The 138993-nt window shown below is 50.3% G+C and overlaps 3 protein-coding genes and 1 long non-coding RNA gene across 11 annotated transcripts; 3 read left to right on the forward strand and 1 right to left on the reverse strand.

Moving 5' to 3' along the window:
- Nucleotides 1-32008: 32008 nt before the first annotated feature.
- Nucleotides 32009-109180, forward strand: LRP8 (LDL receptor related protein 8; the record flags this gene model as incomplete). Of its 8 annotated transcripts, none has more annotated exons than XM_081225343.1 (21): nt 32009-32120; nt 32902-33021; nt 69193-69315; nt 76976-77104; nt 80272-80655; nt 81593-81715; nt 82537-82659; nt 84624-84704; nt 85827-85946; nt 86018-86143; nt 89203-89377; nt 91421-91648; nt 94645-94763; nt 95017-95156; nt 96575-96716; nt 98022-98174; nt 99051-99275; nt 101863-101931; nt 105536-105708; nt 106660-106836; nt 109126-109164. In XM_081225343.1, 21 exons carry the CDS (start codon nt 32009-32011, stop codon nt 109162-109164), a joined length of 3081 nt encoding a protein of 1026 aa, XP_081081469.1. The 8 variants fall into 8 exon arrangements, with proteins under 8 accessions (XP_081081469.1, XP_081081470.1, XP_081081471.1 ...); XM_081225344.1 differs by having other exon boundaries at nt 84624-84662; XM_081225345.1 differs by lacking the exon at nt 84624-84704.
- A 3587-nt stretch (nt 109181-112767) lies between these two features.
- On the reverse strand, nt 112768-116704 carry LOC308611785. Its single transcript, XR_014015027.1, has 3 exons — nt 116096-116704; nt 113794-113930; nt 112768-113152 (listed from the first exon to the last, which is right to left on the reverse strand). It is a non-coding gene; the product is annotated as an uncharacterized lncRNA (long non-coding RNA).
- A 185-nt stretch (nt 116705-116889) lies between these two features.
- Nucleotides 116890-127015, forward strand: MAGOH (mago homolog, exon junction complex subunit). The gene is made up of 5 exons (XM_081223085.1): nt 116890-117071; nt 119856-119914; nt 121082-121192; nt 125563-125645; nt 126789-127015. Exons 1-5 carry the CDS (start codon nt 116984-116986, stop codon nt 126886-126888), a joined length of 441 nt encoding a protein of 146 aa, XP_081079211.1. The 5' UTR covers nt 116890-116983; the 3' UTR covers nt 126889-127015.
- Nucleotides 127016-128742: 1727 nt separating this feature from the next.
- CZIB (CXXC motif containing zinc binding protein) lies at nt 128743-134490 on the forward strand. The gene is made up of 8 exons (XM_081223075.1): nt 128743-128831; nt 129073-129156; nt 130447-130503; nt 130890-130971; nt 131174-131205; nt 132486-132563; nt 133292-133357; nt 134232-134490. Exons 1-8 carry the CDS (start codon nt 128826-128828, stop codon nt 134307-134309), a joined length of 483 nt encoding a protein of 160 aa, XP_081079201.1. The 5' UTR covers nt 128743-128825; the 3' UTR covers nt 134310-134490.
- Nucleotides 134491-138993: the final 4503 nt, after the last annotated feature.

Here is a 138993-nt window from a genome sequence, read left to right on the forward strand (position 1 = left end):
TGTTTCTGGATGAGACTAACGTTGGAATTGGTGGACTGAATAAAGCAGACTGTCCTTAATGTGGGTAGGTCTCATCCAATCTGTTGAGAACCTGAGTAGAACAAAAGGCTGAGGAAGGGGGAATTCTTTTTCTCTGCCTGACTGTCTTCCATGTAGGACACTGACCTTCTCCTGCCTTCAGATTTGGGCTAGAACTGGAACTTAAACTATCAGCTCTCCTATTCTCAGACCTTCGGACTCAGACTAGACCTATACCATCTGCTCTCCTGGTTCTGGACTTCTCTGTTTCCATAACTGCATGGGCCAATTCCTTATAATAAATCTCTCCTTCTCTCCATATATATATATATGTATATATAGATATATACACATACACACACACACACACACACACACACACACACAGAGAGACAGGCACACATATCCCATTTGTTCTGTTTCTCTGGAGAACCCTGCTTAATCAGAAATATCATTCAGTATCCAGAAGCACATTAAGAAGATAGCACACATCTCGAACTAATCTTTGCATGGTTCAATTTTAGAACGCCTAGTAATGTATATTAATATCAATAATGTAATATTATAAAATGTCATCATTAATAGATCAAAAGAGGGAGAAAATTGTTATCTTCTGTATAGATGCTGAAAGGGCATTTGATAAAATTCAAGATTAATTCCTGATTTTTAAAAAGTTCTTGATAAAATTGAAATAGATGGATACTTCCTTAATGGGATCATGTATATCAAGGCAAAATCCATCGGCATGTGTAATGGTGAACAACTTGAAGCATTCCCAATAAATTAATGAGCGAGACAAAGATGTCCCCTCTCACCAGTCTTGTTTAACATTACTCTAGAGATATTAACCACTATAATTTCACAAGAAATGAGGAGGATACATATTGGAAAGACAGAGACAAAAGTATTGTTATTGGTATATGATATGATTACACACTTGAAAAGCCCGATAAAATAGAACAATTATTACAAATAATATAACTTGGTAAGATAACTGGGTACAAAATTAAAACATAAAAATTAATAACTTTCCTATACATGTACAGTGAGTTATAGAAGATACTTAAAGGAAAAATCCCATCTATGAAAATAGCAAAGAAGACAAAGTACAAAAGATAAAATGTCTAGCAACACATTTAATAAGAAAAATGCAAGATATACATGAAAAAAATTTAAATGCTACTAGATACCTAAAACAAAACAGGAATAAATGGAAGGCATAATTTGTTCTGTGTAGGAAGATAGTAAAAAGAAATCAGTTTTCCCTATATTATTATATACATTTAGAATGTTTCCAATAAAAATAAAAATAGGGTTCTTAGGAGTGTATATTAATTAGAGTAGGCTAATTGCTTTAACAAACAAACCCTGAGTATATAATGGCTAGAACATGATGGATGTTTATTTCTAACTTACATAAATCCCCAAATGGATGTTCCTGATTGGTGGGCATCTATGTGTGTGTCTTTCTCAATCAGAATTCTTTAATCTTTGGCTCTGCTATTTTCAACACATGGTTTCCAAGGTGACTATGCTCATCTGCCTGAAGCTGGCAGAGGAATATGAATGATTAAGCATGGCAAGTTTTCATGAGCCAGTCTGAGAAGTAATACACATCACTTCTACTTGCATTCCATTGGCTAGAACTCTATCACATAATTACATTTAATTACAAGAGGCTATGCTATGTTGTCCGAGTGCTCAGGAAATAGAGGAACTGAGTTTAAAGCACTCTTTGTCATGGGAAAATTGACAGATTCTTAAGTTCACATGAAAAATGTACATGGGGAACATTATAAACAATGTTATGCAAAATTTGACAATTTAGATGCAGTGGACAACATCCCTAAAAATGCAACTCTAGCAAAACTGACAAAAGAAGTTATAGAGAACCTAAATAGCCCCATATCTATTTTAAAAATGGAATTTGTAATAAAAATCCCTCTCACAAAGAAAACTCCAGGCCCAGATGGGCTTCACTGGTAAGTTTTCTCAAACATTTAAGGAAGAAATAATAGTGATTCTACACAAGTTCTTTCAGGAAATAGTGCTTTTAAAATTCAGCAATGAGGGACTTCCCTGGTGGCACAATGGTTAAGACTCCACGCTCCCAATGCAGGGGGCCCAGGTTGGATCCCTGGTCAGGAAGCTAGATCCCACATGCATGCCACAGCTGGGACTTCACATGCCACAACTAAGGAGCATGCAAGCCGCAACTAAGGAGGCTGCCTCCCACAACTAAGACCTGGCACAACCAAATAAATAAATAAATAAATATTTTTAAAAATCAGCAATGAATGTTGAATTTTATTATCTATGGAGAAAAATAATATGAGCACTTCCCAACTTGCTTTAATTTCAGTTTTCTTAAATTTACCAAGGCCTGGGTGGTCCAGTGGTTAAGACTCCGCGCTCCCAATGCAGGGTTCCGCGTTCAATCCCTGGTCAAGGAACTAGATCCTGCATGCATGCCACAGCTAAGAGTGTGCATGTTGCAACTAAAAATCCTGCACATAACAATGAAGATCCCACATGCCGCAACTAAGACCCGGTGCAGCCAAATAAAAAATTTTAAAAAATACCAGATAACGTCAATTAAATTTTTAAAAAATTTACCAAGGTTTGCTTTGTGACCCAGCATGTGATCTATCCTGAAGAATGTTCCATGTGCACTTGAAAAAAACGTGTATTCTGCTGCCTCTGGGATGGTAGGGGTGGAAGTTGACTGGGAAGGTGCATGAAGGAATCTCTGGAATGATGGAAATGTTCTGTCTTCTCTTGAGTGGTAGTTATACATTGTATGCAACTGCCAAAATTTAGTGAACTGAACACATAAGATCTGTGTATTATATGTAAGTGGTATCACAAAAAACCCAAAAAGAATAGCTGGGAAGATGATAAAGAAAAGAATCCAAAATTAGACACAAACACATATTAGACTTTAATTTGATACAGGTGTCGTTTCAAGTGAGTGGGTAAAAATGGATTATTTAACAAATGATACTGAGATAACTGGAAAAAAGTAGTTTGGAACCACATATTACTGTTCACACCAACATTAATTTTGGATGGATCAAAGATTTAAAGGTAAATAAATGAAACGATGAAAGTACTGAAGCAAACATTGATGATTCTTTTGTGGTTCTGAGTTTGAGAAAGGGAAAGACTTTCTCAAAATAATTCAAACCTGAAGCCACAGAAGAAAATATGAATATGACCGCTAAAATTGAACATGTCTGATTTGAAAAAAACCCACAAATAAAATTTAAAGAAAACGAATAAACTATCATATAAACATGAGAGACCACACGTCAATTTTTTTTAAAGATCAAACATCTAAAAGAAAAATGGTCACAGGACATGGACAGATGGTTCACAGAATGTGTATACGAATGGCTTCTAAACATATGAAAAGATGTCCATGCTCAGTTACAGTAAGAGAAGTGCCAACAAAAATTGCATCAAGTTACCACTTCCCCCTAATAGACGGCATAGACCCAAATTTTTGATAATGTGCTGTGCTGGTGACAGTGTAGGGCAGCAAGCTCTCTCATGCATTGTTGATGGGAGTAAAAATTGTTACAATTCTTGAGAAGACAATCTAGAGATATCTATCAAATATAGAACTGCATATACCCTGTGACCCAGACATTCAACTTCTAGGAATGAATTCAACAGATACACTTCCAAATGTCCAGAAAGATGAATGATGGAGATAACCAGTGCAGCCTTGTTCACAGTGGCAAATAATGGCCATCAAGAGGAGTCTGGTTAAATAAATGACCATGTCTGGATGTAATGGGATTCCATGACACTGCTTGAAGTAGATTAATGTGGTCCCTCAGAACATGGGCTCTAGAGCCACAATGCCTGAGTCCTAACCCCAGCTTTCCCACTTACCGGCTGTGGGACTGACCTTGGGCCACTTACCTAACCTAACCTCTCCGTGCCTCAGTTTTCTAATCTCTAAAATGGGATAAGTAGCAGTAATAATAATGTCACCTACCTCAAAATGTGCTGAAGAGTAAATGAGTAAAACTGGTCTTACGGCATTTAGACCAGGGTGTGGCACGTGGTAAGTACCAGGTACGGATAGACTAGAATTATAACTGATCTGAAACCATCTCCAGAACATATTAAGTACAAAAAAACAAAATGCGGTTCCAGTGGTATGAAACCAGGGTGTGCAGGATAGTTCTACATATTTATGCTTGCATATGTATAAAATATCTCAGAAGGAGGCACTAGAAACTAGAGATAGCATCTGGGGAGTGATTGGGGTGGGAGAGAGTTCTCAACGAATAACTTGTATACTTTTAAATGTATTTTTTACAAAGTATGTGTATTATCTATTCCCAAATTTTAAAATAAAAAAGGTATATTTTGAAAAGAAAGTCCCTTGAGGTGATGTAACTGTCTGTGTCCTGATTACGGTGGTGGTTACACAAATCTATGCATGTGTTAAAATTCATAGAACTGTACATAAAAAGATAAAAGTAAATTTTTCTGTGTGGCAATTAAAAAATAAAAATTGAAAAAAAAAATGTCCCTTTGGCTCTAATGCATAATACAGAGCAAGCCTGGTCCTCCAGGAGACCAGTGAGGAGATGATTGCATTTTAGGGGAAGAGAAATTCTTAGAACCTGGGGAAGGAGCATCAGCGGTGGGGACAGAGAGGAAAGAATTCAGAAGTGTAGACGAAAAAGGCTTGTGCTCCATTCTTTTACGGAATACACCCCGACTTAGCACACACTGTTTGCTGGGCACTGTGCGCTTTCTCCTCATAACAATCCCAGAGGATGATGGTTATTTTTTGTCATCCCAATTTTCCAGATGAGGTAAAAGTGATTTGCCCAAGGTATAAGTGGCAGAGCCTTTGAACCAGGTCTGACTCCAAAACCGGTTCTTTTTGAAACCGCACTCCTTCTCAGGTGGGACTCGAACCCAGCTGCACCTCAGATTGGGACTTGAACCCACAATCCCTGACTTAGAAGGGGACATGAACCCACTGTCTTTTAATTGAAACCATTCACCTGGTGTCAGGACTTACTGAAGCTCAGGTTCTTTTGTCTCATGGCAGAAAGAATTCAGTGTGAGGCAAAGCGATGGGCAGAGTGGGTTTATTAGCAAAGGATGCTAGTGAGAGATACAAGTGAGCTGGCAAAGGAGTGCAGCCCTGAGAACAAGGAGGGGTACATTTTTATAATCAAAGAAAAAATGGAGAGAGGAGAAGACCACCTTCTTTCTCGTTCTTGGGCAGATGTCAAGACTCACATCATTAACTCCTCCTTGGACCCTGCATGGTCTAAACGGGACTGTCATGGCACTATTTCAATAATATGTATTTTAGCAAAAAGTGTTGCAACATGTACTAAAATATGGTCATTTATCTCAGGTTTTGGTATAATGTTCCCTTTCCCTTACTTTTTTTTTTTTTTTTTTTTTTTTTACCTTTCACCTATATTCCTGTTTTGGTTACATGCAGAAATGCTACTCTTCAAGGACTATTACCTCTCTGACTTCATGTAACAAGATTCAGACCCCGTATCTATTGTCTTGTGTTTTAACTATCAGGGTTTGTGGCTTGAGTGTGCCTGGTGCTTGGATGCACCTGGTCTTCCTACAAGGTAGTGTAGATTGTTGCTAGGTTACTGGATTCTTTTCTTGAGTGGTCATTAGCTTACAACAGTCTCTCAAACTACCTTAAAATTTCCTTTCTGTCTTTAATCCCCTAGTGGGATTTCTAAACTAATTATTTAATTAGCCTACTCTATCCCTATCATTTTCAGCTCAAAAGACTACGTTTCCCTAGTAAACTAGATCTGGGGAAGTCTGGGAAGGCTTCACGGAGGAGGTGACATTTGAACTGGGGCCTTGAGGTTTCTCCAGGGTTCTATCCCGTACAATTTCAAGTGCTGCCATTCACAAGGTAGTCTCTGGCTCCCCCTGCAGTTGTGCAGGGCAACTCTGAGTTCTTCACACAGAAATGGAGAAGGTGCACCAGTTAGACTTGGCTGTCTAACAAATCACCTCCCAAATTCAGCAGTTGGTTTAAAACCATAAGCATTTACAGGTCAGCTGGCTAGTTCTGATCTCAAGCAGGCTTATTCCTGCACCTGAGTCAGCTACTGAGTCAGCTGTAGGGTGATCGACCATCCTGGTTTGCCTGGGACTGTCCCAGTTATAGCACTAAAGGACCCGCCTCCCCGGTGACCCCTCAATCCTGGACAAACTGAAACAGTTGGTCACCCTAGTTGACTGGGGCTGTCGGGTCTAGGTGGGCCTGGGTGAGGATGGCTGGCGCCTCTCTCTGTGGTGTCTTTCATCCTCCAGTGGGCTAGCCCAGGTTGTTCTCATGGCAGCAATGACAGGGGTCCAAGAGAGCAAGTGGACACATGCAAGTCCTGTTAAGGCCAAAGCTCAGAACTGGCGCATGTCACTTCTGCCACATTCTGTTGATCAAAACAAGTCTTAAGACCAGGGGTAGGAGAATAGCCTCCCCCTCTTTATGAGAGAGGCACATTGCTAGGGGCATGGATATGGGAACAAGTGTGGGAAACAGGCCAATTTCATAATCAGTCTGTCACATAAGGGAAATCCTGACTCAGGTGTAGCAATAAGCCCGGCTGACCTGTAAATGGTTATTGTTTGAAACCAGCTACTGAATTTAGGAGGTGGTTTGTTACACAGCAAAATCTAACTGATATACCCCCAACTCATGGAGTACATCTGGGGAAGGGCAGGAAGTTCAGTGTGGCTAGAGCCTAGTGGGCTGTCAGAAGATGGGAGAGAGATAAGAATGGCTGGGTCTGTGTGTTTTCTCATCTCCTGGACTGTCAAATGGGGACAACAGGAGAGGGACCATGATTCCTTTTTACAGATGAGAAAGACAGGCACACACCCAAGGCCACACAGCATGGGTAGGGACTGGAACCAGGGCTTTCCCTGCTGGGCCAAGGGAGGCCATGGGAGGAAGGGGGGCTTGATGGTGCTTTTGCAATCTCTTACTTAAGACCAAGAGGCCATCAGGTATTCGTAAAAGAATGGGGAGGGGTGGCTTGATGGAGATGGGTGGGTGTTGAAATCACCAAAACCCACTGGCACCTATACTTCTGCAGGACTGTGCTTATTTATTCCCTCAATTTGAATGACCGGATTTTTCCCCTCCAGATATTCTCTGGGGCTCCCTCTCTATCAGTAGTAGCAAATGGAGTTACAGGTGTTTAATTAGGCTGGAAAATTATAGACAGCCGGAAGCCTTGACCATGTTTCTCCCACCTCCTGGGGAGGCGCCCCTAGGCCAGGAAATCAGCCCAGTTCCAGTGAAAGGGCCTTCCTGCTGATGAACCGGCCAACCAGGCCCCTGTAAATCCACTGACCTGCCACTAACTTATTGTGTGTCTTTGAACGAGCTGCTCTTCTCTCTGGGCCTCGGGCTCCTGGTCTCTACCGTGAAGGAGGGGACAAGGGGAGACACAGTGTGGGGGGATTTGAGAAAGCAAGGAGACCTGGAGGTGGCAGGGACAACCATGAGCTGTGCAGAGGACATTACGGGCCCCAGAGTGGCTGTGAGGAGCGGGGTGGCCCGTGAAGCGGGGAGGAGATGGGAGAGGCTCTGTCCTCTGTTGGAAAGGGTAGATGACATTCTTCTTTGACCAGCAAGCCCACTGTGTGCCCAATTGCACGTAGTCTGCAAAGACTCACTTCAGCTTCTCCACACTCCTGGAGTGGGTGTTTGCTACCGTGATGGACCGACGGGGGAAGCAACTGCCCTATATCACACAGTAGGTGTGAAGCACGCACCGTCTGACTCAGATTCCTGGCTTTCTCCGCAAATCTGCTGAATGTCTGCAGCCACCCTCCCACCTCCACCTGCCCGGGATTAAACCGGATGTGCTCCACTGGCCCTGCAGACACACCCTCTGCCTTGCCCTCTGTTCCACCAACTGCATCACATGAGCTCCCTTGCCTCCGACTTCCGGTTCCTTCAGCCCCCGGGGAAGCAGCAGCAGGAGCTCGGAGGGTGGAGGGTGGAGGTGAGAGAGACTGGGGATTTGTTCCCCGGGCCCCTCCCTGCCGTGCCAGGCTGCCTCCTCCGTCAGGTGGCACTCCCCAGAGCCTCAGCCCTCAGGGCCCTGGGCAGGGCTGCCTTCACAGCCTTACAGGCGCTGACTGCTCCCCACTCTTGCTAGGCTCAGGGTGTTTCACCACCTCTAAACCTGTCATTGGACTCATTTCCATCCTGACTCTGAGAAGGACCCTGGCAGACACCCCCGCAAGGCTGTTCCTGCCCCCAAAGTGTCCTGGGCTCTGTCACCCATAATTCCTCCTTTCCCCTCTCCCTGCCCCACAAGGCCTTCCCCTGTGGACACAGGGTTGGGAGGAAAACAGACTGATCAAGCTGGTTCCCAGCAAAGAAGTGTTTCCCACCCATCGGTCCCTGCAAATCTCCAAAGCCAGTCTTTAATATTTCACTTTAATCAACTCTCTTTTCTGTAAAAACTTAAAAAAAAAATTGAATCTGAGTTTTTAGAATAAATTTTAAATTTCAGAACAGTTTTAGATTTACAGGAATATTGTGAAGATAGTTCAGAGACCGACCAACTCTCTTAAACTGTATTTTAAAAGGAAACTTTTCATTATTCCTGCAAATGAAACCAGCATGATGTGCCTCAAATAGACTTTAATCTTAAAAATGAACAATGAAAACAAAACAATGTTATTAAATTTTAAAAGTTAAAATAAAAAATTAACAGCCCAATAGAAGTATTAATAAATCTGATTGATTTATATAATGCATTTTGCATGCAGAATTGGCTGGGATCTGGGCGTCTGTGTCATGAAGCGCTCCCCAGTGCAGGACCATCACCAGGCACCAGGCTGTTTTCCACCATGACCCACGTCAGTGCCCTGCCAAGAGTCCTCTGAGGAATGGACCAGCTATAGCACAGCCAGTGTTTATGGGGTCCCACCTCTGGTGGGACACTGTTCCGATGCCTTACATCTATTAACTTGTCAGAGCCTCAGAATAACCTGATGAGGTACTAGCTACTATTATGACCTCAATTTTTAGATGGAGACACTGAGGCAGGTTAAGGAACTTGTTCAAGGCCACAGGCCAGAGCCACACGGGGGTAGTCAGGCTCCCAAGTCTGCATATGGCTGTGCTCTTACTGAGAGCAGAGAAAACAGGCATTTTCCCCATCCCACTGCAGCCTCCCCGGACCACGGCAGCAGCACCGAACTCACCTCTGTTCTCTCCCGCCTGTCCATTCTCCGCTCTGCAGCCGTGCGCTCTCAGACACGTGGAGCTCTGTCCTACCCTTGCTCAGCACTGCACAGTGACATCAACCACTCCTCAGTTTTATTCTCCCCCAACCAACTTTGTACTCTGAAATTCCTCTATTACGTAGAAGAGGTGAAAGACTAGAAAATGAACACCCTATATCCTTATCCAAACTTCAACAATCACTAACATTCTCTCTCTACCTGTGTGTATTCTTCTATTTTGAATTGAAACAAAGCCTTTCTTCATGTGTCCTTGGCAATAATACCAGCTTTGATGTGCTTGTTATTTTTTTCTAAATACACTTGAAAATAAATACATTACTGTGAAAAGAAGATATCTGGCCATGTACCTCCTAAAATCACCCTGTGCATCCCTCTTGATATGACCTCCACACACTGGGGAAATCAGTGCCTGAAGTGGGATGGATCTCCATGGACCTCCATGGCTGTTTTCAGCAAGGATGCCACCTAAACTCACCAGTTCCCTCTGGCGGCAGGGCTGGGAGCTGTGTAGGGAGATTCTGTGGGGTCTAGGTGGGGAAGGTAGAGGCATCCTGGGGGTCTTCCACCTAGGCTGGGAAGGGAGGTAGGACAGTGCAGTCATGGCTTTGCACTGGCTGTTCCCTGTATTCTCCCTGTGTATTTGGAAGCAACCTCCCTCCCTTTAAGTGGGTGTCCGCTCAGATGTCCCTCTCAGAGAGGCCTCGCTAACCACCTGGCTACAGTTCCCCCACCCCACTCAACCTGCTTAATTTTTCTTCAGACAAGCACTTCAGACCACGACACTGTTTTCTACACTAGTCTGTCAGCTCCATAAGGGCAGGGACACAGCTCTCTTTACTCAGCACTACATTCCCATGCCTGGCACAGAGACTGACACTAGCACATGCTAAATAAATGAGGGTTGAATGAGCAGATGAATGAATGAATCAGTGGCCTGGGGTTCAGATTCAGACTCTAGGCCTGGTGCTGTCACTAGGGGAAATCCAGCCTCTGCTCGCATGCCCTCAGTGATGGGGATCTCAGTCCCTACATTCCTGAAAGATGACCACATTCGAAGAGTTACTTTCTAAGTTTTTCCCACAGATATGATTTCGTATGTTGCCCCCCAAACTGAGACTTATGTTTATTTCAAACAGTAATGTAACTCCCCGAGGAAATGAGAGGGAGTTCGTGCCTGCCAGGGACTCAGGGACGGCAAGGACCCTCTGCTTCCTCCTGACCCCCATTTACGCATATTTCTGAGTAAGAGCCCAGTTTCCCATCAGGCTCTGGGTCCATGGGGTCCTCACTGCCCCCACACTTCCCTACTGGTGGAAAGATGGGAACATCATCCTCTCACCTGAGAAGACTTGTTGACAAAATCCTGAACTGGATGAGGCAATGGAAAGTGCTCCAGCTGGGACGCAGCAGGCCTGGGTTCTCTGCCACAGACGCACTGTGTAAACATGAGCCTTACCTTCCATACCTGTAAAATGGGGACAGTGAGTCTTCTATGAGCCCAGGGATAAGAAACTATACTAGGTCAGATTTCTAAGCCCCAGGGGCCTTCTGCAAATAGCAATGGAACCACCCCATCCCCAGAGGCTCCGGACACAAATCAGCAGCAGAGAAGCACCATGGGGCCCACTTTACCTAAGCACAGGCAGAATTGTAGAACAAGGCAAGTGGCTCCCGCGGCGGCCTGATTCTGAGCTGTTGGCATGCTGTATGGGACAAATTAAGTTCATAAATAAAGTCAGAGTGGGCTGTGGCAACTTGGCCACAAACTGTGCTCCTTGGCCACCTTGGCTGGGGACCTGGCACGGTTGCCCCTCGGAAGGCCCAGCCCATTGTCCACCATGTCCACCTGCCCTCCCCACAGGCCACACTGAGTCTGGGCACCAGGCATTTGCTCAGGCCGTGTTCCTGCCTGATGTGCTCTCCCTGACTGGCTCAGCCCCACAGTTCCTGATCCAGAGAACAGGGTCTGGTGGGAGTTGAGGTGCTCCTGGGGGTGAAGTACCTGGGCCAGTAGTCGAGGTTCAAGGCCCAGTTTTAGGGTGAGGGCTGCCCCCTCCCTGGCATCCAACGGGTTAGGAGTGAATCAACTCCCAGTTTCCATCAGGAATCCCTCCTATTGGGATTCTCACACCCTGTGTACTAACCTCCCATGCTTCAAGTTCAACATCAGGATGCCTCCTCCAGGAAGCCCTGCTGGAATGGCTCAGATTCAGCCCCCTAACTCCCAGGCACATAGGCTTCTCCCAAGGTGGGAAGGTCCTGGGCTGGGCCCAGCAAGATCATCCCTGGCCACCCTGTGTAAGATGCCAGCATCCTCCTTGCCTTAACATTTCCAGTCCCCTTTCTCTGCTTTAACCTTTGAGCATGGTCCTTATCTGATGCACTTTAAATTTGCTGATTTGTGAATTCTCTGGCTCTCCCACTAGCATGTAAGCTCTCTGAGGGGAGGGCCTTTGTTGTTTTCGTTTGCTTTTATATTTCTGTGCCTAAGCAGTGCCCCTGTGCAGTAGCCTCAAGTATTAGTTAAACAAAGAATGAATAAAAGAAGGATGCACAGCACATGCAGAGACTCAGGGGTGTGAAAGGGCGTGGGAAGTAAGAAGGCGCCACCAAATGCAGGATTCCTAGAGCATGGTCTCGAGGTGAGGTGGGAAAAGGTAGTAAGACCCAAACTGAGAAGGGCCTTGAATGCCAGGCCAAAGGTTAGGGGGGGGTGGGAGCTACGGCAGGACGTTAGATGGAGGAGCAACAGCGTCACATCGGGGTTTAGAAAGACCCTTCTGGCTGGGTGGGAGGAAGGACTGTGGGGCAGAGAAGAGTGGGAGTGGAGAGAACAGTGAGGAGGCCATGGAAGTAGTCAGGCGAGAGAGGGTGGGCACCTGGGGGAGGGTCATGGTGGGACCTGGAGGGTGAGCAGGAGGCCTGGGCTGGGCAGGGACTGACCGGCAGAGGGGAGCATCCTCTGCGACCGGCTCTGTCTGGCTAATCTCACCCCCCAGGGCTGCCCCACGAGGGGCAGGGAGCCAGGGGACCCAGTCTGGCCCTGCCTCTTGGGACTCCAGGGATGCACGGTGCCTTCTGTTTATGGCAGGAAACTGCAGCCAGCATTGCCCACCTGGTGTCTGCCATGCAGAGTGTGGAACAGGGAAATTAAACCAGTGTGGGGAGCTCAGCTGACACCACGTACCTGGCTCCTGAGGCTTCGGGTGTGCAACCCTGTGGGAGAAGGGAGCTGTCACTGACTGAGCACCTACTCTGTGCCAGGCATGAGATGGATGCTCTATATGCATTTGACCCTTACAAACAGCAAGGCGGATACTATTACCCCCATTTTACAGATAGGGAAACTGAGACCCAGAGAAGCTAAGTAATTTTTGGGATCACACAGTGGCAGAGCTCTTTCTACTCCACCATGCTGCCTTCTGAAAGGAAGCCAGGCAGAAGGCACACAGAAAAGGAATTTATGATCAACACAGCAGCCCAGCAATGGAGGGGTTGCTTAGGGAGGGGTAGGTGACCCGTCCTAAGATGTGCAATTAGTGTTCAAGTGAATGCTTGGCGGTGTCTGCGTGGAGGGGAGGGGAGGGGAGGGCGAGCTGTCTTCTGGGTTCCCCTCTAGCTGGGCACCTCATGGGGTTGGAAGGCCTGAGCTGAGGGACAGCTTTGCCTCTGCCCCAGGCCCCCACAGATCCCCTTCCCAGGAGAAAATGCCCCCTTCCTCAGGCTAGACCTGATACTCTGCAGAGCCACGGACCTGCCACTTTTGCTTGCTCTCTATCACATAGCCCTGGAACCATCAACCCTGCAACAGAGGCCCAGAGAGGAAATGGGGCTGGCCCAAGTCACATTTATGCCCCTGGAGGATTGGACCGAGCATGTTGCTCAGTGGTGTCCAAGGGCTCTGGCCACCGTCTAGTCGGCTGGGCTCAGCCCTGTCCTGGCCACCATGATCGTCCCAGCTGCTGGACACACGCCTGCTGGTCAGAGCTTCTCAGAAGAACCAGGAAGCTGGAATTGCTGTGATTCCCAGCCCTGTCCCCAGTACGACCTTTGGGGACTCTGCATGCGCCTGCACAGGTGTGCAAGCTGAAAGTGTGGGTGGGGCCAGAGCATTTTATTTCTTAACATGCCTTGAGGGCTGGGCTGCCTAGGGTTCTGTCCATTAAAGCAGCTTCTCTTTTAGTCCCAGGGGCATCTCTCAGGTGGCCAGTCCCCACTGGAGGGCTAATGACCTGAGTCCACTCCACCAATTCTACATGTTCCAGACCTGATAAAGGGGATGCAGTCTCAAGAGTCCTGGGGCTGAATCCCAGCTCTCCCCGCAGCTGTGTGACCTTGGGCAGGTTCCCTCACATCCCTGGGCCTCAATTTCCCAGAGGGTTCAAACATTCCAAGGGCAGGACACAGCCTGTACTGTAGTTTGTTTGTTGGTTTGTTTTAATCAAATTGGTTGCCAACATTTAAAACATAAAGGATCAGGAAATTTCACACACAAAAATCTAGATTTTCAGGTTTCATTGAAAAATCAGAAGATCTGGGCTCACTGGGTTCCCACTCCTGTCAGGTAATAACCCACTAGAGTAAGTCACTTTCTCCAGTCCTCACAGGCCAGGCAGCCCCTGGAAGCTGGTGGGTTTTCTACCCCTGAGTCAAGCTGGGAGCCCCCAGCCTCTTGCTTCAGCGACCCCAGAGCTCCTGGCCCAGGCCTGGTCATTGGATATGTGCTGGGTTGATGAATGAATGAATAAATAAATGAACACAGCAAAAATGATAATAATAATGCCTGCTCCCTGCCCCCCACTTTCCCAGAGGAGCACAAGGAGGTCCTGGCATTTTATAAACCTTGAAGTCCCAGGAATAACAATAACAAATATGTAGGTAGCACTTACCAGGTGCCTAGCTCTGTCCAAAGCAATTTTCTTCCATTATCTCATTTGTCCCTCACCATGCCCCTGTGAGGTGGGACCTTCTCCATCCTGGGGAGGAGAGGGTAACAGGGAATAGTATGCCACTTACAGGGTTGGTGGGAGGATTAACTGAATTAATAAAGGTAAAGTGCCTGGAAAAGAGCCTGGCGCACGGCAGGTGCTCAGTAAGCGCGGGCCATTGACACACAAGCCAGGCACTTTCACAGCAGTGATCTCGTGTGGTGGACAGATGAGCCCCCCCAAGCTGGGAGGGGTTGAGACTTGCCCAAGGTCACAGGGCAAGTGGCTTGGAGAGGATTCTCAGATGGGGAGACGCGTGACTTCCTGCAGTGGGGGCCGCTGCTATGGAGCGGGTCCTGAGGGGGCTGGCTTCAGGAGAGGGTCTCTGGGTAGGGAAGGTAGGAGGCAGGAGAGCAGAGGTCTGGAGCCTCAGCAATATAATTCCAGCCCTGGCTTGGCTTTGGCACTCTGGGCTTCCTCCCGCCCCCCCCAGGTTTGCAGCTGGTGTCTGGAGGCTGCCGCCCTGCAGCCTGAACCCAGTGCCCTCCCTCCGGCTGACTCACCCACCCACCCTCTCGGCCCAGCTCCTCACCCTCCAAACAGGGGAACCAAGGCCTGGGGACAGGCAGCCTGGCAGGGTGGAGGTGCCTGGGTTTCACTCCTCCCAGCCCTGCCACTTACCGGCTCTGTGACCCTGGCCAGCCCTCTTAACCTCTCTGATTCTCCTTTCCTCATCTTTTATGACTCGTCAAAAGTGTTTGCCTAGGGCTTCCCTGGTGGCACAGTGGTTGGGAGTCTGCCTGCCGATGCAGGGGACACGGGTTCGTGCCCTGGTCCGGGAGGATCCCACATGCCGCGGAGCGGCTGGGCCCGTGAGCCATGGCTGCTGAGCCTGCGCGTCCGGAGCCTGTGCTCCACAATGGGAGAGGCCACAACAGTGAGAGGTCCGCGTACCACAAAAAAGAAAAATAATAATAAATAAATAAAATAAAATAGTAGTTAAAGCTTCCATAGCCTTTAATTACCGTGCCAGTGGCTGTTCTAAATTTTTTACATTCTTTTTTTAATATTCTTTTCCATTATGGTTTATCACAGGATATTAAATATAGTTCCCCATGCTATACATTAAGACCTTGTTGTTTATCCATTCTAAATGTAACAGTTTGCATCGGCCAACCCCAAATTCCCAGTTCGTCCCTCTCCCTGTCCCCCTCCCCCTTGGCAACCACAAGTCTCTTCTGTGTCTATGAGTCTGTTTCTGTTTTGTAGATAGGTTTATTTGTGCCATATTTTAGATTCCACATATAAGTGATATCATATGGTATTTGTCTTTCTCTTTCTGACTTACTTCAGTTAGTATGATAATCTCTAGTTGCATCCATGTTGCTGCAAATGGCATTATTTTGTTCTTTTTATGGCTGAGTAGTATTCCACTGTATATATGTACCACATCTTCTTTATCCATTCATCTGTTGATGGACATTTAGGTTGTTTCCATGTTTTGGCTATTGTGAATGGTGCTGCTATGAACATAAGGGTGCATGTATCTTTCTGAATTATAGCTTTGTCTGGATATATTCCCAGGAGTGGGACTGTTGGATGATATGGTAATTCTATTTTTAATGTTCTGAGGACCCTCCATACTGTTCTCCATAGTGGCTGCACCAAAGTTTCATTTCCACCAACAGTGCAAGAGGGTTCCCTTTTCTCCACACCCTCTCCAGCATTTGTTATTTGTAGACTTTTTAATGATGGCCATTCTGACCGGTGTGAGGTGGTACCTCATTGTAGTTGTGATTTCCATTTCTCTAATAATTAGTGATGTTGAGCATCTTTTCAGGTGCCTACTAGCCATCTGTATGTCTCTGGAGAAATGCCTATTAAGGTCTTCTGCCCATTCTTTGACTGGGTTGTTTGTTTTCTTGTTGTTGAGTTGTATGAGCTGTTTGTATATTTTGGAGATTAAGCCCTTGTCTGTTGCATCATTTGCAAATATTTTCTCCTATTCCATAGGTTGTCTTTTTGTTTTGGGTTGTTTTTTTTTTTATGGTTTCCTTTACTGTGAAAAAGCTTGTAAGTTTGATTAGGTCCCATTTGTTTATTTTTGTTTTTATTTCTATCGCCTTGGGAGACTGACCTAAGAAAACATTGGTACCATTGTTCTAAGTATTTTACACATGTTAAGTGGTTTCACCCACACATTAACGGTATCAGCAGGCATCAGTGCTCCTATTATCATCTCCCTGTTATAGATCCAGAAACTGAGGCACAGAGAAGTTAACATGCCCAAGGTCACAAACTAGTGAGTGGTAGAATCAGAATTTGAATTCAAGCCTTCCAGCTCCAGAGTCCTTGTTTTCACCCACTATGCTGTGAACATAGAGCACCATGCATGAGGCATGTGCTGAACCCCAAACCCACAGGAGCTCTCCGCATCAGCTCCGTCATCAGTATGTCAGCTGCAGAGCCAGTCATGAGGATGCAGGCCTCAGGGATTCCTGCCCCAGACTGCTCCCCACCCCCATCACTCCAGCCCCACCCCAGGATCTGGTCGGGTACACAGGCCACAACGACCAGGACAAAGAATCAACAACCTGAGAACAATGCAGGAGCCGCACCATCCATCTCCCTAGAAACCCAAGACAGGGCTGGCCCAGCTGATGCAGGGAGGGATGAGGTGTTTGCCTCCTGTTCTCTATCCTCACCCGGACCTCCCCCTCTCAGTTCCCTGAGCCTAGACAGGGAACTCTACAGCAGGCACCACAATCTGGGAGCCGTGAGCGTACTCTCGGCTTTCTTCTGTCCTGTGTCCCACCCCTCCAGGTCCTCCTAAGTGAGGACACTTATGACGCTGTCTCGTTATGCCCTTTCCAATTTCTGGGCCTTTGCTTGGACTACTCCTTCTGCCTGAAGGTTCTCTCACACCCCTTCGGAAAGACCTCCTTTTCCCTGTAAGCAGAGTTTGTCCCGCATTCCTCTGATACCGTACGTCCCCCATGGCCCCTTTCATGTCCCATCACACACCATTGTGATTGTGTGTGTGTGCTATGTTTCTACACACATAGCAACAAACTCAGAAACATCTAAGCACATAGATATATACCACTCTCTTCTCATAGGGTACACTCCCACACCCAAAGGCCCATGTATGCACTATGACCTTCTAACCAAGACACCCATGTACGTGCTTACACTCAAGCAAGTATTAAGGTCACATCTGTGACTTTACATATGTACACACACACACACATGCACATACACACTCACAGCACACAATCCAAGCACACAGGGCCAAGCTACCCACAGAGAATCACATACTGCAGAAATAGTCAGGCTTCTACACTCTTGAACACAGATGTTCAGTCATGGAGAAACATGCAACAACACCCACGAGTGCGGTCACATGTGGGGATGCCGAACTGCGTACATTCCGGAGTCATTCCCTGGGTAGGCTGGCCCGAGGCTGGGAGGATGTCTCCTCGGAGACAGTCTGAAGCCTGGGTAGCAGGGCCTGGGAAACCAGGCTACCACCTCCCACTGGAGCTCGCGCCTGGAGGGGAAGATAAACGATGTGTCTATTGGGCTCCTGGGTGGAGGGTCCTGTGCGGGAGGGGGGCTCTTGGGCTGATTCCTGGCTCCTGTTTCCTACTTGCCCCTTGTGCTTTCAGACCAGCAAGCCCCTGCCCTCAGGCCAGGCCTAAGCTGTTCCTCTAGGCGCCCTTGGCAGCCTTGTCCTTAAATAATAGGCACCAGCTTTTACCAGCATTCACTGAGCACAGGGCCGGACTGGGAGAACACCACCCCAGTGGCCTTACAGGGCGCATGCTGGTGTCTACCCTGACAGCACTGACACCATCTGGAGGGTTCCTCTTGACACCTGACATGTAGGATTATTCTGCCCATTTTAAAGGAGTGGAAATGGAGGCTCAGAGAGGTAAAGGGCCTTCCCCAAAATAACACAGCCAAGGGGTGGTGGGGCAGAAATGGACCAGCCTTCTCAAGGTAGCTCCTGGTCCCTGGGCTCCCAGAACAGCACTGGGTCACCCTCACCTACTCCCGAGGGAAGCAGCAGGAGCAGAGAGACCCCAGGGTGAGGTGGAGTCTTTTCTGGGGTCTGGGGAGGCAATGAGGTAGACTTTGCTGTGGTGCAGCCTGGACTTTCTGCCTCTGGGAGGTCAACTCCTTGACAAATCAGGAGAGGGACTCCAGGCCTGAAAGCCATAGACATTGGTGGAACAACAGTGGCTGCTGTTACCTCTGCTCCCAGCCCCATTTCTGGGTCCTAACAGGCTGTGACCCAGTTACCAGGTAGAGGCAGCGTCCCTCGAAGATTCCTGTGGGACCCCAGGCTCCTGAAGTCCCTGACCGAAAGAGATTGAGTGTCTCAGTTTATTGTGGGCACTGCAAGGGAATGGCTGGATCTGGCACCAAGGGTTTCAGAAATTACCACAGGAAAAGCTTATAGCTAAGAAACCTCCATGCCAGGCTGATTGCCTTTAAAAATTAGGCAAGACAGCCATGAGCAGACAGAGCTCAGATCTAGAGGAAGCATGAAACTGCTCTAGGCCTGGGCCTCCCCAACCGCTGGACTCCAGCAGAGATTTTCAAACTATGTACCCCACTTGGGGAGGGGGCCTGGGTGGAGGACTGCCAGATTTGGGGCTCTAGGATTCCTCTCCACCCTTCAGCAGGAGCACTCAGTGTGACTACAGTCTCGCCAGTCTTATTTCTTCTTCCTGGGCCCACAGGAAGACTGTATTCCTCACCTAACTTGCCAAGGTGACAAAGGCCAGTCACTGGGTTCTTTGGAAAGAGTGTGAGCAGAAGTGATGTACGTTGTTTCCAGGCCCAGCTTTAAACCCCCTAATGTGACACTCTTTGCTCTTTTGTTTGCTTCTCATAGTGACAATGTATTGAACTTACATCATAGATAGGGACACTAAGATGGAAGCAACTTGTATCCCTGAGTCATCATGTAGAGAAGAGATGCTCAGGAGAGCCACTAACCCATATTGTATTTGTGTGGGTGAGAAACAAACTTTTATTGTGTTACCCCACTGAGATTTCAGGGTTTATTTGTCATCTCAGCAGAGCCCAGACTAGCATGGCTAATATATTCCTCTTGGATGGAGTTTATATCTTGAGGTTGCACAAAGATTTTTATTGAAGAAAGAACTCCATGACTAAAATCCCACATCCAAAGTGTCCTCTCTCAGGGTCGCCCAGCTCTGATGTCCTGACATTCTGTATTTAGACAGCTGTGGGCAGTGGAAGTCAGGTGGCTTGAACTTGGTCATATACCCTGACTATGTGGCCTTGGGCAAGCTTCACACTTTTCTGAGCCTCGGTGTCCTCACCTATAAAGTAGAGGTGAAGATGCTTCACCTACAGGGCTGCTGTTAAGATCAGTGAGAAACTGTAAACTGTAAAGGGGGGAGATTTGCTTCAGGGAATGCACTGACAGTTTGTCATCATGCTCATCCCACCCACCACACCCACCACAGGCAAGGTCAGGGGAAAGAGACTTCAAATAGGCATGAAATTTCATTCATTCAGCTGGGGGACACTTCCAGCCCTGTGTGGGGCCCTGGGCCACAAGGCAAGGTTCTGCAGAGAGACCGTCTCTCTTCTCAGCTGTATCTTCTCTGTCTTGGAGGAGGGGGTGGTATCTGACCTAATCACGTGATGGCTCATTAAGAGGTTGCTATGTTCCTGGCCCTTAATGATTCAATTAAGCCTCACTGAGGCAGGTACTTTCCTCATCCTCCTTTTACAGAGTAGGAAACTGGAGGCACAGAGAGACTGAGCCTCTTGTCCAAGGTTACACAGGTAGGATGTGGGCAATGCTGGGATTTGAACCCAGGAAGTCCTACAGCAGAGCCTGGACACAAGACCTCTGGGCTATTCAGATCTCTTAGCATGTGTAGCATCGGTGTCTGGGTGGCGGATGCAGGACGGAGGAGGGGAGGCTGTCCGGGGAGTGGGCTTCCAAGATTAAGCCGAATAGTAAAATTTCTCTGCTGCTTTGCCCCCTTCTGTCTCTCTGACTCTCTCTCCCCAGTTTCCTTCTTAACCTCATTTGATACCACTCTTCCCGACTTCATAGTTTTCCTTGCCTCACTTTAATTCTTTCAGAGCCTCCTCGCTGCCCTCAGGATAGAGCCCAAGATCTGAGGCTTGGCATTCAAGGCCCCAGGAGGTGCCCTTTCCAGTCTTGCTTCCTGCTGCTGCACTGTCCTGTTGTTCTGTGCCCTGTGCTCTACTTAGATTGAACTGTGTGAACTGCCTTCCCCGAGCCCAGCCTTCTCTTTCCCACCCCACGTCTCGCTCCATGTTGTCTCTGCCTGGAGCTCTCTCCCCACCTTTCCCACCAGCTCACTCAGCTCCAGGCAGCTGTCCCGGGGTCTCCAGGTTTGGCCATGTTTTCTGCAGTGCTGTAGCCCAGGGCTGTGTCTCTCCTCTGATCCTCTGGGTTGCCACAGTCTCCATCTCCGTCTGAACCTTAACAGCTCCTCTAGGGCAGGACCTGGGCTGGGACCCCAACATTGCCCAGCACAGGGCCTGGCACAGAGGGGACATCAGTGACCTTGGGTTGTAGGCGAGGTCTCAGGAACTCTGGAGGATGGTCCCACACAGAGTGACAGGTGGAGAGGAGTCGGGGGTAAGACCCAGGGTGGGGGAGGGTGTGAGGACTAGGGCATAGGGAGATCAGAGTGGCTGGAGGGGGTCATTTGAGGCCTTGAGGACAGATACCCAGACTGATTCAGAAGGATGCCAGGGCCAAACCACAAACATCCCTTTGGACCGTGGCCAGCCCTGGCATTAAAAATTACACGTATTATCTAATAATAGATATATATAAAATAGACGTGTGTTGCATTTTTATAAGAAATAAACAGACTAGTCATATGCTTTATTAACCAAACCAGAACTTTCTGAGAAAGAAAGGGATTGCAGTGAATAATTTTGTGGGACAACAGGTATAAATCAGGAATGTCCTGGAAACCCCGGATGTATGGCCACCCTGGGTATAAAGCATAATAATGAACACCTTTGAACCCAACTTAAACGTGAGAGCATGACTAATGCTATGGGCTTCTTCCTTATCCCATTTCCCTGCCTTCCCTACAGAAGCAACCATTATCTCGAATTTTGTTGAATCATTTCCTCGGTTAAGCTTGTATCACATATGTATGAAAACCTAAACAATATAGTTTATTTTTGCTTGTTTTTGAGCCCTCTAAATGTTGGATTTTGTCCTATGAAGTCTTCTGCAACAAGCTGTTCTCCCTCAGCGTTGTTTCTAAGATTTCCTTGCATAGTTGTCTGCAGCTATATTTGATTCATTTCCACTGCTGTATAGGATTTCATTATATGGAAATGGCATAATTTATTAATTCATTTTCCTTCTAAGGACATTAGCTTAGTTTCCAGGTTTTTGCTATTATAAATGGCACTACTATGAACATTTTTGTGTGGGTCTCCTGATGCTTGTACGCATGAGTTTCTCTAGGGTTTACGCTTAGTAATGAAATCACAAGTTCAAAGTGGTTGCAGCAATTTTCACTGCATTAGGAGTGTAGGAAAATTCTGTGGCTTCGCATCCTCACCAATACTTGTCACTTTCAGATTCTTTTTGGGTGGAAAATCTCATTGTGGTATAAATTTGCTTTTTCCTGATTACTATAAGGTTGAGCATCTTTTCTTCAGGTTTATTTTCCATTCATATTGCCTCTGCTGTGAATGCTTGTTCATAACTTTTGCTATTTTTTTGAGTTGTTTGTCTTCTTAGCATTGGTTTGTAAGAGTTCTTTATGTATTCTGGGTAGAATGCTTTGTTCATTATTTGTGCTGTAATGTATTCTCCCAATCTGTGGCTAGTCTTTTAGACAATGAGAAAAAAATTAACTTGGAGGAAGCAGAGACTATACATGGTGATAAATACTCACAGGAAGCAACAACAAAACATTATTAACATCCTGAAAGAAATAAGAGAAAATATTGCATCATGAAAAAAGAACAAGGTACTATAAAAAAGGAATAGACATTGAAAAAGCAAAGAGCTCTTGAAAATATGATCAGAGGAAAAATAAAAACCTCTGTAGAAGGTTGAAAAAATTTTCTAGATAGAAAACAAAAAGAGGTGAAAATATATATATAAGAAATGTAGAAGACCAGTTCAGGAGGGCCAATATTGGAATAATTAAGGAGATCCAGAAAGTAAAAAACAGAGAAAATGGAGGCGAGGAAATCGTTCTGTTATAGAGGTAGCTCTAGAAAATTTTCTCCAAACTGAAGATGAGTTTCCAGAATAAGAGGACCCACTGGGTACCCAGCACAGTGAATGGAAACAGATTTACTCAAAGACACACTGAGGACACAGGTGCCTAAACACTTCCAGGGAGAAAGAACAGGGTTCTGTAAACAGGAAACAAAATGGCATTGGACTTTTCAACAGGAACTAGAAGACAATGGAGCAAGCCTTCAAGATTCAGAAGGAAAATTATTTCCAGCTTAGAACTCTATATCTCATCAAACCACCAATTAAACGAGAAGCACTTTTAGAAATGCAAGGTCTCAAAAAGTTTCCCTTAGACACCTCCTCTCAGAAAGCTATGAACATAAGTTTGTTTTCTATGTCTGTGAGTCTGTTTGCTTTGTAAATAAGTTCATTTGTATCATATTTTAGATTCCACATATAAGTGATATCATATGATATTTGTCTTCCTCTGTCTGACTTACTTCACTTAATATGATAATCTCTAGGTCCATCCCTGTTGCTGCAAATGGCAATATTTCATTCTTTTTTATGGCTGAGTAATATTCCATTATATATAGTCTTCTTAAACCAAGTGTCTATTGATGGGCACTTGGGTTGTTTCCATGTCCTGAGAGTACCAAAGGGAAAAGGGAAAGGGGGAGGGATAAATTAGGTATATGAGATTGACAAACTATTATACATAAAATAGATAAGCAACAAGGATTGACTGTACAGCATAGGGAACTACGTTCAATATTTTATTGTAACCTGTAATGGAAAATAATCTGAAAAATATGCATATATATATAACTGAGTCACTTTGCTGTACACCTGAAACTAACACGATATTGTAAGTCAACTATACTTCATTTTACCCTTTTTTTTTTTTGACTATATGGTGCGGCTTGTGGGATCTTAGTTCCCTAACCAAGGATCGAACCCACGCCCCCTGCAGTGGGAACATGGAGTCTTAACCAGTGGACTGCATTACAAAAAAAAAAAAAAAAGCTATGAGCAGATGTTGCCCCAAATAAGGTAGTGAGGAATACACGGTATGTCGGAAGCAGGAGATTCAACACAGGAGAAAAGTTCAGAGAAGCCTCCAGATGATGGGGAAGGGAAAGCCCACAAGGAGAGCTGAGCAGCTGGTCTTGCTATCAACCAGTCCAGGATGGAGAGTCAGAAATCTGCAGCGACTTCCCAGTCAAGTGAATTGGTAGAGTACTAATATGGGTGATTGTATTAATAGAAGTTTACACAAATGAGGGAGAGTTTGGGGATAAGGGATGAACACTTAGAAATGAAGCGAAAAATAAAATGATAAATAAATAAATATCCATTACTAACTCCAGGAAAAACACAGTTATGCAGGAAAAGACGCTAAGCATGGCACACTATGAATAGCATTTATTTTGTTATGATCACACAAAAATCCTTTCAATATATGACACTAAAGCTCAGGCAACAAAAGAAACACTAGATAAATTGGACAACATAAATAAAAAATAAAAACTGTGTATCAAAAGGCACAATCGACAGAGTGAATAGGCTACCCACAGAATGGAAGAAAATATTTGCAAGTCATGTATCCAGTAAGGGATTAACATCCAGAATACATAAAGAACTTCTACAACCCAACAACAACAACAAAAAACAGACAACTTAATTTAAAAATGGGCAAAGGACTAGAATAGACATTTCTTCTAAGAAGATATATAAATGGCCAAGAAGCACATGAAATGATGTGCAATATCACGATCAAGGAAACGCAAATCAAAACCACAATGAGGGGACTTCCCTGGCGGTCCAGCGGTTAATACTCAGCGCTTCTACTGCAGGGGCATGGGTTCAATCCCTGGTTGGGGAAGATTCCGCATGCTGGCAGAGCGACCAAAAAAAAACACACCAAAATGAGATACCACCTCATACCTGTCAGGATAGCTACTATAAAAAACAAAACAAAAAAGAAAATAACAAGTGTTGACAAAGATGTGATCCCTTGTGCACCGTTGGTAAAATGTAAAATGGTGCAACTACTATGGAAAATAGTATGGCAATTCCTCAAAAAATAAAAATGGAATTACTATATGATCCAGCAATTCCACTTCTGGGTGTATTACCCCAAAGAACTGAAAGCAGAGACTTGAAGAGATATTTGTACACCCATGTTCATAGCAGCATTATTCACAATAGCCAAGAGGTGGAAGCAACATATGTGTCCATTGACAGATGAATGGATAAACACAATGTGGAATATACATATAATGGAATATTATTCATCCTTAAAAGGAAGGAAATTCTGCAATACGCTACAACGTGGATGAGCATTGAGGACATTGTGCCAGTGAAATAAACCAATCATAAAAGGGCAAATACTGTACAAGTCCACTTACATGAGGTACCTAGAGTAGTCAAATTCATAGAGACAGAAGTTAGAACGTGGTTGCCAGGGGTTGGGGACAAAGGAGAATGGGGAGTTACTTAATGAGTACAGAGTTGCCATTTGCAAGATGAAAAGAGTTCTGGAGATGGGTGGTGGTGATGGTTATGCAACAATATGAATGTACTTAATGCCACTGAATTGTACACTTAAAAATGGTTAGGTAAATTTTATGTTATGCATATCTTACCACAACTAAAAATAATTTTAAAATTTTTAAAACTTTTTAAAATCAAAGAATCACAACCATATTGGAAGGATGGGTGATGGTTGACTCAGAGAGTGAGTGTGTGAGAGTCCGTGTGTGTATGTGTCTGGGGGTGCAGGGGGGGTGGTGAGAGAGCTAAATCATTGTCTTCATGGTGAGAAGTCAAAAGATAGTGCCTGAAACCGAAAGATCAAGAAATAGAAATGTGGGACTTCCCTGGTGGCACAGTGGTTAAGAATCTGCCTGGCAATGCAGGGGACACAGGTTCGAGCTCTGGTCCGGAAGATCCCACATGTCGCGGAGCAACTAAGCCCGTGCACCACAACTACTGAGCCCACGTGCCACAACTACTGAAGCCCACATGCCTAGAGCCCGTGCTCTGCAACGAGAGAAGCTACTGCAATGAGAAGCCCGTGCACCGCAACGGAAGTGTAGCCCCTGCTCACCACAACTAGAGAAAGCCCGCGTGCAGCAACGAAGACCCAATGCAGCCAAAAAGAAAACAAATAAAATAAATAAATTTATAAAATAATAAAAAAAGAAATAGAAATGTGTGTTATTTAACTATAGCGAGGTAAAAACCAAAAGAATCAGCTAAAAGATTTGAAAATGTTTGCCTCTGGGGAGAAGAAGATGGAGGTGGGGGGTGAACGACTAAAGTTTCTCATAACAAAGTGTACAGAACTATTTGATTCTTTAAACTCTGTGAAGTAAAACTCTGATAAGAAAAAATAAAATAAAAACTAAACCAAAACAAAAGCAAACAGAAAATTGCTGAGCCTCCCCTAGAAGGCCCTGTGATTCAGGCGATGGGTATCCAGGGCCTGACGACGTCTGAGTCACCTTGAGGAGCCTGTTGTCACGGGCAGAGTGGCCAGGGCTTCTGCTCTCTATCCTTTTTCCCAGATTAAATGGGGGACGCAGAGCTGGCGGCCCTGAGAGAAGCGAGACACATCTGGATGGACGGAGAAGCGTTGTTTATTTGAATAAGCACACATTTATTTTAATGTGTATTGGAAAATATGACTAGCATATCAAACCTGTGATTTCATGGAGATTATTGCTTAGGATGAAGCGAAGTTTATTAAGTGAAAGGATTTAAAGGGAAATACTAGGATGACAGTAGAGCAGGTAAGGGGAAATGGAGAAAGTCATTCCCCGGCGATAAGAATGACTGATTGGTCATGGGAAATACTGACCTAGTCCAACCCTCATGTTAGGGATGGGGAGCCCAGCCCAGAGAGGAAAAAGGACTTGCCCGGTGTCCTCTAGCAAGGCAGTGAAGGAGACAGATGTGACTCTCCTGAGAGCACACAGCCAGGAGGCAGGAAACCAACACTGGGTCTGTCTTGCTCTGCTCTGGTCAGCTCTGAAACCTTGAAACGCCTTCATCCTCTCAGTTCCTGGGTGTATTCCTCTGTATGAGGTTCTGCAGCTAATAGCAGTAATGTTCACGATAATTGTAGATAGTCCTTAGGAAGTGTTTACTGTGTACCAGAAAAAGCAGCAACAATTATAAGAGCAAACACATATATAAGGTATACTATGTACAGAAAACTCTTCTAAATACTTTACTTATATTCACTTATTTCCTCCTCACTAACCCTATGAGATAGTGTGGCAGCCAGTCTCCGAGATGGCCCACAGTGATTTTTGCCTCCTGGCTGTTTCTCTCCTATATAGTCCTTCCCACATGGAATAGGGCTGACCTGTGAAACCAATAGGATATTGCCAAAATGATGGAGTGTGACCTCCCTAGTTAGGTTATACAAGACACTGTGACTTCCTCCTTGCTTTTTCTCTCTCCCTCTTGGATGGGGAAAGCTGGCTGCCATGTCATAAGGACACTCAAGCAGTCCTGTGGAGAAATCTGTGTGGTGAAAAACGGAGTCATCCTGCCAACAGCCAATATGAACGTGCCAGACATGTGAGTGAGCCAACTCAAACCCTCCAGCTGCAGTTAAACCTTCAGAAGACTACAGCCTGGCCAGCATCGTGACCCAACTAAGTTGCTCCCAAATCCCTAACTCACAGACAATGTAGGGGATAATAAATATTTGTTGCTGTTTTGAGTTGTTGTTTTGAATTTGGGGGTATTTTGTTATGCAGCAATAGGTAATTAATACTCTTAGGTAACATTGTCATCCCCATTTTATAGATGAGGAAACTGAGGCACAGAGAGTTCAAGTAACTTGTCCCAGATCACACAGTTAACAAGTGATTTAAACCATGGCAGTTTGGATCTGTATAAAGTTCATGTGATAAATTAGAATCCCTTTTACAGGAATGAAGACACTGCTGGGAAAGAGAGAGACAGAGAGAGAGAGAGGGAAACACAGGGACAGCGGCAAAGAGAAGTTGGCAATTGGTTCCCAGTACAGCATAACAGACTTAGGCTAGACTTCTGAAAAGTGATGATAGTGGACAGTGGGAGAGCTCTGCTGCCCTTGCAGCTCAGCTGTGATTAGCTTGGGGCCACTGGTCTCTGTCCCTGGCTGCGTGGTTGACACAGCCTTGGATACCTCGGGGTGGGGATGTGATGCCTGTGGGCACCCCCTCTCTGGGGATCTTATCACCCTGCACTGACACTGTCTGCCCCCAGACCAGAGATCCTCAAGGGCAGGGATGGAGTCTTGCTCATCTGTGCCCCTTGCCTGGTGCAAGGCCAGCCAGAGCAGGCTGGGGGAGGTGTATATGCAGAAAGCTCTCTGGCCCTGGCCCTGGAGAGAATTCATATGGTCACACTACCCTTTAACAAATTATCACTGGGGACACAGAAGGGACCAGGATGACCCAGTTTCTGACTTGAGCAGCTCCTTATTGGATGGAGGATACAACAATGATAGCCTAGTGCGATCAGAGAGATTGGGACACGGCTGTTGTGGGAGGCCAGAGGGGTAGGGAGGAGCTCTCTAGAGGAGGCCGGAAGACTTGCCAGAGGAGGAGGAATGTGAGCTGAGGCCCAAAGGATGCACAGAAGTCAGCCAGCGCAAGAGTGTTCTCAGCAGAGGGTACAGCCTGGCAGAGGCCTGAGGTTCTCTTGGAGGACAGGGTGAGGGAGTAGAATGTGCAAGGGGTGGTGGGCCACTGGCCCCTGGTGACTCTGAAGGCAGGACACAGAGACTTGAGATGGGCAGGGTGACATGCTGACTGCAGGTGGAATGTCACCTGTTTCTGTCTCTTGGGGAATTCATTGCACTTGGGGTTGGGCTTGAGGGTTTTCTTTGGAAACCCAGGACTGGGCGAGGCCTGTATGCTTGAGTCAGCCCAGGGTGGAGAAAGAGGACAGGTGAGGACAAGAAGTCACTTGGGAACAAGTTATACAAGGACCTCAGTGTCCATTTGGTGTATGGTGTGTGTCAAATCTTTCTTCATTTGCCCTTCACTAGATTAACCAACTTAGGTGCCCTGAAAAATTCCCATTTCTGCCCTCTGGGTTCAAATGCTAGGCCTGCCATTTACTAGCTGTATGACCTCCCCACCCCTTAGTTTGCTCATCCGTAAAATGGGATCAACATAAAACCTGCCTCATGGAGATGCTGTAAGGACTAAATGAGTTAAAGCGTTTAAAACACCTAGATGGTGCTTGACCCCCTCCCCACCTCCAGCAAGTGTACAATAAGTATTAGCTATTATTATTACTTGATATGGTTTTCCTTTTAACCTTTTCAAAGATTTAAACATCATTTATCTAATGCCTGTTATATGCCAAGCCTTGTATCTATCCTCTGAAAGTAGGGATGAATAAGACATAATCCTCCTAGGCATACAGAAACCATGGTAAAGGCAACAACAAACAAACGTTGATCAAACATGCCCTGTAGGAACCCAGAAATGCAGGAGAGCTGGTTCCTGTCCTCAGGAAGGTCACAGGCTGACTAGGGAGAGAGAGAAGTGGTCCAAATTGGGTGGGCGCTGAGAGGAGCCTGGAGAACCTCCAATGAGGGGGTTTTCAAGAGACAAGGAGTTGCCCACTTTGGCAGCTGGATGTGTGTTGGACAGTATGAGCAAAGACCCCCTTGGAGGGGAGGTGAAGGAAGGCTCAGTCTTTATTCTTTGAGTGTTAGGAGGTTATCAGGGGTTTTTGACAGGGAATTATGTTTGAGTAACAGTAACATAACTAATAGCTATTATGCACCTACAGTACAGTGCATGCTGTGCATCTCCTCTAATGTAATCCTCACAACTTTGTGAGGTACTGTCACCATTCCCATTTTACAGATTTAAAAAACTGAGCCACAGAGGTTAAGTGAGTTGTCCAAGGTCATGTAGCTAGGAAGGGAAGGAACAGACTTAAACTCAGGTGGTCTAACCCAGAGCCCATGCGCTTAATCTCTCTACCCTGCTGCCTCCGAACTTTAAGCTACACAATCTTAAAACTAGAATAGACCTTTGAATTCTCCATCTCTATTTTGCAGATGAGAAACTGAAGCTCAGAGGCGGGAACTGACTCTCCTTGAGACCACAGAGTGAAGGAGGGGATGAGATGAAGCAGTCAGTCTCGGCTGCAGGAGGGGCTCCAGAGTCCCAGGCATCCTGCTGTCACAGCGGTCATCGTTGTGCTTGGAACAAAATCCAAACCTCCTGCTGGGGCCTACAAAGCCCTCATGTGATCAGAACCTTGCTGACTCTGACCTCACCCGGTCACCCAACTTCTCATCACCAAGCTCCAGCCCACCTCAAGGCCTCTGTCCTGCTGGTCCCTTTGCCAGGAATGCCCTTACAGCCAATCTTCCTATGGCTGGGCTCTGTCTTAGTCCATATGGGCTGCCATAACAAAATATCATAGATTGGGTGGCTTAAAAACAACAGAAATTTGTTAGGAGCCTGAGCAGTCCAAGATCAAGGCACTGAAATATCAAGATGCCAGCAGATTTGGTGTCTGGTGAGAGCCCACTTCCTGTTTCATTGATGACTCTCTTCTCGATGTGTCCTCACATGGTAGAAGGGGCCAGAGATCTTTCTGGGGCCTCTTTTATAAGGGCACTAATCCCATTTATGTCCTAATTGACTCCCAAAGACCCCACTTTCAAATACCCTCACATTTGGGATTAGGTTTTAACATATGAATTCTGCGAGGACACAAACATTCAGTCTACAGCAGGCTCCTTCTTGCCGTTCAGCAAAATGTCACCTCCTCAGAGAGGCCTTCCCTGATCACCTCTCTAAAGTTACCTCCCATCACGCTCACATCACCCTACTTTATTTTTTCCATAGCAGTTATGATGATCTGAAATTATTATCATTTCTTGTTTGTTTGTTTTCTTGCTTTTGTGTCTGTCTCTCCCAACTAAGATGTAAGGTGTAGGAGAGCAAAGAGGGACGTCATCTATGTCTACACTGTATCCCTGGGCAATGCCTGGCACATAGGAGGTGCTCCATAAGTTTTTGTTGAAAGCATGCTTGCATTTCATTGTCTGTCCGTTGATGCTCTGTCTCCCCACCAATCAAGCTGGTACCATGTCTGATTCACCTTGGCACTCCTAGGCCCAGGGTTGGCACAGAGCAGAGCTGGGATGTGCTTGTTGGGTGACCGAATTCCTAAGGGGCTGCCCTCTGTGGGAAGAAACAAGGCTCAGTAACAGGACTGCTGATGAGACAGAGTGGCTTCCAGGCCTGAGACTAACAGCTCCTGAAGCCCCTTCTTCTGCCCCTCTGCCATGGAGGTGAGGCAGCAAGAGAGGAGGGGAGGGGGGACCTACACTGGGCCTAGCCACCTTCCAGTCTGTCTCTTTTAGTGGCCAGTGCCCTCAAAACTCATTGTCCAAAAAGGCTGGGCTGGTTGGGCCTTGCTTACCAGCAGGTAGCTAAAATCTAGTCACCTGTACCCTGGCATGGATGAGATGGGGCTGAGACCTTCCAGGGGAGAGGTCTTATTCACGCCAGCAGAAGCAGACAGCAGCCCTGGGTGTGCGTCCCCTATTAGCAGGGATGAGGCGTCCCTTCTGTGGGGTCCCACAGTCTCTGCCCTTCTCCATCACAGCAAGGACTACCCTGTCGCCCCTGCAGTTCCCCCTGCTTGTCTGCCCCTCTGCCTGGCCCAACAGAACACTGAATGAGAATGAATGGATCAAGTTTGTGCACCAGGCCCAAGCCACCTGCCTCACATCCTTGGCCGTGGGAATTCTCACATGAGAATGCAACATAGGCACGTTAACCAGCTACACAGACGTGTAATATCCGGGTTGGAGTCTTGGAGGGGTGCAGAGGTCCATTCCTGCTCCCCCAGCTTCTCTCTGATCACACGAATTCTGGCACCCCAATCCCTGTCCACTACCATCCCTGCTCCGTGTGCACATGCCCAGGCCTGTGCACCCGGGAACATCATCTCCCCTCCCGCCCAGGTTCACTCCTAGGCCTCCCTCAGCCGCCTATCAGCATGTCACCTCCTCCAGGCAGCCTGTGCTACTTCCCTTGGGCCCTCTGCCACCTCTGGGGGTAGGGGCCTCGCCTGGCTCATCCCAGCGTCTGCAGAGCCCAGCACGCGGGGGGGGGGGGGCCTTGAGCAGGGTCACTGAGCGCGGGCCTAGGGAGAAGTGGACCAAGGGCATGAGGGAGGAGGGAAAGGAGGCGGCAGCGGGAGGAGCGTGGAGCGGAGGCGGCAGCGGGGTTGCGGGGGGGGGGCGCGCGCAGGCTGAGGCAGCCCAGGCCTGGGGCCGCGCGCCCAGCCTGAGCCCGCCCCGCCGCCGAGCGTCACGGAACCTGCTTGAAATGCAGCCGAGGAGCCGGGGCGGGCGGCAGCGGCGGCGGCGGCGGCGGCGGGGGCAGCGGCAGCCCCGGCGCCGCGGCAAGGACTCGGAGGGCTGAGGCGCGGCGGCGGCACGGGGTGCGCGGGGAGCGGCGGCCGGAGCCCGGGGCCCGCCATGGGCCGCCCCGAACGGGGCGCGCTCCGGCCGCTGGCTCTACTGCTGCTGCTGCTGCTGCTGCAGCTCCAGCATCTCGAGGCGGCGGCGGATCCACTGCGCGGCGGCCAAGGTGCGTGCGGCCGGTCCCCGGCCCGGCTTTGCGCCGCCGGAGCGGCCAACAAAGCACGGCCCGGCGGCCGGGGGGCGGGTTGCGCCGCGGCCCCCGAGCCCGGGCCTGGCAGGGAGGCGCCCGGGTGGGATATGCTCCTCGGGACCCAGCTCTCCCTTAATTTGCCCTAGACCCCCGCCCCCGCGGCTCCCTGTGTGGTGGGCTCTGCCCTCCGGCACCTGCTCTTGGGGGATGGGCTCCGTGGGGGCCGTGGGGGCCGTGAACTTTAATGGGGGTGATCACTGATGCTTTCGGGAGGGCTGTGTGATTCTCGCCGTTGGCGTTAATTTGACACGCGCGCTCCGCGGCGGCGATAAGCGGAGCCCGGAGACTACCCCGCCTGACAATGCGTTTCCGGCGACCCCTGCGTGTGGCAGAGAAAGAGGGGCAGCGTGCGAGGGGGATGTGCCCGCAGCGCCCAGTGCGCGTGTCGAGGCGTGTTCAGGGGCTCCCTGTGGGCTGTGTCTGCGTGGATCTCTCACTAAGGGCCGTGTGTGCGGGTGCGTGTTCTGAATGGGGGGCATACCTAAGTGGTGGGACACCGACTGTGTGTGCCTGCCACAGAGCAGCCCGTTACCCCAGGAACCCTTACCATCCTGCCCTCCTTCCTGATCGAGGGTGCCAGAGGCCTCCAGGTCGTTGGCTTCAGCATCGGGCCCTCCCCTTCACTCAGTAGACCCCTCCCCGCGGCCGGGATCGCTTGTTCCGGGGATCCGGCTCACGCCCCCTCTCCCCCGCGCAGGGTCGGTCAAGGAGTGCGAAAAGGACCAGTTCCGGTGTCGGAACGAGCGCTGCATCCCCTCTGTGTGGAGATGCGACGAGGACGACGACTGCTCGGACAACAGCGACGAGGATGACTGCCGTGAGTGGCCGGCCGGGGAGGGAGGGAAAGGTGGGGGACGCCGTGCTCAGCGTCCACGTGGCTGCAGCCGCCACCGGGCCACCTGCCTGGACCTTTACTGCCGGAGCCTGCAGCCGGGAGCCCTCCCGGGAGCCCCTTCCCTCCAGGCACTTAGGGACCCAGCGGGTTCTGGGCGGCCGGCAGGTCCTGATGGAGCCGGGGGCAAAGCCCGGCGCAGCACGGCCCGGGAGGAGGGCACGCCACGCCCGGGTTGCTGGGCCGGAACTGTGGGGCGGCGACGCGACGGTCCCTGCAAGCGTCTAGCTTTCGGCGATCAGGCCCTCCGGGACTCTTGCCTAGGCCCCACGGAACGCGCGCGTGTCTCAAAGTTCCAGGCAACTCTGGGCCTAGCCTCACTCCTTTTCCTGCTGGGTTTTGTGAATGAATGGGCTCCCCGGGGCCCCTGATTGGCTGTTCGAGGACCACCCCATAGGTCCCTGTGGCCGGAGCAGGCCAATCGTGGAACGGCCGGGTGTGCAGTTTTCTGGGGCCCTTGGCGTTGGGGCCCTGCCCTGGCCCCGCCTTGGCCACACCCCCGCACCTCCCCTGGGTAGTAGGTGCAGGCGGGGCGCTGGCGCCCGCCGCTTTTCTGCCTAGTCATGGTGAAGACCTTTCTTGTGCCACCCTGGTTGGCCGACTGCGCTCTCCTGCCAGCCAGACTGAGGCAGGAGTCATGGGGCAGAGCAGGAAGGAGGGGGCCAGAAGGATGAGTTTGTTTCCTGGAAGGGCCGTGAGGATCCCAAGGCCGCGCGCGAACCCATGGTCACGTGCGAAGCCATGGTCACGTGCAGGTGGCCGGCCGCCTTTGCTGAGTGTGGTGTTTGTACACCTGGGCACGACTGCTTTGGAAGTTGTTTCGTGAGGTGCACGTGGTTTCTGATGTCGGTGGGACCTGAGGCGAGTTAGCAAGCAGTTGCCACAAGTGGAAGGAGTATAGTTCCAGGAACAGATAAACAGGACTCTATAAAAACACAGACACGGGCATTCATTCATCGTTACTGAGCACCTGCTGTATGCCAGGCACTGGGACACTTTGGAGAACAGGCCCACCCCGCAGGCCAGGGAGTGCCCGTTCTGTGGGAGGAGGGCAACAGGTGGACAGGCCCACAGCACCACGCAGTGGCAGGAGGGGTAGAGGGACCACCTGGACAGGCATTGTCTGTTGAGTTATAGTGGGTTTTTTTAGGGGTTTGCCAGTCAGCCTCCAGGTTCATTCACAGACCAACCCAGATTTGGCTGTGTGACATGGGTGCATCTTTCCCTCCTGTCTCAGTTTCCTCTCCTGACCACTTGGGCTAATGATTCCTGCCCTGGTTTTGAAGACCAGTTCTAGAAATGTAATTGAAAGTGATGCGACTAACATGTGCCGACTGTTAGCTGTGTGCCAGCCACTGTGTAAGTGCTTATCTTATATAAACTCCTGTAACCTTCAGAGCAGTCCTATTTTATACACCAAAACAAACCAAAAAACACAAAACAAAAAAACCCCAGGGCACTGAGAGATCAAGTTTGTTATTCCACAGCTGTTGAGCTGCTAAGTAGGAGCTTAAACTTAAGCATCTGACTCCAGAGTTCTTAGCCTAATTAGGACCCTAACCATTTCCCAATGCTATTGAAATTCGAAAATGCCTGAGCCAGGGTAAAAGGTGATAGTGAGTCTCCTCGCCTGGAGTTGTTCTTCTGTGGTTCCCTTACAGTGGGAGTGCTGAGGATGAGGCGAGGAAGTGGAAACTGTGCATTTCTGGGCCGGTTTTACCTTATCTCCCTGGCTCTGTATAACAACAGTTTTGTGGGGGGTGGCCGTGAAGAGCAGAAGTGTTTCTTGTCATCCCCCTTTGTAGATAAGGACTCTGGCTCAGAGAAGTTGAGTGATTTGCCTAAGGTCACACAGCTGAGAGAGACAGAACTTGGTCAGGGTGTCCACCTGCCTCCTAGCTCAGGGGCACTGTCTGCTCCAATGGGAGTGTGGTGCAGAAGAACCCAGGAGGGTGATCCGGGTTCTTTTCATCTCCATCGAGGCTCTGGGCAAATGGAGGAGTGAAGTTGCGGGTGGCTGGGCGACCCCAGATAGGACCAGGGCCAATCTGATGGCCACTCTGGGCTCCTGCTTTTATTCTGAGATGGATGGGGTGAAGTCACAGGCAGAGGGTTAGTGAACAAAAGCAACCGACGTTGAGGGCTTTGCTGTTGGTGTCAAGTATCCATCCCCCACACTGGACTTTCCTGGGCTTGTCTCCTCATCTGCCAAATGGGGGTTAGCTGTTCCTCTACCATCGGTTATACCCGTAGAAAGTCTTCACATGGGGCTGGTGAAGAGAAGGGAATGGATGAGTGTTCACACCACCAAGGTCTTTAGAAAGGGACCCCTAGGGGCCACAAAGAGAAATCTTGAAGAAAGTGGTGGGAGCTTTGGGTGGCTGTATGAGGCGCGGTGTTGGAAAATGGTCTTTTGTCACCCCTTCCTTCCCCATCTGGGGAGTTTTCTCCATTCCGGGCCACCTGCCTGAGCTGCATTTCTTGGAACCATCCTCCCTGCATTATATTTGACCACTCCAACCATTCCACCCTGTGAGAGGGCCTGAATCACCCCATCTCTATACCTCTTGGCCTGCAAAATGGGGATTGCCATTTGTAAGTGAAGTCTGTGTGGGGAAAAATGATTCAGGCTCCCAAAGGGGCCAGAATGCAGACCATGAATTCCCAGAGCTGATGGAGATTGGAGGGAAGGAGCTTGTATGTGGAGGAAACCAAGGAAGGCTTCCTGGAGGAAGAGACAGCTAAGGCAGGCCTTGAAAGATAGTAACTAATGCCATTCCCTCAGAGCTTACCATTTAAAAATAGGTGATGCAGTCTCCACATTATAGAGGAAGAACTGGGGTTCAGACAAGTGAAGTGACTCCCCCAAATTCACACAGCTCCTCAGGGTTGGAGCTGGAACTCAAATTAAGACCTTCTAAGTGCGGAAACTTACCCGCAGCGGATGGGACTCGGCCTTTTGGAGACACAGATAGAGCTGACTGGGATGGGGAAGGGAAAGGCTCATGGGGTTTCAGTTCCCAGCTCAAAGGGCCTTCAAAGTGGAGGAAGGGGCTGGAAGCCCAGGGGCGGCCCGGCCAGGGGAAGGGGTGGGGTTCCTGGCTGCACCTGGGTCACGTAGGCCAGCTGGCGCCTTGGCCTCAGTTTCCTGTTGCTGCTTAGTGTCTGGGAGCAGAGACAGGGGTTCTGGTCTCCAGCCAACCCTTTGCCCCCAGAGTAGCAACAGTAACAACAATGAACACTTACTGAGTACTTGCTGTGGACCAGGAGTTGTGCTGGGATTCTACACGTATCACCTCGTGCACTCGAGTCTATAAAATGGGGTGACTCTTGGAAGTACCCGCATTTTCCTCATTTTACAAAGGCACAGAGGGGTTAAGTAACAGGCCCAAGGGTGTATGATTTTTAAGTGAAACTGAAACTGCTGGGGTGTGAATGCAGTTGGGTGTGAATGCACCCAACTAATGGAACTTGTGCTGCATCAAGCACTAGCTGACGACCTCAGGCAAGTCCTCCCAGGACTCTGTTTCCCCTTCTTGAGGGGACATCAACCCCCGCCACTCTACTTCCAGCTCTGGGAAGAACTCTGCGCTTCTCCGTGTGGATGGACTGCTTAGACAGGTGGACCGGTCATATGCTCAGTTTCCTCTACCTGTTCAGGCTTCTTTAGGCTGCCCTGTTCTCCCAGCCCCCATCACCACTCCGTTCCAGTTTTAATAAAGAGTGGCCGCAGCAAGGTCTCCCATGGCCGAGAGTTCATTAGCTGGCAAGGCCAGGCTGTAGGAGTGCTGAGGCCTGCTGGGAAGTAGCCTTGTAAATAATTAAAGCTCGGCCACAGCTCCCAGCTGGGGCTGCAAGCCCGCATCTGGTCTTCAGTGTGCCTCCTGGCCTAGGCCATTCTCACACCCCTGACACGAGGCCCAGCTTCATGTCCTTTACTGGATGGAGTCATCTGACAGATAGTGCTACTCTCTGAACCTCGGTTTCCTCATCTGACCCACCAGCTCCCCATTCGGAGTCCTCCGGAAGCTCCCATGTACCCATAGGATAGGGTCAGCTTAGACTCCTCTGCATCTGGCCCTCTGTGACCGGCTTCCACTGCCCCACTGCCCTCCAGCCCCTTCCTGCTCTTCCTATGAACCTGTGACACCAAACTTCTGTCACATTCTGGCCTTTCTACTGCTTCTAACTGCTAGGCCTTTGCACGTGCTATTCCATCTGTGTGGACCACTTTCTGCTCCCTCACCTGCCTACCTTCTTTTTGTCATCTTAGAATCATCAGTGCAGGTTTCACCTCCAGAAAGCCCTCCCTGCTACCCTCTTTCCCCAGGGCTGAGATACAGGAGTCGAAAGAGGGGACTTAGAGATGTGTGTTGGAATAACTCAGTGTGGCCTTGAATCAGATACTCCTGGTTTTCTATCCCAACTGTGACCTCTGGCTGAATGGCCTTGGAGGTGATAATAGTCTCTCCCTCCCAGTGATGAGGATTAAGTGAGATAATGTGCCTGGTAAGCAGTAGGTGTTCAATGAATGGCAGTGGGTCTGTCCGTTCCTGGAGGAGGAGTTTCACTGAGGTCTCTAGATACCTGTCTGCCAGGACCCCCCTGGTTCTCCTGCCCGCATTTGCTTAGCCCGAGATCCAAAGGCTCCCGCAGCTGAGGCATGCCTCAGCCAGAGGGTTCCCCAGCCACAGTGGAGGTGGTCCCAAGGCCATTCAGCCCTGAGATGGACCTGGGAGTGGAGGAAGGTACCCAAGGAGGACCTGAGGGAAGAAATGAATCAAACAGGCCTGGTTGGTCTCAGTGAATGAGTGGCCGGGGCCCTGGGAGGGGCAGAGGAAGACTTCCCTCAGGCCGTATGCCTGTCCCAAGGCTGGTTTCCAGACCTGTCTGTGCCTGGGACGGGGAAGAAGCCCTACAGCCCCCATGGCTCTGCCCCACAGGGCCTAAGCTTCTCCCTTCCCTAGGGCCAGGTCAGTGTCTCCCTGGCTGGCCCCAGCAGGCCTTGGGAGTGTTTGCTGAAGACTCTCCCATGGGCCTTTCCCGAGGGGGCTCTCCTGGGACGGAGTTCCCCTCTGGGAACCCCCTGGGCTTTCTCAGGCCTGCTGGGGGTTCTGAGTGCAATAGGCCTCAGGGCCGGTTGGCTTAGTCCTCTCCGTTGTCTGCAGGCAGCTGACTTGACAGTTTTCCCCCCTTGGGGAAATAGCAACAGCAGGTGAAACCAGAGAGGTGCCCCCAGGGAGAGGGTGAGGAGTGAGAGGACCCAGAGGGCTGATGGAGCAGGAGGGTATAGGCTTATTTGTGCCACCGCTCAGGGCTGTTACCAAGTGGAAGTCTCCTGGCCCAGGGTCTGTGGTCAGACCCCCAGGCCAGTGCCATCCCCATTAACCCAGTCCTGGGCCTAGGAGATGGTGTGGGGCCCTGCTCTGGGGGCTGGGCAGCCAGGCCTCAGGGCCCTGGATCTCAGCAGCACTGGTAACACCTGCTCTGCAAATGCCCGCATGCCCAGATCACCCAGTCTTTGAAGGCCTGGTGGAGATGCCACCTCCCCCAGGTGGCCTTCCCTGACCTCTTGTCCTCTTGCTCCCTAGTCCCTGAGCTCCCACAACATGTCCCTGTTCTCCCCTCGGTCTCAGATCTGTCTTCTCCACATTGTCTGCTCTGCTATCCTTGTGCTGAGCACGAGGGATTCCAAAATAAATAGCTCCCTTGAGGCAATTGCTACTAACAGATACTGGTTACTTACCCCCATGCCCGGCACCATGTTGGACAATCTGCATTCATTAACATTACTACTCACAACGCTGTGAGGGCTGTTTTCTTATTATTCCCATTTTAAAGATGATGAAACTGAGGCTCAAAGAGAAGTGACTTGGCCAATGTCATGATGTTTGAGTGCTAGAGCCAGGATTTGGCCCAGGCCTGTCCACTCTGGAGCCTGGACTCTTCCTTAGCGTCTTCCTCTCTGAGCTTTGTCTACCCAGTTGGGGTCAGAGGGCCTGGGGCTCAGAGGGCATGGAAGAAGAAGGTGAGGGGCTGCAGTGTCCAGTGATGCCTCCCTGCGCTACAGGTTTCTGTCTAGGAGGGACCGTCTTTTCTGGAGACTGCATGGAGCCCCAACATAAGGCCCCCTTGTCCAGCAACCCCCATGAGTGTGACCCTCCACAGTTTCCAAGGGCCTTCCTTGGCCATTGCCTGTGGGGTGGTGAGTACGGTTTCCATTGTACAGATAGGAAACTGAGGACCCAGTGATATGTCTCTGACGCAGATGACTTCAAGGAGTGTCATTTCCAATATTACCATCCTTCCTCAGAAAAGGCCAAGAGCCCAAGTCATCCAAAATGTGGACTTCGGTTCTCTGACCACCATGCAATTCGCTGACTGTAGGTCTCATACATACATACTTTTCTTCTGCTTGGATTGTCCTTCCCTGGTTTCTACCCATCCTTCAAAACCCAGCTCATTACCACGTCCATGAAGCCTTCCCTGTCTTCCTAGTGTGATCTAACCTCTCCTATGTCTGGATGACCATGGCTTTGTGCACGCTTGTAATAGCCCATCGTAGGAGCTCGTGGTGGCTGGGAGTGTCTGTGGTGGGGGACCACAGGGCCTGGCCCAGAGCCGAGATATTTGAGGGATGGTGTGTGCATGAATGAATGGACTGAGGAAATGTCACCCACTTTTGAGGATGAGAAGCTGATATCAGTCAGGTGTAGGGGAGCCAGGGGCCTCTGAGAAGGCCCTGAGGGGTCCTTGAAGCTGGAGAAGGGAGCTGGGCATCCTTTAGGGACCATAGTCAGGCCCCCTCTTGTGAGCTGGGTCACCTGAAGCCCCGAGGGCACCAGTGACATCCACAGTCACACAGGGCCTGGGCACGCAGGTCTCTCAGTGCTCACCCTGCAAACTTGGGAGCTTCCCAGCTCCAGGCTTCAGAAGGTGAAACCGAGGCCCTGGTGGCTGGACATCAGCTCCAGGTGTCAGCAGGGACCCATTCTCAGAACTAGGGTGTCCTCAGTTCCTGGGTGGGACTGAGTCAGAACAGTACGTTCCCAACTCCCACCTGCTGCCACCCGCCCCCTCTCTCCTTTCCCTGCTGGACCAGGGAGCAAGGCGTTCTCAGGCTGCAGGCGGGCACTGGCTCCTGCACACAGAAAGGGCTTGGGACTTCCCCACGGGGACCACAGGTGCATACTGCCCCTGGCTGGGGCCTGCTGCCCACCCCCAGATCGCTGGGAACTCATCTAAAATAATATTGTTTATAGTAAGAGTTCATGAGCATGCTCACTGCTGAGGGCTTTCTTATGCAATACGTCCCTCAGCCGGTGCCTGGAAGCATCATCACTGCACTTCACAGAGAAAGAGCTGAGGCTCTGAGAGGTGAAGTCACTTGCCCCAGGCAGGTCAGCGGGTCAGCGGCAGGACTGGGCCATGCCTGTCCGGCTGCACTGTGACACAGGTGAAAGGAAGAGATACACGTTCACACATCCCAGTCACAGCTGCAGTGGGAGTGGCCTGGGGTGGCCCTTCCTTTCTAGGTACCCCAGGCATCCGTCCTTGCCAGCCCCTGCCAGTGGGCGTACCAGCTCCCTCCTGAGCAGCCCTGGCCCCTGGGTGCACCCAAGCATGAGCGTGGCCCCAGGTGGCGTTTTGATCGTCAGTCGTGCTCGCCATGGCCCCTCTTACAAGCCGGTGTATGTCACAGGCCCTAGGAATAGCCCCTCGGCTGCAGTGGCTCAGGAGCGGGCCCTGCCTGTGAGCTCTCCCATCCCCCTGCACCTGGTTTGACCTCCCTGACCCTGGCAGGGCCCAGGCCAGGTGCCCACAAGCCGGCTGCTTTGTGGGCAAGGAACCCAGCTTTTTATCAGGCCCCTTGGAACACCCTCTAGTGACTAGGAGAGTCACCCAGAGAGGCAGGGCCGTGGGGCTCCTAGGTCCACACAGTTCCCATGACCCCTCACGGCCTCCACGCACCTGCCCCTTGGATATGGCAGCCCAAAGCCTCTCTGAGGTCTGCCAGTCTGGGAGTACATGGGGATGGTCAACGTGACCACCGCCCTCCCTTGGTCACTGGCTTTGAGATGCCACAAGGGACTTTACCCCAGCCGCTCTGGAGACTGTTTCAGTTTCTGGCCCTCTCAGCCTATTCGAATCACAGTATGGCCTTTTCCAGTTTGTGCCTCACAGCTGCTCTGAGAGGAAGGTGGTGCAGGAGTTCATCATCGTCCCTATTTTCCTGATGAGGAAAGTGAGGCTCAGCAAGGGCGTGGGGCTCGCCTGGGGCCACACAGCCTGTTACTGGTAGTGCTGAAGCTGAAACTCACTTCAATTGATTTCCTTTGATTTTCCAACGGAAGTAAGTTTTTCTGATTATATAAAGGTAATTTCATACTTGTAATTTAAAGAAAAGAAAACACACAGACAATTCAGAAAAGGGAAAAGAGGAAGGTAGGAGTCCCCCTTGGTTATACCACCGTGGGAGCTGCCTGTCCACCCAGAGGTGTTCTTGCATTCTCTGCATGTGAGCTGGTGTGCATGAACATGTGTGTTTCTGGGGTTTTTTTTTTTTGGTTTTTGGGTGTTTTTGAAAAACGAGCCTGTGTTATGTCAGTTGTTTTCTCCCCACATCATGCACATCTTTCAGTGTCACTAACAGTAGATACGTATTATCGTTTTAAAGGGCTAGATAGTAGTCTACTGCATGAATCTTCCCTAATTTAATGACACAGTCTCCTATTGATAGACATGTGTTTAGTTGGTTATATATATATATATATATATATATATTTTTTTTTTTTCCTGTTCTACACAGTGCTGGGGTGAATATCAGTACTCACCTTTGTGCATTTGTCTGGTTCTTCCCTTAAGAGAAAGTCCTAGGAAAGGCATGGCTGAGCATGTGCGTTTTCATCCTCACCTTGTCGCTCTCCCTCAAGGAGATGTTTTCCTATCTCACAACACCCCCTGACTCCCCATGGCCCTTCCCAGCCAGGCTGGCGGCCCGCAGGACCTCCCTCTTCCTTGAGCACAGGGCCACCTCACCCTGGCCCTGTGGGGCAGACAAAGTAGCCAGATCCAGACCTCACAAAACAAAGCAAAGAGAAGGGACAACTGTGATCTGGCCCCAAGGACTCCCCACCTCCACCAAAGAAAACAGAAGGGAGTATAACTGGTCTTCATTTTTCTCAAGATACTTGTAGAATCTGTCTCCTCCACAGCTTTATAAACATTGTTCTGCTCTTGCCCCTAACTTGCCGTGTGACCCTGCACGAGGGGCTCTCCCTCTTTGAACTTCATCTCCCCTTTACCCATTGGTCCTTGCTCCACCTGCACTGTAACCAGCACTCTGAGCAGATTTCTTCTCCCTGGAGCTGGGCTTAGGACCAGTCCTGGCCTGGGGGAGGGGGACCTGTGGCCCTCGAGCTCCTTAATGCCTGGTGCGGGTTGGTGGGAGTGTACCTGGCTTTGTGGGTAGATTCCAGGCAGGAGATGGAGGATAGCTGGACTTTTTAGCGTCCACTTCCAGAACTCAGCCCTAAGACCCAGGTTCCTTGGACCACTTTCCCTTTTGTCTTCTTCCTGTGCCTGTGACTGCATTGGATGCAGTGGAGTGATGGAGAAAAATGGAGTCAGGCCACCAGCCCTGTGACCCACTAGCCAGGGTCCCTGGTATGGGTCTTATGTTCTGAGCTTTAGATCCTTGGTCTCTGAAATGGGGATGATGAGCCCACCTCTCAGAGGTGTGCAGGCTGATATAAAGTGTTCTGCCCAGACCTGGCCCTGAAATGAGCATCCCCTTTCCCCTTCCCGAGCCCGTGATCCCTGCCAAGTAGAAGCGACCGTCAACAGCTTCCCTTCTCCTCCTCCAAGGACATAACAAGAGGGCAGTTGCTGAAATAGCAGCAGGAGAGATGTAGGTCAGCTGGCCAGTTGGGAGGACTTGGCTGCCTGGGAGAACAGCAGTTTCTCGGGCTGGGAGGGACTGTAGGAATCATCTCAGCCACTGCCATCTGCACCGGGGGCCCCAGGGTGGCTGCTTCCTGGGTGGCCTCGGGGAGCTGGTTATGCAGAGAGAACCAAGGAGAGCTGGTTAACCATCAGGGCCTGGCATAGTTAGTTATCTAGGAGGGGGCCTTGGTTCACCAGTGGGTCCAGTTTAACATCAGAGAGTTGGCAGCTGATGAGAGGCAGGAAGGGCCCTTTGGCCCAGGTTAAGCTGCTGGTATGAATAGCTGGAGGCCAAGGGTGGGCTTTCCTGGTGGCGTGAATCCAGGGATATTCACGCCAGTGCTCTTCTCGCCCTCCCTCCCTCTCCACTTCCTGGACCCCGAGCTGCCATCTGCTGCCCCCATCACCCTCAGAGCCGCACTCAGCCACGTGCACCAGCACACGTGCATGTGCATGGAGTGTGCGTGCTCAGAGAGCAGGTGTGCACCAGGAGGGAGGTGACCGTTCTGGACGCACAGAGGCTGCAGGGACAAGGTGACGCTCTTGCTCCCATGCTGGCCAAGGCCGCCCAGCCAAGGCAAAGCCAGAGCCCCCCACTGGGCTGTTTGTGACGGGGAATTATTTGTAGCTGGAGAGGTACCAGCAGTCTCTGTTCCCAGCCTGCCCCCTGCCATGGCAGCCTCTCCCCTCCAAGCCTCAGCCTATAGCCCACTGTCTGCACCCACCCACGCCCCACCCAGAGGGCTGAGGTCGATATAAACACCATGGCCTGGAGACCAGGCCCACCTCAGCTCCACCCCTGCTCCCACCTTACCTAATGGCCATCAGCAGGTCTCTGCCCCTCTTGGGTCTCTGCTCATTGGGAGCGGGGCATCTCCAGGCCCCTCTCAGCCCCAATTCCCTGGGATTCTTTTGTTTTCCCCTGAGAACCACGGAGTTCACAGGAGCTCCGCCATGGCCAGGACCCAGATGTGGCAGTCCAAGGAGCTGCCCCCGTTCCCTGAGGCCCAGAAGGCCCAGAGCAAGGAGCAAGGGCTGTGAAATCCAACGCATCGCACAGGGGATGTGGCCTAAACTGTATGTGCAAAGCTGGAACCAACTGTTAATTAGCAGCACCTATATCTGCTCGGGGGTTTCCGCCTGTTTATTTTTTTGCTGAGTCTGACCAGGCCAATTCTGTAATACCTGTAGCCCCAGGCTTTAAACATGCTGCATATGTAATGCTCTCATGCCTCCCCCTCTTTTCGTCCCCCATCTGCACAACTGCCTGCTTCTTGGAGGTGCACAGACAAGGCACACGCATGGTCTCCCAGTGTCAGCTGGACTGGGGTTTCCACTGCAGTCCTTCCACGTCCTAGTTGGAGGCCTGGGACAAGTACCTCGAATCTGAACCCCAGACTCCTGCTCTGTGCACGCGGGTAATGAGCAATTCCTGGTCTGCGTACAGTACCTGAAGCCTCACTGGGTCTCACAGAGCCAGTCGGTTCTTCCTACACCGGGAACTGGGCCATACCAGGACACAGAGGTCTGCCAGCCATGTGGTTGGAGTCCCTCTTCTCTCTGCCACCCGTTCTCCCAGACTCCTCGCCCTCCCTCTCCCTGGCCTTTGGCCTCTCCCACACTTGCACATTCTGCACTGAGTTCTCCCCCTGGAAGCAGAGGCCTGAGCCCTTGTTGCTGTTGATCCGTTACGAGCGAGTCACCCCCCGCCCCGCCCAGGCTCTCACCCTCACCACGCCAGGAGCCAGGTAGCCTCACCTTGTCGCTGACTTGCTGAGGGACTTGGGCAAGTCTCTGCTCCTCCCTGGGCCTCAGTTTTCCCACCTGTGAGGATTGGATCAGGACTTTGAGTCACTTTGGACACCTTTTGAAATTCAGATTCCCTGACCCCTGTCTAGGTCTGACTCCAAACCTCTGCTTGTCGTGCGGCCAGGTGGGAGCCATAGACATGGGGGTGGGAAGGCCCCCAGTTCCCCTACGTCTGACTGCTTCTGCATTGCCTCATCCATGAGCAACTCCACTGTGATTCAGATAACAGCAGGGCCTCTAACTAGGCTGCCTGGGATCGAGTCCATACTTCACTGCTTCCTAGCTGTGGGACCCTAGGCGAGTTACTTCACCTCTTTGAGCACTTGTCTCCTCTCTAAAATGGAGCCATCAACACCTAACCCTCTAGGTGGTTGGACGATTATATGAGTTTGTTTAGGAAAAGCACCAAGAATAGTGTCTGGACGTGATCAGTGCTCAGTTCAAGATTTGCTCCGCTTATTTTGACCTCTTTTTCTGAACCTCCATCTCCCATCTGTCCTTTAGGAATCCCCTCCCATGCCAGGCTGCTGCACTGCTGGGTGGGCTGGGAGGAGCTGGGGAGCACCCCCAGAAGTCACCTTTGTCCCTGCTTCTTCCGCCGCGGCCCCAGGCCATAACTTACTGTCCTAATTTAATTAGGAAGAGTCCTTACAGGGACCTCATTAGGAAATGAGCCCAGAGCCTTGGGGACCTCCAGGAGGGGTGGGGTGCAGGAGGAGGTTGCATTGTGTCTGATCCTGCCCAGCCCTTGGCCCCGTGCCCCAAATGTGCCCAGAAAGATAAGGGAGCCCAGCCCCTTAGACCTGTGACATGGAGTGTGGGCAGCCAGGGCTCCATCCTCTGCCCCCTGCCCAGCTTTGGCCTCACCCCCCTGGATGGGGGTGGGGAAGATTGAGAGATGAAGTTTCTCTTGTTCTGCTCCACCTGCCCCTGGTGCCCAGTGTCTCTGGCCTGGCACAGAGCAAGCCTTGGTGAATGTGTGTTGAGTGAATGAATGAGTGAGCTGTGGCTCTTGGGGCTGGAGCAGCATCTTCATTTGGCCAAAGCAGGCTCCCCACCCCCATCCCAATGCTGGAATCCCCTCGGCAGCCCCAGGGGCTGGAGATGGGGAGGGAGCGATTGTCTGCTTAAATACCTCCAGGGACAGGGAGCTCACTAAGCAACCTGATAGCTTTTTCTGTCCCTGGATAGCCCTTCCTGTTACAGAATCTGTCTTCCTTTCCATCTCAAATCTGTCTCCTGTGACGCTTCTGCCCTACCCAGGTCCCAGCTCTGTTTCTGGGACCTCTGCTCGCAAACACTGCGCCCTACCTTCACTCCAAGCCTGCTCAGTGTCCCTTCCTGGCCTGTGATAGCTGACATGCTGTGTGGCCTTGGGTAAGGCCTATCCCCTCTCTGGCCACTGCTACTTGGAGCCTGGTGGGCTGCACACTCTGGGCTCTATAAACATTGGCTGCTTTCTGTAACCGTGACCTACCTCCCAAGGAAGTGGGGGGCTGAAGACAGATGTGCCATGTCCAGCAGTAAAGGTGACACCTCTGCAGACAGCTTGTCTCTGGCTCAGCAAGGTGGTAGTGCCCAGACCCTGAGATGACCTGTGGCCAGGCACACAGGCACTGGGGGCTGTGCATGGACCTCTTCTGCCCTGAGACCAGTCCACAGCATGGACACTGCCCTCGCCTTGGTTAGGAACCTGGGAGTCATCACAGCCCCCGTCTCCCTTACCTCTAACGGCCACCAAGGCCTGACCCTCCCCTCCTACTTGCCAGCCCAGGCCCTTTCCCCATCCCACGTCAGCCTCCCCGGACCGCGGCAGCAGCACCAACCTCGTCTCTGTTCCCTCCCTCCTGTCCGTTCTCCGCTCTGACACCGAGCGCTCTCAAACACGCGGATCTTTGTCCTGCCCTTGCTCAGCGTCCTACAGGGACGTCCCCCACTCACAGGATAGTCTGCTTGCTAACATTCAGGGCCCTTCAACGCCCAAACACATACCTGGCATCTCTCCTGCTGCAGACCTCACCATCCACTTGTCCCCCCAAACCCCATGGCTCTGTGCTCCAGCCATACCCCACATGTGTTTGATGTCACAGAGGCATCATCACACTCTCACATGTGGGTCCCTCTGCCTGGAAGGCCCTTCCTCTGCTTGTCCAACCCCACTTTGCTTCAAGAGTCTCCGTTTCCAGGGAGCCTTCACACCCCAGCTGAGTCAGGGCCTCCTCTGGGCTCCCCCGTCCCTGTGTTTCCTTCCATCCCCATCCTTGCCACTCTGCATCAGGATGGTCCGCTTAAGAGTCTGTGGTTCACACCAGACCACGGGCCTCAGGAGGATGGGGCAGGGGGACCTGGCTAGGGCCTGCGGAGAAGCAGGGAAGGGAGGAGAGCGGGTGGGGCTCTTTGGCTTTTCACACGCCCAGCGCCCCTCCCACCCCAGGCTGTGTTTCTGCTCCTCGTGCTGCATCCTCCAGCGCCACGTGCCCGCTCGCACGTGGTGTTTCTGTGAGCCCCCGAGAAGTACCTGGTGTGGACTGGAGCCTTCGAGCCTGAGCTCCAGCATCCACTGCAGGCCTCCTCCGTGCCAGTGCCCTGCTGGGACCTGGGGAGGATCTGCAGATGGAAAAGCAGGCCTTGGCCGCCCAATTCAATATGTGACCTTGGGCAGTTGGCTTCTCTGAACCTCAAGCTTCCTTGGCAGTGAAAGGGGTGGAGGACCCATGTCTCCTTCCCCTTTTCCTTGGGCACATCTGTGCTGCAGTTGGGGGCAGATGTGGCTTCACAGGACCCTGAGACGGCAGATAGACCAGAACTTCCTCCCCGCTGGGGCCTGTGGGTCCTTGAGCTAAGCTTCGCCGGAATGAAGGGGGAAAGGGGTTATGCTCTCTGTTCAGTGCAAAGACCTACCCCCATGTTTGCCTGCACTTTGGCATTACCAAGCCCCTGCTCCACACAGGGTGCCCGGCTTGGAACCGCCCCCATTTTAAAATGAAAAGTCTCATGTCCAATGGGACACTTGGCCCGCCGTCCTGCACCCTGCCCACCCCCGTTGCTGCTCCCCTGGCTCTGCAACGGGTCTTCCCCCGTTACCTGTGGGTTCTGCTGCTGGTTGGGCAGGGCTCACTCTAAAAAAAGGAAAAAGCTGGTTTCTTCCCCACGTTTTGGGAGAATTCAAAGAGACATAGACCCCCTTGGAAGGTCTGGAGGAGCCAGGGCTGAGCATCCCTGTTGGGGTGCTGGTGTGGACATGGCCAGGAGACCTGGCCTTTGTTCTGACCTTGTCTCTGACACAGCTAGCTGTGTGATGGCTCCCTCTGGGCCTCAGTTTCCCCAGCTCTGCCCTGCTTACCTCACATCAATACAGTGAGGATCATTACCTCGACAGCCCTGCCTTTGCGTTCCTGCTGTCCTTTATATTCTTCAAGGCATTTTTCTGTCTGTTCATGTCCCGTTCTGGCCTCGCTACTCCCAGGAGGAGGGCGGCACTAGGATCTTTATTCCCACATCAGATAGAAAGAAGCTGGGGACACAGGCCATTTGCCTTGTACAAGGCTCTGTGGTTTACAGAGCCCTTTCTGTGTATTGCCTCTGGGCCCCTAGTATCCCTTGGGAGGCGGGCTCAGCAGGATTTGCTGTACCAGTTGTACAGAGGGGGACACTGAGCCCACAGTCGCACAGGATTTCGACTCCTTAATGGTTTGGGAGAACGTAAAGGATGAAGACTGATGGGTGGGTGGCCGTGCTGTGGCTGTGGTGTGTGGTGATTCCCAGTAAGTGGGGGTCACTGGCTGGCTGGTCCTCTTCCCCTCCCTGCTCCCAACTTTGTCAATGGCTTCATCAGTAGGAGACAGATGCAAGGGAAAGGAAGACACAGAGAGGAGTGGGGAGAGAGAGGACATGGGGTGTGGGGGAGAGCGCTGGGGAGGTAGGGGGGAGGGGTGGGGTCCAAGCAGCATCGCTACTTCCTCTTGTGGTTCTCACAGTCTGTCTGCACCGATTCCTGACAGATGGAGGGAAGGGGAGAGCTGGTGCCAAGAGGCTGTCACCGCAGGCGGGCAGAGCTGGGGGAGGGTGCTTTGTGGCTAGTGTTTGTACGGGGAGGGGGCAGCAGCTGGTGGTCTGGCTGCTGGGCCTCCTTGGAGCCTGCTCCCCGGGAACCGTGGTTGGCAGGGATGTAGATGCTGGGAGGGGGGCAGGAAAGTGGGCAAGGGGTGAGCCTGCCACCTGCCTGGGACTGGCCGTGCCCTTGCCTCTGTCCAGGCAGACAGCCACCCGTCTCTCCTCTCCTCCCTGCTGCCAACAGGGCCCTCCCTCCAAGGACACCTCCTACCCCCCCGACTGGGTTTCGGGGTGGGTGGGGGCTCTGGAGGCTGATGCTGAGCTGTGGTCAAGGTAGACCAGGGCAAGGAGGGCATAGGCACCCGGAGGCCGTCGGGATCACAGGGCCACGAGGGGCTCAGAGCAGGTGGGGCCTGACCTCATGTCTGCAGGGCCAGAGCGCATTCACTGAGCCGCCCTGGCTGTTCCCCAAGCCCTCTTCATGCCAAAGGGCCTCTTGCTTTTTCTCCAGGCTCTGACACGTGTACAGGGGTGGGCAGCCCTGGCCCGGGGTCAGTTCGGCAACTTCAGTAGCTCTTGCTTTTTTAGATCGTGGGTTTCTCCAGGCAGGGTTGTGTCTCATGCTCTCTTTCCCAACTCCTGTTGGCCAACACAGGGCCCAGCACAGCGGAGGGGCCCAGTGAATGCTTGTTGAATGAATGGATGGATCTCTTGCTTGCATACCTCCTGGGACGGAGACCTCACTTCTTTATAAAGCAGTTCTTTTTATTTCCAAAAACAGAGTTCTTTCTGATTTGGTCCTGAGAGGCCCTGTGGGTCCCAGGCCTGTCACAGGGGCTGTACAGAGCCCCCTGGCTAATTCTGCTGCCTTGGAGCTGCCCTGTAGAGACCAGAGAACCCCCGAGCCCACCTGGGTCCTCAGTGGCACCTGACAGGGCTGGTCTCCACTAACCGGGGAGGTGGGGGGTGTGTGTCAGTAATCATAGCCGTTTATTGAGCTGCCACTCAGTGCCAGGTGGTACCTCACTCAACCCTTAGGTCAGCCCGATAAGATAGGTACTGTTTTTAGGTTTTTTTGTTTGTTTGTTTTTTTCTGCGGTACGCGGGCCTCTCACTGTCGTAGCCTCTCCCGTTGCGGACGGAGCACAGGCTCTGGACGCGCAGGCTCAGCGGCCATGGCTCACGGGCCCAGCCGCTCCGCGGCATGTGGGATCTTCCCGGGCGGGGGCACGAACCCGTGTCCCCTGCATCGGCAGGCGGACTCTCAACCACTGCACCACCAGGGAAGCCCGATAGGTACTGTCTTTATCCTTCATCGTGCAGAGGAGAGAAATGAGGCAGAGGTAATGAGAAGTTCCCCCAAGGTCATGGGGCTAGTGTCTGAGTCAGGAAGTTGGGGAGGGAGCTGGGGGGAGGGGAAGGCCTCCTGGGGCAGGACTTGGTCGGGGGGTGGGGGGGCTTGACAGGGCTGAGGAGGTTTATACTCTGGAGGTAGATCTGACCCTGCACCACACACTGTCCACTCCCTCCTCCCTACACTGTTCCCAGACACATCCTTGACACCAAGACTCCAACTGGGTGTCCCTCAGGTGAGCCCTGGGGGACCTGGGGCCCAGAGCCCCTCCTGTTCCCCTGGTTGTGCTCCAGGGGGAGCCCCAGGACCTTAACATGGCCTGTCCTGTTGGGTGATCTAAGGTGTGCAGGGTGATGGCTGGGGGCCCGAGGGGTTGGGATGGGCAGGTGGGAGCTGGGCCTCCTTCCTGCTACTCCTTAAAGTTGATTCTGGTCAGAGGTGTCCTCCACATTAATATTAATAATGGCAATCGGGCTTCCCTGGTGGTGCAGTGGTTGAGAGTCTGCCTGCCGATGCAGGGGACACGGGTTCGTGGCCCGGTCCGGGAGGATCCCACATGCCGCGGAGCGGCTGGGCCCGTGAGCCATGGCCGCTGAGCCTGCGCGTCCAGAGCCTGTGCTCCGCAACGGGAGAGGCCACAACAGTGAGAGGCCCGCGTACCGCAAAATAAATAAATAAATGAATGAATGAATGAATGAATGAATGAATGAATGCAATCATTAATGATAAATTATGGTGTTCCTGCCCCATGCCAGGGCTGGGCTGGGTGCCCTGGGGGAAAGCTGAGGGGAGTAGAAGGAGGGGACAAACCCTGAGAGCAGCGGGTGCACCTTCCACTGCATTTTTCTCTTCCCCAGAGCCTGACACAGGCAGGGCCCTCAGGGGTCAACTTAATAAAGTCTTAGTGGTTGAAAAACAGATACCTCTCTGATGGGACACCTACTGCCCAAGGGCCTGCTTCTCCCCTTCCTCCATCATTCACAGATTGATTCCACTAACATTACTGCCAGGCCCCGTGCCCACCCCAGCATGGCCCCCACTGCCTGACCTCACCCCTTGCCTTGGCTCTGAGATCCTTGCAGGGGCTCTCAGTGAGCGTCATGGGTGACTGTGGTCCCCTCACCCCCCGACTGTGTGACCTTGGGCAAATTAGCTCCCCTCTGAGTGCCTTGGTTTTCTCATCTGTACAATGGGGTTATGGTAGTTTCTTCCTCAGAGGACTATGAGGAGGATTAAATGAGATGGATGATGAGCACAGCGCACGGTAATCACTCAATAATGTTTGTTCTTATGCTCATGATGGGGCGGGGGGAGGAAATGAAGAGCTCGGAGCACCTTTGCTCTCCACGCATGACCTCAGAAATCCTCTGACAACTCTGTGAGGGGAGATTTGTCTTGTTCCTTTGCTGACGGGGATGGTGAGTCACAGAGAGGTAGGGTGACTCACCCAAGGCCTCTCAGCCTGTGAGTGGCAGATCCGAACGCTGATCTCTCAGGCTCTGAGGCTCATGCATTTGTCACTGAGCCAGGTAGGGACGAAGGGCTTAGCCTGAAAACTCCTTTGGAATTGGTGTGGCAAAGGCTCCCGCTTCCTGTGCTGATCTGCAAACCTCCATCCCCCAGATCCCAAATCCATCCTAATCCTGGGAAAGAGGCAGCCCCGGGTCACATCCATCAGCGGCTCTGAGTGCTCTCCCTGGGCCTCTCATCTCCCGCGTGAGCTGGGAGGTGGCAGGCGAGGGCCTGGACTTCGAGGATGGGGGATTTCCTGACTCGGTTGAAATCTGTCACAACATGCATGTTAATTAAGCCTTGTTAATTCAGCCCTCTGCTTACGCAGAGCTCCTGACAGCAAATTACTCATAAGTGAGGCGGTAAATTTATTGCTGCGTTTTCCCAAACACTCAACAGCAAAGAACGTGCCCCTGGGAAAGGCAGAGGAAAGGCCTGGAGGGCAACTGCTGCATGGTTCCTGCCAGCCTGGACCACTAGGGACCGTGACCCAGAGAACAGCCGGGGTTCACCAGGGGACCTGGGTGAGGATAGGCTCTGGTCCATTCAGAGCAAGCTGCCAGGAGACAGAGTGAGCTTCCCCTCACTGGAGGCATGTAAGTGGGAAGGCAGGGAGCATTGCAAGTCCCCCCGGGCTGGCCCATCATCTTCCCGCCTCATCCATCTCACCCGGCAGACTGCGCTGGCTCTGTGCATTGTTTCCTCTGACAGTGCCTTGGAGTCACACAGTAGGGCTCGTAAAGGGTGAGTTGGGATCTGGACGTGAGCCCCAGAGCCCACTCTGGTGTCTGTAAACACCTTCCTCTGCAGTGAAGTCTGAGGAACAGAAGTGTGCAGGCAGGACCAGACAACCCGGCCAGGGGTGCTGCGAGGGGTCTCTCCCTGTCCTGGGTTATAGGGTGCTCTTGGAACCAGGATCAGGACCACATCTGGGCAGATGACCCTTGAGTCCAGACCCCCCTTACTAGGCTAGGTATCAGACCTCCAGGTGAGGATTCAGGCTCTCTCGGGCAGTGGGAGCCCCTCTCCCTCCCCGGCCCCACAGTCCTTCCCCCTAAGGTCTGCTTCCTTCCTTGGTTTCGAACTGGGCCATGCCTGGGACATTTGGAACAAACCCAGGCTCTGGGTACATAGAACTTTAAAAAAATTAATTAGAGCATTAAATGGTAGCCCTCTGGGAGAATCCCACCATCTGGCTGACACAGAAGAGGCAGGAAAATCTATGCATATCTGTCTGTAGCATGTGAGCATCATATGAAGCCACCTGTGTATGTGTGAGTGTGCGGCCTGTGTGCTGCGGTGTGTGCACAGCATGGCGTGTGTGTCTGTGTTTGGCATGTGGTGCACATCTGAGTGTGCAAGTGGGCAGTGTGTTTGTGTGCATGTGTGCCCATCTGCATGTGCTGTGTGCATGTGCCCGAGGGTCTGCATGTCTGCCTGAGCACTTCTGTGCCCAGGCCTGCTTTTGGGGGCAGTGAGTCAAACTGAGCTGTGTGCAGAGAGGGGGCAGCCTCTCCACCCCTCCTGGCTGAGGTGATGCTCACAGAAGGGCAGGTGGGCCGTGCACAGGTGGGACAGGGGTAGGTTTGGCAAGTGCACAGCAGGCCTGCAGGGAGCGGGCAGGGTGGGATTCTCATCCCTTGTTTGATAGATGGGGAAACCCAGGCCTGCCCAAGCACTGAGCCAGTGTGTGGAGAGGCCAGGACTGGGGCCCTGGCTCTGGGGCCCCCTGTGCAGTGCTCTTTTCACACCTTTGGCTTCTTTTATGCTGTTGGATTTTCATGGAGGCTCAGAGAGGTTCTTGAGAGGGTACCACTCACATTTCTCAGGGTTGCTCAGGGGGCAAGGTCAGGACTTGCACTGCAAATCCTGCATCCTTCTTACTGTGTGGAGGAGGGTGGAGTCAGGGCAGAACACTGGGCCGATGGATGGTCACTGACTTGCTGTGTGGCCTGGGCCCATCCTGTCCCTTTCTTTTTTCTTTTTTATCAATTAGTTTATTAATTTTTGGCTGCGTTGGGTCTTCGTTGCTGCGCGTGGGCTTTCTCTAGTTGCGGCGAGCGGGGGCTACTCTTCGTTGTGGTGCACAGGCTTCTCATTGCAGTGGATTCTTGTTGCGGAGCACGGGCTCTAGGCACGTGGGCTTCAGTAGTTGTGGCACGTGGGCTCAGTAGTTGTGGCGCACGGGCTTAGTCGCTCCACGGTATGTGGGATCTTCCCGGATCAGGGCTCGAACCCGTGTGCCCTGAATTGGCAGGCAGATTCTTAACCACTGAGCCACGAGGGAAGCCCCATCCTGTCCCTTTCTGAGCCTCATGGGTGTTGTAAGAACTAAATAAGGAGATGCATGCAAAGGGCTTTGTAAACCTCAAGGTGTGGTAGATAGACAAGGGCCTGGCCCAGGGGCGGCTGTCACACTAGGATCAGGGCCACGTGTCTCCAGGGTTCCCTGAGGAGCAGGTAGGAGGTGGGGCCCTGGATGGAGGCTGGTGCCCTCCCCAGCCTTGCAGACTGTGAACCTTTCCCCAGAACTATCTGCCTGGGTGCTGAGTGCTGGCACTTACTGTCTTCCAGCTCCAGTCTCCCACATGTGGCTTGTGATGATGAACTAGAGCAGGAACAGGGCTCAGAGAGCAGTGGGACCCACCTCTTCTCCAACAGGTGGTGACACTAAGGTCCAAAGAGGGTGAGTGGCTTGCTCAAGGCCACATAGCAGCTCAGGAGTACAGCTGGGACCGGAATGCAGGCCTCCTGGCCCCTGGCTCTGTTCTCCTTGGTACTGTGTCTTTGGAAAGGGAGAAGGAGAACAGAGAGGTGGTTCCTGTACCTGCGGGGAGGGAGGTGGGGGTACCAGCCAGCTGGAGAGAACTTGGGATCCCCTGAAGCTCCAGTTCATTATGCATGAATGAAGGATTTTTAAAGCATTGTTTCAATGATTATTGTTTTTACTGTGTATGCAGAATGCTGGGTGGAAAAGATGGTTTGTATCTTGGGCTGTAAGTTCTGTATAGATAGAAAAGACCCAGGCCTCAAGATTGCACATGTTCTTTCATTTATTCATTCATCGTTCATTCATCCAGCATCCATTTCCTAAGCATCCCCTTGGTGCTCACCATGTAGATCTCATCCTGCCTCCAATGAGCTGCTGGTCTGGTGGGGAAGGGTAGTTGAGTGACAGGAACACGGGGTGATGAGGCTGTGGCCAGGACAGGCCTCAGATTCCATGTGGGGTCATGGAAGACTTTTCAGTAGAATGGGAAAACCCCAAAGAAGGAGGAAGAGGTGCCCACCAGACACCCTGGCCTCACATGGGCTTGACCTTGGACAGGCTAACCATTCACCCAGAAACGGGCCGCTGGGCACCTTCCAGCTCCACTCCACTCCCCTCCCCCATGCAGCTCTCCCTGGGCTCGGGCCCACACCCAAGAATGGAGGAGAGACCCCCTTAGAGGACCCTGGCTGCCTGTGGGTCCATGGGTGGAGATGGCAGGGCGTGCTGGTGGCTGGAGCTCGCCGCCTGTGTGCCTGGGTGGGCCAGTCTTGACTCTGCCCCACTCAGGGTTATGATCACGGGGGGATTAGTGGCAACACCACTTCTGAAATAGCTTGTCCTTTGAGCCCAGCTGGCTGCCCGGCCATGATTCCACCTGAACCTTTTTCTCCAAGGAACAGCCCTTCTTTCTACTTTATATACGGAGAAAGCATGTTAGGAAGAACCAGGAGGCCCAGGGTGACAATGGCCAGGCCTCCTGATGCCCTTTAATAATTGTAACAAAAACTTCCTGAGGACCTACTAGGTACAGAGCCCGGGGGTGGGAGAGCGAAAAAGAAAAGTTGAGAGGAACTTGCATCACTACGTCGGGCACTGCTGTGTTATCTTACAAGCAACTACCCTGCAAGTCAGGATGCAGCATCACAATTTTAGATGAGGGAAACAGAGGCTCCGAGAGGTCAAGTAACCTGCCTGAGGTCACACAGCTAGTAAGGGGCCAAGCCAGGATGTGAGGTCTGCTTCCTTAACCTGCCCCTCGTGGGAGGAGGGCCACAGAGGGCTGCAGACGAGCATCTTCCAAATCTCTGTACTGGGAGAAAACGTCCACTTGAAGAAAAGGCCGAGGAGGATGGACTTGTCACGGGTGGTGGGCGTGCTCACGGAGCAGGCTGTTTCAGAGGCAGCTTCCCTATCAGCCAGGCTGTGGTGGGACCTATCTTGTTGGAGGAATCATGCTGGCTCAGAGCCCGAGTGACGGCCCCCTGTCAGAGGGCCTCTGAGAAGTGGCCAGGGTCTAGGCCAGGATGCCAGTGAGGCGTGAGGCTCTGCTGGGCACCTGCCCCACTCCCTCTCTCAGCTCACTTCCCACGGCCGCAACTGTCTCCTCCTGCCCAGCTCTGGCCGGGAACCCTCACAGAAGTCCTGCTGGGGCCCTGGCCATAGGCACCGAGCTGCGGCCCTTGGCCATTAACTCTGCCCACGCTGCCTGTCCCTTGGCTGGCTGCAGAGAGGTGGGCGGTGCAGGCCAGAGCCCTGGGCGCCAGCCCAGCAGGACCAGCACCTGAGACATAGCCACCTCTGAAGATCTTGCCTAATGGCAGGGCTTACCAGCACCTAGCAGGGTACTTGGCGCACAGCAGGCCCCCTACTTGATTCTTTCAGCTTCCAGAAGCAGAGACTAGAGACTTTTCAGTGGGAACAGGGGTCACCAGAAGCTTGGCCCTCCCAGGGTCCCTCCCAGAGTGCAGGACTAAGGGTGTGTGCTGGACCCCGACTGTACCAAACTCTTCCTGAAGTGGGCCGGGACCCCCTCCGCCATGAGCACTCGCCAAGCGGTCCAGTGGCAACACGTGGGCCTGCCTTTTCTCCCCCACTCTGGCAGAGCCATCTCCCAGGAAACGTGGAATTTTCCCTCATTCCCATTATTAGGGTGCCAGGGCAAACAAACAGCCTAATCCAGATGAGCGCTAGGCCACAATCATATTCTCTTTGGGGGTTTTCTCTCTATTTCCAGCAATGTTGAGAAGCCTCAGTAACTGGTATTCCACACAGGTGAGTAGAACTGCTGTCTCCTCTGTAGTATGCCTTAATTTCCTTTATCACATAGCAAGTTGGAATTAATCGCCCCTCTCCTTCCTTTTTCCCACCGAAACACATTACCAGCCTGTCTGCTGCTTAAAGTCATTTTGTGGCAGCTCTTGGCTCCTTTCCACTTCCCTGGGAATCTTTCTGACCAGAGCCAAAGAACAAGGAGGGGTGAAAAATCCATTTGTACCAAGTGGGGATCTCCTGTTGAGAACTTATTTCCCTCCCTGTTCAAGAGGAAGGAACGTGTCCAGCCTCCAGCCGGCACAGCTGACTGAGTCCCCTGTCGCTGAGAGCATTCAAGAGGGCAGAATGGCCATATGTCAGCGGTGGGAACAGAGGATTCCTGCACTGTTGCGGGGGAAGGGACAGGCCTTTGCCACTCCTGGCGCTTGGATTAGATTCTGCGAGTTGAAGCCTCTAGGCTTCTGTTGTTTGTAAGTTTAAAATTTTCTCTGTGATTTCCAAGTTGAAAAGAAGCTGTGAATCCATGATCCTACCATTGAGCCATTTGGGTCTAAGTACTTTTAAATCGTGTGCTTTAAGATTCTAAGATACTCTCGTGGAATTGGAGATTCTGTTCTGTGATTCTAGGCTATTTTATGATTCCATGAGCCTCTTAAGCTGCAGTTCTGCTTCATGACTGGGTCTCAGGAGGGAGTGTAATTGCTTTGCCGAGGCTGCTTTGGGAGTGTGAAAAGCCCAAGCCTTCTCTGACCTCAGTTGCCCCATTTATGAAATTCGAGGGTTGGACCAGAGGGCCTCCAGGTCCTGCCTCGCAGGCGTGTTCTGCCTGCAGCTCTTTTAGCTACTTCCGAGCTTCGTCCACACAGTGCCCCATCAGCGCTGGCCACCCCACGGCACCTCTGGGAACCCAGAAGCTTTTCCCATCTGAGCCACACCCCTTGCCCACTTGCCCCCAGCCCTCTCGCATTCCAGCAGGAAGGCGACCCAGCTCTCCTCCAGAGAGCTCTCCTCCCAATTCACTCTACAATTTCAACATCTACAATCTCCTTTAAATCTTGCCCCCCAAGGGGTGTAGTTACTGATTGTTAGCCCCATTTTATAGGTGGGGAAACTGAGGCTCTGAGGGCTTAACCCACCTGTACTGGTGAGTTCCAGGACCCTGAGTCGCTTGCTGCTTGCACAGCTGCCAGCCACATGCAGGCTGGATTGAATGAGACATGAGCAGCCCGAGGTGGTCAGTGTGATGAGGGAGCCCAGTGGCATCTCTCCCTAGAATCTGCTGCAGGGCGGGGTTGCCACCCACACACTCATGCTTCTCCCCTGGAACCACCCCTGGGATGTTCAAGGGCTTCAGAGAATGGACCTTGTTTCCTTCCCAATGCACCAAGAAACCAGGAAAGAAACTGCCTTCTTCATCTGCTTTTAGAATCTACCTTTTCCATCTGGATCAAATGGCATTTCTCAGGGCGGGCTTCCTCAGCCCCCACTTCTTCCCCATTGGTGCAAAATCACCCCTTCTTTGAGGTCCAATTCAAAAGGCTCCTAGCTCACTGCCCCTGTCCCCCAAGCACCCCTCACCCCCAGAGACGAGAGGCACTGGTGAGAGCTCCCCAGGGCTGAGTTCAGCATCCTTGTTTTCAGCTGGGGCACTGAGGCCCAGAGAGGGAGATGCCTGTCTGAGGCCACACAGCAACCTCGCCACCCTCGATTCTGATCAGGACTATCTTATCTTGTTCTGGGTTGCGGCCGTTATATCTGAGTTCTTGTCTCCTCAGCTTGGCTGTAATATCTGTGAGGGAAGGTCCACCTCTCATCCTTTGCTTTCCTTGTCAAGCATTAGGGATAAGATGCCCTGGGTTGTGGTCCTGCCTTGAGCTCTGTGACCTTGGGACAGTCCGTTGCCTTTCAAGGGCTTTTGCTTCCTCATCTCTCAAAGGGGGTGATGCCCCCTGCCTCACAGAGTTGCTGTAAGGAGCCAGACTGAGGGGCGGGGGGCTGGGGTCGTGAATCTGCCGCTCAGCACCGCATTCATTCAGGATCCCAGTTCTGCCAGATTTCCTTTGGCCTTCGCTGAGTTTCCAGCCAGAGACTCTCCTTGTCCCCAGAACAGCCCCGCGGTTCCCCACGTCTGAGCTGCTGCTGCTTTGTGGCCCCTGCTGTAGGGCCCTTGCCCCCCTCCATGGAGCACCCACCTTGAGCCATGCACGTGCTCTGCTGTCCTCACTACCCAGCTGCACCCCTGCCTCCCCTTCTAGACGCGGGTGCTGACTGCGCCGGCTCAGGGCATGTAGCCCTGCCCGCATGCCGGGAGTGCCCTCTGTCTGTCCCTTCCACTCTCCACCTGGAGGGGTACCAAGGCAGGCCTGTGAATGGTGCACATGGAAAACCTGACTCCTTTCTCCTCCGACGTCTAGATGAGGAGACCAAAGCACGGGGAGGGCAAGGGACTTGTCCAAGGTCACCCCAGCAGTCAGGGGCAACCTGGAGTAAGTGCCCAGGGCTCTGAGACCCAGACCACTCAGTGGCTCCTCCCCAGCTCCCCACCGCCACAACCCAGGCCTGGGTTTGCAGAATGCCCCCGGAATAGCCCTGTGAAGGGCAGGCCCACAGCCAAGGGCCCAGCTACAGTGGGAGGGGAAGGTTTGCATCTCCCTGAGGCCAGCTCCACAGGCTGGCTGAACCTTGGGATGACTCACTGAGCCCACTCTGGTCTGGTGGAGCCTCCCGGGGCCTCCCAGGCTGTCAACAGGGAGATGAGTGATGTCCAGCCAAGCTGCAGAGCTTCACCTCGGCACTGACGGCCAGGGTGGGCACAGCCTGGAAGGCTTGCTGCGGGCACTGTCCAGGTAGGTCTGACCTGCCAAAAATATGGCAGCAAAATAAGCACCCTGTGGTGACTCGAGCTTGCTAGTGTCTGGGCCCTGGCAGGCCCCAGGCAGGAACTCCACACCTTTGGGCCTTGTTGGAGGTAGAGGGCGTTGTCAGACGCCATCAATAACTGATGCTTGAACTGGCCTTGAGGAGTGGGGAGAGTTTTGCCAGGTAGAGATGAAGAAGCACCTCCTGCAGGTGGAGCTGCATGAGTAGGGACACCAGGTAGGCAAGCCCACGGTTTGTCCATGACCGTTGGGTGGATGTGGAGGCGTTGGAAGTTAAGGGTGGGTGAAAGCAGTTAGCGGGGCAGCCTGAAGTGTCCCTGAGCACCTGCTAAGACACTTGGTCAGATTCTAGGGGAGATGGGAACCCAGCAGGACCAGGAAAGGTGGCTTTCTGATGATGGAGAGGCCTTCAGCGGGACAGTGGCTACTGGCTATGGATTTCCAGCCCCCTACCTGGAGCCACAGGGGTGGATTGGGAGGGCCTGGGGACTGAGCCACAGATCCCTTCCTTTGCCAGCCTCACTCTGGACCTCTTTTTAGCACCATAACTAAAAAGAAAAGGAACTTAGAGGTCATCTTGTCCAACCCAGTCCCGTCGTGGAGGAAGAGAGCCAGGCACAGGGAAGGCAGAGGACTTATACAAGGTCACACAGTAGAGCCAGGTCCCCAGGCCAGTGGTGGGAGAGAGCCCAGTGCCAACCCTGTTTGCAGTGAAATGGTCTTAACCTCTTTCCAAATAAAAGCCAGCAGCCTCCCAGACACAGGCCTCAACTACTTTGCAGAGCAGTGCCCTAACCCTCAGGCCTCCTGTTGGGCACCCAGTGGGCCAAGGATCCCTGGATGGCCGGCAAGGGGCTGAAGGTGGCAGGGAGCCCATACCAGCCTCCTGGGCAAGAAGCCCAGGGTCAGCACAGAGGGGGTGCCCCAGAGACGGTGCCCCAGAGAGGCCGCAGCCCAGCCAGCCCCAGGGGATGGATTTCCCAATAACAGGGTGTCGCTGCCCGTTTATCACCAGGATAGCCCAGTGGGGCTCCTCTCAAAACGCTTCTCCTACCAGCCTAATTGGTGAAAGCGTTTGCATTTTCCACTCAGGTGGGGCTGCTTCCCAGCTGCTGCCTTGTGGTCAGAGGGTGCGGCATCCATTACTGCCTGTGGGTGGGGGGTGGGGGTGAGGAGGGACTGCCCCTCCCCCAGACACGTGGGGGTCATCACTCTGTCATTCACTGCTTCGTGCCACCTGGCTGCTTGGGTAGGAGCGACTGGCCACCCGGCTTCTACTCCCTTAGCGAACCCGACGCAGGCTGCTGACTGAGGCAGCTTCTCAGGCCCCTGTGGCCTGACCTCCTCACCCACCGCTGCAGAGTTTTGTCCAGGGAGCCCTGGGTTTCCCACTCGAAGTCAGCGGGGTGGAAGCACCAGAGCCCAGAGAGGCCTGGCGGTGTTACCCAGCTTGTTGGTGGCAGAGCCCGGCTGGAATGAGACCTGGAGCCTTTCCCTCAGCTGCAGAAGAGCGGTCCCTCTTCCCGCTGGGGCTGGTGATGGGAGAACGAGGCCTGGAAGCTGGAGTCCTTGGCAGCCTCTGAGGTCTGCTCGTGGGAGGCGGAGCCGTGACCGACTGGGGTTAGACAGGAAGGTCCCCAAGGTCAGAGGAGGCTGAGTCCCCACTGGGGCCAGCCAAGTGCTCTCACCTGAACGGAGGGACAGTGTGTGTCTGGGAACCAGGCAGGGCTCTGGCTGGAGGTCGTGGAGGGTTTCCTAGCCACGCCTTCTGCCTTCTGGGGGCTCCTACCCTGAGGATGCTGTGAGTTTCCCTCTAGCTGTTTCCTTGCAACCTCAAATCCCAGCGCCAAGTGGGTGTCCCATATCCGGAGTGGGCAGTCCTGAGCCTGGAAGTTGGTCAGGGAGTGGCCGTCCTCTCCATGCTGCCTGCTCCTCTGAGCAGCACCCCTTGCATGGCACTTGGTCCTTGTGCAGGCGCCCGCTGGGGACCCCTGCTGACCCCATCCACCTCTCCCCCACACCCATTCCCCCCGAGCCCCTCACAGCTGTCACTGGCTTAATACCCCTTTGTCCACAAATCACTGCGACAAGAAGACCCTTTGTCGTCTGTCCCTCGGAGACGCGCATCTTCCCTGTGGAGACAGGGAGTCCCACATATCCCAGTGATGGCTTGGACCTCCCTTGGTGACAGCGGGGCTGGGGTCGGGCAGTGTCCGAGAGCAGCTGGGATGTGCCAGGGCCTGGAAGAGGGACTTGGCTGTGGGAAGCCCCAAGTGGTCCCCTGGAGCGGCACCGTGAAGCACAACCCACCTGTGTCATAGAGTCACAGACCCAGAATGTCAGCTGGAGGGGGTCCTTAAAGATATGTTCACCTGAGGAAACTGAGGCCAAGGGGGAAGAGGTCACACGGTCTGTCAGAGGTATGGGACCATAGGTATTCTTTGAGCACCTGCTTGGCATCAGACTCTGTGTGAGGGGGACGCTGAGATGAAGGAAATGTTGGCAGGCACTGGTGTGTGGAGTCAGGTGGACACCTGGCTGAGAACACTGTTCAATTTTTTTTTTTTTTTTTTTTTTTTTGCGGTACGCGGGCCTCTCACTGTTGTGGCCTCTCCCGTTGCGGAGCACAGGCTCCGGACGCGCAGGCTCAGCGGCCATGGCTCACGGGCCCAGCCGCTCCACGGCATGTGGGATCCTCCCGGACCGGGGCACGAACCCGTGTCCCCTGCATCGGCAGGTGGACTCTCAACCACTGCGCCACCAGGGAAGCCCACACTGTCCAATTGAAAAGTAAAGGCGCCTTCCCCAAAGAGTGATCCTCCCACCCCCCCTTCATTCTTTCATCTTCTGCCTCAAGCCCTTCACATGCCCACCCCTCCCCGCCAGCATCTGCTGCTACGTTTCCTCTTACTCCCCAGGTGGGATGCGAGGGTGGAGGAGAAAGCGGACTCAGATGTCACCTGCTGATGGATGGTGGTGGCCTGAGCCCTGGAGCCCTCTGGGCAGCACAAGCTGAGCCCCTCCCACCGTGCTCCGTGGGTGTCGGGACACTGTGGGAACGGGTTGCCTTTCTGGCACCACCCAGAGCCTCGAGTGTGACTGTCAGCGTGGACTCGGGGACACAGTCCCTTGCAGGATGGGATCGGGGGGTGTCCACAACTTGTCGACATGTGTGTGTCATGCAGTAACTCCTGGAGTCCCGTCATGAGGCTGAGGGTGTGTGGATCAGGGTGGTGCAGTCTTAAAAACTTGGGTCCTTAGAGAGTGAGAACCGTAAACCCACAAAATCTATTCTAAATGTTGTATTAGACTCACGGGATCTTTAAACTGAGGGTTTTTAGGAACATCTTGTGTCGGGGGCGGTTTGAACCCAGTGCTGCTGGACCCCAGAGCTGCTGCTGCTGCTGGACTGTTCATGGCCCCACCAGGGCTGCTAAGGGGGTGACGGGGTCCCCTCTCGCCCTGCTTCCAGTAGTGCAGCTCCATTTTACTCTATTTTATATGCTGGGGTTTCACTTAGGAAAAGCAACCCTCTGCTTAAAACTAAAGTTTTCCAGGCCCTGTGCTGTGCTACAGCTCTGGGCCGGGACCCGCCTCAGCCTGAGAGGGTGGCTCTGGCTGGCGGGTGAACAGGCAGACAGACGGGGCTTCCCGGGAGGGGATGCAGGTTGCTCTGGGCCACTGTCTCCTCCCCCTCTCACTCCTGCTGTGTTGTTGCTGCAGCCAGAGAACACTCCGGGTCTGTTGTGCCTGTTGTGCCGTTGACTGGGGTGACAGTTTAATAGTAGCTTCCTGGGCTGTCATTTAAATCTGCCTGCCAGGTTAGTAGGCCGGGGCCGGCTGGCACGCCCCCTGCCCCCACCCCGGATCTTCGTTCTGCTGGCAGTGGTCGTCTTGGCAACGCCAGGGCCTGGCGAGCTCTGCAGAAGGGTAACCGTGGGGGGAGCAGCTCTTTCATCTCCCCGACCCGGGTACAAGTGGCCCAGCTGCCTTAGGGCTGGGCGGCAGAGCCAGAGCCAGGCCACTCGGTGCTGGTCCGAGCCTGAGAGAGGAAGTGGGAACAGACGAGTCCCTTCTGTGCACAGGGCTCCAAGGTGAGGGTTTACATCTTTGCTCTTCCAGACTCTCAACTGCCCTGGGAAGGAAGGGACCTGGCCCAGGTGGCTCCGCAACAATGTTGAGCTGGAATCACCTGTCTGTGGGTCTCTGCTCTGCCCTCAAAGAATGTTCCCTGGGGCCCATGACCTGTCTGCAGGCAGATGCCTGCATCTCTCGCATCTCCCTGTCCCCTGTGGCCTGGTATCAATTCCCCCCAACCCCATCCTGGGCTTGCCTCTAGACATGTCCCTGCTCTTAAGACTGGGGTCTCCCCAGTGGAGTCCCCTCAGCTTCACTTTGCTCCAAGTACTCCGGGAATGCCTTCTCCTGTTTTTCATGGCTTGGTGGAGCTGGCCCAGAGACAGAAGATTGGGTACCAGCCTCTGCTGTGTGACCATAGGCCAGTCCTTCCCCTCTCTGGGCCTCATCTTCTGATCTGAGGGGCTGGCACTACAGCAGTGTTTCGTCAAGTGTGGTTCATTGGACACTTGTTTCTTGGGAAATTAATAGACGTGGCATCCAACAAAGACATTCCTTGGCTAAGCAAGTTTGGGAAGTGCTGGAGGAAACAAAATCAATCTGATATCTTTACTGTAGGCCTCTCAGGGCCCTTAGTAAGCCAGTGGGCCTCATGAATCTCCAAGGGGAAGATAATAAATCTTCACCCAAACATCTGGGTGGATGGTCCTGCAGCTCTCTGTCCTGCCTTCTGCCTCTCTCTTCCTCTGCCAGGGCCTGATGGTCCGTGTGCACGGACACACCAAATCCTGAAGGAGGCCCAGGCAGCTTGGAGCCGTGGGTTTTGTTGGCTGCCCTGTGCTTAGCAGGGGCAGGGTGAGTCCCTAGGTGAGCTCAGGGAAAGCCAGGTCCCTGCACTGGGCCTCTGAGGGGCAGCCTGGTGCCAGGCGGGGCGAGTTGGCCCCTGGCCTAGTGGAGCTCCCAGGTCCCTTGCCACTTGCCTCCTCCCCAACCCCAAACGGCCATTCTGCTGGCTCCTCCACACACCATGGCCTGTTATCCCTCTCCCTGGAACACCCTTCTCTGCTCTCCTCACTCCCACGGCTTGGATGACCTCTCTTCCTTGAACACAGTCCCCTCTTCCAGGAAGCCTTCCCTGACCCCTGGGATGGTTGGGTAGCCCTCGCCTGGCTTCCTGGCCACACAGTGGGACTGAGGGTCAGAATACCTGGGCTCAGGTACAGCCCTCCCAGAGACACGTGCTGTGCCTTGGAGCAGCCCCTTCTCCCTGGGCCTGGCTTCAGCTTCTAGAACAGGAGAGCCGCAGAGGGGACTTCAAAGCCCTCAGCTCTGACAGGACAGAGCATTGTGATTGCCAAGACGAAGCCACACCGAGCAGCTCCACCTGGCAGTCCTGGCTAATCTTTGTTTTGAAGCTTCCTGTCTGCACTGGGGCTGCAGGACGAGCATGGGTGGGGAATAACAGCATGAAGGATGCACATTGTCTCAGGGCAGGACGCTTCTGGGGGCGGGGAAGCTGGGAGGTGATGAGTGATCATAACAATTTCACAAGATCATAGACTCTGGGCACAGAGGGCTGAAGATTCAGTCAGCTCCACACTTCCATATCCAGATGAGGAGGCAGGCCCATGTGGCTGAGGAGCCCAGTGTCACACACATAGCAGCTGGAGCTGCTGACTTCACATGCCGCAAACTTGCACCTTTCTACTTTTCAGTTCATAAGGTCCTGGCACCATCCTTAGCCCGTTTGCTTCTCACAACAACCCTGTGTGGTGAAGCAGAGATTTTATCCCTGAATGTAGGTGAAGAAAGTGAGGCTCAGAGAAGTTGTGTAACTTGCAAAAGGTCACACAGCCCACAATTGGCAGAACAGAGTTCCATCAACCGTGAGCAGTCTGATGCTTTCCTTGGCCTGCATTCTTGTTATAATTAGCAGCTCCCCCTTCTTTTGTCCTGGATTTCCCATTCTCTCCCCCTCTGCCCTGGGGTTGCCCCCTCCCCACTGCCCTTAGGAATCCCAAGTCCTTTGTGGCGGCCCATCTGTTGCCACGGCACCAGATTATGATGTTGCAGATCCTGGATGACTGTGTACTGCTCCTGGGCTGTGGAGTACAGGGATTCACAGAGGTGGGAATTGTCCAAGGGGTGACTGGCATGGAGGGACATAAATCCCTGGAAATAGAGAGCCACGGCCTTGAGCCCAGCTTGGGAATCACCCTGGAAGCTGGAGCCAAGGCTGCCAAGGCCAGGAGAGTGGGGGCTGGCATGGTTTGCTCTGACAACTTCAAAAGACTGCCCTGCCCTCATCTCTTGGCGGGGCGGATGTAGCCTCTTGACAAGGGGCTGTTGGGCTCTTTACACTGCACAACCTGACACTGGGATGCTTGCTCAGATCCCTTTTTGCCTTTTGACCTTGTGTGGCAGTGCTGCCTGGGAAAGCCACCATCCTTACTTGCCCAGAGAGAGAAGGAACTTGCCCAGGGTCACCCAGAGAGGAGGTGGCCGTGCCAGGGTTCAGGCTCAGCTCTGCTTCCAAATCCTTCCACGTGGTTACACTTCATACAGGGTCCGCCAAGGTGGTTTAGTCTAGTCCCCAGCCTGACACGGACCATGCTGCCTCAGTTTCCCCAGGGTGGTCCATTAGCAAAGCATAAGTTGTCACAGGCCCAGGTTTATTCTACCGCACATTTCTGGGCACATTCCAGGGGAGCCCTTCATGCAGGTGCCTCTGGTCTGTGGTGGATCCGCCACATTGCCTTGTCCTGCAGCCCCTGGGATCTAGTCCAACTGCATTTGCCTCTCTGGGGTCCTCATTCTTTGCCCCATAATGCTGAGGTGGCTAAGGGACTTAGTATAAAGAGTCCAAGCTTTGGAAGCTGCCACATGGCCTTGAAATCCCACTTCTGCCACCTACCACCCTCACCTCTTTGAGCCTCAGTTTCCTCTTCTGTAAAATGGGATTAACAACAGCTGCCAGGATAGCTACGAGGAATCACTGGGATATTGAGTGAAAGGTTCCAGGGCAGAGCAAGGGTGGAAAATGTCCAAACTGGTCATGACAGTGAAACAGGTCTGTTCCCCAAAACACCACCATGGGACATGCACCCGAGCCTGCCATTTCCTGGCCTCAGTGCTGCCCTTCAGGACTGTGATGTGGCTTGTGGCTGCTCTGGCCTCTTTACCTAGTGCCTGTCAGGACTTGGCACACTGTGGGAGGCCAAGCTGACTCCCAGGCTCCCAGGATGCCAGGGAGGGAAGGGTCCATGGCGAGCATCTGGCTGGCCGAGGCCCAGCGATGGAGCCCCTCCATCCCCTTCTTTGTCAAGCCTGCCTTGCTCTCCTGGGGTTTGCTGGTCATGCACTCGTGCTGAGAGGCTGGGCGGACTTCTCCTCAGTGTGCTCAGGGCACAGACACAAGCTCACTGAGCGCTGAGCTGAAGCTTCCATGGACTTCCCACCTATTCTTGGGCTTTTCTTCCGTATCTGATGCCCCTGGGCATTTTGTGTGGGGAAGAGGGACGTCTGACTGTGAGGTCCAGCTGTGGCTCTGCTCCCACCGGGGTGTGACCTTAGGCTGAATGTCCCCACAGGTCAAGTGAGGACAGAACAGGCCCTTTGTCATGGGGTTTCCTGGTAAAGTGCCTATAGCACAGAGACTGGCACACAGGCTGCCCTTGGAGAATGTTAGAACAGGAAAAAGAAAGCACTGGAATATATGTTTCTTTTTTGGATGCTGAGCTTCCTGTGGAAGGAGCACTCTGGTGTTCATATTAGGAAATGCCCTGGGTGCCGTGGTTCATAACTATACTTCCTTTCTGATGCACTATAAGCCGTGATTTACCAAAAGACAGTACCACATTGGTATTTATCACCCATGTCGACCCCTCAGTGCAGGGCTCAGGAAGGGCTTTTTGGGGGTCCTGGACTGGGAGGCAAGTGAGCTCGTTCTGGTTGCTGCCTTCCTGTGTTTCCCTGGGCCAGCCCTTTTCTCTCTCTGGGTCTCAGGCCCCCATCTGTAGGTAGACTCTGATTCCTCTGGTTTCTTCCAGCCCTGCACAGGCAGAGATGTTCTTCTAGGGAAAGTGTGAAGAAAGCTCAGCTTAGAATGCAGATGTACTGCAAGGATTTCACTGAAAAGAAAGGCAGAAATGGAATGGATTCAGGAGGCCTAGCATCTGTCCCCAAATCCCTGTTAAGTTGCTCAAGGGGGAGCAGTCATGTGGCTCCAGAGGGGGCCAGAGGGCCTGTGGGAGGATTTACATAACCCAAGGCTGGTCACTGGGAAGGAGCTTCCCGGGGAGAGGGAGAGCCTGGCCCTGGAGGTGTGGGTGGGAGCAGAGGCTGGACAGCTACGTTTCCGATGGGTTCAGTGCCCTGCACTGAAATCTGCCCTGAGTTGGGTCCTGTGCTGAATCTGATGCAATACCTGCACTGGGGGAGTGTCAGGCCAGTGGAGGGACAGGGAGGGAGAAAAGTAAACCCTGTTGGTCCCTGTGTTCTTGTCCCAGTTCTTCTCCCAGCTGTGAGAGTCCAACCTGCTGTGTACATCCCCTATGAGGGCACAGAACACCCCATTTCCTTTGCTTCTAATTAAGACTCAGACCATAAAAACAGCAATAGCTGCTACTTACTGAGCATCTGCTGTGTGCCAGGGTCTCTGCTGCCTGATCTTCATACATTATAACTTCTTGTTACTTCTCCTTGGAGCCCTTTGTTTCTTTCTCCCCATTATATAGATAAGAAAACAGAGGCTCAGAGCTTAAGTAACATCCCCAAAGTCACACAGATAGAAAGGGGCAGAGCTGGGATTCCAACCCCCTGTGTGGCCATAAGCGCCTTGGGAGCAGAGACGGATTTGGATGTCTTGCCCACAGATTCTCTTTCCCTCTCTCTGAACAAAACACACCTCATCAATCTTGCTACAAGGCGATCATTTACTTTTATGATTTATTAGCACCAGCTCCCTGGTGCTTGCAGAAGGAGCCTCGACTTCAATCTGGTTGTGGGGAGCAGGAAAGGCAGGTAAAGGGACTGAGAACCGGCTGAAGGGGCTAAGGCAGCTACCGTATGTGATCAGGGAAGGCTTCCTGGAGGCTGTGACAGTGGGCCTGGACTTGGGGGGAAGAGAGAGGTGTGATGGGAATGGGCATTCCCTTGATGGATGGATCCTGTCACCCTTGTTGAACTTAGAGAGCAAGGCCAGGGATTGCCCGTCTCCTCCTGGTGTGGAATGAATAAGCCTTTCTCTCCTGTCCTCTCCTCTTGGTCAGGGAGGCACTTGTGGCCTCCTGGGGCCATGGGAGGTCACGTGGTCCAGCTTGCAGACCAGCACATTCTGGTCACCCCATAGCCACCTGAGTGTATGTCCTAGAAAAGCCTCCTGTGCCCACCAGGCCCCTCACGCTCTTCTCCTTGCCCCGCAGCCAAGAAGACCTGTGCGGACAGCGACTTCACCTGTGACGACGGCCACTGCATCCGAGAGCGGTGGAAGTGCGATGGCGAGGAGGAGTGTCCGGACGGCTCGGACGAGTCCGAGGCCACTTGCAGTGAGTGTTGCCCCTAGGCTGGGGGAGGGGACCTGGCTCTGGGCTTCAGTTTCCTCATCAGGTCTTCCCGGTTGGGAGGTTGGGAGGCTCGGGTGAGGTGATCTGTCATGCACAGCCTCAGACTCACTTTGTGCTGAGCCCTTGCAAGCTCCGGGCTGACAGTCCGGTGCCTCTAGTTGCTGGTGTCTGGGGACCTGTTTCTGGACTTTCTTCCCAGCCCTCTGGCAGGTTGGGCCCTGCTCCTGTAGTTCCAGGAGCTAGAAACAGCCCCTTTGTGCCCTGCTACCCAGAAGTAGCCAGATCACATCCTCCAGGCCTCCCCTCAGCCTCCCCCACTATTTTTTTTTTTTGAGGACTCTAATCATAATTCTAATAGTGCTAATGGCAGCTGGTGCTTATCAAGCATTCACTGTGTAGCGGGCACTGTGCTAAGCACTGTGTATGCTTTCATTCATCTAATTCCCACAGCGGCCTCATGAGGCAGGTACTGTCACTTTCTAACTTTTGCAGAGGCGGACACTGAGGCTCAGAGAGGTTGAGTGACTTGCCCAAGGCCACTCAGCTGGGACTTTGAGGCCCCAGCTCTGTCCTCTGCTCTGGGCAGGCTGATGGCAGTGAAGACAACGGGCGAGGTGAGGGCCAGAGCAGAGCCCCAGGCCCGCCTCCCATACTCAGGCTTTGTCTCTCTTTCTTTTCCAGGCCCTAATCCTCAAAGCAAACTTACACCCGCCAGGTCATTCCGTGACATTTGTTAAATTAAAAAGAAGATGAGACGGGGGGCAGGGAAGGACCGGGTGGTCCCGGAGGCAGAGCTTCAGCAGAATATGAGCCTGAGATAAAAGGCTGGGGTGGGGGCCGCACGTGGAGGACAGGGTGTGGGGCGGGGGGGACCTGGTTGGGGGGCGTGGCTGGCAGGGACCTGCGAGTCACAGTCCTGGATCTTCCTTAAGGGTCACAGTCACCCCAGAGGCAGAGGTGGGGACAATGGAGGCCAGCGTCCCATCTAGGGCTGCGGCTGGTGATAACTGGGTTTCCGTCTCCTAGCAACAGAGCTACCAGTCTCCGTGGGAGAGAAAGAGAAAGGGAGAGCAGGAGCCGTCCCCGGCCGAGACAGGGCACCCCCTCGTTTCCATGCACAGCTGCCCTGCCTTCCCCGGACTTGCTGCAGGCCCTATTCTTCCCTCACCCCACCAAGTAGCCAAAGCTGGTGCAGTCCCAGGTGTCTGGGCCCAAGGACAGCCCAGTGCTTTGTCCTGAGCTTGGCTTGGGAGGAACAAAGCCCAGCCACGCCCACTTGTGACTCATCCTCCTGGCAACCTTGGGAGGGGGGCTGGATCTGTTTAGACAGAAAGAAACTGAGGCTGGGACAGGTTCAGCCACTTGCCCAAGGCTGCCCAGCTAATATAGGGCAGAGCTCTGTGCAGCCCAGAGTGTGTGTTTGGGCAGGGGGCTGTGGCCACCATGGCAATCAGCTCGGTCATCCAGACCCCATGCCTGCGGTTTCCCTGGACACTGGAGGTGGGAGGGGAGGGGGAGCATCATCAGGGTGATTCCCGGGATCTGTCCTGCTGCCTGAGCACTGTGCTCCCCCTCCTCCCCAGGTCTCTGTCTCTTTGCACTGATGCTCCTTTTCATCTCCCTCCTGCCCAGCCCTGCACTGTCGGGCTGCCTCCCTTCCCTGCGTGCCCCTCCTCTCCCTCCCTCTTGCCGGCTCTCTCTCTGCTGCCCTGCCCACGTTTCCCTCTGTCTTCCTCCGTCTCGCCATCCCAGCACTTTCTGCTGTGCGGGTGCCCTCGGGCCTCACGCCTCCTGCCTCCCAGGCCTGATTCGTGTTCAGCTGTAGAGCATGGTTATCTGACCATGGAAAAACTGGAGGCTTAGGGAAGCTGAGGGCCTGCTTCCAAGACACACAGGTGGTTCATGGCTGGTCTGCCTTCCAGGACAAAAGGCAGGCTCCGCAGTGTCTCTGAGGCTTGACAGGGGGCTCCGTGGGAGCTGCCACCAAGCCCACACCCTGGGGGTCGGCGGCCCGGCTCTCTTCTGGGCTCTCCCAGTGATTCACTGTGAGGTCCTGCATACTTTCCCGCCCCTCTCTGGGCCCTAGTTTCTAACAGTCCAGAATTCCAAAGACTGTGATTCTAAGACTCCTGGACTCTTAGGATTCTGAGGCCCTCTTTCTCCCTTGCCTGTACCCAGCTGGGGCACAAGGCCCAGGATCCCACTTGCCATGCACAGTTACATTGGTCACAGGTGGGCAAGGTCTTTGGGTGGGGAGGGCTGCCTGGAGGAGGGCAGCCAGAGGGGGTCCTTGAGGGTCAGGCAGAATTTGAGGGAGCAGGACCTGGTAACAGGCTTGCTCGCAGCCTCAGGACCTGGTAACAGGCTTGCTCACAGCCTCCTGACCAAGTGAGAACCCGGCAGCCAATTCACTGCCCATTTAATTGGCGTTGTCATAGCAACCTCCACAGCCTACCAGGTTCCTGAGGACTGTGCCAGCTTCCAGGATAGAGCCCCCTGCCCACCTGCAAAGAAAGATTATAGGCAGTAGTAAAGGGTAGTGGGTTTGATGTCTGATATATTTGGGTTTAGGTCCTTTAACCTGTGAGACCTCAGGCAAGTTGTCCAATCTCCCTGAGCCTCAGTTCATTTGTCTGCAAAAGGGGTTAATGGTACCTACCTTACAGGGGGTTATGAGGATCAAATGAAAAAAATGCACACAAAATGTCGGTGCTGGAGCAAATGGCAGTGTTATTTTATGATTACGTTTTGACTGTAGGCCCTCTCCCCAATTTAAAGCCTTAGAATAGTCTAAGTGAGGGGGGTTTGCATGGAAGGGAAAGGAATTTGGGAGCAGGTCCCCCTTCTTGTGTTCCCCCATTATGTCATCTGCCCCTAGCTGCCTGGGGTTTCTCCCAGCTCTGTTTCCTTCTGGTTCTGGATTCTGTGTCTATCAAATTGAGCCAGGAGTCACAGTGGGAAAGCGGGGACATTTGCCTAATGAAAGTAGCATTTCAGCTCTAATTATAGCTCACTTGACTGGGGCCATTTGTGATCTACCTTCAGGCATCTGTTGGGAGGGGCGTGGGATGGGGGTGGGGAGGTTAGTTCAAGGTGAATGAGTTACAATTCTGGGTGCTGCTTATTGAAAATGAGGTTTTATTCATGCATCTTAGAGCCTTCCCATCTGAAAGGGGGACCTCACAGATTAACCAAGAGTACCTTCCTATCAGAGACCAGAGATTTTATGAGATCCCAGCAAGGTTAGAGGCCAACCCAGCTGACCCTGTGAGAAGAAGCTTGGTGTAACTGCCCCCTTCTGCACAGTGGGACGTCCCATGTCATGCTTCCTGGGGCAGCAGCTAGACCCTGTAGTTCCCACTGCCTGAGCCTCTGGTCCCCTCGGAGCTGGCAGTCCCCATGTGGAGGTTGTCTGCCCCTATGCCTCTCGTGACCTGACACTGCAGATGTGCTTGCTCAATAAGTAGCTGTCAAGCACTTTCATTCTTTTATTCAACAGACATTTCCCTTTTTGTTAATTTGTGAACTTATGAATTAGAGAAAGTACCATTGGATTTGGATTTCTGGTGCGGGCTTCTCTGGGAATTTATAAATGCCTCTGGCCACTCCGGGGTGCAGTTGCAGGCCCTTGGTGACTTGGAGGATTCCTGATGTCTGAGAGACAGTGGGGCTTGTCACTCCTGCCTCGGAGAACCTGGGGTTACTTGGACAGCAGGCCAGAGGCATCCCTCGCAGCATCTGTTTCTGAGAGAGAGAGAGAGAGAGAGAGAGAAGGAGGGAGGGAGAGAGAGAGGGCAGGAGAGGACAAGAGGTGGAGAGAGGGAGAGGTGTTCAGTTCAGGGGTGGAGGCTGCGTCGTGGCAGGCCATGTGGACTCTAATAATGTGTAATGTGCATCCCCAGAGGTGAGACCAGGGCCCTCCCAGCCCTTTGTATCTGCACTTCTTGAAATAAAACTAGGGCAACTGTTTGCTGAGTTCCAAGTTTGCTCCAGGCCCTGAGTGAAGGGATTTCCATGTTTCCTCATTTAAACCACCCACCAACTCTGGGAGATTATGTAACCCCTTTTTCAGGTGAGGGGAGCCAGGGTGTAGAGAGGTTAAGTGGCTTGTTGAAGGACCTTCATGTTAGTAAATGAGATTTGGACCCAGGCCTGTCCGACTCCAAACCCATGTTCTGTCTCCTGCGTCGTGCTGCCTGGGGCCTTTAGCTTTAGTTATCCTGCAAGTGGACGTCAGACGGCCATCTGCCATCTTGCAGCCTCTGCCTGAGCAAAGGTCCAGTGAGCCTCCTCCCTCCAGTGACCCCTCTGCAGCCCAGGGTTGCCGGGAGACCGGTGGGGCCTACTTGTCTCACGTGCAGTGTCCAGTGCCATAAGTTAAGCAGTGCACTTGGAGTTGAGGGACCTGGGGAGGAAGCCCAGCTCTGCCCTTCACCACAAGACTTCGAGCAAATGACTTTCGCTCTCTGGGCTTTGCTCTCCCCATCCTAAAATAGAGGTAATAATAGCACCCACCTCGTGAGGAGATACTGCACATCAACACTCCCCAGACTCACTTCCCAGGGCTGGGTGGTGAGAAGCCTCACCCGGGAGCCCGCGGGGCAAGGTCTGTGTCCTGCTTTGGGGAACAGCTGCATCCCAACAGAGACGGCAAGGTTCTAAGAGAGCCAGCAGTCGGAGCACCCAGCATCTAGTAGCCGGGCAGGTCACCTCCCCTCTCTGGGCCTCTGCCTCCTGTCACTCCAGTGGCTGCTCCTCAGTGTGACCTCCAAGGCCTCTTGTGTCCCGGCGTTCCAAGAAGGTGCCTTGGCTCTTTGAGGGTAGGAGGGCTGGTGTCAGGCACTGCTGAATCCTCGAGAGCCTGTAATTAGAGCTGTCTATTTAGGGACACAGCAAATGTCTTATTCATTATGAAGAAAGGAAGCAGACGGATTGTTTAATCATTGTCCTTGCTGAAAGGTTATGCAATTAACTGTATAAATATTCATTCAGAATTCAAGCAGCTGCCTGCTGCACTGGGGTATGCAGAACCAGGCCCCCAGAGATGGTGTGGACAGGTCAAGGGCCATTTCAGTCACCTGGGCTTTTGGGGGGAGAGTTTGGGGCTGGTTCTGGGCCACTTCTCTACCCACGGGAGCAGGAGGGGTATGATGGAAAAGGGCAGGGTTTTTAGTCCAAGGAACCGGGACTCTACCCCTCACTGCTGTGCATTTTGGGCCAGTTACTTGGTCTCTCTGAGCCTCAGTTTCCTTATCTGTAAAATGGAGTGCTTACCTGCAGGACCACTGCCCTACTCCATTCCAGGGGTGCCACTGACATGATGATCTTTGTGAATGGTGCCCCTGGAGTTTGCACTCACAGCCTTCAGGGCCCGCTTACCTGGCAGGGTGAGGGTCAGGATGACATGGGAAAATATCAGCTCCTCAGAATGGAGCAGCCTGACCCACTGTAGGTGCTCAGTAAATGTGGCTCCCTGCCAACTCCTCTGTTTCCTAAGGCCTGGCGCAGGGATATGTGGCTGCCTTGTCCCTCCATCCCATGGTTCCCTCAGGGGCTTGCAAACATACAGAACCTCCTCTATCACTTTTCTGGGAGTGAATTTAAGAGATGAAATATCCTATATCTTTTAGACTTGTAGAATGATAACTCAGGGGTTCTCAAATAGGGTGCACGAGAATCACCAGGGGAGGTGAAGCGGGGGGAGTTGGCTAAAATGCCTGGGCTCTGCCCTCGAAGTTTGGATTCAGTCTAGAGTGAGCTGGGGCCAAAGAACCTGCACTTCTAACAGCCCTCACACACCCACCCCTTAGTCAGGACTCCAGGACATGCTGGTCGCTGCAGCCCCCTCGTGTTCTGCTGGGCCCAGAGCGGGAAGTGCTTTCTCGGGTCCTGCAGTGTGTGGGTGATGGAGGTGCTCTGGGCCCCTCTCCTGACTCCCAGGCCCCTCACCACCCTGCAGTACCGCCCCGAGGAAGCTGTTGTAAAGAGTCTTTGAGTGTCAGTGCTTTCCAGGGCTCTACACGACAGTATTTGTAAAGGGAAATTTCTGTAAAATGAATCCCATGAATCCTGTATTCCCAACAGGTCGCCTTATATTTGTGAAATGTATTCCTAGGGATAACTTTGGGGTCCACAGTTAGGGGTCCGAGGTCCTCCTCTCCCACAGCGTAGTAGTGTCTGGGGGCCTTGACTCAGATACCTGCTCCCAACCCCACCTTGTCTGTGCCCTTTTCTCCATCTCTTGTGGCCTCTCACCCCAGCTATGGAAGTAAGAGGAAGAAAAACTGGTCTGAGATCAGAGAGAAAAACTGAGGGTAAGGCACCAGTAACCTGCCACCTGCAGGGTGCAGTGGACTGTGCCCAGTCTCTGGCATCAGACACAGCTGACTGCATCCTCACTCGGCTCTTTACAGCTGTGTGACTAGTACCTGGTGATGGGTGCCATGTCTGCTACACAGCAGTGCTCAATAGCTACTCACTGAGGGAACAAACAAGTCCTCAGCTGCTGCACGTGGAGAGTAATAGTAGGTATCATCAGTGAGCACTGGCTGGGCGTTCTAAGTGCTTTACAGACATTAACGTAGGTGTTCGTAACAATCCTGTGGTTCCTAACAATCCTGTGGGATAGGGAATAGTACTGTCCCCACTTTATGGGCACAGAGATAAGGACTGCTGGCCAAGGTAGATAGCCAGTGAGTGACCGACCTGAACCCAGGCAGCCAAGCCCCAGAGCCCATGGCCTCAACCTTCGTGCTGGAGGCCCCAACATAATCTTCACCCTGCTGGGTTGTTGTAAAGATGAAATGGAAGCGTCTAGCTCTGTGCCTGGCACATCCTGGAGACCACTGAGTTCGGCCTCGTGTACCCCCTGAAAGGCAGAGGGAGCCAGCCACGGAGGCCTGAGATGTATCTGCCTCAGCTGGGTCTGTCACGTGGGCCATTCTGGGACGCTCAAGATGAGAGCCATCCCCAGGCCTGATCAGGGTTCTCATTCTTTCTTCCAAATTGAGAATCAACCCCGGGGCTTCGAGCCCCTGATTGAGTCAGCCTCTGATTGCAGCTGCAGTAATTATAGCTATGTGGTCCCGCTGGGCCTTGCCACTCGGCGGCTGATCTCTGCAGCGGGCTCAGCACCATCACCAGGGGAGGGGGCTTGGAGGGAGCTGTTGGGGCCTTGGTGAGCCCTTCACATCTGCAGTCATGGAGTCACTGATCTGGAAGGCAAACTGAGGCCCACATGGGGCATATCTCACCCAAGGGCACACAGCTGGAAATGGCAGAGACTCATGCAGCAAAAGGCGGCTCCACATTGCTGGAGCCTAAAGGGAAGGCTTGGAAGGGTGGAAGGTCGGGCCGGTGAGGCAGGCAGGGGTTGGCGGGATCAAGGAGGGCCTTGAGGGCCAGGGGCCAGGGGGCCGTGAAAGGGTGTTAGGCAGGGCAGTGGGTCAGTTATAGGATTCAGGAAGTCTTAGGGGAAGACAGGGGCTTCTTCTCAGATGAAGAAACTGAGACATGGGGCAGGAAGGCCCTGGTGGATTCCCAGGGCCTCAGGCCAGGTGGCTGGAGCCAGGCAGTAGGACCGGTTGGCACCATGCCCTGTGTCCCCCGTGGCTAAGCCATGCACGTGTGTCTGTCTCCACAGCCAAGCAGGTGTGTCCCGCAGAGAAGCTGAGCTGTGGACCCACCAGCCACAAGTGTGTGCCTGCTTCGTGGCGCTGTGATGGGGAGAAGGACTGCGAGAGTGGAGTGGACGAGGCCGGCTGTGCCACCTGTGAGTCCGGGGTCAGGTCCCCAGGGTTTGCCAAGCACAGTCAGGCAGCCTCGGGGAGCAGTGGCCGCTTGTGGGGAGGGGCCAGGTTCTCCAGGGGGCTTGGCAGGTGGAGAGGAAAAGGTATCGGTCAGGACACTAGTAATGGCCGGGCACTTCGCAGAGACATTCTTTTTCATCCTCACAAACACCTCACGAACAGCCATTATCATCCCCATTTGTGGGTGAGGAAACTGAGGCTCAGACAAGTGAGGAAAAGTGCCCATGGCTGAATGATGGAACTGAGATTCAAATTCAGGTCTGGACAGCAAAATCCATGCGCTCTTAAACCATGCCTACCTGACATCTGCTCATCCATTCCATACGTCTGTACTGATCTCTGAGCAAGGGCAGGGAGACCAGGGTGGGGACCGTAGTGAGAGATGGTGGTGGCCTGGGCCAGGGCACTGGCAGTGTCAGGGGTAGGGAGGGGGACTGTTGCTAAAATCTCAAATTTGAGCCCCGGTGCCATAGGGCAGGAAGACATTCCCAGCAGCCTCGGCAGGGACAGATGGAAGAGGTCACTGGGGCAGTTCCACATCACTGAGCTTCAAACACAGGGATTATCTCCTTCCCAGGGAGCGGGCCAGCAGGGCCTGGGCCAGTGGGGAGCACAACCCGACCGTGCATGTTTCATATTTGATGGGCACCTACTGTGTGCCAGGCCCGGAGCCAGGCTCCGAAAGGGCCGATAAGGTGACTGCTACACAGTCCTCCCTCTGGGAGCTCATGATTAACGGGGTAGACAGACTGGTTATCATTACTGGACTGTGAGGCTGGGCTGAGATCTGGGCGATCCCTTGGGAGCTTTTGCCAAGCACTTGCCCACCACTGTTTCCCACCCCCTCCCTTCATCAGCTTCTGTATTTCATCCTATCCATCCTTCCTGGCCCAGGGGAATACCATCTCCTCTGGGGGCTTCTGAGTCACAGCACTCTAGGATTCTGAGTCTGGAGTTATGATATGTCTGAAGCCGGAAGCATCTGGTTATGGGGGCAGATCCTGGCTGGGGCCAGCAGTTTCAAAGCCCCATTGGTGGCATTGGCTCATTTCTTCAGCTGTGATAATTTTGTGGGGCCTCACTGGCCAGTGAGAATCCTCTTCCCTCCCCTACCCGCTGAAAATCAGATGTTTCCTCAGTCATCAAGGCCATCAGCCACTACTGCAGGGGGTAGGAATAGCTCTAACAAGGGCATGTTGTGGCAGGACTGTTTCCTGTCAATTATAGGAGATAGGGGTGTTTGAAGGGCCTATGGGGCTTCTCTGCTTCAGCTCCCAACCACCGGGGGAAACAAAAAGAATTCTCCCTTCTCTCATCCCTCAGAGCTTCTTCCATTCGTGAATGCTGGGCGAGGGGGGTCCCTGGGCACAGGCCTGAGGATGTAGATCTTCAAGGTGCTGTCAGCTTTGAAACCTTGGAGCGAACTCAGGATAAAGATAGCGCTTCTTCTCAGAACTCTGATCGTAATGAGTCCTCCCTCCCTGTCTGGACAGGAAGGAGGGGAGCTGATCTAGGCATCAGCTTATTAATCTTGAGGGGCAGACATCACAGGGTAGGGTGTGCTTTTCCCACCAATGCCCCAACATCCCAAAAGCCCAGAAAGGGGGAAAAAAATGCATCTGTCAGAAACTTGGTAGCGCTGTCAGCAACACATGACACGAGCTGCCCTACATGGTGAAACTGAAGACATCATCGTTCTCTTTTATGTTCCCTAACTGAAGAGAAAGGACTTTTTCCCACCGGAAAATAAAAACACAGACTCTTTGCGCCCCCACGTGGAAAGATCTGGTGCTGCCACCACCGAGTTACCTGTGGCCACAGCTCCTGCATCCACACCCTGCCTGGGCCCCCAGGCCTGTTCTTGGCCTCTGTGTAAGGAATGAAGGAGGGAAGGAGGCGAGGTCGCTGCTCTAGGAACAGCCTACACTCCAGGATGGGAGGAAAACCAGAAAGCCGAGATGAGTCAGAGTAAGAAGAGCCCCAAACCTGAGTTCTGGTTCCATCACCATGGACTGCCTGTGTGACCCTGGGCAAATTGCTCCTCTCTCTGGGCCTCAGTTTCCCCATCTGTAAACTGGTAGTTGGGCTGGTGGTCACTAAGGCTCTCCCAGCCTCTGAGCTCAGAGCAGCCCACCAGAGAGGGGAAGCCCAGGGCCCCAGGCAGGGCCAGTGACCTGTGCCCTTAACTACTGCACACCCCTAAATTACTCCTCACACCAGGGCCGTTCCAGCCTCCATCCATACCACACCCACTCACTGCAGGGAGCTCCTCTGTGCCGGGCCTTCAGAACAAAAGTGGATCAGTCTCAGAGCTCACCCCCATGCAGTTTGTGGTCCTGGGGCAGACAGAGAAGGACACAAGACCCAGACACCTGAGCAGGCTGTGAAGGGCACCAGAAAGGAGAGTGGAGGTGGGTGGAAACTTGCCAAGCAGGGGAGCATGAAGTGTGTTATGAAAGAGGTAGAATTTGGGCCCTTGAAGGATGCAAACTCATCATTGTGATATACAGAGACAGTGGTGGGCAAGAGATGGGCGCCCAGCAGATGGAACAGCTTGGGCAAAGGCCGGGAGGTGGGAAAGTGTACAAATGGTCCAGTGTGTGACGTGAAGCCGGAGCATGTGCGGGAGTGAGGTGATGGGGCAGAGCAGTAGCTCCGTGCCAGTGGCCTTGGATGCTAAGCCAAGGGACTTCGGATAGTTCTGGGCAAACTGGGGAGGGGGAGGGACCTGAGCTGTGCTGTAAAGAAGCAGGTTCAGACCTTGTTCCCTGGAAGGGTCAGTGTCATGTTACATATCATTTCCTGAGAACATCACAAAGCCCTTCAAGACAGGGCGTGTTCTGCAGCTTCAGAGACTCTCCTAGTCCCACCATCCTGCTGGGAGCAGCACAGGAGTTCCTACTCCCAATGAGACTGGGGAGGTTCAGGGTGGCAAGTGTGCTGCCCCAGGTCGCCCAGCATGACCCTGGCAGGACCCGGATTGGAGGCCCCCTTTGCTGTCCCCTGTTCGGCCCCCCAGCCGGGCTCATTCTGGCCCGTGGGTGAGGGTCAGGGCCCCTGTAGCGGGACCAGCGGGCCGGGGCGCCGGGGATGGGGTCCGGCGGGCCGACCGGCTCTCTGTCCTGCGCAGTGTGCGCCCCGCACGAGTTCCAGTGCAGCAACCGTTCTTGCCTGGCCGCCGTGTTCGTGTGCGACGGCGACGACGACTGTGGCGACGGCAGCGACGAGCGTGGCTGCGCCGACCCGGCTTGCGGGCCCCGCGAGTTCCGCTGCGGCGGCGACGGCGGCGCCTGCATCCCCGAGCGCTGGGTCTGTGACCGCCAGTTCGACTGCGAGGACCGCTCGGACGAGGCGGACGAGCTCTGCGGCCGCGCGGGCCCCAGGGCCACGTCCACACCCGCCGCCTGCGCCGCCGCCGCCCAGTTCGCCTGCCGCAGCGGCGAGTGCGTGCACCTGGGCTGGCGCTGCGACGGCGACCGCGACTGCAAGGACAAGTCGGACGAGGCCGACTGCCGTAAGCCACTTCCCCTCCGTATCGCCCAGAGCCGCGGGTGCGCGACTGTCCGCCGAGGGGCCGCGTCTCCTCGCCCTACTGTGATCCTAGTAATGTTTTAACGGTGGCAACAGGACTTGGGAAAAGTGAAGTGACTTGTGTGAGGTCACGTGGCTGCTAAGCTGCGGAGCTCAGGGTCTTCACAGGTACCTGTGACCTTCAGTAATGCTCCCCCCACCCCCATACCTCCCATCTCTGCCCTTCCCTGCCCCGAGCAGTCACCCAGTAGTTCCAATGCCAGACACCTTGGTACACTCAGGAGGCCCCCCACCCTGCCTACCTGCTGGGCTTGCTCATCCTTCAAGGCCTTGCCCAGGTTCCTCTGATGGACCCAGCTGGGCTGCGTCTCTCCCCTGAGCTGCGGCAGGTCCCTGGCGCCCTCTCTTACAGCACATCCACACTGTGATGCCCTCGTTGCTCGCCCCGCAGCCCCACTGTGCACCCCTGAGCTCCTAGAGGATGGGGAGGCTCTTAGTAAGCTCTGTGTTCCCCACCCCTGCACAGCACTGCACACACAGTGGGCGCTCAGGAGGGGTTTGCTGAAGGGATGAGGTCGTTAAGTCATGAGCACGGAGACTCCAAAGAAGACCACGTGTCTGTTTGGAGGGGTGGCCCTGGCGAGAGACGGTGGAGTGGGAAACAGGAGACCCGAGTTGTAGTCCTGCCTTTGCCAGCCAGAGTGCTGTGTGACCCTGGGTGAGGCCTTCCCCCTCTCTGAGCTTCAGTCTCCCCATTTTGTGCCTTGGCCAGGTGTCCTCCGAAGACTCCCAAGCTCAGCGACCGGTTCTGTTTTTGCCAGGGGTGGATATGGAGTGGGGGTGAGGGTGGAGGTTGGGGGAGGAGAGCTGTCCCAGCACCACAATGGCCCTGACTCTCTCCCCTTCCCCTCTCCTGGCAGCGCTGGGCACCTGCCGTGGAGACGAGTTCCAGTGTGGGGATGGGACTTGTGTCCCTGCCATCAAGCGCTGCAACCAGGAACAGGACTGTCCAGACAGGAGTGATGAAGCTGGCTGCCTGCAGGGTGCGTGTGGTCAGCAGCAGAGGGGTAGCATCCTCTGAGGCGAATGCCTGAGCTCCTCCCTCCTGGCTCCGTAGAGAGCAGCAAGGGGGACATCACCCCTTGGTCCCTAAGGTGCATCTTCCCTCAGAGCATTACTTGCCCCTAAACCACCCAGATCCCCTTCCTGGGGTCCTAGTGGCACTAGACCTGGATTTTTAAGGACTTTGCAAAAGCTGAAAGAGGACCAGGGGGAGGGGACATGAAGGCACTGCAGGAAGTCCAGCCCCCACCATCTGTCCACATCTACGCCTCCAAGCAGCCTCCCGCACTGGTTCCCAGACTGAGCAGAGGCTGAGTCCTGCTTCCCAGGAGGCCCACTTAATTCTCAGATGGCTCTGTGGTCATCACCCTGCAGCAGCAGCAGGGACCCTGACCCACTGGTCATCTGGAGAAATGGATCAGTGATTGGGCAGTGACGTGGCCTCCTCTGTCTAGGGCACTTGGAGCATAGGTCCCCCTCAGGAGATGGTCAGGGCATCCTCCAGGGTCTCTGTAGAGCTGCTGCTTTTCCCTCCAAGTTCCCTAATACTGACAGATCAGACACAGACCCCCGTGCCCTGCCCACCTAGATGATGCTTGGGTATCCCGATTATCCCTGGGGTCCTGTCCTTCTGTGAGCAGAGCTCCCACTGGCCCTGTATTCAGCTGTTTGTCCTGGGTCACCTTCTGGAGACCAGCAGGGACTGGGGCTGGAGCTCTTCTCACCTCCCATGGGCCCAGCCCACCCCAGCCCTCCCTCAGGGTCTCACAGGTGCTTTCCACTCTCTTGTCCGGCCCGACAGAGTCAACATGTGAGGGTCCCCGCAGATTTCAGTGTAAGAGTGGAGAGTGCGTGGACGGCGGGAAAGTGTGTGATGCTCAGAGGGACTGCCGGGACTGGTCAGATGAGCCTCTGAAAGAGTGTGGTACAGTACCTGTCTCCGTCCCACTGCTGGACTAACCCTCCCTGCCACGCCCCCTCCTGGCCCTCGGCCCTCAGCCCTCGCCTGCCCCTCTGCACACATTCTGATCTGACCCTCTCTCTGGACTCGTGTGCTGTCCCATGGTCTCAGACGGGGCTCTTTGCCTTTGGGGCCTCTTGTTCTGCTACTCAGCAAATCAAAGGGCCTTTCCTTTCCAGACGCTCAGAAATTATGCTTCCTCTCACAAATGCAGCCTCTCCTCACTTCTTCCAGATTCAGACCTCTGAGTGTGTGCTCACTCTGGAACTTTCTCTCTTCCTCATTATTTTTGCCCTGCCGACCTAGCCAGGACGCTGGCCTCCGAGGCCTTCCAGCCCCCTGCAGGAGACCCTGCAGAGGAAGAGGTGGGGAACAGCAGGCGGGTGGGCAGACAAGGCACATCTGAAGGCCACTGGGCTCAGGCCAGGCCCGGATGAGCATAGGGCGGACCCAGCAGCAGAGGGTGGCACCATCCTGAGCCCTGAGAAGCTTTCTGGGAGACCAGACTCACAGGCTGGACATGAGTTAGGAGTGGAAAGAGGCGGCTGTCCTGATGGCCAGAGCTGTAGGGGTGGGTTCCAGGCTAAAAAGAACAGGAGACTCTGGACTGTAGGTGGGTGGGCATCCTAGAGAGCACGCAGGAAACCCAGCTTGGGCTCCAGGAAGGTTCATTTCTGAGGTCAGGGGACAGAGAATTTCTTGGGGGACAGAGCCTACGTCAGACCTTCCCTCCCCTACCCTCCTGGCAGACCCTTTTCCACCCAGTACCTCCCCTCCTGGGCCCTCAGAGGAGCTTCATCCCCTGGAGCTCCCCGGAATAGCACGTTTCTGCCCCTATTGAGGATAAAGAAATTGATTTCGGAAGGAAGAGTAGCTGGGTGAAGGTCACTCGGCCTCCACCTGAGCTTGCAGGTGACAGACTCCCCTCCAGGCCCTGCCATGGAAAGTCCCAGAAGAAGGAAGTTATGGACAAGAGGATAAGGAAGCAGGAGCAGCTGAGCCTAGCCACCGCCCCCCGCCCCCCACCCACAGACTACTAACCTGCTAAACTCTCTTCTCTCTCGTCTTTTGCATGACACACCAAAGAGACGTATGTACGCATGTGTTTGTGTCTCTGTGCTGGTGAGAGGCCAGTGTCTGTACCCATGGCTCCTTCTCTGAGGAAGGCAAGGGAATTGCATCACGTATCTCTGTGCAGCTCCCACGTCTGTGTGAATGTGCCTGCCTGTGCACGTAAGCGGTGTGTGTGTGCATGCGTGTGTGTGCATGCAGGTGTGGGCATGCAGGTGGACGTGCGTGCTGGGAGAGGGGCACACTGCCCCTTCCTTCAACAGGGGACCTCAAATGCTCCTCAGGCCTCTCTGGGCCACCTTCCCCTCTCCCCACCCTGCAGGCCCCCCAGCAGAATCACCTCCAGGGTAGGTAGAATTGGGAAGGCCCGGAGACTCCCCTCAGCCTCTGCCTCAGCGCTGGTCTTCCAGAGAAGGTTTGACGGAGATAGACAGCTCGGGACCCGCTCCCCATTCTCTGACCCCGACTCACCTCAGTCCTGGAGGACTCAGTTCCTTGGTCTTTCATCGAAGCCTGAGTCACGTGGAGCTCTCTCCTTTCCCCTTTCAGAGCCATCCTACACATGCCCCTCCACCCAGTAAATACAATGGTTGAGCTGCTGCTCCTGCAGAAGGTGGGGTAGGAAGTGAGTGAGCGGGTGAACAAATGAACGGACGGGAGGGAATAGTGTGGTGTGGGAGAGGTCAAGGAGGGCTTGGAGTGACAGAAAGAGTCCTGGAGGTGGTGCCCTACAGAGACCACCGCAAAGCTACCACAGCTCAGCCCACCCCGAGGGGCTGGGGCTTCCCAGGACTGGGCCTGGCTGAGTCACCCCCCGGCCCCCGAGTCATGGGGTTGCTATGGTCTTCTTCTTTCAGTTCTGCCAACATCCCAGAGAAACAGGAGGCGGCCCAGGGGTAAAGAGGAGCATTCCCTAAGCATGGCTCAGGAGGCTGGAGGTGGGGCACCACAGCTACGCATGGCCTGGGGTGGGCAGCTCAGACCAGCTGTGTGCATGGCCCTGGCTGGCCTGGCACAGCTCTGCCTGGCTTGGCTGGAGTGGTGGGACGTGGGCCTGATGGGCAGAGGGTGGCACGGCACCTTCCCTGGCTGGCAGAATTAACCCTCTGTGGTTCTAAAGCTCAGAAGATGCTGTAAGAACTTGGTGAGCCTTGGTCCTGGCCTCCCTGACCTCCGCTAGGACCTTGCCAGGAGGTGGTAAGGGAGTGGAGGACGGGGGAACCAGATGACCTCCTGGCATCCCTTCATCCCTTGCTGCAGTTGGTAATATTGGGACCAGGCCTGTGACTAAGTGTAGGAATAGGGGCAGGTGCTGAAATGAGAGGAGGTGAAAAAAATCCACCATAGTTCACCGTGGGAGAGAACTGACTTAGCAACAGCTCCGTGGAGAAAGAGGCCTGGCAGTCTTAGATAACCAGAAGCTCAGTAGCGGGCAGCCCTTGTTGTTCAGACTCCTCTGGGTGGCAGACTAGCTCTGGGCCCTGCGGGAGAAGGACACAAACAGATGGAGTGCATGCAGAGAAAGGCACTTGAATGGCGGGGGACCAGGAATCGGCGCTTTAAGGAGATTCTCAGGGAGCCATTGGACTCTGGCCAACCCCACACAGAGCCAGCTGCCTCAGGAGGGAAGCAGGCTTCCCGAGGCTGGAGGTGTTTAAGCAAGGGCATTTCGGAAGGGATTCTTGGGGTACCTGAGGGTTGGACGTGGTACCTGCAGGCACCTTCAACTCTGAGGTCACAAGGAAGGAGGAGCCATAAGAAACGTGTTTGTGAAAGGAAAGACCTCAGGCAGCCTAGCTGCCTTCAGCCTGGTGGTGGGCAGAGCCCTGGCCTGGGAGGCAAAGGACCCGAGTTCTGGTTCCACTCTGTCCTGTCTATGTGACCTGGCCCTCTCTGAGCCTCCTCTTGCCCAGTCGCCTGGCTAATGAGGCTGAGGCTCAGTGAGGCTCTGGGGGGAAGCTCGCTGCCCTGAGTCTCTGCTTCAGCTCTAGGCCCATCCCTGTCCTGCCCCCTCCCCAGTCTGAGCTCCGGGACCCTCAGGAGCCCACGTCCCTCCCCAGGGCTGAACGAGTGTCTGCACAACAATGGCGGCTGTTCCCACATCTGCACTGACCTCAAGATCGGCTTTGAGTGCACGTGCCCATCGGGCTACCGGCTCCTGGACCAGAAGACCTGTGGTGGTGAGCCCCTCCCCGAGCCCCTCCAGGAGGCGGCTCCTCCGGCCAGTTCTGACCTTGCTCCCCCCCCACAGACATTGACGAGTGTGAGGACCCAGATGCCTGCAGCCAGATCTGTGTCAATTACAAGGGCTACTTTAAGTGCGAGTGCCACCCTGGCTACGAGATGGACACCCTGACCAAGAACTGCAAGGCCGTCGGTATGGACACCGCAAGGTGGCGGGGGGGTGGGCAGGGGAGCAGCTCTGAGGGAGTCCAGGAAGCAGTGTGCTTCACATACGTGAGGTGCAGGTGTGCACACCTGCGTATACACACACAGATGGCAGGTTGCACACACGGTGCTCAGAGTGTAAATATTCAGCACGCACATGATGCACTGTGCATGAACACCCACGCAGACGCTGCACAGCGCCACCCGGTACAGCCCACAGAGTCTGCACTCGCATGACACACAGTGCCAGACACAGGCTGGACCGTGCTGGCTACGTACGGCACGGGCAGCCCATACAAAGAGCAGGCCACGTGCAGACCTAACGTTGATCGTCACGTCAGCCAACGGAATTCACTTGTTTTATTCAGTTCTTTACACTGAACACCTAACATTGTTGTAGGCACTAGGGATTCGGCAGTAAGCAAAACAGACATGAATCCCTGTCTATCCTCATGGGACTTACACTCCAGTTGGTGAGACAGACAAGAAATCAGAAAAATAAGTACAGTGCATGGCAGATGGTGATGAGGGTTCAGAAGAAATATAAAGTAGAGAAGTTATAGTTTTCGATAGAGTGGTCAGGAAAGCCCTCACTGAGAAGGTGACATTTGAATAAAGACCAGAAGGAGATGAAGGAGTGAGCCATGCATTACCTGCAGGAACCAAAGGCAGCAGCATGCCTGCTGTGTTCAGATAAGAACGAGGAAGCCAGGGCAGCCAGGGCAAGGGGCATAGGAGGAGATGAAGTCCAAGAGGTGACTTGGGGGCAGATCACAAAGGCCTTCGAGACCATTCTAAGGGCTGACTCTTGGTTTCACTGTCAGTCAGGGGGAAGGAAGCCTTTGTGGGTTCAGAGTAGAGGGACAGGGTGTGCCTTACATTTTAACCGACTTCCTCTGGCGGCTCTGTTGGGAATAGACTGTCGGGGCCAAGGGAGGAAGCGGGGGAACTGCTGCAGAGGTCCTTGCCGTCAGCCAGGAGAGAGGTGATGGTGGCTTGGATCAGGGCCTTGCGTGGGAATAATGAGAAGTGGACAGTATGAAAGTATGAATATATTTTGAAGGTCAGGATTTATTTTGAAGCAGCAGGATTTGCTTATGAATTAAATGTAGGATGTGAAAGAAAAAAAAGGAGTCAAAGATGACCCCAAGGTTTTTGACGAACTAACTGGAAAAATAGGATCGCTATTTATGGAGTTAGGAAAGACGGTGAGAAAAGCAGGTTTGGGAGAATATTAGATTGATTTGGACATGTTAAGTTTAACAAAACTGTTTAGACATCTAAGCAAAGTATTGTGTAGGCTGTTGGATATATGAACCTGGAATTCAGATGCATGAATACCCATTCTATAGGTTATAACAACACAGCAGCTACAATAATTGAGAAGTAACCCGTAAACCCAAAACATATACCACCCAAACTGCACAATGTACCACACATACATTAGCCCATCACATGTAACATGCAACCTGTTCTTACCCCCACATGGGACAGGTGTGACACAGAACCGGGATTACATACGTTCAGTGGAGACAACATACAATGGCCCATGAATACACAAACCCCTACGTGTGAATATCTAAAGTGCAGTTACACAAAAACTCAAATCATAAACACACAGGGTTCCTGTCACAGTCACAGCTCTCAGTAGAAATCACCTCAAGGTACCCTGTAACCCAGCTCCTGCCCTCAGGAAGATGAAGTGTCTTTGCTCTCATTTTGAGGTGAGGAAAATCACAGTTTGTCAGTGGCAGAGCTGGGCCTTGAATCCAGCTTTCCTCCTTTCTCCTTGTGCTTAGACCTCTATTTTTCCATGGTATCTGTTTGTCCCACACCTTCCCTGTCACCCCAACCCTGCTTTGAAATAATCTCCATCACTACACACAGGTCACACACCCAGCCCCAGGCCCCACCTGGCTCTATGCTGGTCCTACCCTGTCCCCAGAGAGCACATTAGCCTGGCACAGATGGACAGTGACAGGAACCAGGTGGCCTGCAGAAGTGTCAGCTGGAAAACAAGAGGGGGAGAAGGTACAGGCAGCTCCAGGGGCAGGTGTTGCCATTCAGTATTGCAGGTGCCTGAGAGTGGCCCGTTCCACCTGAAAACAGGCTGGAGGAGTGGCGGCCTGTGCGAAGTGCTAGGCCCTCATAGGCCTGGGGGACAGTGACCCTCCCCATGGAGTAGCCAGGAATGTCTAGCTCACTGAAGATCTTCCTAAAATCTAATCCTAAATCTAAAAATGGGTTTGTGTATACACGGGAGGTTGTGTGTTGTCCCTTTGCACGTATATAGTCTGTGTCATATTATACACATCCCACCCCTGCTATTGGCTCAGAATAAAGTGCAAACTCTTCCCCTGGACCACAGGATCCTTTGTGATCTGGTCCCTGCCAGCATCTGCAGATTCATCTCATGCCAATACACTCTGTATAAACTAAAGACTCACAACGACCTCCTTGAATCTCCTCCCTCGAGTCTCACCCCTAGCCCTGAGGTCCGTGCTCCATTCTGCAGCCTCAGTCATCTTTCTAAATCATTTAACGCTCATGTTGCCCCTTCTTGAACACTGCAGTGGGGCCCAGGCAGAGGAGGTGGCAGCTGCTGGGGAGAAATGCATTCTAGGTAGAGGAACAGCTTGAGCAAAGGCCCCAAGGCAGCAAAGCTCTGCCGTGGCGAGGTGATGACAGGTAGTCTGGTGGCCGGAATCAAGGTGTTAGGGGGGTGAGTGATGAGGCTGGACAGGGAGCTGGGGTCATGCTGCAGAAGGCCTTCCGTGCAGGCCAGAGGAAATGGGGAGTCATCAAAGATTTGGGGGGAGTTTGAGTGCGATAAAAAGAATAAAAACCCCTCTGTTACGCGTGGTGCTTTGCATCTTATGCTTTTTGTACCCATCATTTCACCTGCTTCTTTAACCTGTGAGGTAGGAGTCGTCACCACTTTTTACAGGAAATGAGGAGTCCCCCAGCAAACCAGTGGCAGAGCCTTGGTCTCCAGATCCCCCGCCTCTTGCACTGACCCTTTTCCTCTCAACCCCCCCTGCATGGCAGCTGGCAGAAGCCCATCCCTAATCTTCACCAACCGGCACGAAGTGCGGAGGATAGACCTGGTGAAGCGGGACTACTCGCGTCTCATCCCCATGCTCAAGAACGTCGTGGCGCTGGACGTCGAAGTTGCCACCAATCGCATCTACTGGTGTGACCTCTCCTACCGCAAGATCTACAGGTGAGTCGAGGCCTGGGTCCTGCAACCAGGCCTGGGGGGCGGGGCTGGGACCAACAAAGAAGGAGAGGAAGGGTGGCCTCTGCACCCCTTCTGCCTCTATATTTCCCCAGGACAGAGATGGGGCTTAGGAAGGCATGGGGGATCACAGCGGTTGTGGAACTGCCAGGACTTCTCCACCTGCGGGGCCTTCTGGGACTGAGGACTTGGATGGGCGAGCAGCTTTGAGCCCCACACATGGGGGCTTTGACTGACCTCTAGCGGCCTGATGGGGCAGTGCGAGACACAGGAAATGTTCAGCCAGGGCGGAAAGGAAGAAGCCTCTGTCTGGGCTTTGGTTGGGATTTTCAGAGCAGCTCACGTATGTGTGTGTTGGATGCTGGGGACTCAAAGATGACTCAGACCTGGTCCTGCCTGGAGGGTCCCACTCAGAGCATAGATAAATCCATTGTGATGATCGTGAGGGAAAAGTATAGAGGAGGCCTCTGACCCAAACTGGCGGTCAAGGAAGTCTTCCTGGGTGGCACTACCGGCAATCCAGCCCTTCACACCACAGTCAGTGGACTCTGGCGCTTGGGAAGGCTCCTCGCACACACAAGGAGGTTCTCTCCTGGGAGCCTCTGCATGCCCAGGCCCCCTTTCTTTGTCCTGAGATGCACTTGGCAGGACTGCTGATGACCAGGCACTGGGCGGACTGTTGAACGAATGGTGGATGGATGGATGGAAGCAGTGCGAGTGCTGCTCCCTGACAGCTCGATGCCTGTCACACCCCAGCACACACAGACACACTCACTCACGCTCGCACACCCAGAACCAGCTTGAGCAGCGCCTGTCCGATGGTTGTGACGGAAAGAGGCAGGATTTGAGGATGCCCTGGGTATGGAGCTGTGGGAGGAGGAGTCAAAATGAATTCCCAGGTTCACTTTGGGAGTTTCAGTTTCCGGCTTGGGAGGTTTCGTGGACGGTGGTACCGTTCTCTGAGATGGGAGCAGGGGAGGAGCTTCGGGTGGGGGGTAGGCAGTCTGTCTGTGTGGCTGAGAGGAGGGGAATGGGGATGAACAGTCTGGGATGTGTTGAGTTCAAGGTGTCCATGGGACGTCCGACGGGGGCCAGTTGGCTTTATAGTCTGGAACTTAGACAGTTGTCAGGATCAGAGGGTCAGAGCTGTGGATGGCCGTGGGCACTGTGGAACTAATCACCCAAAGAGAGGGTATGTGGAGAAGAAAACCTTGGGAAATAAGGCATTTGGGAGAGAGAAAGCCCTGCTCATTTTGCCTCCTGAGTGTCAGCTGTACTGTGGCCCCTTCTGTCCATTCTTACTGCCTCAGCCCTTCTGCACACCCTCTTCGTCTCTCACCTGGATGCGGTCACAGCCTCCTAACTGGTCTCCCTGCCTTCATTCCCTCCTCCTCCAACTCCTCGCATATTCTGCAGGTGCCACAGTGATCTAACATGCCTATCTGGCCATGTCCTCCGACCTGTTTAGTTACCCCTCCACAGTGAAATCCTGAGCCTTTAGCGTGGCATGCAGAGCCCATCAGGATGTGGCCCCTGCCTACACTTACTTCCTGTCTTACACCCCACCTGCCCCACTCCACCCCCACCGGATCCTTCACTGTTCCAGAACACACGCCTCGGCATCTGCACATGCTGTTCCCTCTGCCTTCTGTTCTTTGTGTTCCTGACAAACTGGTCCTTCAGGGCTCAGCTACAAGGCTTTCTCCAGCCCTCCAGGATGATGTAGTCTCCATTTCTCTGCTGCTATAGCCTCTGATACTTTCCGTAATCACAGTGTATTGGTGTAATTATCTGGCTGTAAATTTCTGTCCCTACTAAACTGAGCTCCTCCAGGCCAGAGACTGTGGCTGACTTGAGCCTGTATCCTTACCCTGGTGGCCCAGGGAATGTGTTGAATGGAAATTAGCCAAGTTCCTCTCCAATGCGCTGCTGTGGCCCAGAGGGAAGAGAGAGGGGAAGGGCGGCTCCAGATGGGCCCGGGGTGGGGGGGGTGGCACACCTGCCCATGCCAGCCCTGGTTGCTCCTAGCGCCTACATGGACAAAGCCAGCGACCCGGCAGAGCAGGAGGTCCTCATTGATGAGCAGCTGCACTCTCCAGAGGGCCTGGCAGTGGACTGGGTCCACAAGCACATCTACTGGACCGACTCGGGCAACAAGACCATCTCAGTGGCCACAGTTGATGGCGGACGCCGCTGCACTCTCTTCAGCCGTGACCTCAGTGAACCCCGGGCCATTGCCGTCGACCCCCTGCAAGGGTGAGTGTTCCCACCCCAAATTGCCCTAGGCGCTCAGTCTTCATGTGTCTGTCACAAGAGCTACCTTGAGGGCTTTGGAGGGCCCTGGGCCACCCAGACACAAGCCACAGGGAAGAAAGTCCATGCGGGCCCCTCAGCCTGTGAACCCCTGACCAAGGGTCCCTTGCGCATTGGTCGCCAGGGTGCTCCCAGGACTCTGCTACTCTCTCACCATATCATAGAACCAGAGCATCTCAGAGCCGAGTAGGGCGCTAGAAATTGCCTGGTAGACGCTCCTGGGGCAGGAAGTCTTCCCTCAGGCTGCTGCGCGCTGCAGGTGGGCACCTGGCGACTGCTCACACTTCCAGAGACAGGAGCTTGTTACTTGTCATACGGCCTGTTTCATTTTGGGGCAGCTCTGCCCGTTAGAAAGTATTCTTTTGTTTGTTTCTTTCTCATATTCCCATATCTGCCTCTCTTCGACTTCCTCCATTGGCCTAGGAGTTACCTCTAGCATGTCTACTCCCTGCCCTGCAGGACAGCCAGCAAGATCTGAGGACTGAGGTTACTGGGTCAGCTCTGCTCCAGCCTGCCCACCTCCATCCCCATCCCTGTGGCCCACAGCCTCTGGGCCCCTCACCCCCCAGGCTGCCCTGCTCTGCCCTGCTCTGCCCAGGCCTCCATATCAGGGGTAGGGATTCTGAACAGAGCAGGACTCCCTCCCTCCCTCCCTCCCTCCGTGGGGATGTCCTGAGAGGGCGTGGTTTTTAAGCAGCTGCATCATATTATGTTTACCAGGAACACCAGCTTCTTCCTACTGCTGTTTCCTTAATTGTTAAGCAGGGATAAGAAAACCCTCTTCTTCCAGTGAGGGCAGCCGGGGGTGAGGCTGGCCACCTGAGAGGGTGTGCGTGGCCTTGGGAGGTGACTGACAGCTGCTGCTTAATAGGCACGCACAGGTGCATCCAGGCACTCTGCAGACAACTGAGTCATCTCATTTAACCCCCACCTCAACCCTGTTCTCTGTCTGCTATCACACAGACCTGGGGCTGCACCTGCCATGTCCCCCAAACCATATAGTTACCCCCAGCCCATTCCTGGTCCATTGTGGCTTGGTCAGGGTCTTGCCAGGAAACCCACTGCACACTCATTTTAAGATAATTTAAGGCCGGTTAATAAAGGGACTATTTACAAAGGAGCGGGTAAGGTCTAATGCACTATCCTGGACTAGTAACAGGTAACAGGCCTGAGGGGCAGGAGCAGGGAGGGTTACCCGAGTTGGGAAGGAAAGAGCAGGGTAGAGAGGGTCACCTTTAGGGCATTAGCCAGCTGGAGGCACCTTTGTAGGGGGCAGTTAGGGGAATAGACATCCTGACCTCAGTCTCTCCCCTTCCCCTCCGATATTTTGCTGAATACAACTGGGAGCCAGACGGCTAGGGAGCCCAGCCCATTGATGTGGTTCCCACATGCGCCAGCCTTTTGGTATACAGAGCAGAATGGCGATGGGATCCAAAGTGGCAAATGGAAGGGATCCACAACAACCACGCAGCCCCCTAGCCTGGAGCAGGCCTTGGCTTGACACCAGGTTTCAGCAGAGGCATTTTGGGAGGGATTAAGCACGTGGGCTTTAGAGTCCAACTTAATTTGAACTTGAATTTGAAGCCTGGCCTTACTACTTATTCACAACGTGATCTTAGGGAAGTCAGCCTCTCTGAGCCACAGTTTACTCCTCTGTAAAATGGGACTAATAATTATACCCTCCTGGGGTAATTGTGAGGCTACTTCGTTCAACAAATAGTAAATAAGGCCTATATGCCACACACGAGCTACCTGCCAGGTACAAAATGAGGAGTAAGGCAGATGAGGAGCCTTCCCTCAGTGGAGCATATAGACTAGTGGGGAAAACAGACAGTAAACAAATACGCCACATACTGAATGCATACGTAAATAACTGATGGTGTGAGCACTCTGGAAGGAAAAAACAGGGTGTTTTAAGAGTCAATAACAGGGAGAACCTATTTACATTGAGGGTCAGAGGAAGGTTCTCTACTGAAAAGATGTTCTGAATGGCAAACAAGTTGGGGCAAAGGCTCTGTGAAGGTCTTGGTGCCCTGAAGGATCTAAGAGAAGCCCTGGGGGCGGGTGTGGAGTTTGTAAGGGAAGTGGGCAGTGGTGGCAGGAGAGACAGCCAGAGAGGTAGGCAGGGACCTAGTCATGCAGAGCCCTATCGGATGTGGTAAGGATTTGGGATCTGATTTTAAGGTCAATAGGAGAAACGATCATAAAGTTTAAAAACTGGAGAGTAATAGATCTTAAAAGTTATCATAAGAAAAAAAAATTGTAGCTATGTGTGGTGCTGGATGTTAACTAGCTTCTTGTGGTGCTCATTTTGCAATATCAAATCATTATGTTGTACACCTGCAACTAGTGTTATATGTCAATTATATCTCAATTTAAAAAAACAGGATAATGACAACTTATTTCCATTTTTAGAAGCTCATTTTGCCTGCTCTGTAGGGATTGGATTAGAGGGGCAGTGATTACTGCATTTGTAAGTACATGAGATGAGGCCACTCACCTAGTAAATACTCAATAAATGTTCAAGAAAAAAGAGAGAGAAGCCCTGGACAGAGTTCTAGCTGTGTGACCCTGGCTAGGTCATCGGCTTTCTCCTCTGTCAACCAGGAAAGTAAGAGGGTTGACAGGGCCCTTCCCTTCCTGCTCTGGCATGCTAAGGCTGGAGCTGGAGCTGCTGAAGTGGGACAGGTGGGCTGACAGGCTGTTCCGCCGAGGTCAGGTGGACTCGGGGAATACAGGCTTCTCCAGGCACTCAGATAAGGCGAAGACCAACACGCCTGCCAATGCTAAGGTTTGATGGCTTCCATGAACTTCAGAGGTCTTTCCAGTCCTCACTAAGCATAATCTTCAATATTCAGAGGGCCACTGAGCCCTTGTGACCCACACCACCCCAATCATGTCCCCTGACAAGAAGCCCATTGGGTTCTTCTCTCTTCTAGGTTCGTGTATTGGTCTGACTGGGGGTACGAGGCTAAGATCGAGAAGTCTGGGCTCAACGGTATGCACCGGCAGACACTGGTGTCAGACGGTATTGAGTGGCCCAACGGAATCACCCTGGGTGAGCCCTGCCTTCCCCGGCTGGGGGGCCTGTTCTAGTGCCTGGTGCTGACCACTGCCTGGGGCTCCATGGGTCTTGTTGCTGTGTCCCCTTATAGTGCCACTGCCTGTGTTTCCTGATAGTTGCCCTGGGCTGGCCTCCTTCTGAGGCCCGGCCTGGAGATGTGGGCAGGGAAGGGGCACAGAGGAGCAGAAATCCAGGCTGTGGTCCCAGGCTCACAACCCGATCCCTTTGTCCCTTTTTCCTCCTCAAGATTTGCTGAACCAGCGCTTGTACTGGGTGGACTCCAAACTGCACCAGCTGTCCAGCATTGACTTCAGTGGAGGCAACAGGAAGATGCTGATTTCCTCCCCTGACTTCCTGAGCCACCCTTTCGGGATAGCTGTGTTTGAGGTGAGCTCCGTGAGGGGAGGCATGGCCCCATCAGGAAGCTGAAGCCTAGGAAAGGCTGTTCAAATAGGATGACTCCCTGAGACTCGTCCAAGTGGAAACAAAGGGACAGGGAAGCTGACTGGCTTGTTTGTCCACAATATGTGAGCTGTCTGAAAACAGAGGCTATGCAGCCCCTTGTCCACCTGGCAGCCTTTCCTGTGCTTCCTCCCCAAGGCCCCTCCCTCAGAGCACTTCTCACAGGTAAGTTGCCAGACCAGGTACCCTCAGCACCCAGCACTGTACCCACGTATACAGAAGGTACCCAATAAAGAAAGGGAAAAGGAATACACATTTCCTTAGTATTATTTACTACTGGAAATGGCCTGAGAGATGCTATTCAATTCAGCACACTCTCACTGACCTTTGCTGGACCCTAGGGTCATAGAAGTGAATCAGACATCATCCCAGTCCTCAAGAAGCTCACAGGAGGGTGAAGAGTCAAGACCCTCCTGTGTTCTGACCCTAACAACCTTTCTCCTTGGGGAATGAGGAAGCCAGAAGCGACCAAGTTCTCACACACCCATACCTCTTCCCCAAATCTAACTCTGCCACCAAGGGGAGGGAAAGCAAGGGGACAGTGGCCTGTGGTGGGCATTGGCAATATTTGCTTGGAGTGACATCACCTAGCACAGCTCTGAAATTGTGGGCAAAGCTCCAGCTCCCAAGTCCAGCCTCTGCTTCAAAAGACAGGTGTGTTCAGACACGTGTTTGTGCTTGTGCGTATATGTGGCATGTATGTGTATGTGCCTGTGTATACATAAATGCGTCTGTTTAAAAATGTGCATTCCTGTATGTGCTAGTGCTTGTGAGTGTAAATATGCATACCAGTACTTAGACAAGTTCATTTTAGGTACAAGTGTGCCTTTGGGTGTGTAGATGAGCATGTGGGTATGTGTCTAGATCTGTACATGAGGCTGCACGGTTGTACCTATAAATGTGAATTTGCCTACAGGTACACATTTAGGCTTGTATGGACCAACCATTGGATGTGTATGCGTGTATACCCGGAGGCTGTAGGAGGCCCCATAGGGGTAGTGCTCACCAGATCATACATCCTCTCCAATCTTGGTCCCAGGCCCTAGTAATGGTAACAGCTACAGAGACCCAACCTTGGTTTCTGCTGAACTCCAGGAAGCAGGCCTAGCTCAGCCTTAATGAGCAGCCTTCAGGCCAAAACACTGAATAACCCTCTGAGACGGAAGGGAACCAGAGCGTATGCCACAGATCAGAGCTGAGAGTCCCACTATGAATCTGTGGACAAGAGAGTTCAGAGGAGAGGCCAGAGCAGTTCTTGTGACTATGGTTTGAGGCCGAGCCCTCAGGCTGAGGTCATGGGTTTAAGCTCTAGGCTTCCCATCCTCTGTATGTGTACCCCACAGGACAAGGTATTCTGGACAGACCTGGAGAATGAGGCCATTTTCAGTGCAAATCGGCTCAGTGGCCTGGAAATCTCCGTCCTGGCTGAGAACCTCAATAACCCACATGATATTGTCATCTTCCATGAGCTGAAGCAGCCAAGAGGTGAGCCTTCCCCAGTCCCAGGTCCCCTGCCCACATCCCCTCCCTCTAGTAGGCAGGCTGTATCCACATTCATGTCATGTCTCAGCATCCCCAGAAGTAGTGGCAGCTGTCCCTGTCATTGGTGGACTGCCTTGCTGTCACATATTTTACTTCATTTTGCCTCCAGCTCTTGGTGGACTAAGGCTGGGTAGAAATAAATAAATATACAAATGTCCCATTTTTGCCAGTCTTACAAAGTATGGATATTACTGTTCTCATTTAACAGCGGAGGAAACAGTAGCTCGTAGAGGTAAAATAACATTAGCGGGTGGTAGAGCTGAAGCCTAAACTTAGGCCTGTCGGATTCCAGAGCTCCTTCTGCCATAAAGGAGCACATTGCTTCTCATTTGCTATTTGTTCGTACTTTGCAGTGGTGCAAAGTAATGTATCCTAGGGCCATCAGTAAGTCAGCTTGCTGGTTGGCAACAGACGCCAGGAATCCTACAGTTAGGTTGTCCCTTCCTCTGTCACTAGGATATACTCATTCTAACTGTAATGGGAAGGGTGAAGGTGGGAAAGCAAAAAGGGGTAAGGAGATAAGGTTGGTGCCTGATTCTAGATTAGAAATTTAAATAAGAAAGAGATATGGCATGTGGCATAGGGAGAAAAAAACATGGACTTTGGAGTCCAACAGACCTCAATTTAAATTGTCTCCAAAATTACTAGAGGTATAACTTTGACAAGTTTATTCTCTTTGAGCCACAGTCTTTTATCTGTTAACCTGGGCATAACACACACCCTCCCCTCCGAGTTGTCATCAGCATTAAATGAAAGTGTGGGAATGGACTTGAGGACATGGGGAGGGGGAAGGGTAAGCTGGGACGAAGGGAGAGAGTGGCATGGACATATATACACTACCAAACGTAAAATAGACAGCTAGTGGGAAGCAGCTGCATAGCACAGGGAGATCAGCTCGGTGCTTTGTGACCACCTAGAGGGATGGGATAGGGTGGGAGGGAGGGAGACGCAAGAGGGAAGAGATATGGGGACATATGTATATGTATAGCTGATTCACTTTGTTATAAAGCAGAAACTAACACACCGTTGTAAAGCAATTATACTCCAATAAAGATGTTAAAAAAAAGAAAAGGAAGAAAGAGTGGGGATAAAACAGCAGGTACAGTGACGGAAGGTGCCCAGTAAAAGTAGTAGAGAAAGCGTTTTGATTTAGCTGACTAGGAAGGGCCTCGTACGTGGGGGAGGGAGAACCTGGCACATCCTGTCTGTGCCCCAGTACTCTCTCCCCATCTCTCTCTGTGCCATTAGCTGCAGATGCCTGCGAGCTGAGTGCCCAGCCCAATGGAGGCTGTGAGTACCTGTGCCTTCCTGCTCCTCAGATGTCCAGCCACTCTCCCAAGTACACTTGTGCCTGTCCTGACACAATGCGACTGGGCCCTGACATGAAGAGGTGCTACCGAGGTGAGCAGAGCTACTGGGAGGGATGGCTCCTGGCAATGCCAGACCCCTTCTGCTGAAATTTTCCTTGACTTCTGGAAAACCATGAGCGCCTGGTCTTCCTCCATCTTCTCTGGCTACTTGTTGCCTTTGCAGGCTCCTCTTCTGTACCGACCTTGAATGCTGGTGTCCCATAGGGTCCCTCCAAGGCTTTCTCTTCTCACTCCCAAGAAAAATGCACATACACATACAACATCTTAAATTCAGTTTCAGGGGGATCAGGAATCCCCTGAAGACCTCAAATTAAGAAACCTTGATCCCCATGGCTTTGATTACTATGTATATGCAGGTGACTATGATCTTGCCTGTTTCTCACCCAGAACTTAACACACTGTCTAGCAGCCCTTTTGTGATATGATTGGGACGAACAGTCAGTTAATACTTCAACCATATAAATTTATATCCATCCTCCAGTCTTGATGAAGGCACGAGGCCTTTTGTTTGAGCATAAGTCTGCTGCAGCATTCATGATTTCCAGGTTCAATTGTTTAAAGTGGAGTGAGAATTTGAACTTAATAGTGTACCAGTATACATGCAAACTGCTTCTAGATTTATATAATTTCCACTCCTCCCAGTCTTTTATCGTGGTCTTACCCACACCTAATTCTACAGCATTGTCCTAATGACTCATCTTTATCAAATTGAAATGCAGTATAAACACAGACAAGATGCTTGGCATTCAGCTAAAGTAAAAATCATAGCCCATTCAGTAGGATTAGGGAAGGAGTTTGAGCTGAGCCATGAGGATGAGTTCATAAGTATACTTCATTGAGACAATAATTTAGGCACTAAAACAGCAAAATTCTTTGTCCAGTAACCTTCATGATATTTCCCCTGCAGCACCTCAGTCTACCTCAACTACGACATTAGCCTCCACCACAACGAGGACAGTAGCCGACACCACCAGAGCCCCTGGGACCACCGTCCACAGCCCCGCCTACCAGAACCACAGCACAGAGACACCGAGCCTGGCAGCAGCGGTCCCAAGCTCAGTTAGTGTCCCCAGGGCTCCCAGCATCAGCCCGTCTACCCCAAGCCCTGCAACCAGCAACCACTCCCAGCACTGTAAGGAAATGAGTTCTGCCTTCTTTCATGTCACGGGAGGGTCCTAGGGAAGCCAGGATCGGGGGGTCTGTGGGAAGAAGTGGTCATACCAGAGCTAAATATTGACTGTCTTCAAGGAGGAAGCAGCGGGAGGAAGAGTGCCAGCACGCAATTTAGGAGTCATAGGTGCTCCTACCTTATAGAGGGTCTTGAGGGAAGCTACTTCCTACCTCTGAGCCTCAGTTTCCTCACCTACAAAGTGGGATAATAATAACCCTTCCCCTACCTGCTTCACAAGGTCGCCATGAGAGACAGAGGCATCCGTGTAAACAGAAGTGCTCACGCACACAGCCTCTGCTGACTCTGATAGTGTGTCTGTATCACACGTTACTGACGTGTATGAGGGAGCATCCCTCAGATTTGGAAGCTTCAGATGCCCTGGTCTCAGTTCTCAGCACTCTCGGTAGGTTCCCCATATAGTAATATCCATAACTATGGTCTGTTAGTGCCTCTCTGCAAACCCTGGGATGAAAATAATTAAGTTCACCGCTTATTAAATCATCGGGAGCAATAATTGTCACTGCTAGAAATGTTCTGTCTTATTAGCCAGCAGGTACCTTTTAAATTGAGTTACCTGCTAGGGGGAGTTCATTTAAGAGGATAAACTGTCTTTTAAAGTTTTTCCCATATGTGCATGGCCCAGAAACTAAGCAGCATGGTAGCACCTTAATAATCAGGCCCATCTTGCCAGCAGGAGCTAGATTTTCAGAGTTGAGCGCTTACCCTGAAGTTCGGAGAGGCAGGTGGGTCGTGTGTGAAGTCCAGTCCCTTTCACTTGGGCCGAGCCTCCGACCAGGGGAGACTCCCCACTGGCTTCATCATGCTCTGGGCTTTAATATCACTGTCTTGTGTTTGCTTGGGACCCGGAGGGAGAGGAGACTGGCATTTCCACAGTAAACTTTGTAAGCAGTGCAGCTCTTTTCTCCCCTTAATAATTAGGTTCCCTTGGAGTAACTTGGAGAAACAGACACACTGAGAGGATAGCATCTGGGCCGTTGCCAGGAGACAATCGTCTCCTCTCTTGGAGCAAATGATAGCTCCTCTTCACCCCTCAGAGGGCTGTCATGAGGATCCAAGGGAAAACTGCTTTTTAAACTAAAAAGTTCTGTACAGATGTTATAATGAAGATGAGTGTAAGAGAGTGAAAAAGATGGCACAACCTACTTTTAAAAATATATAGTACAGGGCCTCCCTGGTGGCGCAGTGGTTGAGAGTCCGCCTGCCGATGCAGGGGATACGGGTTCGTGCCCCGGTCTGGGAGGATCCCATATGCCGCGGAGCGGCTGGGCCCGTGAGCCACGGCCACTGGGCCTGCGCATCCGGAGCCTGTGCTCCGCAACGGGAGAGGCCACAGCAGTGAGAGGCCCGCATACCGCAAAAAGAAAAAAAAAAAAAAAAAAAAATATATATATATATATATATATATATAGTACAATTTCCAAGCACTTTTCAGTTTAGAAAGTGCTTTTATCTACCCTATTCAGGCCTCACAACAACCCCTACCCCACTCACTAGCCTGTCTGAACTAGGCAAGGCTGTGCCGGGCACTGTGCTAAGTAAGCATTTTACATGAATTATCTCATTTAATCTTCACAATATCCCTAGGAAGTAGGTGTATAATTATCCCCATTTTAAAGATAAAGAAATATAATATTTATAATATATAACAACTTGCCCAAGGTCACAGAAGTAGTAAGTAGTAGAGCCAGGATTTGAACCCTAGAAGTCTGACCCAGGAGCCTGTGCTCTTGATTCCACTATGCTATAACGTGTCTCATTTTAATTACTTATTAAAAATAAACGGATGGGGGCTTCCCTGGTGGCGCAGTGGTTGAGAATCTGCCTGCCAATGCAGGGGACACGGGTTTGAGCCCTGGTCTGGGAAGATCCCACATGCCGCCGAGCAACTGAGCCCGTGAGCCACACCTACTGGGCCTGCGCGTCTGGAGCCTGTTCTCCACAACAAGAGAGGCCGCGATAGTGAGAGGCCCGCGCACTGCGATGAAGAGTGGCCCCCGCTCGCCGCAACTAGAGAAAGCCCTCACACAGAAACGAAGACCCAACACAGCCAAAACTAAAAATAAATAAATAAATAAATTTATTAAAAAAAAAAAAAACTGATGATGCAGATGGACAGACAGACCACCAGAAATAAGAGAGACAAAACAACAGATACTGGCTGAAAAAGGCAATTGCCCCAGGTAGTCAGCAACATAAAGACCTAAGGGCTCAGCCCCGAGCTTCCTACCACTCAAATACTGTGGAAAGGGTAAGGGATTTAGGTCACAAATCCTGGGTTTGAATCCCGGCTCTGCCACTTCTCTGTGGGTCCCCAAAACCCCAAGAAGACTCAATTTCCTCATCTGTGGACTGGAGATGACCTCTGTCCTGATAAGATCTGGAAAGACTAAATTATTAAGCAGTAGCCGGGATCATCATTCTGGAACGGGGGCAAGAAGCAGTTGGGTAGTTTTTACTGCTTGAGGCCGGCAAGGACTTGGGACTCACAGTGATGGAGCATCCTTCTGCCAATGTTTGTGTTTTGCAGATGGGAATGAAAGTGACAAGATGGGCTCAACAGTCACTGCTGCTGTCATTGGGATCATTGTGCCTATGGGTGAGTGTGGCCACAAGTCACTGGTGAGAAAAGAGAGACCCTGCCCAGGGTCTGGGTAAAAGCACTAGAAGAATAGAGCATTTAGCACATGGACCTCTCTCATTGACTTTTTCTGCCCTGGCCGCCTTCCTGCTCACCTCCCAGTCCTGATTTAGTTTGGTTTCTTAGCTTGGCACACGAGGCTCTGCAGGACCTGGCCCCAGACAACTATCCACATATTTCCCCCACTACCCCTCACTGATACTCTACACACCAGCCATGTGAAGCCAAACTGTAGGCTCCACGGGGACAGGTCTGGTGTCTCTCTTGCTCACCACTCTCCCCAGCTCTTAGCAGTGTCTGGCTCATGGGAGGAAATCAAGTATTTGTTGAATTAACGAGTAGAAAAAACAATACATTAAAAAAAATTCATAGAGCTGCTTGCCATTCCTTTAATAGATCGTGCTATCTTGCTTTCTTTCTGTTTCGTTTTCAACAAACATTTATCAAGCAGCTATGATGTACCAGATTCTGTGATAAGGGGAGGGAAGGTGATTAAAAATAAGTAAGACATGGTTCTTGTCCTCCAAAAGTTTATAGACTTGTTGGAGAGACACACATAACACAGATAATTTGATTCTGACATGGTAAGTCCTAAAAGGAAGCCATATGCAGTTCAGTAGAAGTGCTGAGGAGGCACTTATCTTGGAATTGGGAGAGGAAGGAAGCGGACAGGGGAGGGTTCCTAGTGGAAAAGTTATTTGAGCCAAATCAGCCAAGTGAAGAAGGATCAAGAGCAACCCAAGCAAGTGAAGACAGCGTGGGCAAAGCCAGGAATGGGAGATGGCATGGGAGGGCGGGAGTGGGGTGGGTTTGGAATATGGCCAGAATATAACATTTGGTTAAACCTCACAGAGAGCCATGTGGGCTGATTCAGTCTCTCTTACCCTGATATTCACTTAGTGTCCTGCACATCCTATCTCTCATACCAGTCTCTTCTCTTGGTCGGATCTTTGAATTGCGATTGTCCATCCATCGTTTTATCTCCCTTACTTGCCCATGTGTAGTACCTCAAGGATAAGGACTTGGCCCTTTTATCCTAAGAATCCCCAATATGGTGGTGAGTTAGCGAGGGAATGTTTTAAAAACTTCAACACCATCCAAAGGACTGTGCGAGGCGCCAAGGATCCAGGGAAGGAAAAGAGAAAAGACCTTGAGAGCTTTCAGTTTTTAGTCAGACTTAATCATAAAAAAGGTGATACAAGAGAGGTGTTACTACATATTATAAGGTGCTATAATAGAGACCCGATGCTCTGTGGAGGAGAGGGAGTGGCACTTCTAAAGAAGGTGGCATTTGAATTGGCCTTGAAAGGCTTTATTAGTAAAGATGATGGTGAGACTATTCCAGGCTCATTTTGAGTAGAGTGGAAAATACTCAGCATTGTTTAGTGAAAGAGAAATCAACTCCTCTCCTGCCATACTCTGCTCCACAGAAGGGCATGTGTATGCTGTTTCCCTGATGTAACCTGCCCTAATAGAATCATTATTTTAAATTTCTGCTTATCTGAGGGCTGAAAGATGAATATTCTTTCCCTGATATTCCCCTGGGAGGCAGAGTATCTTTTCACAAGCGTATTGGCCATTTACATTTCATCCTTTATGAATTGCCTATTCACAGTCTTTTCTTATTTCTTTTATTGGTTCCTTGTCTTATTCTTACTTATTTGTAGAAATATTTATACATAATTCATGTTAAACCTTTGTAATATATGTTACAAATCATTTCTCCCATCCTGCCACTTGATTTTTAAAATTTGTTTATGATCTCTTTTGCCATGCATAAATTAAACATCTTTAAGCATCAGATCTGTTAATCTCCTACATTATGACTTCTGGGCTTTGTGTCTTGCTTAGGAAGGCCTGCCTCATTCTAAATTATTAAAATATCTCTCTATATATTTTTCTACTATTTTAAGCATTTTTTAGTATTCAATTATTAATCCATTTGGAATTTAGAATGCAGCAAGAGGTAGAGATTTAAGTACTTTTTTCTACATGCTTGTCTAGTTTTCACAAGACCATTATTGAATAGTCCATCTTTTCCTTCTGACTTGAATTGTCATCTTTATTGTAAACTATGTGCCTATACATACTTTGATCTGCTTTTAGGCTGTTTATTCTCCACTAATTCCTATATACTATTCCTATATACTCGAAACACAACTTTATGATATGTTTTAATGTCTAATAGGGTATTATTGTTCTTGGAACATTTTCTTAGCTGTTTTTATTCAATTTCTCTTCTAAGTGAACTTTAGAATCATCTTGTTAATTCTATAAAACTTATGATGGAATCTTATGCCTTGGGTATATAAATTGACGTGGGGAGAATTTACATTTTTACAACATTGAACCTTCCCATCGAGGAACATGACATATCTCTCTACTTATTTGAGCCTTCTTTTATGGCCTTCAGTAGAATTGTATAGGTCACATAGGACTTGCACATTCCTTATTGGGTTATCCCAAGTATTTTATAGTTTTTTGTTGGGCTATTACGAATGTGTTCTTATTCTATCCATTTTCTAATTGGTTATTGCTGATTAATAAGAAAGCTATTGATTTTTTATGTTGATTCTTGATGAACTAAAATCATTTCTAATGTTTTTCATCCGCTTTTCTAAGATTTTCCAAGCATACAATATCTGTTAATGACAGTTTGATTTCTCCCTTTCCCATGTGTGCCCTTCAATTCTTTATTCGGTCTCACTGCATAGCTAGATCTCTGGGACAACAAATACTAGCAGCGATAACAGGCATCCTTGCCCTGTTCTTATCTTTATGTATATCAGTTATTATTGATTACTATAATCTTATCAAAGTATTGTAGAAACCCCCTCTATAGCATCCTAGATAGCTATCACCCATCCTCCACGTGAATGCTCAGGGTGACTGCTTACTATCTTGTGAAGCTGCTTGCCCCATTTTCTCCCGGCTCTATCTGAGAACTTCCTCCTTTACTCATTAATATATCCATTTATTTTAACTCAGAGCCTGTGTTTCCCTGCTGTGTTCCCTTGTAGAGATGCTCCTCTTCTTGCAGAGCCCCAGCTTTGGAAAGAAGCACCCCACCCCACCCTCCACCCTCCAATTTTGGGAGAGAATGGTTTCTTAGAGAAATCCAGGGAAGTAGCAGTATTAGGGCAAGAGTGTGGTGAAGAAATTCACTCACTCACTCAGCATGTTACTGAGCACCTACTCGCTACTGGGCACTGGGCACAGTGAGAGAAAGAAGGCACGGTCCCTGCCTTCAAAGAGCTCAGTCTATTTGGGGGTACACATATATAAAGTACAACACTGTGGTCTGGGAACACACGTGAGGGAACAACTGACTGTACCATGAGAGGTTGAGACGGACTTCACATTTGAGCTGGATCTTGAAGGATGAGTAGTTAATGAACGAAGAGCTAGGAGAAGGGCTTCCCAGCAGCAGAAAAAGAATATGCAGAAACAGAGCCTGGGAACAAGGGGCAGTCAAGCTGGAGAGGTGGCGAGAAATGCACTGATGTCTGGGCAACGGGCTGGAGCCTGCTGGAGATCCACTGTAACGTGTCTCTTCCTCCAGTGGTTATAGCCCTGCTGTGCATGAGTGGTTACCTGATCTGGAGAAACTGGAAGCGGAAGAACACCAAAAGCATGAATTTCGACAACCCTGTATACAGGAAAACGACAGAAGAAGAGGATGAGGATGAGCTCCACATAGGGAGGGCTGCTCAGATTGGCCATGTCTATCCAGCAGTAAGTGTTCCTTGCTGGAAGAATTCCTTCCTTCCTTTCCTCCCTTCTTCCTTCCCTCCCTTCCTCCCTTCTTTCCCTCCTTCCCTCCCTTCCTTCCTTCTTTCCCTCCCTCCCTCCCTCCTTCCCTCCTTCAGACATTTATCAAGAACCTACCATGTGCCAGGCACTGTTCTAGGCCCTGGGGACACAGGAATGCTGGGGTAGGTGGTTGGGATAGAAGGGTATCAGGACGGCCTTGTACCTAGAGGCTCTTCCTGGAGTAAAGAGGCCTGTCTTTGTGCTGAATACGTTTTCAGAACCTTTGGCCTAGAAAGGCAACTGTGGCCATTCAGTCCAAATGCATTCATTTCAGTGAACAATGTATACCAGTTATGTGCCAAGTACCACATAAGATACCAAGTGTTGTACTTGCTCCCAGGGAGCTGGTGGGGGAGTTAGAGAGTCACTGGCTATTGAACAGCTGTGTGCTGAGTGCCATGGTGGAAGCTCAAGGGTCCCCTCTTCTAGGAAGCTTTCCCTGGTTTCTCTGTTCTCTCACCACCTCTCTCCATCACAGCACCTGTCACACTATAGTCTACTTGTCTTTTTACTCATTGGTCTCCCCGCTAGACCGTGAGCTCCTTGAGGGCAGGATTGTCTGATGAATGTTTCCCTGGTGCCTAGCACAGCATATTTGGCTCCCAGTAAGTATTTGTTGAACCAATGCTAGGGAAACATCAACAAAGGTGACAGAAGAACTGTGTCCTTGGAAGATTCATAGCAGTCTTCCACGTAGAGAAGGAGGAAAGTGGCATTCCAGAAAGAAGCATGTGCAAAGGCTGAGAGGCACGACAGGGCATGGCTTGTTGGGGGATCAAGGACCACAAAGTGGCTGGAGCAGATGTCATGGTTGTATAGCAGAGTCGGGGCTGAGTGTGACCTCATAGGTCATCCAGTCCATCCCCCTGTCAGGCAATCAGCAGCTTTGATCACCCACTGTGGGCAGAGCCCTGTCTTGGGGAGACCAGAGAAATGGAAGACCCATCCCCTGCCCTCAAGGAGCTTTTTGTCTTGCCGGGGGAACCAAGGTCACAGCTGCACCAACTCCCGAAGAACCCTCTTTCCGAGCTGCCTGTCGTCAAGTGCAAGGTAGGGCCGTGCCACTCTGAGTCTGAGGGGCTGATGAGCAAGGGCATGAACCAGGCAGGTGCAGTCAATCCTAGAAGGCTTTCTGGTTCTAGAAGGCTGCAAACTGTGAGCTGGGTGTCGGGGCAAAGAGGAAAGATGGGTTAGCTGCAGACCAAGGAAATGGCATGTGGAAGAAATGACTGAGTACGGGGCAGGACAGACAGAATTGCTGCTGAAGCTAATTGTTCGTGAACGGGAGACGTGGGAAATGAGGTCGAGCAAGTGAGGAGGGTTAGCAGATGGCCTTGAGGATCCTTAACCTTGGCCAATCCAAGCAGACAGTTGCTTAACCAATTTTTAAAGATCACAGGGGGCACAGTGGAAGAAATGTTGAGCTTGGAGTGGAGATGACTCCCAGTTTCACTATTCCACAGCTCTGTGATCTCAGTCTCTTCTTTCTGATTACTTTTATTTGTAAAATGGGAATAATAACCCCCATTCTCTCTGCTGCCTAAGTTTATAAAGTTCAAGTGAGATAACACATGTGAGAGTGCTTTGTGAGTTATAAAGCGCTCTGCACATGTAAAGTGTCATTGATTCCACAGAAGGAAACAACCACTCAGGAGGAGCTATTCCTGATGAATCTAAGGCCTGAAGAATAAGCTCCTGCCAACTGCAGAGAAATAGAGTAGAAGAGTGAGGAAATTGACATTTAGTAAGAACCTACTGTGTATCAGACACTACTCAGTGTTTTACATGTATTTTCTTGTTTAGTCTTTACAGGAACCTATATACTTGATATTATTAGCCCCATTTTGAAGATGAGGAAACTGAGACTCAGAGAAGTTGAATAACTTACCTAGGATCACAACTAGAAAGTGGTAGAACCAGGATTCAAACTCCTGTCTGTATGTACACAAAAGCCCATGCTCTTTCCACTATTTCTTGGGGTATATAGCCTTGAAGCTGTGGAAATCAGTATTCTCAACAACCTGTTCTCTCCCCTGACCCCTTCTCAGGTAGCTCCACCATCACTGCTGGTACCTGACTTTGGCCTAGAGGTCTATCTTGAGGAGAGTGGGAGGGTCACAGACTAGAAAAAGATAGTCTAGTGGAGCAAGGCCGTGACATTCATGCAAAACCACAAATAATCCAAAGATGATTTGAAAGGCAGTGGAGTTACTTTTTATTGTTTATAGAATGTTCAGAGATGGAAAATGCTAGTCTGGTTCTCTCTTATGCTGGTTAGGTTGATTTAGAATACTCTGGACCCCATGTGTGTTAGGTGCTACATTAAGCACTCTACATACATAATCCCATTTGATTTCCCAGCAACCCTATGAGGTAGGTCCTATTATTACTCCCATTTAACATGATGAAACTGAGGCTCAGAGAGGTGAAGTGGTTAACTCAAATTCATATAGCTAGGAGAAAGGTCTTGAAACAATGGGGTCTATCCAAAGGAGGGTATCCAGGAAATGGAAGAGTGGGACACAGCATTATATCAGGACCAGGTGGGGGAAGCTAGATGTGTAGCCTGGAGAAGAAAACACTCAGAAGGAAGGGAAGGGAACACCAACACTGAAAATTTCAAGGGTTGTCTGTGTAGAACTCTCTGAGTCTAAGAGAGAGAATCAGGGAACATCGGAAGATATAAAGAAGCAGATTTCATGACAATATAGGAAAGAATTTAAGTCCACTGTCCACAATGGAATAGACTGGCTCAAGGGTTAGTGGGTGGTCAGCCATTTGTGGCAGAGGGAAGTCTAGTATCTAATGACTAGAAAGTTGGGGTGAGGGAAAGAGGGATTAAACTTCATTGATCTCCACTGCCTTCCAATTCTGTATAATTAGTTGGGAGGGGTGCAGCCAGTTACCTTCCTGATTGTGATTAGCATGCTAGAGACAAGTAGCTAATGGCCTGGGATTAAACATTTGCCAAAGCTAACCCACTGGAGTTGAGCAAACCTAAAATCCTGTAAGGGAGGATGGAGAAAGTTTAGATCTCTGCAGCCCTCCTCTTTACAGAGGCAGAACAGAATAATGAAAAAAGCTATAGCTCTGGATTCATACAGATCTGGGTTCAAACTGAGTTCACCCACTTGCTCTATGATCCAGGACAAATGCCGTCTAAGCTCGTTGAGTCTCAGTTTTCTCATCTGTAAAATAAATATGACAAACCTGTCTTCTGAGGTACCTTGAAGAGTATGTGAGCTACTGCCTATAAAGTAATAGAATTTCTGGTACCTTGTGATCCAATAAATAGCTGCAATGGGTCTAATGATGATCTCTTTGCTCTGTCTCCCCCAGCGAGTGGCATTAAGCCTTGAAGATGATGGACTGCCCTGAGGACGGGACCACTCCCTTGGTGCCTCACGGAATTCAGTCCCATGCACTACACCCTGGATGGTGTATGCCTGGATGGAAGGGTTTCTGTACATGAGTCTGTGTGTCTGTGTGTGTGTGTGTGCGTGCGTAATTTTTTTTAATTTATATTGCGGAAAGGTAACCACAAAGTTATGATGAACTGCAAACATCCAAAGGATGTGAGAGTTTTTATATGTATAATGTTTTATACACTTTTTAACTGGTTGCACTACCCATGAGGAATTCATGGAATAGCTACTGCTGAGTGACTAACGTGATGTACATAACCAAATGGGGCCGATGGCACAGTAGCTTACTCATCATTTAAAAATTATATTTACAGAGGGTATTTGGTTTTGGGGGGCTTTTTTAGGTTTCAGAGTTGTTGTTTTTGTAAATAGAATGATTATGCTTTGTGGCTATCCATCAACATAAGTAAAAAAAAAAAAAGAAAACACTTCAACTCCCTCTCCCATTTAGATTATTTATTAACATATTTCAAAGATAAGATTAGTTCTATAAGTAATTTAGAGAGGTGAGAGTATTTATTTTTGGTATGATTGGCCTACCACCCGGACTCTGTGTGCATTTATGTTTATGTGTGTATGTGAGTGAGAAAGAAAAGTCTGTAGAGAAGAGGCACACCTATGGCTGTTGTTCAGATACATAAAGATAAATATATTTTAAAACAGTCCACAAGAAGGGTTATCTGTAGTTTTCAGAGAAGCCTTTGGAAATTTGGATCAGAGAAGAGATACCATGGTTTGTGCAAACATGCAGTGGGGAGAGGTAGATCTTTTCTGCCTCTGGCTGTTCTTGGGATTCCAATCAGTCAGCAAAAGCCCCTCAGCTCACCCATGGCTACTGTGGTTCTCACCTGGGCTTTCTCTTCTGTGGCTAAAGCCAGTGTACAGACTTCACACAGTACCCAAAGTTCCCGCGAGCTCAGGTGAGAACATGCCTGAACCTCGGCTACTCCTTGTTTTAAAGTTCAGCATTTCAAGTAACTTCATTTTCCTTTAGGACACTTGGGTTGAATTCACTGTTTCCTCTGAAGCACACTGAGGGTGCCATCCTTACTTATAGAGAGTTAAATGGAGATGTTTCTTGAACAGCCCAAGTTTACTGTTGGGACTGGCTCAGGCACTGACCTCTGAGTATGCTATGGGTTGAGGATAAGGATGGAGGAATAGGTTATGTTACATCTCTATTTCTCCCTTCCCCTTTCTCTCTACCATTTCCTTTAGGTGGAGAAAACAATTTAAAGTGATACATAGGTTTGTTACCATCATGTGTTCACATAGATGAAACTAATATTTGGCTTAAATCAGAAAAAGTGGCCAAACCTGAAGCCCTGTTTGAGGGGGAAACGGCGTACACAGTACTACAGTATATTGGATATATATGTTCACACAGGGATTTGGTTTACTGCTTTGTAAATAAAAGGAGAAACTCTGGGTATATGTACAGATTTTTTTTTCATTGTAGACACTTTGCTTTTCCTGGGCCTTGGGGGAGGCAGGGAGAAGTGCACTTTTCTTTTTGTGAGGTCTACCATTGAAAAGATAATCCTACAGTCCCAGAAGGAATTCAGTCCCCGTTGGCTCTTATCCAAGGTGTGGTCTTAACTCTGCTGTTCTGCCACTTCACTCCCACTGGACAACCAGGGACAAGGTGTGACATGGAAGTGTTTGGTTTAGTAGGAGCAGAGGACATGTATCTAACCTTAACATACCTGGAACCTGACACTTTTAAGAGAATTCCTCCCCTTCTACTCCCCAGCTGCCCCCAACTCTGTGAAGCTTGGATGTCTCACCAGCTTGATACCCTCTGAATTTCCAGGCAGACATTCTGGGGTTCTGTCACCCTGTTCCTAGGACCTTTCTCTACATCACTCATGGTCTCCTGTCTTCTGAGAAAATAACTGTATTCTGGACCCTGGCCACTAAGCTTTGCATAAGCAAGCAGTTTCTTCATGATATACATGTGCTGATAGTCCTGAAACATTCATTGAGAGGGTATATGCAATTGACCTAGAATGACCAAAACCAAACAGAATTTTAAGAACAGGTGGCCAACTCCCATAGAGCTTAATCACTTACTACTATTCTTTCAAGAACGGAAAGTAAAATTATTTTTGACTGAAGAAAAATCATGAAAGTGAAAAACACTGAAATTTACACAAAACAAGCAACTATTTCTGTAACCTGCCTCCAAAGAAATAGAATTTCCTGGGGAAATGATAATAGTGACTAATGCGTAGTTTCTAAACTTTTAGTCAGATCCTGTCCTTCACAGAAAAAAATAATGAATAGGGTCAGGATGATTCAGCCTGAGATCTCAAAATGATGATGAAACACAACTTTCTGAGAGACATCCATGTTTCCTGACTATGCTACAACTGCAGTTTGGAAGAGGCAGTTACGGAAGCAACCTACAAAAAACTGTGGAATACTCGTGTTGGATGGCAGTAAATAAGATGAAATCTGAGGAGTCAGGTTCATCCTTCTCTATTCTTGGATGCATTTTGAGGTACAGTTGTACTTCTGTTGCCTTTTGCCCCTGCGTCATCATATACCTACAGCCAATAATGGATCACAGAGTCATTGGACTACAGAGCTGGAAGGAAGCTTAGAGATAAGGCCTGAAGGGCAGAAATTTTATCAGACATTTTTTTTTTTTTTTTTTTTTTTCTTTTTGCGGTATGCGGGCCTCTCACTCTTGTGGCCTCTCCCGTTGCGGAGCACAGGCTCCGGATGCGCAGGCCCAGCAGCCATGGCTCACGGGCCCAGCCGCTCCGCGGCATATGGGATCCTCCCAGACCGGGGCACGAACCCGTATCCCCTGCATCGGCAGGCGGACTCTCAACCACTGCGCCACCAGGGAGGCCCTTCCAGACATTTTTTTATATGTGTGAAAGAAACTAGTCCCAGCCCTTTTCCTCGCTTTCCTTTTCCAGGAGACTACTTTGGGCTGCCCAAACATTGTATCAAACCTGCTACCTATCTTATGGCCTATCTTTCTGGTGGAATTTTGAAAGCACTGGCAGAAATATCCTTCCAGAAATGAGGAAAACTAAAATTTTATTTATTTACTGTTGATAGCATGATTACGTATAAAACAGATTGAGGTAAACTGTAACCTCAGAATGAGATCGTATTTAAATGTATAGCAATAAGTACTTTTCATCCCTTCAGTTCTGTGTGATTGCAATACATATATTCATCCACTGAAACTATTTGCTACGTACCAACTAAGTGCCAGGTACTGCAGATGTACAGGTCAGTCAAACGCTTTCTGTCCTGACAGAACTCCCAGTAGGAATTAGAGGAAGACATGTGGAAACAAACAAAAAAAAGGAATAGATATTTTTGGGGGTACTATTAGTTTACAAAGTTGTAAGAAGGGGGTCAAGAAAGGCATTGTAGGAATAGTGGCTCTAAGCTAAGTCTTAGAATTTAAGTAGGGGTGTCCAAGCTGCTTCAGGCAGAGGACACACTGAGCTAAGACACAGAAGCATGAAACAGCATGGGCATCTTAAGGAACTGCATGTAATTCATTGTAATGAGCAAAAGGCTCAAGGGAGACTTAGCAAGAAATGAGGCTGGATGGGAAGACAGGTTCAATGTAAGCACTTTACAGAATACTTCTATTTAGTTTCTGATTCAATTAATGAAACATTTCTTGGTCATTTACTGTGTATAAGGCACCAAGTGCATCATGGAAAATTGATCAGAATGTGTTGCCAGCACTTTGCAGACATGACAGTCTTCGCTCTCAAGCTTTCCTGTGGCCAAAGGGAAACAGTGACTGCTTTTCATAAATTTGAGTTGAAGTTTTTTGGTACGGTCAATGAAGACTGATAGAAGGGCAGCAGGATTTTCACAGAAGGATTCCATGTTGTCAAGAGCCTCTGGGATTTTCTCAACGGTGTCTGCAGAGGGGACCCCAAGCACTGTCCAGTCGGGTACTAGGGGGAATGGGGAGAGAGCACAGGAATGTGAGCCTCTCTACCCCACTCCCTCACCCCTGCTATACACTCATCATTTCACAAAATATAAATGAGTTATCAGTTAAATGCTTCAGAGTAAATAATTTCTTTTCCTGGCAATGCATGAAGATAGAGTATCAGAATCTTCTCACACTACTTTTAGGGTATTGGGGATTTTCAGGATATGGAGAACTTAGAGGTGGAGGAATTACAGCTTCAAATTTTCAGTTAATATAAGAAATCAGGAAGCTTTGTTCATTCAGGCTATGCACCATGTGCATAGTCAAGAATCAGCAGAGATCCTCTGCATTTGCAAACACTTTGTGCTATAAAGAGTAATTTTAAAAAGCCACCTGTATATGTATATATATATTTAAAGACGTGAAGGTTTTGATACTTTTTTACAAAAATTACAAGAGAAAACAAATATCTGTGCAAACCATGTGTTTTAAAATAGCATTTTGTTCTGTACAAGCTGTTGTTGATGTGGGGTGAGCTACTGGTTTGCAAACTCCATCACGTTGTACACAAATGAACTTTCCTTGTTTGTCTTCCTCTGAACACCCCCAAGTGACCATATTTGATGTAACAGGCATGTTAGAATGTTGGGTCACACTAACCATTTATGCTTTTTTGTCTTGTCCTTCTGAGTTCCGTTAGCTTCTGTACTCAGTCCCCTTTGCAGTCTGGTTTCTCTTCCAGAGGCAAAGGGTGGTGTGCTGCATCTCACTAATTGTACCAACATCATCTTGGTGAACTAAAAACCAAATGTGGACATTTGTAAAATCAGTGCACTGTTTCTAGAGAGAGATTAAATTCATTTTTTTAAAATATGAAAGTACTGTGATGCTTTTATGAGGGGGGGAGTGAATGATATTGTGAGATAAAGACTATCAATATTATCATTCCCATTTTAGAGATGAGAAATATGAGTGAAGAAACTTCCCAGAGTCAATAGTTATGTTTAGTGCCCCCAAAGTAAGTGTAGCACATGTGGTGTTCTCTGCCTCGATTTTCCTTTTCTGCCTCTTCATCTGGCTAACTCCTATTTGTCCTTGAGTACTTTCCTTAGGAAGCCTTCTCTATTCTCTCAGACTCAGACCTAACTCATAGGGTTAGGTAATTCTGTGCTTCCACAACAAAGTTTTCCATTTGTATCCCAATATTTCTGCTCTAAATCCCATGCCAATGAGGTTGCTTTTACCAAGGTCACCCAGGACTTCCTTGATTATAAACCTCGTAAATATTTTCAGTCCTTATCTTCCTTGACCTGGAAGCAGGATGTAACACTGTTGGCACTCCTGTCTTGAAAGACTCTTATTTTGGCTTACATTGACACCATACTCCTGGTTTTTCCCCTACCTCTCTGGCTACATCTTAATCTCCTTGCCTACGAGTTTCATACTTCTAATCTTTCCATTTTCCAATCCAGTCTACAACCAGCCAGAGTGATCCTTCTAGAATGCAATAGGTCATGTCACCACCACCTCTTTCCACTTTCCTGCCTAAAGCCCTTCATCCATTTTCCTTCCATTTAAATCCAGTAGCCTTGGGTTTTAGCCCAAACTCCTTAATATGGGTTGTAAGGCCCTTCATGATTAGTCTTCTAACCCTTCTCCAACCTCATTATTATATTCACAACCTTATTCTGTATTCTAACCACAGTTCTGGGCCTTCTGTCTGGAACATTTTCTTCAGGAAGACTTCCCTTAGACCCCCTAGACTGGATTAGGAGCCACTCCATGTGCTTCCATAGTATTCTGTGCTTCCCCTATATGTAAATTTTATCCCTACATTATAATTGCTTGTATGTTCCTTGATTGCCTCCTCTGTAAGCTCTATAAAGGTATGTCTTGTTCACCACTGTATTCCCAGCACATGACACATAGTAGATGCTCAGTAAATTATGCTAACTTCAGGCACATCAGACACATAGACCATGCTTTTTCAGCTATACTATGTGGCCTCATACCCCAAAACCTGAAATCACCTTATAGCCTGATTGGAGTCGGGTGTCCTTTAAATTTCCTCAGCACTTTTGATATTTGCCATATCTGCAGATGCCCAGATTCATCAATTACGTTATAATTTTTTATAATTTCATTCTTGGAAAATAACCTTGTGGTAATTACCCAATGTCTCTAAATACTTAACTCCAACTACCACCTCAAGATTGTCATGAGGATTCAAAGAACAAGCACTTGTAAACAGACTCAGCCTAGGGGTTGACATTTATTAGGTGCCTAATACACGGTGGATCCCTTCTCTTTTTTATACAAGTCCCTTGTTATCACCCACATCCACTGTTTTTTTTTTAAGATGCCTTATAGTAATTTACAGTTTACAAAGTATTTTCCAATTTCCAAGACGTTTCTTATCCTTGCAACAGTTCTGCCAGATGTATAACATTATTATGCTCATTTTAAAGATACGAAACCTGAGGTCCAAAAAATTCAGTCAGTTCACCTTTGGTCACAGTGAATCACTGTCACACAAGGGATTATTTTAATACACATCTCCAGTGACTTTTTCCCCCCATCACACCCACTCTACACTCTGCTACCAATTCTTTTTCACGGAGAAAAGTAGTAATGGCAAGACTGGGAATGAGAAGAGACCACTAGCCCAAATACGGAACAGTGTAGTTACAGGCGCCAAGAATGATGCCATTTCGGCATTGTCTCTAGATCCAACTCCATTTTCCCCTCTGGCCGGAAGTTAGATGAACTACAGCAGGCTTCTACTAATTAGGAGTTTTGTTGCCCTTGGCGTAAGCAAGGAGGAAAACTTTTCCATAGCCAGAAAGCCTTCACAGAGGTCAACCACTTTGGCCTGAAAAGACAAGAGCCTCTTGGGCAATAATTCTCAATCCTGACTCAACTGGGGAGCTCTGCAAAACAAAAGAAAACAAAACAACGATACCGACACACAGGTCCACTGTAGGAGATTTTGGTTGAATTGGCTTGGGGTAGGGCCCAAGCACCAGTATTTTTTTAGGTGCTCCAAGGCGATCCGATTGCGCAGGCCGGGCCGAGAATCACTGCTGGGTAAAGCTGTGCTGGGGAGTGGGAGATCAAATATTCAACTTAAGTCCTATTCACAACACCTCATCTAGAGGCCCGTGAGGTAGAAAGGGAAAGGAAGAAATAAAAGGTAGAAAGAGATAAAATGGGGGATAAGTGTGGCCGAGTTAGCTGCAGGGGAATGAAAAGCTCCACTGCGGGTTCAGGGAAAGCGTCGCTGAGAAGGATTTCTAGAAGTGATCCTTAAACAGGCAGAGTTCAGTCGGAGCCTACGTTAGACGCATTCACCGTGGTGCGCTGCGTTCTCCCTTTAACCCTATTTTACTGATGAGACGACCTAGGTCCAGAGACGGTGAAGGGCCTTTTCGGACCCACACAGTCGGGTGTCCCAAATGGAGGTGGAGCCTGGGGGGACGCAGGATTCCGGGTGTTAAGCCCGAGGTCAGGCAACGCAGCCTCCAGACCCCCGGCCCTCGCCGCCGGGCCCAGAAGTCCACGGACAGCTTCCGGCCTCAAGCCCAGGAGAAGGCAGGTTGACCAGCCTCAGGGCCTTCACGCCTCGGGCTGAGACCCCGCCTCCCGGCGAATGGAGATTCGTTCGGCCGGGAGGGGCGCAGCCGCCTTGTCCCACCTCCAGGTGGACGTGGTAGGGAGGAGGTCTCTCCGGTACCGGCCGTGCCGTTGCCTGACGTCACTTCCGCGCGCCGCCGTAAACGTCAGTGTCGGGCGCGTACGGCGTCAGTGAGGTTCGCTATTAAAGTTTGGTCTTTGTTGCCTTTTGCCAGCTATGGAGAGTGATTTCTATCTGCGTTACTATGTGGGTCACAAGGGCAAATTCGGCCACGAATTCCTGGAGTTTGAGTTCCGGCCGGACGGTGAGAGAAGCCTCCCGCTCCCCGGGAGCGAGGACTAGACCTGGGGGCGGGCTAGTGGGGAGGCCGGGGGTCCGGAATGTACGAGGAACTGGAGGAGGAAGGGACAGATGGCTGTGAGGCGCTGATTTGGAAGGAACGATCCTATGTCCGCCCCACTGGTTCTTTCTGTATGTGTGCAGGGACTTCTGTTTAGTGACGTTTTTGACCATAATGCTTCATTCAACAAACATTACTTGAGCGCCTATCTTGTGCCAGGTTCTGTTCCACATTCTGGGGTGCAGGAGTGAACGATGGACAGGCTTCCTCTTTCATGGAACTTGTATCCTCGTGCTGGGAGATCGTTAAAAAAAAAAGATTCCAGATAGTGATGAGTGGTCAGAAAATAAAACAAAATGATGAAATAATTGCTGGTTGGCCGCTTTTAGAAAGGGTGGCCATTGGAGAACTCTCTGAAGAGCAGATGTTTGAAATGAGATCTAATTGCCAAGAAGGAGCCAGCCTTGTGAAGCTCAGGAAGAAGAGCATTCTAGGCAGAGGGAGAAGCAAGTGTCAAGGCCGTGGGGCAGAGATGAGCTAGGCATGTTTCAGGTGCCCAGTGTGGCTGAAGAGTACTGAACTCAGGAGAATAGTAGGAGATGATGTCGGATAAGTATGCAGGGTTCACACCATGTAGTCTTTATAGTTCATGGTAGAGTTTAGATTTTTTTCTAAGTGCAGCAGGAAGCAATTGGAAAGTTTCAAGCAGAGATGTAATCTGTTCTTGAAAAAGTATTGTAACTATTAGGTGCAGAATGGGCAAGAATGGCAACTACTTAATGGGAGACGGTTACAGTTGTTAAGACAAAAAGGATGTTGGTTGGGACTAGAGTGATAGTAAAAGTAGAGGGAAGGATTTAGGATACTGTTGGAGGCAGAACCAAAAAGGACTTTGCCAATTGATAGGATTTGGGGCGTGGCCAGTATGGTGAAGGAAAAGGAGTCAAAGATGACAGAAAACTTCCACTAAATGGGGGCACAAAGATGAACTGACAAGCCCCAATTGTAGGGAAAGTCTTGTTAACAATAGCAAGACAGTGTATTGGGTGTTGTGGTAGAAAGAAACAGAAGATTCTAGGAGCAGAAAGAAGGCACCTAACCTATGCTGAAGGGTCAAAGAAGCCTTCCTGTATAAGATGACACGGGGAAGGGGAGTGTGAGTCTTTAGGAATGTGTAGGAGTTGGTTAGGCAGATGAGTCAAGAAGGCATTTTGGACAGCATTAACAGCAAGGAGGCTGAAAACCCAAAAAGTGCATAGGATGTTTCAGGCAGAAACCAAGACAGTTGACCCTGGAACAACAAAGGTTTGAACTGCATGGGTCCCCTTATATGCAATTTTTTTTCGATAGTAAATACTATGGTACTACATGATCCACAGTTGGTTGAATCTCGGGTAAGGAACCTTAGATACCAAGGAACTGCAGATGCAGAGGGCTGGATGACTTTTAAGTTATACTCGGATTTTCAACTGTGTAGAGGGTGGGCGCCCCTAACCCCCACGTTGTTTAAGGGTCAGCTGTAGTTTGATTAACTCCAGCTCTGTGAGAGAGGACTGTTATAGGAGTGAGGCTGGAAAGGGGCTCAGCTTAACAGTAAGCCACGTTAAGGAATTTGGATTTTATCAAGAAGGCAGTGGGAAGCCATTGTCAGTATCAGAGTGTTAGAGTAACCTAATCAGAGCCACCTGTTACTATATCACTTTATCCACTGTATGGAGAATGACCTGAAAGGAGAGAGACTTGAGGCAGAGAGACAGTGCAGTGAGGCATCAATTAATTTGGCTCATTTTAGTGTGCCTTCTATAGGGAAATAATTATCTCCTCTATTTCCTTTATTTTCTCCTTCATATCTGCCATATATACCCAAATTAGCCTGTTAGATGCACATATGCACAAAGGGCCTTGTATACCAAATATGCTCAATAATAAATCCACAGCTTTTCCATCATAAGGATAGATGAGAGTTTTTCACAGTCACATGTTAATATATGTAAAAAGCATTTTACAGTTTTCAGAAGTTTTCACCACTCTTTTGAGCCTTAGAAGGCCCTGGGTGCAGGTGAGTTATCAATTACTCCTATTTTCAGCTGAGGACATTAACCTGCAGAGACCTGATTTGCCAGTCACAAAAGAGCCTGTTCTTTTATCACACCTGAGCTGGCTTTTGCAAGAATTGTAATTCATTGTCAGCTGTATTTTTGGCTAGGAGGCTATTTAATAGTGTCGACTGAAAAAAAAAAAAAAACCCCACAACCTAAAGATTGAGAATTGTGTTTTATTCGGCAGAAATACTGAGGACTTAAGCCTGGGAGACAGGCTCTCAGATAGCTTTGAGGGACTGTTCCAAAGAGGTTAGGGATGAGCCAGGATATATAGGAGTTTGTGCAAAACAAACAAACAAACAAAAACCCAAAGACAAAAAATAACAGGTAGTCAGAACATCAAAATATTACTATTAACTATTAATTAAAGAAATACCAGATAGCTCAAGTTAAAGAAGTTAGCACTTTCCTATGTAGAGGAAGATGCTTGGCTCCTTGAGATCATTTCTTTGATATGCACCTTAACTATCTAGGGCCAGTATCCTATTTCCCCCACCCTGAATCCCCTCAGGGTGCACCTGTGGGCAGGGAGCTGGGAGTGGTGTGGCTGGTGGCTTGATGGCGGCAACATCCTTTGTTTACTGCCAAGGCAGGCTTTATTTATATGTTTTTATTATATATTGAATTTGTTTTTTGCCCCTCACAGGGAAATTGAGATACGCCAACAACAGCAATTACAAAAATGACGTCATGATCAGAAAAGAGGTAATGAATCCTCTGAGAGCCGTTTAGCCTTTTGTCCTGTTTTTGTTCTTTCTGTGAGTAGTATTGAAAGATAAAGAATAGGAAAGTGTAGACACGTCTGTAGATAGCTTCTAAAGTTTTTCTCAAATCTTTTAGTTTATATTTTCTTTAACAATGCTGAATCGGTAACGGGAAATCATTTGAAGTCTTGCAAATCTTGGTTTGAACCCCGAATCTGCTACTTACTAACCTTGTGACCTTGGGCACACTCCTGGTTGAACTTGATAAGTTTCAGTTGCTTCATCTGCAAAAACAGAAAACCTACCCCCCCACTAACTTAGTGTTTGATATATTCCCTGGTACCTAGCACTCAATAGGGCTCTTTTAATTTGCATTTGAATGGGGAAAGGGAGCATGGGAAAGCAGTTAACATCACTGAATGCATGTTAGATGCCAGGCATGACACTAGGTATTACATCTGTGATCTTATTTTAACCCTTATTGTCAGCCTCTGTGATGGGTGGTATTATATACCCTTTACAGATAAGACAGTGAAGGCCCAGATATTAATTATGGGGCTTGTACAAAGTTAGCCCTCCTAGTAAGAGATTGAGCAGGAATTCAGACCTATGCCTGCCTTTGTCAAGTCCGTGTGCTCCATTTTGGCATGATTTCTACCACACCATTAAGGTTTCATCAAAGTTATTCTTTCCTTTTAACCACTGTGTCACATTTGAAAATGTCTTAACAGTCAGTATATTCTCATGCTATTGTATTTAATTAGCAATCAGTATTATGCTTACCCACACATGTCAGCATCCTCACAATTTTTTTTAATGTGGACTAATATGTAAAATGTAAAAGACATATCTCTGCTCTTCAGAAGCATGTCATTTAGTTAAAATTAACCAGAGTTACTCACAGATCTTTTGATTGGGGCTCAAGTGTGAGTTTAGTAGGTAGGCAAGGAGTAGGTCCATATGAACAGGATGTACCAAGAAATAGAAACAACTAGTTGGGGTACTGAGGTGTAGTCATTGGGCACTTCTGACCCTGCCGGAATGTCTTCCCACTTACAGAGGTGCCAGAAATAAGTTTTCATGAGTAGTCTTTTATTTGTCATTGCTATCTGAGTCAGAATGCTGCTTAGCGATACAATTTAAATTCTGTTTTTTAACTTGCTTTCAGGCTTATGTACATAGAAGTGTGATGGAGGAACTGAAGAGAATAATTGATGACAGTGAAATTACCAAAGAGGATGATGCTCTGTGGCCTCCTCCTGACCGAGTGGGCCGGCAGGTAGGTGTTTCAGCAACTATCCACAGTGCAAAAATCTTACAAATAAGATGAGGTTTACTGCTCTGCATATGACACTGAATATACTTATGTATGTATGTGCGATATGGAGCCCTACACGGAGCAGGTTACCAGCACGTTGGTCTAAGGAAGCACTAATCCCACACAGAGGATTGGGGAGAGCAAGTGGTGCTGCTCACCACCCAGAGCCCAGCCCTGAATTTCCTCTTGTGATCCCTCCCTTGCTTCTCAGAGCATTTGCTGCCCATATTATTTACTGAGTAACGACTATGGACAAAACGTTGTGAGGATACAAAGATAAATAAAACATAGTTATTTCAACAATCTAATGGAAAATCATGCAAGCAACTATATATCTGTTTAAATTCGTGGCTTAGATATTCTGAAAACATTGTGGCAATTAAAAAATAAAAGCCACTGTCATATTTGACTGAATTAATAGGAAAGGTTCTTCTTTCCACTTTAATGCTGCTTTCCTAATCCAGACTTCTAATTGATTTCACTGTTTCTTCTTTTGTCCTGTATAGCCCATTTTTTCCTTCCTGAAGCCAGAGTAATCTTTTAAAATGTAAATTTGTTTATTCCACTAATTTTAAACTCTCCAGTGGCTTCCCACTGCATTTAAAATAAAGTCCAAACTCCCACCTTACCTTCTACTCTTCTCACCATCTCTCACTGTGTTCAGACCTCACCGGTCTTATTTCTGTTACTCAGATACACCTAGGTGGTTCTTAGTTTAGGACACTTTGCATTTCCTACATGCTGCCCGGAACATTCTATCCAAGACTGTCTTTATTATTGAGGTCTTCACATGTCACTTCCTCAGTGATGTCTTGCCTGTCCATCCAATCTAAAATGCCTTTCCCCACCACTTAAAAAAAAAAATCTGGTTTTTGTCTTTGTAGCATTTATCTTTGTCTGAAATTGCCTTGTTTGATTTTCCTTATGCATCCCTCTTCCTCCTCCACTGCAACAGATGTACACATACACATGCATACTCCTTCAGTACAAGGACTTTACCTATTTTTTTCCACTGCTATATCTCTAGTGACTGAAATAGTGCCAGTGTATAGTAAAAGCTCAATAATAGTTATATTTATTAAATTAATATGAAAACTCGTATAAGCTTATTCTAATTAACCTCAGAATGACGGGCCAGCTCTTGAGGAAGAGTGAAAAAAATCTCATCCTCAGTACTTACTCAAGTTAACTTTTTAATTAACATTCATGAGATCTTAGTAATACTATATATATGTATTTTGCTTTAGGATTGATAAAATTTTCAGCTCCATTAGCTCATTCAGCATTCACAATAGTCCTGTGAAGTGGACAAGGCATACTCCTATATACCAGCAACAACCTACTGGATAGTGTAATTAAAAACAAAATCCCATTCATAACAGCAACAAAAGCTATACAGAACTTGGAGTGAATTTAACAAGATATATAAAACTTACAGGAAAGGGCTTTATAGAAGGACATAAAAATATGTATCATTTTTATGGATGGGAAGACTCAATATTATATCGATTTTCACCAAAATAATTTATAAATTCATTCCAATTCAGATCAAAATCACAACAGGATTTTTCCTAAAACCTGATGGAGCCTCAAATTCATGGAAGATCAAAGGGGCAAGAGTAGCCAAGATAATTTTGAAGATTTCTTATAAAACTATAGTCATTTGTATGGTGACATTGCCTCAGGAATTGACCACTAAACCAATGGGACAGAATAGAGAACCCAGAAACATTAACCCATGAGTATACGGGAACTTGGAACAGTATATGACAGAGGTGGGCTTTCAAATTAGTAGAAAAAGGATGGACTGTTTAACAAAGTATACCAAGTTGATTGGCAATATATTTACAGAGTATTTTTTAATTAGACGATTTATAGAAATAAAGCAAAATTTTAAAACATAAAAGAAAATATAGACTATCTTATTATTTCCGGATAGAGAAGTTTTTTAAACTCCTCAAGGAAAAAGGTTAGTAAATTTGGCTTCTTTAAATTTAGAACTTTTTTTTATCTAAAGATATCAAGATAAAATAGAAAGATAAGCCACAGGTTAGAGGAAGGTATTTGCAAAACATAACTGGCAAAGCATTTCAATCCAGAATATATAAAGAACTACAAATTAATAATAAAAAGGTGGGCTTCCCTAGTGGCGCAGTGGTTGAGAGTCCGCCTGCCGATGCAGGGGACACGGGTTCGTGCCCCGGTCCGGGAAGATCCCACATGCCATGGAGCGGCTGGGCCCGTGCACCGTGGCTGCTGAGCCTGCGCGTCCGGAGCCTGTGCTCCGCAACGGGAGAGGCCACAACAGTGAGAGGCCCGCGTACCGCAAAAAAAAAATAACAATAATAATAATAAAAAGGTAAACTAGTGGCAGAATCTGTAAAGGTTATGAATAGACAATTACAGAACTGGAAAATCAAGTGGGCAATAAATTTATGAAAACATTTACAGTTTTATTTGAAAAGTGAAAATGAGGACAACAGTGAAATACCATGTCAGACCCATTAGAATGGTCAAAAAAAAAAAGCACCAAGTTTTAAAAAGGATATGAGAAAGAAAAGGGGGATTCATATATACTGGTGGAAACAACATTGGTACAACCATTTAGGGAACGATTTGTTAGTGTCTAGCAGAGCTGAAAATATGTTTACCTTCTAGGAATTTCCTAGAAAGATTTTCACATATATACACAAGATGCATAGAAGGATATCTTTGCCACATTGTTTATAGAAACAAAAACTGGGAACTTAAGTCTGCTTCAATAGGGAGATGAATATTCTAAAGCATTTAAAACTAATGGACTTGATCTACCTACAAAAACTTTGTTGGAAACAAAAAACAAAATAAATGAACAAGCCAAACAAAACCACATAGACAGAGAAATCAGAGTAGTGGTTACCAGAGGGAAGGAGCTGGGGGAGGTGGGGAGGGGGTGTTGCAAAATGGGTAAAGGGGATCAACTGTATGGTGACAGATGGAAACTAAATTTTGGGTAGTGGGCACACTGTAGTATTTACAGAAATAGAAATATAATATTGTACACATGAAACTCTTAAACCAATTTTAACCCAATATGGGAATTCCCTGGTGGTCCAGTGGTTAGGACTCGTTGCTTTCACTGCCGTGGGCCCAGGTTCAATCCCTGGTCATAGAACTAAGATCCCACAAGCTGCATGGTGTGGCCAAAAACAACAACAGCAACAAAAAAACAATGTTAACTCCATAAAAAACAAATTTAAAAAAAAAAGCCCTTGTTGAATGAAAAAAGCAAAAAGATATAGTATGATCATTTACGTAAAATTTTAAAAATATACTACCTAATATAAAACCATGATTGGAAAGAATACACCCCAACTTCTGGGGAGACAGGAAGGAGAACAGAGTGGGAGGTGGGTCTAAACTCTAATATTTCTTAAAAAAGAAATCTGACACAGATATGATAAAATATTAACATTTTCAAATCTGAGTGTTAAGAAGTAGAGCTCAATAGATTGTAAGTTTGGGACTTCCCTGGTGGTCCAGTGGTAAAGAATCCTCCTTCCAGTGCAGGGCATGCGGGTTCGATCCCCGGTCGGGGGAACTAAGATCCCACATGCCGTGGGGCAGCTAACGCCACTATTAGAGAGAAGCCCATGTGCCTCAACGAAGGAAGAGCTTGAGCGCTGCAGCAACAGATCCTGCATGCCTCAATGAAGATCCTACATGCTGCAACTAAGACCCAATTCAGCCTAAATAAATAAATAAATATTTAAAAAATAGATTGTAAGTTCCACAAGGGCAGAGATGTTTCTTTGGTTTTGCTGATCTGTCCCATAGGCACCCCCCTCCAGTTCCCCACCCAATTGATTTTTGTTTTTTTTTTTAAGATTATAGTACTTGTTTCACTCTTTAGAAATTCAGACCCAAGGGCATACAGCTAGTAAGTGACAAAGCTGGGATCTGCTCAGGGTCTGGAATTCTTTTACTTGTCCCATGTTGCCTAGAAAAGTTAGATTCTTGGTATTCGTAAAACAGATTTATACATGTTACTCCACATTGTTAACAATGAAAACTCCTATACAAAGCACGATGTAAATTCTTCTAAATGGTGGAGCCTCACACACACAACTTCCTCTTAGAGTATAAGCTACTCAAGGGCTAAACCAGTATTTATCTCATACCAGTTATTTATCTCTTTGTTTCCAGTGCCCAGTACAGTTTAGGGCTCAGATTGAACTGGTCTTGGTAATGTGGCCAACTGTATTATAGTTTGTGTGATTTGGCAGATGATGAACCCTTCTCCTGTGTGACTGATGAAAAATCCAATTCAGCTTGACATTTCATGTTTCTAGGAGCTTGAAATTGTCATTGGAGATGAACATATTTCTTTCACAACATCAAAAATTGGTTCCCTTATTGATGTCAATCAATCCAAGTAAGTATCCATGATCCTTATATCAAGATGTGTCTGTTTTAGAGCAGGCTGATATGAAACCCTTAACCAAATTGGGACCATTATGGTAAGATCTGGTACAAATGTAAGACAGAATTGGTCAGCTTTGTCCCCCTCAATAGAGAGACTCCAAATTATATATTTTCAAGGGCTTGCTCCTTTTGCTTTTGGTGTTTTAGTCAGTCATTGCTATAAGAGCTTCTCAGTGACACACACACAGAGTAATGCCATAAGAGCAGCCAAAGTGGGTAAGAATCTGGCCAGAACAGAAATGAAACACGAAAAAACAAGTGCTGGAAATAAACTGTAGAATCAATGAGTCTGAACACCTTCCTCAGTGTTGGCTATTCCGATAGCACATCTTAAAGCCTGACTTTAGTGAAACTTGAAATTATTCAGAATATAAATTTAAAAATTCATTTTGTCAGTAGGGTAAATTATAAAGTCGAGACATGAATCTACATGCCACAAAGAATCCTTAGAATTTGGCAACCTCTTTGGCTCTTGTGCTTTGAGGATTTGGGGTTAGATATGGCTCACTTTTAGTACATGTTAGGCATAACTGTCTTCCTGTGAACAGTCTTGTTCTTACCCAGTTATGCTGTAGTAATCTTCAGCCTCTTGGTTCTGCTTAGTACTACTTCTTAAAAAATAAGTTTTCCTAATTCTGAAAGTAATACATGCTCATTGTTGAAAATACAGGAAATACAGAAAAGTAGAAAGGTGAAAATAGCCTGTAAACTTATCAGTTAGATAACCATTAATCTTAAAGTATTTCTTGCCTTTTTCCTGTGCTTTAAAAAATATATATAGTCTTTTAACGCACAAAAAATGTAATTGAGATCAACAGTCTGTTACTTTAATCATGATTTTTTCCCACTTAATGTAAGCATTTCCTCATTAAGAAGAAACCTTAACATTTTAAATTACCTCATAATATTACATTTTAATATATATCATATAGGCTTTTTCTTCTTTTTGGACACTGGGTTGTTTTTAAAGTTTTAATTCTGTAAATACCTCTATGAGGAATATCCTGGTACCTAAATAATCTGGGTTAGTAAATGGTATTTTTTTGCTGAGTTTTCTCAGCTTTTTAAACATTTTTTTCTTCTTGCATTTTAGGGATCCAGAAGGCTTACGAGTATTTTATTATCTTGTCCAGGACCTGAAGTGTTTGGTCTTCAGTCTTATTGGATTACACTTCAAGATTAAGCCAATCTAGATTGAATATTGGTGTGGACACAAGGGGGGTGGGAGTGCCGCTTCTAATTACCATTATCAAGACATTTTTGTGTATATCAGGGCAGTATTTTTTTATAAACTATAAATGATTGTCTTTAATAAATACATAACAAAATGCAATTTTTATTATTTTATAAAGACCCGAACATGTGCACTCTTCTCAATTACTTTTTAACACTAACATCCTATGTGAAGTATTGCCAAAAATCTAATCAACTCTATACATATACCTACCAGTTTGCAGGAAGTAAAAGAATAGAGAAACATGCTAAAAAATACAGTGGAAATCCAGTCAATATCCTTGTCCTGGGAAACTCTAGGACAAGAGATCCGATTTCTTCAAAAAATAAGCTGCAAACATAAAATAAATGGAGATGGAGTGAGAACCTATATATTAAAGGAGATTTGAGAGACACAATCAATACAACATTTGAACCCTATTTGGATCATGATTCAGGAAATGTAAAATTGACATCATTAAGGAAATTTGAACATGATATTTGGTATTAATGAAGTTAATTTTTTAGATGTGAAGTAGTATTGTTGGTATTTTGGGTTTTGTTTTTTTCATCCAGCTTAATAACTGAGGTTGGGTTTTTTTAAATCACCTTTATAGATATATCTGAAGCTACTTCAGTATGGGGGAAATATTTGGTTTAATACATTATAAGGGGTAAAGTGCCTGGTCTCAGAAAATTTTTCCAATAATTCATTTTAAAATCAGAATACCAGCGGCCATTAAGAAGCAACCTAGTTGTAGATAGTGTGGGGATTTGTTCAGCAGGTAAATCTGTAGGAACTTTTTCTTGCTGCTAAATTGCATGGCTTCCTTAATGAGGCAAATTGCTGACTGAACAGACAGTGGGCGCTGAAAGGAACTAGGTCTTGATAAATCTCATTTGACTGAGGGGAGGTGATTAGGCTGAGCTCAACATCCCTCAAGACAGGCCAACTTGGGACAGGTCCCAAGTCTGGTGACTCCTAGGCAAGTGTTCCTCCACAACACACACACATTCTACTTTGCCTCCTTCAAAGATTACAGGGCAGCAAGTTAGGTGCAGATCTGGGACCTGAGATGTCAGGCTTCCTGGCTATAGTGCACCCTCTGCTACAGAAGGGTACCTGGCAATCAGGTAAATTCGTGGCAAAGTAGACATCCGAAAGAGTCACTCTAAATTTTAAAGAAACTAGACCTCAGGAAGCTGTAAAAGCCTCAAACAGGCTTTTGCTTACAATGCTCACAGCTTCTGTATGGTCTCAGCTGTGCCCTGCAAAAGAGCACAGGTTCAGTAAATGTGTGATAGAAAATAAACCAGGAATTCAGAGAAGAGCCAGCTGAAAGGGTGTGTCCAGTCTTGCCTACCACAATGAGAAGGACATGTACACGAGCCAACCCTCTGAAAGGTCCCCTGGGGGAAGGAGGAAGGAGCAGTTTAAAGATGAAAAAGGTCCCATCTCTCAAACCTACGAAGCCGGCCCTGGGCTGGGTGAACGGACGTGATCTAAGAAGCCTCCAAGGGCAGGCAGGGACCAAGCGCGAGGTTGGGTGAGGGAAGGCAGAGTCTGAAGGGCAGGAAGCGGACCCCGCAGAGGTTTCGGGCAGGACTGTCTTGTTTGCTGCGGTATCCCTCAGACTAGCATGGCGTTCAGTAAATATCTGGAATTACCGATTGCTGGAGGCAGCCTTCCGCGGGTCTGAGCACCGGCTAGTTGCGGACTCAGCCTACCTCCACAGGATCACTTTGCCTAGGAGGAAAAGCCAGGTGTGCGGGTGTAGCCCCGGCGCGCTGAGACCCGCGCCGCGCCTCCGCGCCCCGCCCCGCCCAGAGCCGCAGCGAGGGTGCGCAAGCGGCGCCCGCCGTTTACGACGGGCCGGAAAGCAGTGGCCGAAGCCAGCGCCAGCTAAGCCGGGTCGCTATGGGGGTAAGCGGAGGCGAGCCGCCGCCGGGGCAGAGGCCGGGAGGTGGCGAGAACCTGGGAGGCAGGAGCTCGCGCCAGGAGGGAAGGAGGGGAGTGGGCTCACGCTGAGAAGGAGGCGGGAGGCACAGCTCGTGCCGGGAGAGGAGGAGAGGGGCGGGGTTGGGCAGGGGCTAGGCGCAGGGCTGCCGGGGCGCTGTTGACGCCGTTGCCCTGGCGCTCCTCCTCCTTGTGCTCCTTCTCTCAGAAAATTGCGCTGCAGCTCAAAGCCACGCTGGAGAATGTCACCAACCTCCGGCCAGTGGGCGAGGACTTCCGGTGGTACCTGAAGGTAAGGCTCTGGTGGGGGTGCCAGGGCCGGGGCCGCGTAAAGGTTTCCCACCCTGATCTCAGTGGTGAACGGGAGCTTTCTCTCCGGCTAGATGAGAAATGCTTATTAAATGTTCTCTTTTCTTCTGGGTAGAATTTTATGTTTGCTTTTTTAAGTTTATTGGTCAATTCTTTTTTTAAATTTATTTATTTATTTATTTATTGGCTGCGCTGGGTCTTCGTTACAGTGCTCAGGCTTCTCATTGCGGTGGCTTCTCTTGTTGCAGAGCACGGGCTCTAGGCGTGTGGGCTCAGTAGCTGTGGCTCGCGGGCTCTAGAGCGCATGCTCAGTAGTTGTGGCGTACGGGCTTAGTTGCTCCGTGGCGTGTGGGATCTTCCCGGACCAGGGCTCGAACCCGTGTTCCCTGCATTGGCAGGAGGATTCTTAACCACTGCGCCACCAGGGAAGCCCTACTGGTTAATTCTTAATTGGCAGTATCTTGAAATATCTTTTGTAATTTTTCCTCCGTAACATATTTCATGGTATGTAAACAAACACTAAACGAAAGGCTACTTGAAGGGATCTTGTGATTATTCAGTAAGAATAATTTCACCTTCTCTTTTGTTGATTAGGTTTTATTTACTGTGAAATCGTTTAATTTTGTGCATGGCTCCATTCTTAATTCCCCATCCTGTATTGGTAAATCTGGTACTCTAGTGGGATGGTATACAGAGGTCCTCTTCTTAACTGAGCAGTTTGAGGCCCTTTACTCTCCCAGATACCGGAGCTTCTGATCTGTTTTCCTTTTAGTCTAAATCCCAGAATCCTTCAGTACCTGGCAAAAGCCCTATCTTTCAGGAAGCTTTCTGCCCACCTTTATTTCCAAATACTTTGAAGCCCGAGTGCCAGGGCTTATTTGAGGAGTTGATGTTTCCTGGCTTCAAAAAGCAGAGTCTAGAGAAGGAGACAAAGAAGGAGTAGCAAGAGTGATAAATACTTTTACCAGGAACCTACAGGGCCTGTAAGGACACACAGGAAGCTCCTAACTCATTTCTGTACTACTTGAGCCTTGAATCCCTAGCCAGACTGGGGACTCCTTAGAGGAGGATGAGCAAGCCAGCACGAGAAACACTTTGCCCAGAGAGAAGTCTGGTTATGTCCTTAGTGGGGCTGGTCATAAGGATGAAGTAAGATTGCTGAATTGCTGACAAGATGATGAGCCTGCCCACCTCACACTGTTCTTACCCTTCCCTCAGCATCTGCCCAACTGAGCCAACTTCTTTACTAATACTCTTTTTCCCCCTCCCCAAGATGAAATGTGGCAACTGTGGTGAGATTTCAGAGAAGTGGCAGTACATTCGGCTGATGGTAACTGCTCCCCCCACCACTATACCCATATACAGACACACACAGGCCTCTGGGCAGGGATATGTGGCCCTCACCTCCCCGGTCTTTGGGCCCCACTTTTTGTGGTTTGGGAGGGCAGGCAGAGTGTGATCAACTGGGAACAATGGGCTTTGGGATGTGAGGCAGAGTTCAGAATCAAGGGGAAGTCCTTTGCTCACTCTCAAGAAGCCTCCCCAGGATTCTTGTCCTAGCAAGTTGCTCACCCTGTCTGGGTCTTGGTAGATATAGATGATGTGTATTTAAATATTGTTATAATATTAATTGATAATAAGTGATAGGACTGGGTCTCCTGGGGACCCTTACATCTGACTGATCTGTGACTAGAGGTTCTGTTTACTGCTTGCCAGGACAACGTGGCACTGAAGGGAGGCCGTGGCAGTGCCTCCATGGTCCAGAAGTGCAAGCTGTGTTCAAGGGAAAACTCCATTGGTAGGTAGGCCATGGATATTGACCTCTGCCACGCTGGCCCACGGCTTTGTGGTACGAGACCGAAAGCATGCTCATGTGGGTGGACCCAGGCCTGAGGTATCCAAGCTTCTGCCGTAGACTCTTGCCCAGAGCCACATCTGGGTACCTGGGTGGGGCCGGGATATGGACTTAAGTCGACTTTGTCTTCTCTTTTACATTTCAGAGATTTTGAGCAGCACCATCAAACCTTACAATGTAAGTTTCCTGCTGCAGTGGCAGGCATGGTGGGATTAGATCCAAGCCAGGAACTAGGAGGCCTGGGTTCTCGAGTTATATCTGCACCAGAGTGACCCACCATGGAACTGAGTGACTTCATGTGCTTATTTGTTCGTTCATTCACTCAGTCATTCATTCACTGTCAGTCATCTATTCACCTTACCCTGACCGAGTGCTCGGTAGGAAAAAGACTCATAACTAGGCTATTGTACTGCCTTCTTATAAGTGTTGGGCTGTGGGAGCTTAGGGGACCTCTGACCCAACCTGGCCACTCAGTTTCCATCACTGGGAACACTTGCCTTGTCTACATCTTGGAGGGCTAGTGAGCCTTCTCTGAATCCATGGATGAGACAGTGCATCCATCCTTGATATCTGATTTTATTAGGTATTTATACATTACTGCATTAACAGATTAGTCCAAAGGTGAGGGAGGGAGTGTGTGCTTTGGGTCTGTGTCTTCATCCATTCCTTATTTGGTATTTTTGAAAAATGTCTGATTTATGCTAAAATCTCAGCTTTGTCCTGAAGTTAAAGGGAAAAATCACATAAGGACTTGCACTCAAGTAAATCATAATCTAGTGGAAGAGACAGACCAGCAAACAAAAACCAATCCAGGGGCCAGGCACATGGTTGGTGTGCAGGAAGCATTTCTACAGTAAATGACAGAATAAGAATGAATGTGTGGGTGTGTCCTTGGGGTCTGTGGGCCCAGGGGTCAGGGAGGCATGAATTTCCTGGCTGTACCACCCCCTCAGTGTGCCTCCTCCACATGCATATCCCACTTCAAAGGCTTTAAGTCAGCCCCTGCCTTGACAGCATGGCAGATGGTTAGCAAAAGGCCACAGCAAAGTATACTGGGGCCTTTTGGATGACCTGGAAACCTTACAGCTTAACATTCTTCTTCATAGTTTTTATTTTGATAATTTTATCTACCATTCATTGAGCATAGTGTCGGGTCCTATACTGGGCAATTTATACCTAGTTCAGGTTCTCACAATAAACCTGTAGTGGTTTCCTCAGCTCCAGCTGACAATCTTAGGCCCAGAGGAGAAGAGAGGCAGAACTGTGTCTGAGCTCACATCCAGGCACCCTGACCCCAGAGTCCACATCCAAGAAGATCTCGTGGCAAGCAGGTGTCAAGGCAGTCTTCTTCCAGAACGGGATGAGTTGCCCCTGAGTCCCATTCTGGGCTCTCAGGGGCTGTGGAGTCATCCTGAAGGCACAGTTGGACCTACCTCCTCAACACACTTCCTTTCTAGGCCGAAGACAATGAGAAGTTCAAGACGATAGTGGAGTTTGAGTGCCGAGGACTTGAACCAGTCGATTTCCAGCCCCAGGTGCATGTCTTCCTGGGGAACCTGTATCTTTGGGGAGGGCATATAGAAAATGACAGTAGAACTGTGCTTCCTACAGAGACCGTGGACTAGGAATTCTCATTCCTAAGAATAACAGTTATTATTTATTAAGCATCTAATGTATGTTGGGCATCAGGCTTGTCACTTTTAATGTTACCTCACTTCACAGTAACCCTGTGAAGTTATACATCCTATTTTTCAGATGAGAAAAGAACTTCAGAGATTTTGCCACTTGCCCAGGGTGATGCAGTTAGTAAGCAATGGAGCTGTAATTTGAACCCACATCTATCCGACTCCAGAGCCAGTGCTCAGGCCACTTTATTTGTGTAGCATTTTCACCTCACAACCCTGTGAGGTAGGCAGAAGAGAGAGTATTGTCATCCCCATTTCATAAGTAAGAAAACTGAGGTCCAGAGAGGGACGTGACACACCCAGGGTGTTTCAGAAAAATCAAGGGTAATGGAAGGGTTTACCCCACACCTCCTGCCTTCTGGGGCCAGGGCTCTAATTTGGAGAAACCACTCTAGTCCCAGGGCAGCTGCCAGGGCATGGAAGCTCAGTAGTTATTCCAGAACAGTAGCCCACACTGTATTTCTGGTCTTCCCATGCCAGAGGTGTTGTGAGAAAGGCCAGTTCCCTGACCCGGCCCCATAGGCCAGACCAGTGCCTCCTTTCCCCCAGGTAAACTGCTGCCTTCCTGTCACCTGCAGGCTGGGTTTGCTGCTGAGGGTCTGGAATCCGGGACAGTCTTCAGTGACATTAATCTGCAGGAAAAGGTATGGGACTTGGGGGCCTTGCGGGGAGCTCTAGGGCACCTGGCGGGAATAACCCTTTTGGTGAACAAGGCTCTTCAGTGGGAAGCCGACTCCACACTTTTCGTGCTTTTTGTTGGTGATTTTGGTGTTTACGATAGCCCCAAGTGTAGTGCTGAAGCGCTGCCTAGTGTGTTCACACGCAGGAAAGCTGGATGTGCCTTACAGAGAAAATACGTGTTAGACAAGCTTGTTCAGGTGTGAGATACAGCACAGTTGGCTGTGAGTTCAGTATTAGTGAATCAGCCATATACATATATATATATATATGTTAAATAAGGTGTTTTTAAACAGAATCAGATGCTCCCAGGAACCTAACCCTGTATTTCCCCGGGGAGCAGTGATTCCATACTCACTAACACAGTGTTTGTGGGGACTTTGTAGAACGTAACTACTGTGAATACCAAGAATCAACCGGACATGTTACTGCCTTGCAGATAAGGAAGGCTTGTGGTCAGGCCTCAGAGGAATAGTTTGCATAGCACCTAGTAACAGTAACTGGACTTACTGAGCTCTCATATGTGCCTGGCCCTAGGCTAAATACTTTTACATGTGTTAACTCTTGAGTCTTTCAACATTCAGTGTAAAATCTACTGCTGTCCTCTTTTTTTTTTAAATAGAGGACAGAACCAAGGCTCAGAGAAGTTAGTGACTTGCCCTAAATCACAAAGCTAGAAGAGTAGGAATTCAGGCCTGAGCAGTCTGGCTCTGTCCTGGGGCTGACATGTTCCTGAAGATCTGAGCCGGAGCCTCAGCTGGGCCTTTTAAGTCCTAGTCCTCCACTCCCCATGCTTTCCAGGCTGCCTCGTGAGGCCAACACTGCCATTTTTTCCCACAGGACTGGACTGACTATGACGAAAAGGCTCGGGAGTCTGTGGGAATCTACGAGGTCACCCACCAGTTTGTGAAGTCCTGAACCCTCTTCCTGCACACTTGCCTCTAAGAACTGAGAAGGGACGACGTGCCCCAGGCAGCACAGCACAGAGGCTGGTGCCCTCGTGTCTCGTCTCCCGGCAGCTGTCCAGGCCCTCACAGCCTGCGTGCTGGGCTGTCCCAGCTTCCCGAGCCCCACCAATAAAGCCCCCGTTTGTGCTACACTGGTGGATGAACCACCACTCTGCTCCCTCCACTCCCCTTCATGGTGGAGGGCTTTGATGGCTTCTTGGCACCTTCCCACAGTACAGAATCTTAGCCGGATCCAATTTGCAAAACAGGAACACAGAGCTCTTAAGGGCTCTCAAGCTCCTGGGGAGAGCACAGGCCACCCCAGGGGACCAGAAGTGTCAAACGCATTGGTACAGAGGGCAGCGGAGCCTGCGGAATGATGTCATGAGCCAAAACGTCACATTGACCACCTTGGCTCTTGGGTAAACCCAGGCAACTCTGTTCACTGGTGTCACTGCATATTCCAGGCCCAGAAGGGAATTTGGAGGTCAGCAGTTCCATCCTGGCACGAATCATCTCTCTATAATCCCTGCCAGATGGTCCTCAGGTCTTTGCTCACTTGCTGTGATGGGGCAATCCCTCCCACCAAGGGAAACCCTATGAAAGTTCTTCCTTATGCTGAGTCAGCCTCTACGCTTCCTTTAGCTCCTCCTGATGGTCCTGGTTTGTCCCCTTTGTGGTCACACTTCTGTGTTCTTCTGCCCCTGGACAGCCCTATGGAGGTGTGAAGACAGCAGTCCCGGCCTCTGTGTCTCGTGGGCCTGGTTCCCTGGGTCTAAAGATCCTCTTACAGTGGATAGAGTTGTTCAGTGCACAGTTCAGTCATGAGGGCAAGCTCACGTCTTCATGCCGGTGACTGCACCATTCGGAAAACCTGTCACGAGAGACCTTACTCCTCTCCAGTGTTCTGCTGGAGCCTGGGATTCTTTGCAAGAATTACTACCTTCATTTTCTGAGTGGTCCTCTGGGAAAGAGTCTGCCCACTTCAAGGCTGGTTGTGGAGCTCAAGGAAGGGGATCCTCAGAGGCAGGTAAAGCTGGCCATGGCCAAGGGTGGGGAAGAGATGCCTGCCCTGTCCCCTCTCCAGTCTGGCAGCTGTCACGTGTCTTCTAGGTCCCCCATGTTCCCGGCCCCTGGGCCTGTGCCTTCTGCACCTGACACAGCAGGGCTTCTTTGGCCTCCCTCGGCCAGCAGCTCCACCAGCCCCCACCGACTAGAACGGTCCATTGCCTGGCCTGAAAGCAAACAAGGGAGCATTGGGCTGGATAAACAAACAGGCTTTCTGGGTTTTAGTCTCCGTACTAGCCAGTATGTGTTATAAAGGCAAGCACTAAAAGGATCTCAAGGTTTTCCTTATATTGTAAATTATTTTCTCATCTTGTAGGGAGTAGGGGAACCCAAATAATCAGTAACAGATGGAAAATAGATGATGTCAATAGATGCAGAAGAAGTATTCGGTAAAATTCAGCAACAAACCACAGACACGCTTGTCAAACTAGGAGCAGAAAGGAACTACCCTTACCTCACAAAGGATAGCTACAGGAAACCTGGAGCAAATGAAATGTTTGAAGTATTCCATTCACGACTGGGGTGAGATGAGGATATCCTGGATCACTCACTGTCCCTACACCGCCCCTGCCGCAGCACTTAGACTGAAAAGAAAGTAAGGTACAAGACTAAAAAGGAAGAAATAACTCACGTTTCACAGATTTTGATTTTCCACTTAGCGAATCCAAAAGCATTATCAGGTGCTGGATTTAAGATCAATATACAGAAATCAAATGCATTTCAGTACACTGGCAACTTGTAAAACACAATTCAAGAGAAAATACCATTTACAATAGGAACAGCAACCAAAAAAATACCCCCAAAGGTAACTGGGAATTAAATCTATCAATCAAAGATGTTTCATGACTGATAAATTGGTCAAAATGGCAGAGTAGAAAGACCCTTAGCTCACCTCCCCTCACGAGCACACAAAGATCACAACTGTTTGTAGAACAACCGTCAATGAAAAATATGGGAACCTCCTGGAAAAGATCTACAACTAAAGATATAAAGAAGGAACCACACGAGATGGGTAGGAGAGGCAGGCTTATGATACAGTCAAGTCCTGTACCCCCAGCTGGATGACCCACAAATGAGGGTAATTATATTGCAGAGGATCCTCCCACAGGAGTTCCTGTACTGGGAAGAAGATCCCACAGAGCAATTGGCCTTGAAGGCCAGAGGGGCTTGGTTTCAGGAGTCCCACAAAACTGGGGAAAGAAGAAACTTAAAGGGCACACAAAACCTCACATGCTCTGGGACCCAGGGCAAAAGCACTAATTTGATAGAAGCCTGGGCCAGACCTACCTGCTGGTCTTGGGAGAGTCTCCTGGTGGGGGTGGGGGGGCGACTGTGGCTCCGCTGGGGACATAGACACTGGTGGTAGCCACTCTTGGGAGCTGCTTCTACCGCATGGCCCCTGGCGCTGGTGGGCACCACTGTGGGTCCTGTCCTCTGGCTCATTAGCACCAAGACCTGGCCCCATACAACAGCCTCTAGGCACTGGGGCTGGGACACCTCAGGCCAAGCAACTAACTGGGTGGGGACACAGTCCCTCCTGTCAGCACACAAGCTAAAGACCTCATGAGCCCAGAGCCACCTCTGGACATTGCCCTGCCCACCAGAGGGCCCAGGGCCCAGCTCCACCCACCAGTGGGTAGGCACCAGTCCCAGAACCCCCTGGGCCCCAACCCTGCCCTCCATGAAGTCTGCTCTAACCTTTGGACCAGCCTCACCCACAAGGCGACAGACACCAGAGGGAAGAAATCCACAATCCCACAGCCTGCTGACCCAGTCGGCCCACAGCAGGCTGCCCTGGGACCAGCTGGGCCCTGGCCGTGCCCACCTGCAGGCCAACAAAGCTTTGGGACACCCCACACTCCACCCATGTCAGGAATCTCCCTTCCCCCACCCCAGAAGTGATACAACAGCAGCTCTGGGATCCTGGTGCCCTGCAAACATACTCCAGAACGCAGCTCTGCCTGCCAGTAGTCTGACACCTCAGGACCTGGCTTCGCCCACCAGTGGGCAGACTACAATCCTGGAGTCTTCTGGATCATGGCTCCACCCACTAGTGAGCCAGTACTAGCCCCAGGGCTGCCTGGGGTTGTGCAGTCAGCTGCCTCGTGACAGCCCTGCCAACCAACAGCCAGCAGCCTCTGCGTAAGGTGGGGCCTGGCAACCAATTGGACTGGGGGCTACCCAAGCCTACCAGACTGCCCACATAGCCTGCCAAACAGAAAGACCCATGCAGCCCTCATAGGGGGAAACCCTAGAGCATATAGCTTGGGGACAAGAGGGGAGTGGGGTGCTGGGACACAAAGGACGTCTATAGAAGGCCACTTCTCCAAGGTCAGGAAACAACTAACCTACCCGATACATAAAAATACAAACAGCAATTTAAGCAAAGTAAGGCAACAGAAGAACATGTTCCAGATGAAGGACCAAGGTAAAAGCTAAGAAGAAGAACTAAGTGAAGTGGAGAGCACCAATCTACCCAAGAAAGAGTTCAGGATAGTCATCGTAAATATGATCAAAGAACTCGGGAGAAGAATGGATGCACAGAGCAAAAGTTAGAAGTTTTTAACAAAGAGTTAGAAAATATAAAGAACCAAACAGAGATGAAAAATACAATAACTGAAATGAAACATACACCAGGGGGAATCAAAAGTATACCAAATGATGCAGAGGAACAGATCAGTGAGCTGGAAGACAGGGTAGTGGAAATCACTGATGCTAAAAGGAAAAAGAAAACAGAATGAAAAGAAATGAGCACGGGTTTAAGAGACCTCTGGGACAACATCAAGCATACTAACAAACATTCACATTATAGGAGTCCCAGAAGGAGAAGACAGAAAGGGGGCAGAGAACACATTTGAAGAGATAATAGCTGAAAACTTCCCTAATCTGGGAAAGGAAACAGTCATCCAAGTCCAGGAGGCACAGAGAGACCCATACAGGATTGACCCAAAGAGGAACAACCAAGACACACTGTAATTAAAATGGCAAAAATTAAAGATAAAGAGAGACTATTAAAAGCAGAAAGGGGAAAGCAAAAAGAAAGGAATAACATACATGGGAATTCCCATAAGTCTATCAGCTGACTTTTCAGCAGAAACTCTGCAAGCCAGAAGGGAGCAACATGATACATTTAAAGTGATGAAAGGGAAAAATCCTGCAACCAAGAATACTGTACCCAGCAAGGCTCTCATTCAGATTTTATGGAGAGATCAAAAGCAAAAGTTCAGAACCACCAAACCAGCTTTACAAGAAATGTTATAGGAACTCTAAGTGAAAAAGAGAAGGCCACAAATAGAAACATGAAAATTATGAAGGGAAAAAGCTCACCAGTAAAGGCAAATATACTATAAAGGTAGGAAATCATCCACACACAAAGCCAGTAGGCAGGTTAAAAGAAAAAAGTGGTAAAATCATCTATATCCACAATAAGTAGTTAAGGGATACACAAAACAATTAGATGTAAAATATGATGTCAAAGACAGTCATCGTGATAGGAGGAGAGTACAAATGCAGGGGTGTTAAAATTCATTTGAAATTAAGAGATCAGCAACTAAAAACGATCATGTATACATAAAGATTGCTATGTA

Source organism: Mesoplodon bidens (genome assembly GCF_964165515.1).
Source record: "Mesoplodon bidens genome assembly, chromosome: 2".
In the NCBI taxonomy this organism is placed as follows: Eukaryota; Metazoa; Chordata; class Mammalia; order Artiodactyla; family Ziphiidae; genus Mesoplodon; species Mesoplodon bidens.

What these genes read in the sequence shown, in the direction of transcription:
- MAGOH (XM_081223085.1), top strand. Translation starts at nt 116,984, where the DNA reads ATGGAGAGTGATTTCTATCTGCGTTACTATGTGGGTCACAAGGGCAAA. An exon ending in ACGTCATGATCAGAAAAGAG is followed by an intron (nt 119,915 to 121,081) that starts GTAATGAATCCT and finishes ACTTGCTTTCAG; the next exon opens with GCTTATGTACATAGAAGTGT. An exon ending in ATTGATGTCAATCAATCCAA is followed by an intron (nt 125,646 to 126,788) that starts GTAAGTATCCAT and finishes CTTGCATTTTAG; the next exon opens with GGATCCAGAAGGCTTACGAG.
- CZIB (XM_081223075.1), top strand. An exon ending in GCACCATCAAACCTTACAAT is followed by an intron (nt 131,206 to 132,485) that starts GTAAGTTTCCTG and finishes CTTCCTTTCTAG; the next exon opens with GCCGAAGACAATGAGAAGTT. An exon ending in ACATTAATCTGCAGGAAAAG is followed by an intron (nt 133,358 to 134,231) that starts GTATGGGACTTG and finishes TTTTTCCCACAG; the next exon opens with GACTGGACTGACTATGACGA.